General features: G+C 38.8%; 4 protein-coding genes and 1 non-coding gene across 6 annotated transcripts; 3 read left to right on the top strand and 2 right to left on the bottom strand.

Moving 5' to 3' along the window:
* The first annotated feature begins 2,987 nt into the window (after positions 1-2,987).
* tmem170a (transmembrane protein 170A) lies at positions 2,988-13,873 on the top strand. Its single transcript, XM_088079792.1, has 3 exons — positions 2,988-3,222; positions 4,964-5,134; positions 5,768-13,873. The coding sequence occupies exons 1-3, from the start codon at positions 3,108-3,110 to the stop codon at positions 5,896-5,898; spliced, it is 417 nt and encodes a 138-aa protein (XP_087935918.1). The 5' UTR covers positions 2,988-3,107; the 3' UTR covers positions 5,899-13,873.
* A 4,844-nt stretch (positions 13,874-18,717) lies between these two features.
* Positions 18,718-20,954, bottom strand: cox8b (cytochrome c oxidase subunit 8B). Its single transcript, XM_088079791.1, has 2 exons — positions 20,684-20,954; positions 18,718-19,046 (listed from the first exon to the last, which is right to left on the bottom strand). The coding sequence occupies exons 1-2, from the start codon at positions 20,789-20,791 to the stop codon at positions 18,951-18,953; spliced, it is 204 nt and encodes a 67-aa protein (XP_087935917.1). The 5' UTR covers positions 20,792-20,954; the 3' UTR covers positions 18,718-18,950.
* Positions 20,955-25,339: 4,385 nt separating this feature from the next.
* Positions 25,340-34,324, top strand: c7h11orf24 (chromosome 7 C11orf24 homolog). The gene is made up of 2 exons (XM_088079790.1): positions 25,340-25,633; positions 26,891-34,324. Exons 1-2 carry the CDS (start codon positions 25,483-25,485, stop codon positions 27,949-27,951), a joined length of 1,212 nt encoding a protein of 403 aa, XP_087935916.1. The 5' UTR covers positions 25,340-25,482; the 3' UTR covers positions 27,952-34,324.
* A 1,679-nt stretch (positions 34,325-36,003) lies between these two features.
* On the top strand, positions 36,004-130,259 carry lrp5 (low density lipoprotein receptor-related protein 5). 2 transcript variants are annotated; one of them, XM_088079788.1, is made up of 29 exons: positions 36,004-36,023; positions 67,150-67,350; positions 67,520-67,736; positions 70,619-70,687; positions 70,837-70,965; positions 77,301-77,497; positions 77,764-77,895; positions 82,043-82,131; positions 82,244-82,462; positions 82,866-82,954; positions 83,073-83,244; positions 105,309-105,525; positions 105,640-105,793; positions 107,377-107,512; positions 108,255-108,499; positions 112,327-112,511; positions 113,336-113,484; positions 114,263-114,440; positions 115,951-116,147; positions 117,049-117,254; positions 117,379-117,569; positions 120,397-120,606; positions 120,751-120,876; positions 121,596-121,832; positions 122,576-122,686; positions 122,785-123,030; positions 123,115-123,257; positions 123,350-123,447; positions 124,202-130,259. In XM_088079788.1, exons 3-29 carry the CDS (start codon positions 67,690-67,692, stop codon positions 124,515-124,517), a joined length of 4,488 nt encoding a protein of 1,495 aa, XP_087935914.1. In that variant the 5' UTR covers positions 36,004-36,023; positions 67,150-67,350; positions 67,520-67,689; the 3' UTR covers positions 124,518-130,259. The 2 variants fall into 2 exon arrangements, with proteins under 2 accessions (XP_087935914.1, XP_042351406.1); XM_042495472.2 differs by lacking the exon at positions 36,004-36,023 and adding an exon at positions 50,971-51,904.
* Positions 130,260-130,778: 519 nt separating this feature from the next.
* trnap-ugg (transfer RNA proline (anticodon UGG)) lies at positions 130,779-130,850 on the bottom strand. The gene has a single exon. It is a non-coding gene; the product is annotated as a tRNA-Pro (tRNA).
* Positions 130,851-141,934: the final 11,084 nt, after the last annotated feature.

Raw genomic sequence — 141,934 nt, 5'->3', positions numbered from 1 at the left:
TGCCTTTTTTTTAATATATTTTAAGAGTTAAAATTGTAAATTTGGACAGTTGTGATAACATCTGCTGAACCAAATTCCAGCTACAGGTGTGTATTCTCAGACTGACAGCAACACTTTGGAAAAAAAGACAAGGTGGTGTCAAATCTGGGTGCTGACAGCAAAAACTGCGGGCAGAGACGTCGCCTGATGTCTGACAGCACAGTGTCGGCCAGTCAAATCAACGCAGACATTTGTGGAAGATTCGTTTGTAAGATTAATGGTGAAAATCTGATGTTTACTTGATAATTGTTGCAGAATAGAGTAAGTTGTAAAAGCGCTGCTGGGTCAGACCACCGAGTTAACGGTCTGATATTAGGCAACTAAGCCTGACCTCTGACCCCTGTTTTGCTGCGTCATTCGATCGTGGAAGTCCGGTTTCAGTGGCGCATTTATGAGTTTCAGGTGTTTTCAGTGCCTTTGTCAGTCTGAATTCATCCTTGTTTCATCATTTTGTTCTTTGAATCACCGCCTCCACTTTAAAACAGCTGTCATGAGGTGATGCATCGGCTGAAATTTCGCTTCAAATTTTCCAACCTTTCAAACAAACTTGAAACCTGGTTGTGATTAGATTTCTATTGTAGTTGCCTCTGTAAAAATGGCCTTTTAGCTACGGTTCGGTGGTCATCTTTTTTTTTCTTTTTTTCTGGCAACAAATGATTCACTGGTTGGGACTTTGTTCCAAAAGGAAATGTAACTCAAAGTTTTCTGTACCAGCACTGGGAAGGAGCTTTTTACAGATACAACCCACTTTTTTTGTCAGATCATTAATTAAATTTCATCTTAATTTCTGATGCTAAGTGGTCTTTGCAGATGGTTTCTTGGGCGTGTCCGTCATGAGTTAGGTTTTATCAGACCAGTTACTCAAAACCACCAGAAGTTTTGTAAGAGATGGGGTTTTTTGAGTACTAATAAAACTATGAAAGTTCATTTCCAGATAGTAAACATCAGGGAAGTTGGTCTTAAAAAAGCTTCACTGAAATCTGAATGTACATTTAGAGTGAAACACAGCATGAGAATAATCAGACTGTTAAAGTCTCCTCTGAGGCTTTGCTGGACACAGCGTTAACACTGATGGACACTTAAACGTGAGCTTGAGAAAAACTGGGCTTTGGTGGAGTTTTTGGATTTTGATGGTGGTCGTAGTTCAAGAGCAACGATGTCTGCACCGCCGCAAGTTCCTGCAAAAAAACCTGGAAAAGGTCAGTAATGTGCGTCTTTTTTTTAACAAACATTATGAAAAGTACAACAGGGACTACTTTTGCAAAATTTCAGTAGAATTTTAGGACATTGCTAGGATTTTAGTGTGTTTCTCTAGTTTTAGGATATTTTTTGAAATTTGGGACGTTTCTAGGATTTAAGGACATTTCTCAGATTTTAGGACATTTATAGCATTTTAGGACATTTCTATAGGCCACCCTGTTAAGGGCCACATTTTGCAAGGTGAATATTGCTGCAGGAAGTTCAGCCAAAACTTACACATTAAATCTATGTAAATATTTAGGGTTACAAATTGTAAGCACTACCCTTAACTGATTATTGATGTAAATGATCTATTAATGGTTAGTTGAAAAAAAAAGAGACGAAAACTTTATTTTAAACAACAAAAAATGCATTTCCCCCAAAAGCTCACAGTAACATATTTTCTATACTTTGACAGCATTGCATCAACTGAGCAATTCAATTTTGACATGTTTGATTAAATTCATAGCAAATGATTAATCGTTCAGTGATTAAATGTTATTCTTAATTTACAGTTATTAATAATAATAATAATTAATTAATAATTATATATTTGATATTGTGATAGAAAAAATATACATGTAATTTTCTGCTGTTATCTTGTATAATTTTATTGTTTTTGTTTTTACTTTGTTTTTGCTTATTTTCTGGAACATATTGCATATACTTTAACAGCATTGCACAGCCTATCGACTGATTCTTAACAATCGAACAATCGATCAACGATTAATTGTTATCATCCCTAGTAAATATTAGAGAAAATATTAGACAAAACGTGTATTACTATCAAGGCAAAGTTCATTAAAAAAAAAACATTTTTTCACTGCAAAAGTTACACACTGATACTGAATTTGTCAGTTATCATCTTCCTGTAGTTTGTCCGAGCACCTCAAACGCAATTGGAGTAGGAATAGTATGTTTATTTTTCCCGGGGTTTAGCCTTCCAGGCAGCGGCCCAATACTTACTCATCATGACCACTTTTTAAGAGTTACTCTGGTTAAAGCCAGTGGTGGAATGTAACTAATTACATTTACTCAAGTGATGTAGGCTACTTAAATACAAATTTCAGATATTTGTACTTTACCTAAGTCTATTTTTGTCACGCCACGTTATACTTAAACTTCATTACATTTCAGAGGGAAATGCACTTTTTACTTCACCATATTAATATGACAGTTTAAGGTACCAGTTACTTCATATATGAAATAATATATAAATATATCAAATGTTTGTTTGGCAAGAGTGTGTAAAATATGTTTTGTTTTGTACATTAAACTTGGGTAAAGCGATTGGTTGATTGATCAAATGACTGACTCAAAATTAACAGACAACTATTTGTTCATTTATTTGCTTTTTTTATTCATTAATTATTTTTTTTTAGATCTTTCTGAATTGGGTACTGTGGCAAAATGAAAATTTACTTTTTTTTAATTAAAGTTTGGAGTATTTTAGCTTTGAAGATTTATTTATTGATTGATTTAGATAGATAGATAGATAGATAGATAGATATCTGAATATTTCCTCCATCACACATTAAATCTGTAGACTGTATATAAATACATATCTAATTATATAAAATAGATATATTTATATGCCGTCTATGGTTAGAGCTGATAGTAACAACCGGAAGCGCTGCTGCCTGACAGACAGAGCTCGGGGACGCAACAGTTTCTGATGACGTCAGAACAAGTTGTGTTGACAGCTAACAGTTAGCCTGATGCTAGCTGGTCTTGCGTCAACACCGAGTCCTGGTAAATCCCTCAGCCCATGGTGTTACGAGTCTGTCGGCCTTGTTTCATCCATGCAGTGTCCAGTGTCAGTGTGAGACATGCAGGACAGGTATAACGAGATCGGCTTCGTCCAGCAGATACTCGGGTTGAATTTAGTGCCGAGGAAAAATGGCACGTACCGAGGAAACGACACATCTCTCAGCGACTTCTCAGGTGAGCTAATGTTTGGTAGCCTGTTAGCTACACGAGCTGAGTATCAGCTGCTATACAGGATGATGACTAACACACAGAGTCCCGTATTTTTCTTTTAAGGAACAGTGGAAACGTTAAAACACGCGTAATACTTGTGAAAATGTTTCGCTGAAGGTTAACGTTAGTTTTTTTTTACATTGTCGAGTTAAAGCTAGCTAACTTCCTGCTTCATCTCAGCGGCTGTTGTAGCTAACGATCGTTAACAAAACTTGTAATTTACGACCCCAAACCATTTAAAAATGTGTGTTTCAGATTATCTTTGCTGTGAAATTGCATTGTTTTTAGCTATTTTAGCTATGTATGTTTTTTGTATGTATGTATTTTCTGTTCACAGTAGGAACATCAAATAGTTTTTATTGACTCTGAAGTCAAGATAGAGTAAAATTTGATCTCAGTTGCGTTGTATTTGTGTTTGTGTATCAGACTGACATCAATTTACAACAGAGATATTAAATTTAGTTTGCTCAGGGGCCACACACACCCCGTACATTTTACTCAGATTATAGGACATTTCTAGGATTTTTGGGTAATTACAGGATTTTAGGACGTTTCTTAAAATTTCAGACATTTATTGGATTGTAGGATTTTTCTATGATTTTAGGTCATAAGTAGGATTTTAGGATGTTTCTTGAATTTTAGGGCATTTCTAGGATTTCAGGACATTACTTAAACCTTTGGACATTTATTGGACTTGAGCACATTAGGGTCTTAGCTTGGACCTCCTTCTGAGACTTTTTTTTTGATAAACAAGCTCTATTTTGATGCTTTTTTTATGCACTCTGGCACTGTATGTATACTAAGTGTACAAAACAATTCCCAGTATGAATCACTTTATTTTATTATGAATTAGAAAATGATTGGGGGGCCACACAGATTTGGCCCTTGAGCTGTAAGTTGAGTATCACTGCTTTACAGGATTGTGGGTTATGTAAGATGCAGTGTCACTTTGGACATAACAGCATTAACGTAATAGCATGTAACACAATATCCTGCTTGTTCAGTGTACTGCAGCTTTGTCGAGGGCTGATCAGCCAAGTTTAAAGTATGTACTTATTCTGCCAGAGATGTGGTTATTACTGTAATTAAATTGTATTAATGATGTTCTACATTTTACTCTGAGACCGGATATATCTCAGTATTTGATTCTGTTTAATGTAGTGTTGTGATTTAAAATATCTCAACCTGTACCTCTCCCTGTTGTTAACCTTTTGAAACCTGAGCAAATTGGTTTGATTCCTTTCAAAAACATGGAAAGAAGGCAATGAACAACTTATTACTTACTTCTCGTTATTAACTTCCTGTAGGACGCAAACTGAAAAAAGCAGACTATTCAAATACACAGCAACATTGATTGGATGATTTTAGTCTAATACACCTAAACCGAATGGTATAGATGGCTCAACCAGGTTGATAAAGTTCGACACATTTTTCATTAAGATACAGTGACTTAAAAAGTGCTCTACCAAACAACTGAGCACGTCTTTAAAGGGTTAAGCATCTCAGTTTTTCAGCCTTTCATTTGCAGAACTTCACTATGGAGCAGATAACGGATGGAGAGCCAGAGAGCTCGAATCACATTAATGAATAATTGAATGATCTAATTGAATTTTCCTAGTGCTCTGTGGATCTGTGGATCTGTGCACAATGTGCTCGGTGATTGGCATGAAGTGATGTGTGGCTGCATGACTGTGTGTTTGTCCAGAGATGTGGTACGGAGTGTTTCTGTGGGCGGCGGTCTCCTCGCTGGTCTTCCACCTGCCTGCAGCCCTGCTCTCCCTTGCCACGCTGCGCCAGCACAAGATGGCCCGATTCATGCCCATCGCCATCCTCCTCATGGGCATCGTGGGGCCAGTTTGTGGGGGAGTCCTCACCAGTAAGTTTGCTACATATCTACCTGTCTGTATGGCAGATTGTTCACAGTCTGCTCACGAAGGTACTGTAGTGTGACGGAGAGGAGTTTGTTCCCTCAAAAATCATCTTTGATGAGTTTGAATCTTCACTTGCATGTCTGAATGCAATGCTCGCACAGGTTTGCACCATGCACTGTTTGTCATACAGTTTGCATTGCTACTGTGACCGCAGTTTTGTCCTCTATATGAATTGTTTTATTTTTCTTTCTTTTTATTCCCTTTTTCTGTCTCTATTGTCTGTTACCTGCCGAGGGACTACAGATGTAAATTAGCAGTCCTGCTAACTCCAGCATATTTACATTTATATTTTATACTGATGTACATTAATATGCTGTGTCCCTTTTAAATACACGTTGAACTAATTAAGTTAAATTAGAGTCAAAGGGCCTTTCTCGAACAACCCCCCTATACCTTGTCTCTACCCACTTCCACTGTTTTCATGTTCATGTGGAGCGTCCACCACATTAAGTGCTGCCCCAAACCACTTAGTGAGGAGTGTTAGTGTCTTAATAAACGCTCCAACAGCAAGCCTGCACCATGAGGTCAAACTAAACAATACATCTGCCTAATAATGTGTTTTCTTCTTTCTTTTTAAGGTGCAGCCATAGCAGGTGTGTACAAGGCAGCAGGGAAGAAGATGATCTCTTTGGAGGCTCTCGTGTTCGGTGTAGGACAGTCATTTTGCGTCGTCGTCATCTCCTTCCTCAGGGTACTTGCTACCCTTTAGCAGTGCTGAGGGCCGTCTGGTGCTGCCGGGTGAGTCTGACACCAGTCGCACCTTCTCTTGACGGGACCTGAATTTGACACGGTATGGGACAAAATCCCTGACAAATCATGGAACACATGTACTCCAGTCAGGCCCGGGACATGATGTCATTTCCTACTGATGGACCAAGACCGGAGCAGATTTGATTAAGCGGTCAAAGACGGAGCAGCGTGTTCTGCAGCATTAAGCCTTCTGACTTGCTTGCCGTGTGTATGATGTCCTTTGTAAGACAACACGATGCTGCATTCACATCACGGGACAACCACACACTACACACAGTACAAGCTGAACACTTCAGTGAAGTCTGGAGTGCAGTGAGGATGCAGTATAGAGTGCCCCAGTGATGATGTTTTTCTGTAGGCCGACGCAGAAGCTAACATTGCCCTGGTTCCCTCATCAAAAAGCCTGTGTGATTTTTCCATTGGATTTTGGGTCATTGCAGAAAATAAGCTCTGTGATAAACAAATGTTAATGATACTAAAAGGTTTTGTTAAGCAAGATAACCTTCACAAATTAATTTTCAGGAAAACTTTCAGGATTTTTTAAGCGATAATGCAATCGCCAGAAGTAAAAAGCAATTGCTAGGCAAAAATGAACTACGCTATGGTCGTGTCGCCACTGCTACGAGGCTGTAAAGCCGTTTAAGGCGCGGTTTGGCGTGATGACGTTCTGTAGTCTGGTTTAGTCACTTGTTAGCAATTGTCTTTTGCATCAAAGTTTGCAAGTGGGGTATTTACTGTAGTATTTTATGTCGTAGAACAAAACATGAAAGTCTCTTCAGCCTGTTTTTAGGCTTTTAAACCAAAACCCAATTAAAATCCATTGACCTTTAGAGGAAGGAACTGGAGGTGCTAAAATGCTAACAGATTTCCAGGTTTTAGGAGTCATTACTGGGGTTCTCTATTTTAAAATTATCATTTTGTTTGCAGTTATTCCTTTTTGATGTGAAGGCAGCAGGATGCTGTTCTCCCCTGTTGCCGCGGTTACAGGTTAGCAGCAGGAAGACACTAACCTTTCTCAGGGGCTGTGTGTATGTGTGTGTATGTGTGTGTGTGTCTTTCGCCATCAGTCTGATAACAGTTTGACTCCATGCAGTGACTGCAGAGAGGCAGAATAACAGGCTGATGCACTGTTGAGACAGGAAGATGGTGGTTATATGCAAGATTCTGGCTTTTTCCCCCTCGAGGCCTTAATTTCTATTTTCTAACTTCCAAAGTGGTGTTTATCTTCAGGGCTGTCTTTCTTTAACACTGTCTCTTGCTGCTCTTTTTGTTCCTCCTTGTATTTTTGGTTCAGATTAATCCAAGTCTGACTGCCTTTGTGTTCTTGTTAATTCCACACGCACCTACACACCCCCTCAAGCTTCCCGAGATTATTTATTTTAGACAAGCAAAGAGGTTTTTATAGATGACATTTTTATGGGACGTGACGTTTTTTAAAATTCTGCTCTGCAAATGCAGCCTAGAGAATGTCTTCAGTTTCTTGTTTGTTTTGTTTGTTTGTTTGTTCAGGGTCAGTAGATGAGAGGTTTAAACACTGGGATGCTCAGATAACTAAACTAACCCAAAAGTGCAAAGAGCTTTTGGTTTTTTTCTTTTCTCCCCTTAAATGGTCGTATGTAGGCTTGGGCGGTATGTAATATTTCACACCTTTCTGAAATATCACAGAGGTATACGGTATATGACAATAAAAGTGTGCAGCGCTACTTACTTTCAGCTTTTCAGACTAATAAATACACAATAGAAACCCACAAAATGTTAAGAAAATTAATATTCTCACACCTGTTTTTCTTATCAAACAGAGAAATACAACTGTACACCTTTTGAACTCAACTTTCTCTCGGTCGCAGAAGACCGATGACCTTAAATGTCTCGTTAACTCATCATAAAACATACCTTTTTCAGATTCAACAGAAAAAAAATAAAACTCAGCCGAACCATCTTGGTTACTGTAGTTAGTTAGTCCACTGTTCCAACAATCACCAGCTCTGGTTTGGTAAAAATAAATCCTTAATTCACCAAGTTAGATGTAAAAAAAAATGCCGTCATTTGGTCTCTCTCTGCCATTTTTGGCCGCCAGCTATTTACAGTCCTGTAACTTCTCCCTCCGCCACTAGGTGTTGTCGTGTCTTTCAGCTCAGCTGCCTGTTCCACCAGTAGAGACTGGGGACTGAGCTCTGGAGGTGCGTGCTGTGCACTATAGACAATGAGTTTAATAGAAAGAGGAGCACCAGTATTTATGACAATATTGAAAAACATACCTTCAGGATTTCTAAATCACCTGGTATATACCATAATACCGCCCAAATTGAATCGTATATTTTACAAGTGTCATTTTGTGACAGTGAACTGATTTGTAAATATTCCAGATTATCTCCGGGTCTTTGTAGCTTTTCAATCTTTGTGACCAAATATGTTTTGCTTGTTTATTTTCTTGCACCAGATGTGCAGACGATTGTTCAACAGACGTGTATCGTCATATTCCCACAGTCTTCGCTGACTGCTTTTAGTTGCCTTTGGTAGATGACAGGTGCAACTTGCATATACGGACATTAGGTGAACTCTACAACTAACACTTTAATTTGTAAAAGAAAAAGATGGAGCATGAAATTGATGCTGTTTTGTAATAGAAAATGCTTGGTAATGGTTTCAAACTAGCTGCTGACTCCACAACCAGAAATCACATATTTATTGTTGGCCAGCTCTGACAGGAGTCACTTTGCACACTGATTTTACATTTTATTTATTTTTGATTTGATATTTAATGTTTGTATTTTTGTCTTGATGAAAAGCTGCTTCTGTCAACATTGTATTTGTTTATTTCCACATGGCATCAGCAACTAGGGATGCACGATATTGGACTTTTTGCCGACATCTGATATGCCGATATAAAACAACTAATTTGGCCGATAACCAATATCGATGTATTTACTTTGTTTCCGACCTAATTTTAGTGATTATCAAGTCTCCTCTGTAGTGGAATTAACATCATATTATGCATACTCTTATTGTGATGGCCCACCAGCAGATGGAGACATAAAATACAATGCTTCATTGTGCAAAATAAGAAATTGGGGTTGATGTTTAGTACATGTTAATTTTGTCCGTTTGTGATATCGGCAGAAATCAGCATTTTGGCCAATTCCAATGTTTCATTTTTAAAGCCAATATCTGCTGATACAGATGTCATGCCGATATTATTGTGCATCCCTATCAATAACACATTGTTTGGTTCCATTGAATTTGATGGAAATATCTTCTCTTGACTTTAAACAGGGCTGGATTAATCCTTTAGAGAGACCCAGGGCAGAAAATGAGTCATGTCCCCTCTAGGTATCCCCAAATAAATTTTTCACTTTTTAATAAGAACTCTGTAAGCATAATATCAAGTAAAATATTAGAGTCCCTCTACAAGACAGTGCTTTCAAATTAAAATCAGATTGTGCTTTAATGTTGCATATTGCCAAACAAATATGCAAGTAATCAAATAAAAACATTCCCACGCAGTAAATGAGGAGCTTTCGAGGGTCTGGGCTGCTTCAGAAGCTGGTCTGAGCTATAAATGGGACAAAGAACAAGACACATAACAAAAATCTGGTACCAGATGCATAAAAATGCATAAAACTGATTCCCTCTGTGTGTGTGTGTGTGTGTGTGTGTGTGTGTGTGTGTGTGTGTGTGTGTGTGTGTGTGTGTGTGTGTGTGCACGCGCGCGCGTGTGCGTGCGTGCGTGCACAGAGACAGAAATATGCAGGTGCATTGTTTCCGTGTGATGTTAGGGCTGGACGATATAACAGCTCTATTCAGAATACTGAAGTCTGTGTGAGGAGTGCACTCTCATCACACATCCTTCTTTTAGAAATACTGGTGTGTGTGTGTGTGTGTGTGTGTGTGTGTGTGTGTGTGTGTGTGTGTGAGGATAATGGTGTCAGCATGGTTTTTGTGTGTATGTGTCTATACACACGTGGCCCCAGATAAAATCTGAGTTGCAGAGTTGTTTTTTTTTTTGCACATTCCAGCTGTAAACAATGGGCCTCATGCAGGAACATTCTCTTAAATTTCTCTTATATTTTATCTTAAGAGAAAATATAAGAGAACTCCAGATGCACCAAACGTTCTTAAATCTGCTCTGACCCAGGTGTGCTAAATGCTGAATCCCACCTGATCAAAAGTCACCTTTAAGCTCAGATAACACCCTGTTAACACTAAATAAGGTGAAGTTTTGTGCTCTTTGCAAAGACTCTGGCACATGGTCAAGACTGGAGAGATGGCACCAAAAAGGTTGTTGAATTTTTAAAAGAAGAAAAAAATACTGAAATTGACATAGGCCTACTGTTAATCTTAACTAAGTAAATGTAATAAATCCAAATAATTAAAAGGAAAAATAGCATGTCCTCATACATACAGTATACTGTATATGAGAGCTGGAACCATGAAATGTCTCTTGCATGAAAAATGATTTTCACGATGATAAAAAACAGTTGCCAGTTAATGAGGTTCAATATTTTCCTCTGAAGTGTTGTGGAGTAGAAGTGGAAAGTGGCATGAGATTAAAATACTCAAGCAACGTAAAAGTTCCTCAGATTTGTACTTAAGTACAATACTTGAGTAAATGTACTTAGTTACATTCCAATGCTGGTCAGCAGAGGGACGTGCAGTAACTGAAATTACAGTAATCAAAATCAATGCATCAAGTATTTTAAAATTTCTTTAGCCCCGAAATTTAATAATTCATGATCTAAATTTGATTATATGAAATTCATGAATGTTTTAAATGTTCCTCCAAACTTATTTTTTGCTTTTGCTGGGCAACAATTTTTAACTTGTGAAAAAAATATATTTTTCTCTTGTCTTGGTCAGAGTGCTCTAGACTGCTCGTAAAAATTTCTTTAATCTCAGAGTGGAGAAAAAAGTAACAAAACATCAGTGAATCCCCAAAATCAATGGGTACCAACTAAATAAGAACAAAATGTGGATATGAGCAAAAAGAAGAGGGAATTTGTACATTGTTTTTTCCATGAGACCCATTGTTTTGTTTTTTGTATCCATTTCACTGCTTATTCAATAATAATCCCAGTGATCCAGGATTTGGAGCCCATGTAATCATACAGAAGTAAAGAGAGAGCAAACAGAAGGTTTCCTCATAATCCCCTCAAAGAATTTCTTTAACCCTTCAAACCAAAGATGGCTTGAATTATAAGTTTAGTCTCAAAGTTTGTGAAAACGTGCAACAAATCAAAAATGTTTGACACAAGAATACAGGAGTCCAGCAGCCAGGGGACCAACAACGGGGCCGGAAAACTGATACAGGGTTCGTACAAGGTGTTGAAGTACTTTACAATTCAACACATTTAAGTCCTGGAATACCTTGAAAATCAGACATTTTTTAACTTGGTCCTTGAAAAAGTACTTGAATATATAATTGAGAAGATACAAATTGATAAATTCCTTTTATGAAAGGTATAAAATAATTGTTTTACAGCTGTGGTTGAAATATTTGCTAATGCTGTATTAGCGCCCATCGGTTGGTTTCGCTTTCCTGTAAATCACAGCGGAGCAGCGTTGGCCGTGAGCACAAGTTTAGGTTTGTAATTTGGCAGTAAAGAAGCAGAAGTAAACTGATTTTAGGCCCTCTCAGCATGTGCTTGTTCCATTTATGAATTTGCACAATTTTCTTACAACAGGTGGTTAAACAAAAATGAGTGCTTGAAAAAGTACTTGAGAGTCCTTGAATTTGATTCACCCCTGTCTGTACGAACCCTGCTGATAGTTTCCCGAAGTCGTCAGAGACCAGCAGGACAGGATGTTTTTGCTTTTGACTTCTTGTAGATACATTTTAATGTTGGGTCTTTTGAAACTTCATGACGAGATCCCTTTTCACATCAAACCATTAATTTTTTCATGTGTGTAATTACAGTGAATATTTGTGTTAGGCTTGGGCGGTATACAATATTTCATACCTTGTAGGGCTGTCAGCGTTAACGCGGTAATCACGATGTGGTTAAAGTCAGAACATAACACATTCATTTTTATTGTTATTATCAATTATATTAATTTATTATTATTATTCATTTTTATTTGTGTTTTTTTTATCATGTTAATCGACGTTTGACATTATCTTTAAGAGTCTGTACCAGTTTAAAGCTAGAGTGATGATAATGATATCATAGAAAACTACATGTGACGATAGCTTCTCAGGAAGAGGGGTGGAATAAAGCGGCAAGGTCATTTTGCCTCAAGATATCTGAATAAAAATGTTTTTTTATAGGTACCCATGAGTCTCTCCTTTACAGACATGCCCACTTTATGTTAGTCCCATGCAGTTTGCAATCTGGTAAGAATTTCTTCTTAATGTGGACTTTATAACTTTTAAAATGCAAAATAAAGGAATTGAAAACATGATTAAAAAATGCAGTTTATTGCAATTAACTATTGTATTTCTGCAATTAATTGCGATTTTAAAAATGATTTGTTTGACAGCCCTTATACCTTCCTGAAATATCAGTGGGGTATGCGGTATATGACGGTGAAAGTGTGCAGTTTTGAGAAATATACCTTCAGGATTTCTAAATTCCCTGGTATACTGTTAAACCGTGATACTGCCCAAGCCTGATTTCTGTTTGATTTTCTTTTCACCTGTGAAGCGCTCAGAGTGTGGTATTGCTCAGTCATTAGAGAGAAAATAAATTAAAGTTTGCTTTTCCTACAGAGAGTCTGTGATGCAGTGGAAAATCAAAGCACCTCAGTGAAATGTGTGGCTGATGCAGGAACTAATGAGCAATGTTTAAAGATCCTGGGCCTTGCTTTGACGCTGTACATTTTGGAGAATGTTTATTTTTGTATGGTTGTGTATTTAGCTCTTAGAGCATGTGTGTGCTCTTTGGTTCTGTTACAGCAGCACACATGAAACCTTGGCACTGATGACTTTGTCTTGGTATTTTCTTCAGCCAGTTCTTATCTTAAAAAGGGCCACATTCTCAAAATTGAGTGCACGGGATCCTAGATGCTACGAATTCTCTGCAATTTGCAATTCCTACTACGGTGAGAGCATGTTAGAGGTTTTAAGTAAAGCCTCAGTGCTGTCTGAAACTCACTTTCAAATTTGCAAAACCTTTACTCTATTTGTGAAAATGCAAAGAAAAGGGAGATTTGACGGCATTTTTCACACGACCAGGTTTCAGACCTGATTCAATGTGCTCTAAATGTGGAAAACGATGTAACATTGTCCTGTTTTGCATTTTCACAATCAGAATACGGTTTCACAAATCTGAAGTCGTGTTTCAAATAATCTTTAGTCTCTCTGGGATAATCTAGTTCAGATTTTACCTGTCTAAGTAGTTCTTGATCTGGACATGGTTCAATACGGTCTACATGTGAAAATTTCAGTCAAAGAATATTTCATTAGACTGACTTAGTTTTATCTGTGGGAAACAATAAACCATCTCAACTGCTATTTCAAAACTGAGACACTGCAGAGATCACAGTTGGACCATCTCACAAGTTTGATTCTACATTAACTAAATTTATATTTTTTATTGTTGTCATCCACTACATTTTTACATTGCTGCTTTGTTTTTTATGTTTTTTTCTGGCAGCAATATCCTTCCATACACATTAGTACAGATAAAAAGATTTGAAAATGTCAACAAGCACCCTGAATCTTACAAATACAATTTCTTGCAGGATGTTCTGATGCAGATTCTCTGTGACTGGCAGCCACACAAAGTAAATGTGAGAATAAAATGAACAAAATGTCGTGGTAATGCTGAGTGTCTGCTGTAATAGAACCACGTATTTCCTCATGATTTGGTCCACATTCCTGGACTGATTTTGTTCCATTTTTACCAGATTGAAAAGGTTTTAAAAGTTGATTTTATTAGAGTAAATTAAGTGCCAATGGTTAATATTTTCTTGGAATAAAGATGTTTCAAATATAAGTGCTGTTTCCTCATGTCCTTTATCCCCCTCTAGTGGTTATGAGTGGGTGCTGCTACAGCAGTACAACAGTACCTAAACACATCATTCAATTGTTTAAAAGTGGAAATCACTGATAATATGTGTAAATGTAATAGAATCTGAAAGGTGTCTGAAGGCAGCACAAGAAAACTGATGTTGATCCAGGTGTCAAAATATGTTGTGTATGAAAACTGTAAATGTGCTGTGTGTTACAGTTTGTACAACAGAGCACTTTCCATTTACAGCCCAAGGACTTTCTGGTATCAGCTGCAGCACAAAGGTTGACTGTTGGCTGCTGGTTAATCAGTACATAGGTCTTTGTGTGTGTGTGTGTGTGTGTGTGTGTGTGTGTGTGTGTGTGTGTGTGTGTGTGTGTGTGTGTGTGTGTGTCTACCCTCAGAGAGATTTCCTACAGTACATTTGCATCTAACATGTTTCTGTATAAAGGAGCTGTGCCTTTAAAAAGCACATTGTAGGTGCAAAGTTTATTCATTGTGTTATTCTGTCCTGCCCTCCTTAGCGGTTGTGATTCTCGTCAAATTTTCTAAAAAGCAGATGTTGGAGGAAATAATTATACAAACATCTGTACTGGGGCCTAATCAAGGCATTTTTAGACTGATTGGTAATATTAAGCTTGTAAAATGATCCGATCCTTTGTGTTATGTCAGCTGTCACACAGGTGTTTTTACAGCAACATGGTGTGCAACCTTTGTTTCTCCTCCACTCGGCTCTCTCTGTCTCTGCCCTTTGTTAAGCTCCATGTGTGTAAAAGCTGCGGTTGAGCCCCGCTTGCCGAAAAATACCTCACACCATAAACAAAAATGCAGTATGAGACTGTTAATGTGCATTATTTACCAAAGTATTGAGCACTTGTTTTGTTTAAGCTCACTTTGCAAGTCTCATATTTTGACCTCAACTATAGCGCATGGTGTTTCTCCACCCTGCTCAGAGTAGAGAGGAGGAAGGGAGAGCAGTGCAGTTTACTAGACTTTACTACAATCACACTTACTACTGCAGGTTTGTGAGCTCTGTGATCAAAAAGCCATTGTGGCAAATGTATTAATGAAGTATAATCCACTTAAATGAGGTTAGGATGACAAACGTTAGCACTCAACAGAAAACAGTTCATTCAGGTAACTCAGACACAAGCTGCAACAAAGCAACAAACAAATACTCTCTTAAAGGGACAGACACTCCCAAAGAAAGGCCAAATAGATTTAAGGGAGGGCTTGTTACTCTCTACTTTGTCAAGTATAATAATAATCAGACCTATTCATTTCCTCATATTGTAGACTATACATGGGATTGATTTTAATAACTTTAAAGAAGCCTTCTTAAAGTGTACACTGTGTAGCTGTATTATCTAGAAAATACAAGTATTGTATCAGGACTCTGTATCTGCATATATTCGGGTTGGCATTGAGCACAAAAAAAAGTGATTTGGGCATTTCCTAATTGTAACAGCACCACTTTCTCCAAGAAGTGATGACCTATGAGTCAATAAAACCCTCAATGTATGACTCCTTCCTTTCTGACCTTGCAGGTGAAATGTGTGTGAAGAAGTGTGATGTTTTTACAGCCCAAACACTGATTTTCAGGTATGATTTTAATTTTTTTGAACCGAGTAAGTAAGTACTGATACTGTTAAAATTAAACTTATATTATATAGATTAGAAAGTCGTTTCTAGACTTAAATGTGAGCCGTTTTATCTTTGCTCCTTTCAAACCTCCATGCTGCTACATCAAGCTATGAACACTGGCTGGCAGAGGTGGGGTATCAACTCAACACATTTTATCGACATATGTTACGCCTTTTATCAGGAGCAGTGGAGAGGAAAAACTGATAGTGGTGTGCTTGCAGACGTGCTGAAGTCCACATCAGATGGTGAAGCAGTGAAAGACAGTGAGGTATGTTCTCAAATAATACATGTGCCATGTGACGTGAGAAACACTGTAAAATCTGACAAGTTGATTTCACTTTTAAAAAATGTATGAAACCGATTTCCTTGAAAAATATAAGTAAATATAGATGTTAATCTTAATTTATGTCAACTTTATATCTAATTGTTAAAATTCAGTTATATTTACTTAATTTTGTAAAGTTTTTGCAGTTTAAAAATTACGAGGTTAGTTAAATCAATCTTTTTAAGTTTTAGCAACTCCAGTAATCCAAATATACTGTGCTATATATCTGTATTCTGCTGATTGCAAACTAGTCAGTTATGTTTGTATTTTCTTATGCATGTTAAGAAAACAGAACTCAAAGATCTCCTATCTTCATGACTGGCAAAATCCTCTGTCATAATCAAGTTAAGTCAGACTAACTTGGTTTAATGAAGTTGCTAAAACTTATAAGAACAGGGTCATTTCACTTGTCAATTTTAAGTTGCAACAACTTCACAAAATGAAGGTTATGTTTAGACAATAACGGCCCGACTAAAAACAGAAAAGTCTTTCCTTTGCGTTTTTAAAAAGATAATCTATCAGATAATAACACTGTTAAAATGATTCGTATGTGCACGGATCCTCAAAAACAACCAAAAACGCTGTAGTATGCATGCCAAGCCGGTGGTTGACGGCAGCTTTGTAATTACACGCCATAGAAGAACGCCACGTGCATGCACGAAGTGTGGCTGTGATGTCGCCGCTCTCACAGGATCCACGCATTGCCAGTTAACACTGAACAGAAGGGGTTGCATTTTCAAAAGATTACACTCTGGAACCTGGTTTCAAAAGTTTGCATTTTCAGGCCCCAAAAAACACAGTTGTCCTGTGAACGAAAAGTTAGACGTGTCATGCAACAACTGTGCTGTGTAAATGGCCCCTAAGTAAATACAGCTAAATTTCAAGTAGACGTAACACTTAAATCATAACGTGAATATAAATTAAGATTTTAAGTTATATTTACTTTTCTTTTATCAAGGCAATCAGTCTCCAAGATTTTTTAAAGTAAGATTAGCTTGTCAGATTTTACAGTTTACTGCAAGATAACAAAACCTCAGGGAAAGAATCGATACAGCTGCCCTGTGTGGCAGCCGTCCAAGAGTCTTCAGTGTGTGTATACAGTACAGTGGTGATTATACTTCTGCACGTTTGAATGCAGGACTTTCAGTTGTTGCACAGCATTTTCACAGTGAGGTATTAATACTTCACTTAAGCAAACTGAATACTTTGTCCACCACTGATCAATTATATGAACTATGGGTTAGTTTATATTATATTAGGTCATACGCTAGGAGAGAAAAAAACACCAAAAAGGAGAGAAGAAAAATTTATGTGTGAGAATAAAGAGTTGAGGAGGTGGTGATAGCGATGAGAGGTCAGTGGATTACATTTTAAATCTGTGTTGTGTCTGGTAGTCTGGATTAGCAGCATGACCTGCAGATGAACCAGTGAATGCCACACTGATGTTTTAATAATATGACAACTTATTAAACATATTAATCATTCTGGTGAAACAGCCTGGGGCATATACTTAATACTTTAACCCTTTAGAACCTGGATGGACATCAGTTTGGTTGTGAAGCGTTCACAAGCATTTAAATCTCTGATATACCTGAGAAAATTGTTTTTATTTCTTTTGAAAACATGAAAAAAAAAGAAGTGGAACTTTGCAAGAAATGTCCAGCAAATCGCAAAATAAAAAAATTAAAAAGTTTTTTTAAAAAGTGACAAGAAAATTACTTAGAAATTAATAGATATTATGAATCAAAATAGAGAATCAAGTCCAGAAATAATAATAATAATTAATAATTACTTTATTTAAAAATATTATTATAGATCATATATATTTAAATGATAAGATGCCCATTTTGAGCCCATACCCACCTGGTACCCAGGTCACCCTAACATAACCCATGTAGGGCCCACTTGGGTAAACCCAGCCATGTGGGCAACTGGCATGGGGCTATTATGGAACCATTGGACAGTCCCATACAGGGCCCATTTTTCAGCCCATTTTCAACCCACATGGGCCCTAAATACAATGTTGTCCTATGGAAATAATCTTTAGTTGGAGCCCTATGTAGAGCCCCAGTAATGAGTCCTAAAACCCACAAAATGACTCAGCATTTCATCACCTCTGGTTCCCACGTCTCAAAGTCAGGTTTTTTTGAATGGGTTTTTGTTTAGAAGCCTGAAATAAGGTCTGTGGTTCACACAAGCTGAGGAGACATTTACATTCAGTATTGTAACTTTAGTTTAGTATTACTTTTTGGCTCTTTTTTGTCATGTTGCTTATGCGTGAAACTACTGCTTTGCCTTGCTTGTCAAAGCACTTTGTAAACTCTGTTTTTAAAGGTGCTATATAAATAACGTTATTATTATTATTAGTAGTATTTTGTTCTACGACATAATATACATCAGTAAGTACCCCACTCGCAAACTGTAAAGCTTTTATGTGTTTATGTGTTAAAAAAGATGGTTGCCAACAAGTGGCTAAATAAGTCTACAAAATGTTATCACACCAAACACAGCCTTACAGCTTTGTAGCGGTGGCGACATAACAATAGTAAAGTTTGTTTATAGCCTGACCTTAGCCTTTGACTTCTGGCGAATGCATTTAGGCTTCAAAAAAGTGGTGTTCATTTGTAAATATTATCTTACTGAACAAAACGTGCAATTATCATAAGCGTTTATTAACCGCAGAGCTTATTTTCTGCAACAATCCAAAATCCTACGGAAAAATCCCATAGGCTTTTTGACGAGGGAGCCAGGGGGACATCGGTGTCATCCCTGGGGCTTTATATATTTATATATCTTTATATATCTAGTCAGTACAGTTTCAATTATTACCACAATCAACAGCACACAAACTGAGCCCATGTTTCTATTTACTGAACATGTATTTATTGGTAAGAGGTTGACAGGTGCACAGAAGTAAATTATCACAGGTCAGAAGCTGCAGTCTGGTCTCATCAGCTGAAGAAACACGGAGCAGAGTGAGAGACGTGGAGGGAGAGTCGGCTGATTGGCCGGCTGATCTGCATCCTCATCTGGGCCGGAATGACTCTGTTCTCCCTCCTCCTCCTCCTCCTCCTCCTCCTCCTCCTCCTCCTCCTACTGCTTCTTCTTGTAGTCTTCCAGGTGAGCCAGAATCCAGCTGGAGGGACCCAAGATGGTCACAAACAGGACCGTCATAGCTATTGCCTGCTCCTGAGGGACACACAGAAACAAAGAGATGGTTGAATTCATGTCAGTTAGCAGCTTGTGAGTATATTTTTTCTTATCTAATGCCCCCAAATATAATTTAACCCCTTGAAACCTGGACCGACATCAGTTTTTCTTGCGCTGCATTCAGACGCCTTTCACAAGAATTAAAACCTTTGAAACCTGAGCAAATAGGTTTAATTTCTTCATGAACATGGTAAAGGGGATTGAGCAAACTACAATATTTTGGAAAATGTGACAAGAATATAACCTGAAAAATAAATTATAAATGATGATAAATTACAAATAATGCACCATGAGAGAACACTGTTTTTGAGTCATAATGTCGTTTATCATGTGTGGATAATTAACACTGTAAATTTCATGTAAATAACTCGATATCAGTCAACAACAGTATACGTTAAGGTAACTTTAGCGTTATTTGATTCATGCCCTTTTTTTGTGTTACCGGAGTTTCAGCACAAATAATTATAAACAAATAATATTTTTTTAAATTAACAAAATAAAATATGTTCTTGCTGCATCAATTATCACAAAATCAATAAATAAATGTTTATAAAATGTCCCAAGTCTCCCCTAGTCATCAGGGGTAAAAGGGTTAAAGTTGGTTAAAGTCACTCTGCTGCTCTTTTCTTTTCCTTCTGCACAGTTAGCACTTACTCATTCCCTGGCCATAATTTCTACATGTAAAACATGTAAATGATAAAATAGACTTAATTTGAAACAAAAAAATTATAAGAATGTGTTTTGTCTTAAATAAAAGAAAAATGAGTGTATATACTAAACATAATTAAGTTTAAGTTATTCAGTTGTGTTACCAGTTTAATGAACTGATACTTATATTTAATCAATACATACCCATGTATAATTTTGAGTTCATTTTAATTAAAATAAAAACATGTTGATTTAAAAAAATAATAAATTAGTGCAACCTGTTGCCACATTTTTTTTACTTAAAAAAATACATGTAGTAGTTATTCAGTCCCTGAAAGGGAGACTGAATCAAACTTTGTGACTGTGATCAACATCAAGGTCAGCCACTTGGCACCTCCTCAACTTAGACCAGGCCTACACATTAATCCACCTACACAGTGTAAGTTTCACTTTAACGACAGTATTAAACTCCTGTAGGTCTGAGTTAAACATTGTGGAATAAACACTAAGTTGTGCACGCTCGGCTGTGGGATATGATGTGAATATTTCGGGGTGTATCTATCTCTATGTTGTTGTTTCTGCTTGAGCTGACTGAAATGTCTACGTGTTAGATTTGGGCGGAACAATGGCGAGATACTGACGCACTTGTTCAAAAGAGTTAATAAATGTTTTGTTTGTTTGATGAAAATCAAATGATCAGAGATGCGGGGTTTAATCTACAGCTCATATAAGTATGATTAAAGCATGAAATATATAGTTTGGCGCAGTTTGCTGAATGTGCAGGAGGGATCATGCGCTTTCATTTCAGGCCGAGATGCGCTGCGACGCAAAAATAGCCATAATAATAACCCCATTTGATAAAGGCTGATTGATTAGAGGCAGCCGCAGAGGGGAATTTAACAGAAATATAACATTAATATAACATTATTCTCGCTCATATTAGGTCAGCAGAGTGAACATAAACTCACCCCCGTTGTGATATGGTGTTCGGCAGGTTTGGACGACAGGTTAGCCGCGGGGACCATCTGCGTCCTCAGCGCGCTCCTGAGCAGCCGGGAGGCGGTGGACAGAGACATAGCGACGGTGCAGTGCAGAGAGACTTGAGGACAACAGGCAGGTCTGTCCTTACTGTAACCACTGTCCTTACTTTCTGTTTTTCTTCAAGTATCAGACGCAGTGTGTGGGTGCGCGTGCGTCCGTGCGTGCGTGAGGGAGGGGGGCCGTTACGTTGACAGCCCTCAGGCAGCGTCGGTATTTAATTGGCCGCCTCGCCTCCGGGTACATGACACCGTGACCGAGCAGCGCGAGACGTTGTCCTCATATCACCTCCGCTTACAGACAGTAAAAACATATTGCAGCTGCTGTTTATGCGCGCACGTCTTTTCCGCGAGGCTGCAGATACAGATACCAGGATGTGTAGCTTTAAGGAGATTGTTACTAAGTCATGTGCAATGTATAAGTATTCAGGTCCTTCACTTAAGTATTAATACCGCCATGTGAACATACTCTGTTAAAGTTAAGAGTCCTGCATTGGAAATGGTACTTAAGTAAAACCAAGTATATTTAAGGAAAACGTACTTAAAGTATTAAAAGTATACAATGCAGAGAAATCCTAAAGAACCCCCTGCCCCTAAATAAATCAAAAATGAGAAAAAAAACAAAAACTACAAAGTAATTTTTAAAACGAATGAAAAATATCCAAAGACGTCAAAATCATAAAAAATCAATCAAAATTATTTTAAAAGAATAGAAAAACACCCCAAAAGCGCAAAATTACTCAAAGATTTCAAAATTATCAAAATTAAATAATTTTAAAAAACCACCAAGAAAATTATTATTATTAGTAGTAGCAGTTTTTCATGAGGATTTTTATTTCTTTTATAAAATTACAAGTATTTTAACCCTTTAAAACTTGGATCGACATCATTTTTCTTTTGCTGCATTAAGACACCTTCAGGATTTAAACCTTGAGTGAAGTGGCTTGCTTTCTTTTGAAAAGGATAAAAAGGCAATGAGCAACTTGATAAGAAATATTATGCAAATTGCAAAAAAATGGTAGATTTAGATTTTTTTTAAGTGGGGGAAAATTGTCTTAAAATGTCTATTTATAATGATTTTAATTACATATTTAAAAATATTTAACAGAATTATTATTTTTAAGCACTTATTTCCAAGGTCATTTCCCTTTTTTGTTTTTATTTTCCCTTCCTTGACATTTTCTCCTAGTTTTTGATGGTTTTCTGATAATTCTAACATTTTGCCCCCCTTTTTGAAAACTAATTTCAGGTGATTTTCTGTGTTACCTTTTACTAATTTCTTACAATTTGTGAGGCATTTCTTTCCAAGTGGGCCATTAGCTTATGTTTATGTTTTGACAGAAACTAAACAAATCTGCTTAATTAATATCGTGTGAAATGTAATCTGAATGCAAGAAAACTGATGTCAAACCAGGTTTTAAAGAGTTAAACTGGTTTATGTCTGGACATTGCTTTAGCTTCACATTTAAACTTTTCCACAAATTGATGAACAAAAATTAAAATCCAGTAGGAGGCAGTAATGCATCTCAGAGGATGGCAGCTGCCGTTAAACCACGAAGAAGAAGAAGAAGAAGACGCTGCTCGTGCTTACAGGAAGTATTGAGTTGCCTGGAGGGTAGCTATCTGCTGTCTCTGCCTGTTGTGTTTATTAAATCAGTCGCTACATATCGCTGGTAAGTCCTTTATAAAGTCACATTTATTGTAGTTAGCATGTTAGCGATTACATAAAACCATCCAAATAACCAACAATGATGAAAATGTCTCGTTAGCATTAGCTAGGCTAACTGTGGATGTGAATCTGTTATTTATTATTTAACGCCAACTTAATTTAAATTCACTGTTAAATGTGTTTACCTCGCCGTTCATTTGGCAAGTTAAGACAATGTGTTGGTAGTTTTTGTTCAACTGTTTGAAGTGTTGCTTCTTGTTTCCGTGTTAGCATTAGTTGAGCTAAACTTTGGTGTTAATCAGCTGAACTGACGAGTCCTAATTAGACTTATCTGAGAGTCAGAGTCAGTGTGTTATTATAGTCCGGTTTCCCGTCTTTATTTGTGCATATTTAGGTGTTTGACCCAGATAACAGATAATGACTCAGTGCCTGAACACAGTGTGAGCTGGACAGTGTAATGTTAGCGCACCAGGGAGCCAAAAACACATTATTTAGATAAACTGTTTGCTCCTGTAAATGTAAACACAATGTGAGCTGCCTGTGGTTCAGTGCAAAGTTCAAAGTTGGATTATCCAGATATTTGTTAAAATAACGTCGTGCCGTGGTTGGTAGGCTTTTTAAATTCATATCCCAAACGTTTAAGAAACAGATTTTTAAATAAAATTGGCTCCCGAGGCTCCCTTTTAATTATAATAATAATAATATAATAATAGTAGTAATGTAATAGTAACCTCAATGCTGTCTCGCGACAGATAGTGTAACAGCAATGCGTGTCTCACTACTTTTCTCCACGTAGTCATGTGTGACGACCTTTGAATGTTTGTGTTGACTTTTAGGGCAGGTCGCTCTGCAGAAAGTACTGTGCTGGAGCTCAGTGAAACGCTGTGACTTAAACAAGAAATAAAAATAAAAAAGTTACATGAAACTTACCAGAAAATAAGCAAAATAAATAAAATAAAATAAAAGTTTTTTGTTTTCTTAAAAAATGATGTGGAAAAATTGTTGAAATTAAATATATATATATATATATATATATATATACACATTTATTTGTCTGACATAATTTCTTACATCAAATTATAATACTTATAAATATTTGTCTCTACTTTTTTCCTCATTTTTTTATTTGTATGGAATTGGAATTGGTGTGCTTTATACAGCACAGCATACTTTCATCATTTTCTGTTTTTAACATTATAGGTGGAAAGAGATATAGTAAAATAAAGTAGAAGTATAATTGTTCATACAGGCAAAGGTGATATGTTGTTACTGATATGTATGAAATATGTTTTTCTGAAGAAAAGAAACAAAAAAGAAACAAAACTAAAGGCCTTGTAAAGGCAGTGTAGGTGGTGACTGGAAGCAGAAATTTCCAATTTGAACCAAAGACTGCAGGTTTAGCCTTGTCAGTGGTATGTTTCAACAAAAAAACCCACACCTGTATGATTTGTATTCTAAACACTGGAGTGACTTTTAAAAAGGGTTTAAAGGCTGTAAAATTTGTACAAGATAGTGCCGTTTTTCTTTTGTCCTCTTGAGTATCCTTTTTAACAAAAAGTAGATAAAATCCTCAAAGTGTGACCTCCAGAAGATTTGAAAACGACAAAAGACTTACTTTTGTTTCAGTTTTGTTCCAACTAAGTGAGATACAAAAATGTATTATTTCCAATCTACATTCACATTTCAGCATAAGAAGCTCAAAACTCCATTATCTGATCCTTAAAAGACATTAATAACTGATTTCTGTAAAATCATACACTTTTGGAAAAGGTTTCAGGCTTTTTGCATGAAATGAACACGCTGACCGGCTGTACTGCACTGACTGACACTTTTATTGTTGTGACACTAGATGGCAGTCAGTCCTCACATTTCGCTTGTGGTGCTGCGCCTGTCCTCTGTGAGAAGCCTCAGTTGAACTGAACTCCTCTCTGCTTCAAACCTTGTTTACATTTTACAGTAAGAGGCTGAATGCAATTTGTTTGCAAATTGCAGTAATTTGCAGTTATATGAGATCGTAGTTCTTGTCATGCGGTTTGGATTCAGTTCTGCGTCTCTGGACCAAGCTTTCTTTTGGAACTACAAATATGCAACTTCAGACCTAATAAAGGAGTTTTGCAAAAGTCTTGTAGCTTTTGGTACAATTTATTTTTACATAAATGAAAATAATTTCTGTTTGAAAAGACTAAAAAAAAATACTGTTAGAGTGCCTGCCTTGACAAGGTCTATCTGGACTATTAAATATGTAGTTAAAGCCATTTGTAGTTCAATAGCTTTTTACTTCTGGCAATTACATTTAGGCTTAAAAAATCCCAAAAGTGGTGTTCATTTGTGAAGATTATATTGCTCAGCAAAATATGCTAGTAATAATAATAATAATAATAATACATTTTTTTTAGGTCCCTTACAAATCACTGAAGGTAACCTTACAAGGCAGAATTAAAAAACAACAACAACAACAGTATAACAACAAATCAATTAACTTAACAAGAGAAGACAAGACAAATTTCCAGGGTATAATACAAAAGTTTAGTGTGACCAGATCAGGCTGAAAAGGGATCAAGCTGAATATGCAAGTTTAAAAAGATGCGTTTCAAGATGAGATTTGGATCAATCATAAATGTTTATCTGCTGCAGAGCTTATTTTCAACAGTGATCCATAATCCAGTGGAAACATCCCATAGGCTTTTTGATGAGGTAACCAGGAAATAAAAGTCAGCTCCTGGGATTGGCCCACAGAAAAACGTCCTCTTTGGGACACTCTCTTGCTCTGTAGACCACAGAAAATCTGCAAAATAATGGTAACTCATCCGTATCTGTAATGGCTGCTGTTGTGTTGCTGTTGATGTCTTGTGCAGGTCCAGTGCGTGGATGCTGCCTTCACTGTCTCCTGGTCTCCATCCTTCCATTTCAGAGTCTCCTTGTGTGTGCAAGTTGATAGTGTGTGCACCTGAGTGTGTACATGTGTGCGTAAATTCACTCTTGACCTATTGATGTGAGTGTGTTGCTTAAGAGTAGTGTATGAGAGCGTGTGTGTGTCTGTGTCAATACCCCCCGGCCCATCATGTCCCTGCGTCCCTCAATGCTCCAGCTGAGTCCATGGGTGTGTCTCCACCTCTTCTGCCTGCTGCTGCTCCACACTGCATCCTCCTCCACAGTAGCTAAAAAGGACCCAGTCCTGGCCGAGCCCCAAACTCAGCTCAACACAACTCAAGGTAACTGCACCACTGCATGTGAATATGAATCTGGAGTCCCACCAGAGGTACTCATGGTGGAGATTTGGATTTCTAGTTTCGCGTTAGATTTATCGAGTTGATATCACCACCAAAACCATGAATTGTGTGTATCACACCCAATGGTGTCCAGATTTCTCTGTAGCCACAGGTTCAAGGTCCACACATAAGATATATGACCACATAATCAATTTTATTTCACAAAACGTAAACTGCTTAGAACACAATGAGATAAAGCATATTGCAAGAATAAAGTGCAATTAGTGAAAACGTACTAAAAGAATAATATTGCAACAAAAATGTGCATATTATTGCTGTAAGACCAGCGATAAAAGGGCTTCAAAGGCACACTGTGTTAATAGGCCAAATAATACCAAAAAGAGGGCAATAAAATAGTTTATCTGGAAAAAAAAACTCTAAAATTAAAGCTCTGTGTCAGATATTCACAGCACTTCAAAAGAAAGTGTTGCAGGGACCATTGGTGTATCATAAGTGTTATTATACACCTCACAATAACTGCCAAGCGCTGCAAATCTTTATACAGGCCAAAGGACAGAAAACAAAGATTAGTGCTGCAGGATTCTGATCTCGATCTGTTTTTTGTTCAGTCATTTACTCCATAAAATGTCAGACCTCAGTGAAAAATACTTGACATAATTTCTCCCAGCTTGCGGTGATGCTTTTAAATCCCGTAAAGCTACAGTTGGTAACTATTATAAAGAATAACGTTTTTCATATTTGCTGAAACTGTCACCATGTTCACACAGCATTACATGAGACGTGAGAAAAAACATCTCTGCCTCTCTATCGCCCTGTAGCCTTTCTGCTGTCCTTACTGCATGTGAACAAAAACAGCCAATCAGAGAGGAGTCTTTGACTCAGCTGTCAATCATGTCAATCACTGCTCACGACCTGAACATCATACATTTTGTGGTCCAAATAAGGATCTACGTTGGATTGATGTCTATATAAGACAGATTCTGGTTGACTGTTAGTATTTCTGTCATTCCTGAAAATGCTCTAGGAGTGATCCAAACGATATCGTTTGCCACTTTTGTTGTCTCTATAGTTGTAGTGTGGACTCTGCCATCCACTTCAGCTGGAGCAGTTTTTAAAACTATCTTTTCATAGTTTCAGTAATAGGCATAGTTATCTATCTTGGTGTTGACAGCCTTAAATTGATTTTTTTCTTCTTCTTCCTTTAAAGCTCACTCATTCATGGAGTTGTTTGTTTCCCAGGTGATAACGGTGGTGAGGGTGAAAATGCAGCAGATCCAAAACTGGTAGAAAATCCTCCAAAAGTCAACCCCAACTTACCTTTAACCGTCAACCACGTCTCTGTCAGCCACCATCTAAAAGAGTCTGCGGTACCCTCGATCCCTCTCAGCCATTCTGAAGGAGGAGACTATCACCAACCAACCATGGCCCCACCATCCAATCAGCAGCCGGCGCTACCAGACCATCAGAATCGAACAACAGAGACGGTCACTCAGCCTACGGTCACTCAGCCTGCAGCCACTCTGCCGTCTTCCACCGCAGGCTCACCCGCGCAGGCTACAAACATCACTAGCACCGCTGCTAAAGCATTAACAAATGCAGAGCCTGAGAGGAATGTGTTCACAACCACTGAACTGGTGACTTCTACAAACACAACACCACCAGCTGCTACTACAACAACAAACACAACAACAACTACAACTACCACAAAGACTTCTACAGCAGCAGCAACATCTACAGCAACTACATCTACAGCAGCAGCAACTTCTACAGCAGCAGCAACATCTACAGCAACTACATCTACAGCAGCAGCAACATCTACAGCAGCAGCAACATCTACAGCAGCAGCAACATCTACAGCAGCAGCAGCACACCCTGCAACAACTGTAACAACGAAAAGTGCCACCACAACCGTTGCTATAGCTACAACCACAGGTACAAAGATGCCACCACCACCACCACCAGCAGTTGCCACGCCACAGCCAAACGTCCCAAGTACTGGGATTCCACCAGTTCAGACCTCTGCACCCAGAGGACCTGTTACCAGTGCCAGTCCTACCGCCAATCCCAAGGAGCAGGTCACCACGGGAACAAGGGTCGCCGTGGTAGATGTTGCAGGGGCTGCTCTGACGAGGCAGCTGGTGGATACGGCGTCCTTACTGGCCGTGCTGCTCTTCGGCCTGCTCTTCTTTTTGGTCACGGTGGGCGTTTTCGTCACACAGGCCTATGAGAGCTACAGGAGGAAGGACTACACGCAGGTGGACTACCTGATCAACGGCATGTACACGGACTCCGGGGTGTGAGGGAGGACGAGGAGAAGCACAACGCATGGAGATTGTTTCTGCGCTCGGAGTCAGGAGAAGATGGACTGGACGGTAAGACGGTGGCGAATTCACAAGGTGATTCAATACCACTGTTTGACAGTTCAGGGAGAAGTAGGACTAAACTGACCCGACAGCTCACTGAACTGACCCCTGAAGCAGTCGCTGATCTGTTTCTGTCATAACTGTTCCACCTAACGCTTTGTTTCTTCCTGCTTCTCTTTTCTTTCCACGACGGTTTGAACTTGAAGAGTTTGGCCTGACCCAGTTTTGCCAAATGTTGAGCAACATTAACGGAGATTACCTGGGTGTAACTTAGCTCTGTGTGCACATCCTCTAATGGACCTTGCTCTTGTCCCTCGACCGAATCTCCTCTACATTGCTGGTCAGTCCAGCTGTAGTTGGCTCCAGGGTGGCTGGACCAATGAGGATGATTTCAAGGTGATACAGAGCTCAATAGATTTTTTTTTTTTTTTTAATGTCTGACTGAAAAAAAGTCAAATGATTTCAGTTATTGTACCTTTGGAGATGAATGTAGTCAAGCAGAAGTCTGATGCTCAATAAGGGAAAGGGCAGTCACTTTCTAAAAAAAGAAATCAAGTTTGAATGAATTTGAAAACACTAAATTCATTCTCACTAGTTGAATGCATTTTATAGTAAAATAGAAAGCAAATAATATAAAATGTGACAGCCCTATCAGGACCAAAGCATTTTTGTGAATATTATGTCTGATATGTGACTTTCATTTCTTAGTGATGAACAAAATTAACTTATTTCACATTTCAAAACCTTGAATTGACAAAAGAAATTTAAGCAGAAGCAGTATATCGATGAGACATTTCAGAAACATCTTAATGATCGACTGACTGATTGACTGATAGGGAACAGGCTGTTTATTAAGTTTGCCTAAATCATAGCACATTTGAAATGAACAAAGTTGTGTATCATGAAAAATTCCCACCTATGTGCAAAATAACACATCAGTAGGGCTGGGCGATAATTCAGTGTCCTGTTCGACTTTCAGTTGTATCATATCACAAATATATGACAGGGTTCCCATGGTCATGGATAATTTCACAATCACATTTTATAGGCCTAGAACAGTCATATAATTAGTAAAAAAATGGAAAGTTTTGGAAAAGCCATCAAATTTGCATGTGTAATGAAATTTTTACAGTAATCTTCCACAGAAAACCTCCCATGTAATGTATCCTCACCACAAATGAATTTTCTGTAGCTGAGGACATAATTTTTCTCTAATCTATGTCAGTGTGTGATAATGTTTTGTTTATTGTCAGTTGCGTGTCTTCGTTTTCTTCCCATGTGCCGTCTCTTTTGTCCAAATTAAGATTTTTTTAAAACTAAATTTACTCAAAACATGAGAAAATGTGCTACTCGTAATTTTGTTTTGCACATTTGAATAATTTTGGATGATGTCATGCAAACAGTTAATTGTAGCGAACATCAATTTGAGCATTTTCTGTATGATATTGTTAACATTTGTCATATGGGAAAATATCGTCTTAATATAGTGACATTGATTTCAACTCTATCGCCCAGCCCTAAACATCGTCTTTTCCACCAGTCAAATGTTTTCGCCACCAGCGCAAAGTAAAAGTCACAGTGATTGATCAGTTTAGTTTTTTGATGTCAGTGGTTCAGTTTAAAGATAAACTCTCCCATTTTGTTGTAGTTTGAGTTAGAAGTTGGGGAGTTCAGGGCTCATAGTCACAGGTTTACCTTTTAAAAGTAAGTTTTTTCTTGTTTATGGTAACTTGAGACTTACGGTGAGAGTTTTGGCCATCATTTCTTTCAGGCATGGTGACACTTTTACTGAAAACATAACAAGGCTTGAGCAGTATCATGGTACTACAGTATACCAGGGTACTTAGAAACCCTGACGGTATTTTTTTCAATATCTTTATAAATGCAGGTACTTCTCTTTCTATTTAATTCATTGTATGTAGTGCGACACGACGACACCTAGTGGTGAAGGGATAAGTTACAGGACTGTAAACAGTTGGCGGCCAGCAGGCAGAAAGACACCTTGGGGAACAACGTTTTTTTTCCATGTTACTTGGTGATAAAAGATTTATTTTGACCAAAGCGGAGCCGGTGATTGTTGGAACAGTGGACTTACTAACTAGTTAAACAGAAATGAGGCAATTAAGCCTCACACTTATACCGTCATGTACCCTTTCATAAAAGAATGAAATATTACATACCACCTAAGCCTAAAGTTAAAAACTGAGATCTGGAAACACGACTTCAACATGAAAGAGGATCTTAAGGCCTCTTAAAAATCTGCTGACCTCCAGTGGTGTAACGTCTCACTTCGCTGCACTGATGTAGGAGTTCACCACAGGGTGTGTCGGTACACTATGACATCACTGTTGCCTACGGTTACAAAGCAAACACAAGCAGTCAGATATTCACACAGGTTGGAGTAAATTGAGCCGTTTGTTTTTCCTGTGCAATTAGAAATTATTTTTCACACATTTCCAAGGTGCACAGAGAAGAAAAACGTTTCCAACAACACTTATTATACAACAACTTTATTGTGAGACCAACCATTTTTTAGAGATTATTACCAACATGTTAAATAAAACTCCTTTGATAAGTAAAGTGTGTTTATAACTGATAGAGAAGATGGCCAAAACTACAAAAGTAAGATACGTGTATAACAGTTGAAAAACCTTTTGAATGTAGCCGACAGGCAGAATCTCAGTCCCATCAGTAGCAGCGGTGCACCACGTAAAAAAGATCTGACCTGAGTGACTTCACAGCGCAGAGAGCTGGACCTGAACCAGCCTTCTCCGTACTTTAATCAAAAGTAAACAACCACGTGGAAAAACTTCACATGATTCCACAGAGGTGGAAGAGTTTTCTCAGGAAGACTGAATGCAGTGAAAGATGTATTTCCATCGCTCTGCATTAAGTTTCTCCAGATGTGGCGTGGCGTGTCAGGGCCAAAGTGTATACTGTGTTCTGTCTGCGTTAGTCGGTAGGCCAGAGAGGGACCACCGAGTCATTTTAAGTCATCAAGTTAGAGATTTTGTCATTGTCTTGTGGGTCTGTTTATGTCGGCTCAGTGTTTTTCTGCCCGTGCACGTTGAAGGGCAGCAGAGGTCTGTTTGTTTGGATGGCAGCTGCTTTGTGTGATGGTGTTTGAAAAAGGTCAGAATGACATAAAAACAAACAACTTCCTTTTTACTTTTTTTTTTTTTTTTTTTTAAATTTGATCAGTAATTTCAGAGTTTTAGCATCAGGCAGAACAGCTGTAAGGTCTTCTTCCTGCCCGTTACGAGGGCAGCTGCGCATACCCACCATGATGATGTGGTTACAAACACAAAAACATTGTAGCTTGGATTGAGGCCTGGTGGAAATAATCATACATCGCTTTTTCACTGCAGCTTTCTTTCTCAGAAAACATTGCAGTATATCCCAAACATCGAGGAGATGTCTGGAGATAACTAAAGAGCCCCTTTATGTGGCACTTCTTTATTGTCTTTGTTTGGGTTTGTTTAAAACATCTCTTCATTTCACTGCTTTAAAGGCACAATCAGACATTTTGGGAAATTAGTTTCTGTAAAACCCACAGTTACAGCACACGCAGGGTTCCTGCAGTTCCCGAAAAAAGTGCCTTTAACACTAAAGGCATTAAATTCATTAATCTCAAAATAAGGTCTAATTAGTACAAAAATGTATTTAAAATGCATTACATCAGTTTCTTAAAAGTCTTAATATATGTATATATATATAAATTTGTATATATATATATAGATATATATATAGATATATATAAATGTATATATATATACACACACAATAGTATCTGTACACTATCTAATGAAATCATTCAAGTCTAACTGTGGTTGACAGCAGTTTCGCATGTATGTGTGTGTGTGTGTATGTTTTTTGTTTTTGTTTCAGAGTCTTAGGATTTCACTTTCATTCCATCAGCGTTCATTGATGCCAATAACATTTCAGCTACTTTTCTGTGTTTCACGTTTTTGCACGCACGTCCTGCTGTGAATCATGGTAACACAACAATAGATTGTTTGGTTTTTTTTCAATATATTTTCTATTTTCTGCTAATGGTGAATATATTTTTAAATTCTCAGCTATTTTGAACATATTGACTTGTGTGTTTTCTGTTTTAATCCACTGTCTGTCTCTGAGCAGTTGTGGGTTATAATTTTTTACAATAATTCCTAACACATTGTTCATATAGCGTAATATGTCCATTTCTTCCTTTTTATGTTTCGATGTTTTGTACTTCACCGATGAAGATGGATCTTAAGCCATTCATCTACTTTTTCTTAATGCACTTTGGAAAGGGGTCATTCCCGGAAACATTGTTTTCAGCAGAAAACAACTTCAAATTATGACTGTCACATAACATTTTGTGACTTCCTCATAATTATCCAATGTGTATCATAATCATTAGATTTCTCACAATGAGTTTTCGTATGAGTAAAATACTCCAGCTCATGAGATCGATTGCTGTAAGAATCTCACAAATATGACTTAAAAGCTTGAATTACATTTGACAAAGTGGTTAACACATGCTCAGTCGAATATGTTACAGTTACGAACAATATATGATGATAATAATGATTATGTGACGAGTTTTCCTCAGTGGTTTTGGGATGTGTTGAGAACAAAAACTACAGACAGACTTCCTGTTGCCTTTTCTCTTTTCTGGACCAGTTTGTGTTAGTTTTCTCCTCCTGAGGGGTTCATGGTTGATGAACAATCGCCAAATAATCACTGAAGCACATTATTGTATGATAAAGCCAAGGGAAACATAAAGCCATTATCAATATGTGATTGATTGATTGAAGAACGACATGAAGTGTTGTACCCTACAGCATGAAAGGGAGACTGATGGACGGATCTGAAAGCTCACAGCAGAGGGTGTTTAATATTTAATGAACGAGTGAAGTATTTCTGCAGTATGTAAAATGTATTATGCTTAGACCATAGGTTTTGACCCTAATTGTTTTTGTATTGGACCTGCCAATTTTGTGTTAATTTCCCATTTCTGTGAAGATGCCTTCATGCCAAAACGCATTTACAGATTGTACACACACACACACACACACACACACACACACACACACACACACACACACACACGAGAAAAAAACATTATTTGAAAAACGTCTCATTTACAAATGCAGGAAAAGGTCAAATTGTTTACAAGAGCATGAGATGCCAACGGTACGAAAGCAGAGACTGGTCTTGTTTTATTTATTTTTTTCATTAAAAATTTGACATTTATCGTGTTTTCTCAGGAACGAGGTCCTGATTACAATATCTTGATAAACATTGTTTTCAAAGGGGTAAATTATCTCCATTCTCAAGAAAATTAGATCTTTATCCTGTTGGATTGTGATTTGATATAAATTAAACTATCCAACAGTTAATGAAAGTACAACTAAAAAAAAGAGTTGATTAAGCAATTAGCTGATTGACAAATCAGTAAATAATTGGATAGCTGCAAAAAAATCAATACTGTGCATCCCTACAAAATTAGAACTTCATTTGAGATACTTCTGTTATGTTAAAAAAATATGACCTTTTGGTTTCACTTATCCTGTTATCATGAGAAAACAAGATATTCATTTACTTCATCTTGAGATTAAATCCCAAAAAGTAATTTATTTAAATCATAATGATCTCAAGTAATTTGGCCGCTCTCTGCTTCCATACATGGTTGTAGTTATTTTAGTTTTATTTTCTCAAATTTATTTTAATAATCTCAGCGTGATGCATTTTGTTTTCTTGTCACAAAATAATTATTTCATGATGTTGGCACAGAACAAATTATCTTCAAATCATTGGATAAAAACCATTGAGATTCAGACATGAGGTCACCACTGCCTCGTCTGGTATTTACAGATGATTACAGTGCACTGTCATGCATTGTTCGCTAATGAGACACTGTTTTTCTGAGATTAAAAAAGAAAAAAAGATTAAGCGATCATTGGAAACAAAATGTAATGCTTCTCTGTGAGAGTGTTTTCAGGTCAACAGTGACGACCAAAATCGCTCTTCTGACAATTAGAATGTAGTGCATACTGATGATGTCCAGTACGTCAGTGAAGCGTTGTGAAGGTTTGATGGTCTTGTAAGTGTAATTTAGAGTTTCTGATGTCAATAATTGTGAAGTGAGCAGTTGAAAGTCCTGGCAGCAACACTAGCAGACTGTGTTCTGGGTGGATTTGCAGTAAGTGATGTGCAGACTGTCATAACAGACATGCCGCGTGCCAACTCAACATTGTACCAATGCACTTTAAAGAGATATTTTTACTTGCAGAGAATAAATAATAAAAAAGAACCAAATTGATCTCGCTGGTGTTTGAGTCAGTCAATACTCTGTAATCTTGTGTTTCATTCATCGCTGTGAGCTGCAGTGCAGGTACAGTGTAATACCGTCACTGTGCATGAAGAGAGCACTCACTGATCAAAGCTGCAGAGCAGAGCGCTGCCAGGCTGAGTTCACTTTGTGTGGATGCACATCAGGTTTCTCACAGCTCCACCTTCGCCTTGGGGATGCAAAACAAGTTCGACTTGGCCTCTGCCCCGCGGATTTGTAAAAGGTGAAATATTTTTATTGGTGTTGTTTTCTTGTTAATCCAACGGAAAATTAATCGCTATTAAACTCACATGCGTGTTAAACAGTGGTTCCTGAACAAGGTTTGGCAGGGGAGGCTGTTTTTCTTTTTTTTCCAGACTTACCTCAGTGGTTGTTCCAATACCTGCTGTAGATTAAAAACGCTCCCAGTTGGGTTCTTAAAGGGACATACCTCTTTTTGTTTGATTTGTTTTTGTCAGCTTTAACCCACTTGATGCAAAACACCTTTTTTTCTCACCATGCTCTAATCCCAGGATACTCTACTTGCCTTTTGAGGCATTTATGACAGGAGTCCCGCGTACATGTTTCTAGGATTTTAGGACGTTTCTAGGATTTTAGGATGTCTCTAAGATTTTTATGACATTTCTAGGATTAAAGGATGTTTCTAGGATTTTATGACATTATTAGAAAATTGACCCCAATAGAAGTCGCCAAAGATTCCCAGAGGGTTGTGAGGCCTTCTTGATTTTAAGTGTGTTGTGAAACTCAAAAAAAAGGAGAAAAGAAAAGAAAAAGAAATTGACAATAAGTCTGTCTCAGCATTTTATTAATTTTTGCCAAGAAAATGAAACTGAATTGTCATTGTTAAAGTTCAGATTATTATTCAAAGTATAAGTATGGATCATTTAATTATACCAAAACAACTCTACCTTATAGGAAATGTTAAACACAAGTCAATATATAGCCCCTAAAATGTGCAAATCCATACTGTCATGGTATGTCAGAAAATTCAGTGTTGAGCAAACTATAACAAAATTATAGGCTTTTTTTTTTAACGTACTATTACTATTAACTATTGAAAGCTATTCAATCAAATGAATATTTTCTTATTTTCTTTGGTATATGTGTCAGTGATGGTTGCTGGGTAATGTATGTATGTTATTATCCAATCTAAAGTCTCTATTTAATCACGTGACAAGACGACACAACCTGAGCACACCTGGGCAAACCGAGCCAGCTGTAATTCACACACAAACGCGGTTGTAAGGAAACAGCAGTAGGTGAAGGTGGCAGAGCTCCCTAAAATATTTACATCTGGATTTTCTACAAACAGTCGCCAGTTAACAGACAGGCCCTTCAACAACCTCCGAGGTGAGTCAGCAAAAATGTAGCGGCTAGGCTAACATTAGCAGCAAGCTAGATAGCATTGGTCTAAATAATCATAACGTTAGGCTGTTGTGTTAGACGTGAATTTAAAAACAAGGCATACATGTATTATGTTGGTTATGATGTGGGCTGCTAGTAAATTAATGTCTCAGTAAAGTGGATTATCAGCCTATAAATTATTATGGTAAGCTAACTAATAGCCTGGTAGATGCTGTCTGTTCCGAGCATTATATAACCGTTATATTTACATATTTTCGGTCGCAGGTGTAACCAGTCAGAGACAGAGTCAGAAACATTCAAACAGGTGAGTAAAAGTGATTTTTAAAAGGGGTATTTGGGGTGTCTGTTGGGCTGTGGTGCCCCTGTTTCTAAGGTTGTTATTATTTGGGAGTCAGGTCGCCGCCGCGCACCTGTTTCATTGTGTTTGTGTGCACTTTTGTGGATGAACTGTGCGCGTGCTGCTGTGGCCGGACAGTTTTTGGGACATGGTGTTGTTTGTTGAAAAGTATTGCAGCTCCCTTGTTTCTTTATTTACTACAGTCTCCTGCCTTTATGTGGGAGAGGAGTGTTGTTGTAGTGAGTCGTGATGTTGTTGTACTAAAAAAGCCTGAAAAAGTCTGCGGTCATTTCAGCAGACAGTTAAATGTTCATCTCCTCTGCTCTCAGCTGCTTGTTGATCACTTTCTTTTTGACCTCTGAACTCTGCAAATACAACAACCCAGGTAACATATTCCTTGTAAAATCCAACACATGGCTGGTTCTATATACTATATACGTTTATTTGTATGTGCATGTCTACATGTGTGCTGTATAACAGTAGCGTGCAGACATTTTTTGCTAGTGTTACCCAAGTGGGGTGTAGTCTTACAGACAGTTTCCAAATCAATATGTGTGTGTCACCCGTTCTAAACCCGACCCAAACCCATATATATTTATAGATATATATATTTATATATAAGATAAGATATGATAAGATAATCCTTTATTAGCCCCACTGTGGGGACATTTGCATTGTTACAGCAGCTGTGAGGTACAGGATAAAAAAAGAAAGATACACTAGTAAAAAAATAATTGCAAATATAAAAAATATTGAATAGTAAAAAACAAGGTGCCAAGTATAATAAGAAAACAAGGTGCAAAAATAGTACCATAAAGTTACAAGGTGCCAACAACTCAACAGTCTAGAAAAAATATAAATATAAAAATATGCATAAGCAAACATACACACCAGTTGCACATGGAGCATAATTGCACATGTATGTGTGTGTATGTATACATATTTTCTAACAATAGTTATCTAAATCTGCTAATTTCTTGCAGTTTGCTGGACATGTCTTGCCAAGTTGCTCATTGCCCTTTTCCACATGTTTTTGAAATAAATCAAACCAATGTGCTCTGAGTTCAAATGTTTCAAATACTTTTTAAAGGCGTCTGAATGCAGCAGAAGAAAAGTGATATTGATCCAGAAGTGACTTAGGTTTCGTAACATGTATATACCTTTCCCAGTTCTCTTAAAAGCTTTGGGCCCTTTCGCACTTATGCGCCTAAATGTAAATTTCCTAAACGTGTGCGCCCTGAGGAAGACCGAAGGGCGCCGTGTGGATATAGTCAGGTCCTTAGTATCAAACATACTGGTTTCAATGTAATGTAAAAGTCTTTGTCAGTTTCTGTTCTTATGGTTTAAATGTATCCATGAAAGGATGGAAAGTTACAAAACAACCACCATACAAACACATCTGAAAGATTTTAACATGAGCAAAACTGTACTCCACTCCAAACACTTCCAACCACTGAAATTACTTATGAATCCCTCAGTAATACACTTTCCATGTGTACCACGGTATGTTACAGCGATGCAAGGCTCGCTATACTTCACCTCTGCGCTGATGTGTTTTCCAGAGCATCAGCGAGTGCTTTTCATCTTAGTCATCCGCCGTAACTCTGCCAATACACCCACAACAAAGACAACACACACAGCAACACATCAGTCAGGGTGCATGGGAGTCCAAACACAGCGAGCCACACACAGTCTAAACACCACACACAGTAAACACGTTTCTCAGCCATCCCGAGCACTTCACAGCCAACAAACACGCAGCCTGCTGGATGGATGATTGAGAAAACAATGCTGTGTTTTAAATGCAACATAAAACAGATAACAAAAAACAGCACTATAACTGCCATACTGAATGCAACAATGTACAGATCATTAAAGATTCGAAGGATACGCTGAGAAGGGCGAGAAGGAGAGAAACTATGCTTAACCCTTTGAAACCTGAACAAATTGGTTTAAATTCTTTCAAAAACATGGGGAGAAAGCGAAGAGCATCTTAACAACACATGGCCCCATGATGATATTATAGTTGTCTCCTTTCCACCTGAGTTGTGTTTTCTTGGTAAACTTACTGGTCTAAGTTTCAGTAGCAATACTGTTTTTAAATTCCCTAAGATTGCACTTGCTGTTGCAATAGCTCTAACATGGAAATCAGCCTGCCCTTCAGCTTTGCAAAATGGTTTTCAGAAATAATTAAGTGAATTAATTTGGAGAAAATAGCAGAGAGGTAGATACGATCAATTTATGAAGATATGGAAACCCTCTATTTGATAATATGGACTATTTTAATCTGCAGTTTATATAACCAGACTTAATGTAGACTCACTACCATACCTGTCATAGTATGCCAATGAAATATACTCTTGCGTTAATTTTTATCCTTGTTTTTTTTGTCATGTTTTATTAAATTTTATTTATTTGACCTTGCTGAAATGGTGGGCAAGGTAAATCTATAATTCTAATAATCTGTAACAACTTAATTTTGTTTCTTAAATCTAAAAAAAAGTATTTGAAATGGCCTCGAAAATGGTAAGATTGGAAAATGACCTAAAAAAGTGAATACATTAAAAAATGTGTATTTTTTTCTGTAACATGATTTTAAATATAGATTTATAATGATTATGAATATAGTTTTCTTTTTACTAGGTTTTTTTCATTTTCTAATAATAATGTTTTGTTACAACTTGTTGTTTAAAGTAGGAGAGAAAGGCCCTAGAGGCTTTAAAAACCCAAATTGTGGGTTATTCCAAATTCTCTTGAAATGTGCCATAAAACTTTCCATCCATTTACTGTAATGAGTGCAGTGGTGGTTTGGCAGATTTTCACTGAATCAACTGAACTGTGGAGCCAATAATGACAGGAAGCCTGAGGCATCAAACAGTGCACCTGCAAACTTTGCAAACTCTTCACGAGACACATCAATTGTGATTGCTGCTCGGTTAGGTAGTATCTCATTATTATGAATTTTAGAGAACGTTTTGAAGAATTCAGATTTAGTGCAGAAGCTACATCCTCGTATAGGCTACCATGAAAATTACAACCATATTTGATCCACAGGAGCACTCGGGATCCACAGCCCCCCTCCGGGATCGATTAATTATTTCATATCATTCCACAAGTAAATAAGACATAAGCCAGGAGATAATACACTTAATAATGAGAACACTATTTCTTTTACTATGCCCATAAGTTCTTGTAGCTCCAGTGCACAGATATGTTTGTTTTTATGCATTTTTGCAAACCATAAGTCATCTGCCACTGGCAGACTTTGGTATTTGGGTATAGCCCTAAATATTTTGTTTGTTATATTATTTTGAGTTTGCGCAGAGGTGAACTTTTTTCCCCTCAAATTCATATGAAGATCCAGTGTGTAGAATTTTGAGGGATATGTTTGCAGAAAGTGAATTAATAATGAATAAATAGTATGTATGTTTGTGTGTGTGTGTGTGTGTGTGTGTGTGTGTGTGTGTTATCACCTGAAAATAAGAATCATTGTGTTTTTGTTACCTTAGAGTGAGACATTTATATCTACATAGGGAGCAGGGCGTCGTCTACAAAGTCTGCCATGCTGAACTCCCATTTCACAGTTTCTACAGTAGCTCAGAAGGGACAAATCAAACACTGGCTCATTCGTGTGTACACTTTATTTGTGTTGGGCACTGTAGTTAGCTGCCCCTCTATGATGACAGTGTCGGAAAAATCGTCAGTTCTCATCGCAAGTCATCGCGTATTGCCGCTTTGTCAAAAGAGTCCCGCGTCTATGTCTGCTGGTGACGTTCGGGGATGGTGCAACCACTGGCGAGATTTCAACAAAAGCACATGGTGAGGATTAGGCTAAAAATGCAAGGGTGGTTAGATTTAGGAAAAAACTTAATGGTTTGGCTCAAAATTCATGTGGGAGGCAAACACGATTCCATTCCATGATGCATCACGACGCATCCTCAGTTTTTTCTATATTAATGCACACGGCCACTTATTCGTCAATAAACACAAGCAGTCAGCTAGCTTCGTTCTTCCGTAATTCAGTGTGACGTGGCTACTATACGGTACTAGTTGCTACCAGAAAGTTCTCTTAAACTGTAGAACTTTATTGTCCAGCTGTGGCCAGAAAATCAACACATCCCGATGCATCTAAGAAACAAATTATTTCAACACCCCTGGGATGCAGTGCAGAGATGAAATTGTCAGGTGTGAATAGAGACCAATCAGTAATTCTCCAAAACTTTTCATGTGACTCCCTGCGCTGACGCTCTGTGGTGCTCGGTATGGATTTTTTATTTGGTTAGAAAGTGTTGTTTCTCGGAGTTGCAGGGGTGTTTTTATTGGGCAGTTTATATGAGTCATGTCTCACAATAATCAAGGAGGTCGAGACACAAACAAAGAGCCATCTGCAGAGAGCTGATTACTTCCTGAAAGCAGCAGCGCAGTGCTGCATGTCCTGTGTGCTGGGAATCAGGCTGCTCTGAAGATCTGACGGAGTTAATTGGCTGGACACAAACAAACACGGAGGTGTGTGTGTGTGTGTGTGTGTGTGTGTGTGTGTGTGTGTGTGTGTGTGTGTGTGTGAGAGTCAGGGGGTAGTAGGGACCCAACACCTGTGTTGTAATTTCCACACTGTCATCTTGACTGACTTTATTTATTTATTATAGACATATTTTTCATAAAGATAACATTATCTGGATACAATATGTGTTAGACTCAGTGATGCTGGAACATCTGGGGTACATAATGTTTTTGATTTTGCTTTTGGGTGTTTTAGGGTAAGTTTCAAATGAATGCCCGAATATGTGCAAAAATGTTGGAAATGTAGTTTTAGATGGCCTTGACTTAAGGAATGGAGGCCAACTATGAAGTCTTTTCACAAGAAAAAGTTAAAATTATAAGTCAGATAAAAATAACTTAATTTTGTATTTTTTTTTAAATCATGATATGACTCCTTGGCAGATGTTGAAGTCATAAATTACATTATCCTATACTGTACAAGATGTAGTTTTTATATCTTTTTTTTTTTTTTAATTAAAGATTTAAAAAAATTGTTAAATTGTACTTTGTTTCAAATGGCCCCGTTACAGAGAGACATCAAAAGTCACATGACTCAGTCATGATAAAAGAATGGGAGGAGATAACATAAAAGCTCTGACTGTAAAATGTGTGTAGGCCATAACAGTGTATATGTAAGTAATCAGGAAATATGTCATTAAGGTTTGCAGTACTGTGGCCTACCTTTCAATTTATGTTTTATACTGAAATGAAGAAATTATTCCCAAATTAGCAAGAAATTAGTAAAAAGTTACAAAAAAATTGCCTGAAATTAGCAGTAAAAATAAAATAAGATTGAATTAAATTAAAAACAGAAAACAACCTGAAAAAAGGTGTGAAAAATGTGTTAAAACTTAAATAAAAATACTAAGTAGTAATACATGTCTTTACTCTACATGTATATATTGATTCTAAACATATATTAACTGTAATTGGAAAAATAGTTTTCCCGATATTTACCCCAATTATTTGAAATGTTTCTAGTGATTCTTACTCTCTCTCTCTTTTTTCTTTGCTAATTTTCAGGTCATTTTCTTGTCACCTTTTACTGATTTTTTTTTTGGTGCAATTTGCAGGACATTTAGTGCCAACTTGGTGTTGCCTTTTTAATAATGCTTTTGAAAGAAATCAAACCAATGTGCTCAGCGTTTAAAGGTTTAAATACTTATGAAAGGCATCTTGGTGGTGTAACTCTTTTCATTTATTGTCTGTCATATTCATATTGTCTTGTTTTTGTCTTTTGTTCTTGTTAAAGCTAGTGAGACTACAGTGAGGAAGGAAGCTGTATATAACTGAGCGTTGTCTATAGAAAGGGGTTTGGACGTGTCCGCATCAGAATCAGAAACACATTCATTGCCAGGAATTTGCCTTTGTGTTTAGTGCATAACCATAACAATCAAAATATACAAATCTGTCCTGACCCCCACGTTGGGAACCTCAGGTTTAAATGCTAACACGTGCATCTTGGACTCCAGCTCAGAATTTTACCTCCACTGTCAGTCAGCATTTTAATCATTTGAAGGTTTTGGGTGAGCCCCGAGAGGAGCTAATGGTGTTCACAACAATCACCAATGTGCAATGGATTGGAGTAATATAGCAAACTAGAAAATGAAGACTCAAGTTGTAACAAACTGGAAGTACACTTTACATAACTGGAATACAACATGTCTGCTCATATTCCCTTTAAAAGCATTGGGAGCATCCGACTCACATCATATGAATATACCCATTAGTCACTCCCAACGTGGGCTGAACACCTCCCTTACTCGTCAAAATGCAATGAAGTCTAATCTTTGATTGTTGGGGAACCAGACTGCTTGACTTTAACTCTGAAAATTTTCCATTTGGACAATAGTGCTGGTATGTACTGTAGACATGAATGCGCCCAAACACATGACTAGCACACCCACCCTGACAGCTAAACCTCACAAACCTCCTCACAGCAGGAGGGCTTTCAGGTTCAGGGAAAACAAAAGTTTTAAGAGGAAAACATGGGAGCCATTAAGTGTGAAAACTGTGAGAACACAAATTTCTGGCTTCAAAGGCCTGCTTCAGGTTGCCTTGTTTCTAGGCCGTGTTGTGAAACAGATGACATTCAGTAATGTGATTACTGCTCTGCGAGGCTGATGCTTTCCCAAAGCACCGCAGGGCATTTTTCCCCCCACTTGTTTTCAATGGTCGCAGCAGGTGCGTGTCTCCAATCAACAGCTCTGGCACCTCAGTGGCTGCCAAGTTGAACTTGTCTCAACTTTTCAATGTGAAAGTATCTCTTCTAACAGGCCCCGCACTGCACCACTACAACTCTGCACCTAAGTCTGATGGTGTATGACAAAGTCCTTTCTGAGGCAACATTTAAAATAGTTTGTTAAAAGTAAAAGTCCTGCAATCAAAATTACACTTATGTGAAAGAGTTCATCATACAGAAAGGCCCATGTCAGAATGTTAAATTATGTTTTTATTCCTTTGAAACCTGTAATGATTGTAAACCACATCAATCAATCAAATTACTTACTGACTTAATTAAATACTTCTATAAATAAACTCAAATCATGGATTGTCAAGCTTTTCATTTACATGTAACTACTGAAATATAATTCCTGCTATCAAGTCAACAAACAACACAATTTAAAAAAATACACAACCCAGAGATTGACCACAAATTTGCGAATTACACTAAATTAAGTGAATAACCATATATAACATAACCCAGCGCTTTCACAATAAAACTAAACTACATGAATGAGTAAAGAAGTTACCTTATTTTTATTCTTTAAAAAACGGGGAAAGTCAAAAATGTAAATTGCATCCTTGTTTTCAAAATGTGTTCATGTGGGAAAAATTAAATGACAATAATAAAACAATATGAAAATAGTTTTTAAAAAGTATATATTAACATAACTGCCTGCAGAATTTTTTTTTTGTATTTTCATGTTGTCAATAAGAGTTAGTTGTGAAAAGTAATATTTTTCAGTTGCCATTTTCTGGATTTCTTTAAAAACATATGATCAGTTTATGAAATATAATATTTTGTGGATTCAACCAGCAATAATCTTTGTCACCTCAAACACATACAACAATAAGATGCAGCACGTCAATGCACTGATAATATAATAATGTTAAAAATCATGGAGGATGTTTCACTCACACAAACTATTTTACTGCCTAATGAGCATATTTAGCTGTTAATACTTTGCCAGTAAGTAAATGAATACATTCAGCACCATGCAACACAATGCTTAAATGTTGGCATTACAGCAATAACAAAAGGGAAATGAACACACAGAAATAGGAATCGCCTATTAAATGAAATGAAAAAATGTGTTGGTGCTTTTGAGGATTTGTCTCACACTTTGTATACTTTGTATAATTTACTAAAACTACTGTATAAAGAGTATTCATTTCTTCACCCACGCACACACTGTAGCCTGTCTGACAGAGAACAGAGCTGATTTAAGACCAGCTGACAGATGACACATTGACCCAGTGCTCAGAGAGACTATCCTGTAACTACAAAACCACACGCTCCATCCAAGTTCTCATTAGTAGGTTCACTCCAAAGTAGCCCAGATGGTTCAGGCTGATTGATTATTGTTTCTAAATATAGATTAGAAAACAACATGTTACCCTGCCAGCACCCTGTGAGAGTGGCCCAGTACCAAGTATGTGTGTTTGTTCCCTTTATTCCCCCTTCCTATCATTGCCATACTCCAACACAGCTGTTAACAAAAACACAACTGACAGCAACACGACTGAAGAGTTTTAAGTTCTGCTGGGGAACTCGAGAGGCTGCATCACACCACACAACAAGACGGAAATGTTCAACAGAATGAACATTATTTTGGAGGATTTTCATCTTCTTAGAGGTGGCAAATATGTAATTGGTTCAAAGAGTGGCACCGGAGAGCATGCAAGGGTGCAGGGTCATTAAAGGCTCAGGCTTACGTCCAGGGTACCTTCAACAGGGCGGTCACGGGGAGCCATGACTATCCCCGCCCCCCCAGCACAAATAAGGCCTACATTACTTGAAGAAACTGTGGCATGCTCATTTTTTAGAACAAAGGTAGTGATATCTTGTCAAACTAGACAATCTAAGGCATCCAGTGTTACCAAATATGTCTGCATGGCTTGTCCGTAAGGGGGCAAAATAACCAACCCGTTCTCATCCCGAACTCGTAAAATAGTGCTGCTTTGCCAGTGCTTTTTGCGTAAGAGCATGATGCCAAAAGGCACCTTTGGTGTGCATATTAAATGCAGCTGGAAGGCGCCAGGTGAGAATGCGGCCAAGTAGAACTGATTGAGGTGTTTTATACACCACGCGACAGCCGGTCGTGACCTGACACCGCCCACTGCATTTCATGTTTCGTGTCCACATGAAATGCAGTGGGCGGTGTCATGTTGAAACTCTGCTGATTACAACGTCATACAATGACCATGAAAATGCCTATGGGGGGGCAGGGGCAGAATGGGTCCAACAAACCCGAACTTTCATGCGGGAGCCGTCGTCATGTCGTGTTAGCTTCCCATTGAAATATAATGTTTTTTTTCTACACTTTACCATGTGCCTCCTTCCTCTAATCCTAACCATCGGGGCCAGCATGTGTGTTTGTTGACGTCCTGGCTTTGCTTTCCGTGTGCTTTTGTTGCCTAAACATAACCACATGCAGCGTAATCCTGCTACGTGATTGTGTTGACATAACATTAGCAGCATCGCGGAGCGTTAACAGCAGAGGCAGAAGGATACGTAGAGCGTAATATGTGGACACGTAAGTCCACTGCAAAGTAGCAATTAGTGACACTTTGGGATAAGAACTTTGTGTAAAGCATTCCTGTAAAAAATAACACACTTCAAATGTTTTTCTTGCCCAAATGTGCTCAGTTGAAACAACTTTTACTTGAATATTTGTAAAAACAGTTTCATCAGTTTCAACTTTGTTACGCAGATATTTGCAAAAACAGAATAAAGTGTGAAGAAGAGGACTTGCTTTGGTCAGCAGGTTACAAATGATACCAGGTTGTGTGTTTTTACAGTATGACAGGCTCTCAACTGGTGGATCAGTTTGAACTGCCATGATTAGGCTGTGCCACTGGCGAGATCTCCAGTTCTGTCGTCTTTTTTTCAATAGTTCTTAAAGAGATTTAGATGCTGGTTATTAGATGTCAATATATACCAAAATATTTTATTCAGTGTTGCATTGAGGTACATGTACTGCAGGACCGTGTGAAAGCAGTGTGATTATGTGACTGTCTCCCACGTGTAAAACAGTTGTGTTTGATAAAGAGCTCTCCTCGGCGCGGCCTCAGACAGTTGGGAGCCTCACCTGTTACTTGTTACTCACAGAGAGAGAGAAAGGTATTTGTTACACTCAGCCATATTACTCCTAAGCCGCCGTCTTTTTAGAGCGAAGAACGCAGACCAATGCAGAGATCATTTTGATATTTGTAGAGAACAGTGTGTGGATCAAAGCGAGGCCGGCGGCTGTGGGTTGCAGGTGACTGGGGAAAAAAAAATATGTTTCATTACAGAATTCCAGCGCTCGGCTGGGAGCATAGAAACAGAATAAATAGAAGTGATTTGGTTTGGCTTGTTAAGGTTAATAGTGGATAAAATACACTTTAATGATAAAATTAAACATCCCCCAAAGGGAAATCAGCAGCAAACAGCTGTTCAACATGTTGGACCTGATTACATCACTATTATTCACTACAATAATTACTTTCCAAAAGATGATGATCCTCATACTCCCACGTCCCTAAAAAGCCCACAAATAATACATCATATATTAACAATGCCTGACCACTGGGTTGTGGCTCACTGGTAAGCCAAGTAGAGCCATCTAGTTAGCTGGGTAAGACCATCCTGATGACCAGAGTTCAACATTCGCTGTGCCTATTCAACACGTTCTCATCCAACATGTTCTCATCCAACACGTTCTCATCCAACACGTTCTCATCCCAACTGGTGTCGCTTTGTCATTAGTGTCTACTTAGGACTTTTTAGGTATCCTTCTTCGTCAGCTGTTTATGCTCCAGGAGAGCCCCAAACACTTTCCAGAAATTAAAATCTAATCAGAGCCAATCAGGCATCTGTACCGTAGTTGACAACATAAGCAGGGAGTTGTATTTGATGAGTTGAAATGCAGATCAGCAATGGTGGCTCGCTCAGCAACAAACACTAACTCTCCCATCAGTAAACACAGTAATAAGTGATGTTAAATCAGTAATAGAGTCAATAACAACAACTAAACAAGAACAAGAGGATGCACTCACTGACTTTCTCAGAGGAAAAGGCGTTGCACCATTTTTCTGACTGGATTTGGCCAAAGCTCAGTTTACTTGCTGGCTCTGTTTGTGATGATGAAGATGTTCAAATCCAGTTCAAATCCAGTGTTCATTGTTGTTTCACCACTTATTGGCTAGTAGAGGAGCAGATATGAGGGGCCACAAAGCTGAGGGATCATGGCCACGCAGATTGATGTTTACAATGCTTCGGACAGACAACAAGGAGGCTGCCAGCTGGGATTCAGCAGTCCAGTATCAGTATGCCGGCAACGGCAGTGTATCGCGAGATACACGTCTCATACGAATGTCAAGCCTGTTCTCATTCCCAACTTGTTGAATACTGACACTTTTTTTAACACTTTATTTATTACGATTTTTCAATGTATCAGATAGGGCATTAACATAAGATATGATCTCAAAGTACAAAAACGAGCAGAAGTGTAAAGAGACAAGGAAGGAAGAAAAAATTTGAGAAAAAAGAAACAGACAATTGACAATGTTTTTGGCGAAATCTTTCACTTGTGTTGAAATGCAGCTGGACGGCGTCAGGTGAGAGCACGGCCAGACAGAAACAGTTGCGGGTTTTATCACACGTCGGCAGATGGACTGCACCTATCGCATCTGCATGACACACGTCAGGACAGCGTGAGGTTGAAATGCTGCCGGTAACAACGTAGTATATATTTTGCTGCCACAGAGGCATAAAAATTCTGATGGGGGCATTGCTTCATGATGTGAACATTAACTTGTATAGCCCTAAATACTTCTGCTTTATTAAAATATAAAAGGTAGGTCTTTATAGTATTTTTATGTGGTGGTATTGATACTTAAAAAGAATCAGGCTGCTCCCAACAATGTAAAGGTCTGCTACTACAAGAAGTGCCTCAGCGGCCACAGCTCCTCCTTCAGCTCCTGCCAAAACAATAATACCTGGTCTGTAGTGCATATTCTATGCTGTGGAATAAGAGTCTGCCTGTCTCACATGTACATGGAGAGCCAGAGGAGGAGAACATGTGCTTTGAGTTTACAGAGCCTTTAGAGTGGAGGCCAGTTGGAGCAGAGAAACAAGGCATTCAGAGAGGGGAGGAGAAATGCCAGGGCTGGCTTGGCTTCAGGTGTGTGTGAAGACAAAGATCTGTGGACGTTTCATCTCGGTTTCCATCAGAGCGCAAGGAGTGGTGCGTGTCCTCTGTTTCGACGCCATGAATGCCCTTCAGTTGTCTCGGCTCTGCGGAGTCCAGTGTTAAACGCTGACCAAATAATTTATTGTCATTATTCAGGATGCAATGCTGTTGTATTGTGTATTCTTGGACGATGTTACGGAAGATCTATTGTTACGTACTGCAGGGGAGAGCATTGCAGTCCAGATGTGCAGTAGAACAATCAATATGCTTTTCTGTGAAAAGATGAGAAGTTGAAACATGGAAAGCTCAGTCGGTGTTTTTTTTATGGCACAAATATTCATTAGACATGCTTACCTCACTTTCAGGAACGAACATAACACAGTTTGTGCAAGTTCTGAAAATCTGCTATTTGGCCAAAAGTATGTGGACACTTGAACACTTCCTTTATTAATGGGCTGCTGAAACAGCCTCCACTCCTCATGCTGAAGCTGCTGCAGAGATTAACTCATTCAAACACCGGAGCATCAGCGAGGTCCACACTGATGCTGGGTGGGGTTGAGGTCAGTGGTTTGTGCAGGCCAGTCAAGGTTTTCTACAATGAACAGGAAAAAAGGTTATTATAGTTAATTAAAGTTAAACAGAAAGTTGTTGTTGTTTATTTACTAAAATAAAAATTAAAACTAGACATTAGAAAAAAGCTAACTGGAATGATATTGTGTATTCAAAGTACAAACTAAAATTAAATATACAGGAAATGTCTTTAGTTTTTGTCATTTTGGTCAGTTTTGTCAACACAACAAGCATGAGGAGGCATCGTTGCTTAATATGTTCATTGAGACTGGGATGTCTACACGACTGTGATAAATAAATAAATAAAATACTGAAATGAATAAAAATGAAACTAATACTGGACATTTTTAAACAATGGAAACTAAACTGAAACGAGGAAACCACTCTGGAAACTGATTGAAACTAAACTGAACTGAAAACAAAATTATTATCATTTTCGGATGTGGTATAAAGAACAGTGAGGCGGCACAATGACTCATTATTACCACCTTGAACAGGCAATGTAAATTCAGCTAGTGAGAGAAAGAGAGGGAATGCCATAATGACAATATCCCCTCAGGCACAAGGCATGAAACTGATATTTGTCCTGTCAATAACTCTAACACCTAACCCTAACCCTAACCCTAAATGAAACTAGTTTCAAAAATGCTAAACTGTTCCTTTAACAATTTAGAACCGGTATTGACATCAGTTTTGTTGAGCTCAGATGCTTCTTACAGGCAATTAAACCTCTGAGACCTGCAAAATTGGATTGATTTCTTTTTAAAATACGGGTACAAAAAGGTAATGAGTACCTTGGCAACAAATGTACGGCAAATTGGAAAAAAAAAGAAGAAAAAAGCAAAGAGTGACAAGAAAATGACTTGAATATTAGCTGTGTTTGTGGGGAGGAAGACTATTAGATGTTCCCAAAAAATTGGGAAAAAAGTCCACACAACTAATTCATAATTCTTATAATTACATTTTTCAATTATGTTACAGAAAAAATAGCACATCCTCAATGTTATTTTCGTGGGGTTTTTGTGCTTATTTTCAGGTAATTTTCTTGTAAGTTTTTACTATTTTCTTGCAAATTTTCCAGCCATTCATTGCCTTCTTCCCATTTTTTTGAAAAAAATCAAGCCAATATGTTCAGGTTTCAAGGGGTTAATTGTAACTTAGGGGCTAAGACAGAACAGCCCCAGACAACACTGTTTCAAGAAATGACATTTTTGTACTACTAATTTGCAAAAGCAAAACACAATTTATCTCTTTTCTAAAGTTTATTTCATTAACATATTTATGTGCCAAGTTTCAAAAAGTGTACGTATTTTCACAGATAATGTATTTCATTAGTTCTGACAAACGACTTACGATCCCCTTATAGCAACTAAAGCATGATATGGTTTTTTTTTTTATGGTTCTGTTTCGGCTCTAACAGCACTTGGTTAAGATTTTGAAGTTACCGTGGTGTTATGATCATGGTTAAACATGTTTTCACTCGTTTTTCATTCAATATTTGTTTTTGTATTTTGTCATTAGTAATAACTAAAATCCCAATCTTTCCATAAAATCATTTCCAGAAGTCGGGGTTGCCACGTAACAACAAGGCTACAGATTTGCTAGGCACACCACATAGCCTGTTGTGGTAGTTTTTATCTTTTCATATGAAAGGAAACTAAATTGAATTAGTATTTTCAGCAGCCTTACACAAACACATTTTGAGCTGGTTGCTGTGTGATGCCAGTTTATACTCAACACATACAAAACAAAACGACCTTCCAAAACTGACAGGTGGTTCAAATAAACACAAGCTGGGTAATCAAAGCCTTGATCTGTTCCCTGGCATTATCTAACAGATTGATATTACACTGTTTGGCAGTGTGTCTTCTAACATCTGAATTTACTGGAATTAATATGTCCAAAAAAGTGAAATGCCACGCACGAGTAGGGAGGGCCGCTTTTTCCATTTGCAACAATTGTTCTGGCAGCAGCTCAGTCAGCTGAAGCTGCAACATGATGGTACGCTATAGGAACGTCAGATCTGTGTCTATCCCCGACTGAACCTTTGTTCAAGATTAACAATGTCATCCCCACCGCTGTTAAGGCTATAGCAATGACAAAGTGTGCTATTGTAGTTTTGTTAATCCCAGACACTACAAAAAAAGTAAGGTGAAATGGTCAGTTTATTAGCATATGAAGGGGAGGCTAGACACTGGGAGGCTTTTACCTCTGCCCTTTTGCTGTTGTTCTGTAGAGGGAAAGGTAAGCGACATTAGATGGGTTTCCATTACAGATTTGCACAATACTCAAGTGATATTTTGGAAATGTCGATAAAACACACTTGTGAGAGGACTGCGTTTCTATTGAGTGATGTTATGCGTCTTCTCTCGCTATAACATTACAAGAAGCATAATAATAGTAATAACAATTGTAGCAGTAACAATAATAACAATAATATTAATAATAACATAATAATAATAATAATGATGATGATTGATGACTATTATTATTATTAATTGTGTAAATGTACATTTTTCCAGGGGATAATTCTTGAAATATTTTTAGAATGACATGGGCATTGACAAAAATCTTTTTAAAACAACTCTGCAACATTTACTACATTAGTATTATTGGTAATAGTAGTAATAATAATAAATTTATATATAAAGCACCTTTGGCATACAAAGCAAAAGCAGAGATTGGATACTTTGGAGACAAAACAGAAGGACAAACAGTCTTACTAAACACAAGCAAGACAAAATCAGGGTAGAGTTAGGATGAAATTAAAACAACAGGGCAGATAATGCAAGATGCAGGACGCAAAATGTGAATATAAAATAAAACAAACAAATAGACCAAAAGCAATAAATGCTCAAATAAAAGGAAATAAAATAAATTAGTGCACATCAAGTACACTGATTAACATTTACACAAAAGTCAAATTAGTGAAGAAAAAAAAAAGGCTGCCTCGTGTCGGATGACGTCACACCACGTCCGCCTGCCCTTTCTATCCGTGCGCGAGCTCGAGAGTCCAAAGTATAAAGTAGCGCGAGCGCCTTAACAGGGGGGGAAAAAAGTATAGTCGATAGAGAGGGACGCATAGAGAAGCGCACACATACACACACACACACACACACGCATGCAGAGACATATTTCAGTGTCCAACGGAAAACTGGCTCATGTGTGTACATGTACACACAGAAGAGTGGACATCTTTACAAGTTAACCAGGAGTAGATAGCCGAAAATGGAGCGGGAGTTATGGATTTAACGCGTAGAGGACTTGAAATGGGCGGTCTGCCTCTGCCGCTGCTGCTGCTGCTGCTGCTGTGGAGTTGCCTGCTGTCGGCGGTTGACGGTACGTTGACTTTTTGTTCACAACATGGATCCTTAGGGACCAAGGACGGGAGCCACCGGGGCGAGAAATGATAGAAAACACAGCAGTTAACATGCTGAGTCCCTGTTGTGTCTGTGCGCTTCAGTCCCCTCTTGTGTCCCCGCGGTGAGACGAACCAAACCGCTAGCTGTGATTCCTTGTCTCAAAGTTGAGGTTTTTATGTCCCTAGGGTAGCAGACAACAACACAGTAGTTGCTATGAAACTCTGGAAACTCTGCCCGTGAGACACTCTGAAGGATAAACTCGGTGTAACTAAAGTGTCCCTCACGCTTTGTGCAGCCGGTGGAGTGGATGAGTTTGTGTGTCGGAGCAGAAATGAAGTTTGAAGCCTTGCTGGGCTATTTTCTCGGCCTCGGCAGCTCCAGCCATTCCTGCTCGGTGTCGGGTGTCACGCACACTTTCTGCTTTGATAGTGAAAAAGAAGCCGGAATGTCTTTTAGAGAGAGAGAAAACACTGCTGGATAACAAACAGATTTTCTCCCTCTGTTTCGTTGTCTTTATAAGCCTTACTTTGTCCACTGACTGATTTGCGGTCTTACTATTTAATGTTAAAGTGGACAGTCAGAGGCGGAGCTTAGCTTTCTCTCATATGGATGCAAAGCATTACATCAGGTCTTAAAGCTCTTATGTGTCTGCTCGCATCTTAAAACTTTCATATTTTACACACTTTAATAGCTCGTGTATAACCCAGACACAATACCTCTATAACTCCCTGTATGCTCACTCAGTGGTCCAGAAAAAGATGCAGGTGTTAACTTTAAATCCAGATCTGGCGACAAGAGTCGTTTTTCAGGAAAGACTTAGTCTTTGCTTTGCATTTTAAAAGCTACCCTGTCATGTAGGGATGGATTGATTAGGGTTGGGTATCAATTGTTTTTTTTCTCTAGATACCGGTGCAACAACAACACTTTCAGAATAGTACCGTGCCTAAAGTGATACTTATTTTAAAAAGAAAGCATAAAAAGACAGTCAATGATGTTAAAAGACTTTTTTGTCATTGCAAAGGCAAATTTATTTAAACTTGAAATTAAACTATATATTAACTCCCAACAGATTCAAGTGTACTTAAATATCTAAACATGTAAAAATACAAAACAATGTTAACAAATTCACATAACACAATCACAGAATAAATCAACCTCACCCAGCTACAACAATTAAAACTAGATAACAGTAATTAATAACAGCACAGTAAATCTGAGTTGGGATCAATAATTGTCTCACTAACTCAGCAGCCACAAATTTCTCCATTCATCTATTGATATTATTATAACGACTGAGATTGTCAATTGTGATAACTGTTATGAGAAAAGCTGGTCCACTTTAACAGTCCTGCTCAAGTGAGTTTGCTAACTTCTGCAATCGCTGCAGCCTCACTGTCACCGTCACAGGCGGTTGCATAGGAACTCGTGCAGTATTTCAGTACCCAACGCTGGGTATCGATAAAGTTTTTTTTCCCCACTCCGATCCAAGTCATTTGATATTGAGTATCTGCTGATACCAAGTCCAATACTCGTAGTTACCCGGATAATACAACTGCACAATTCACTCTTCAAGTTCTTCAAAGTTAAAAAAAAATAACTCCAGAATAAATGCTCGACAGGTTAATAGCTCTGAAATGCAATACAAGAAAAAAAGTCTGCGTGCAGTTTGTAAGGGTTTTTTTTTTTTTTTTTACAAAATAAAGTAAAAAAGTAAACATATTTTCATACGGCTCTCATCACAGTTCCACTTAGTGTAGCATTCGTTTTTCTACAAAATATAAGAATAAACAAATTAAAATGTGTCTTCAGAAATGTATTTAAAATCCACTTAGTGCAGCATTTTAAGAAAAGTACATAATGCTATAAATATAATCACAATGCAACTTCAAAGCAGTGTTATAGCTGGACTATAACAATACCAGTCACAACAATGAAAGTTTTGCTTATTGTAACTTTATAGTAAAACGAATTCACTAAAAATGAACAACAAAGAATTTAATTCCACTTTGCTGATCATGAAAAAAATCAGTTTCTACTGATTAGCAGCATTACAATAAAACTTGTTGCAAATTGTGCTCTTTGTTGACGACACCTGTGTGATGGCGGATGTAAACAAAGGATTGGGCGGGGCATGTGCTCAAAATAATCCCGATTGGTCAAAAAATGCATTGATCACGCCCACTACAGATCGGATGGGGAAATCCTTATTATCGTGTAACTGTCAGCATGTATCTGAAACTATAACGGTGCACACCACTAGTTTGACAGGACAGGATGGGTCACAGAGAGTTTACCTGACTGAAGGTTATACTCAAACTTTTGACTCTTGCTTGATATGCCAGTTAGAGCAGTGTGACCTTCACTGTCCGCTCATATTTTTATGTGAAAGATTTTTCTGAGTCTGCTTCCTGATGATGTTTCGCTAAACCAGGCAAACATGACTTCTACGAGTCCCAAAGGTCAGAGCTCAAATAGTATTCAAGTTTCACTGTATACAGGTTAAATTCTGAAGAGATAAAACAGTTTTAGGAAAGAATGATTAAACTGAAAAATGGTATAATATAAAATTTCCAGCAGGCTTTCAGCAGGGGCTGCATGTTATTCAAAAAACCCCAATTGCCATAAATTTGACAGATACACAGAGTGATATGAGTCAAGATTATATAGTGGGAGTGGTATTTTTTGCCTCTTGTTTTTACTGGGGAAAAAACATAATGTGATTTTTTTGCTGCCAATTTTGATACCAAACAAGCACCTTCCCTTATGTCTGGTATATGATTTGTAGGCGGAGTCATCTATGTAGCACTGCAATGCGTCATTTATAATGGCATGTTGTGAAACATTTTACTTTTATCAAAAATTACCGCTAAAAAAATATTATTATGTATTTGACAATTTTCTAATAATTTTCTCCTTTTTTCCCTCACGTCATATTTCTTGTCACCTTTTACCAATTTTTTGCAATTTGCATGAAATTTCTTGTCAAGTTTCCCATTGTGCTTTTCCCATGTTTTTGAAAGAAATCAAACCAATCTGCTCAGCTTACAAAGATTTAAATCTGAACGCTGTGCAAGAAAACTGATGTCAATTCAGATTTTAAAGGGTCAATGATGTAAACCGTGTGTAAAATTGGCCGTCCGCTGGGAGCAAAAAGGTTCAATACTGAATCAGTCGATGTGATTGGCTGTTTTTGTTTCCGTGAGGAGAACCATGTTTAACACCAAGGTGACCATGTGTATGCACACTTCACACCCACTGGCCAAAAACACCAAAGTAGTTTCAGTACACTGCAAGGTAAACATTACAGCTATGTGTGTGTGTATACTATATGTGAGACTGCCAGATCACTCAGTAGATAGTGTGAGTGTTTATTTCTAAATTATACTAGACTATGTTTACACAACGGCGTCTAATCCTTGAAAACGCTATATTTGCGTGAAGACAGCAGACTCTCTTTTTCTACGCTGTGTTTTAAGATTTTATTGTCATATGCTGAGTGAAAATACAGCAGTTTACGCCATACAGCAAAACTCATACTTGTCAGTCTCCCATGACACAAAACAATGATAAAATTAGAATAAAACTTAGATTAAAGAAATAAAATAGGCTGAAACAAAGAACTAAATTAAAAACCTAATTAATGCAAGGTGCACTACATACAAATATTGCAAACACTTCTTGCAGGAAACGTTAAACTTTTGTTGCAGCTTGGCCTTTTGTTCACAGGACAACAGCGTTTTGGGACCCTAAAACCGAAAACTTTTGAAACAGGGTTCCAGAGTGTTATCATTTTGAAAACGCCACTCCTTCTGTTGCCGTGTAAACTGGCAATGCGTGGATCCTGGCGCTTTTGGTTCTTGTATGCGCTCTAGTGATCGTCTTCTTTTTTGTTAAAAACTCATGTGTTTCCGGTTGTTGTTGCAGATCCGTGTACACAATGATCGTTTTCAAAATTTTATCGTATGAACATGAATTTATTTAAAAATGCAAAAGAAAGACATTTTAGTAGAGCCATTCTCATCTAAACTTGCAAACAAAGCAACAAGCAAACAAACAAAGAACGTTTGCAGAGTTGACAGCGAGGGCCACCACTTTCAGTTGAAATCTTTTTCCATTGAATATGAAACTGTTGTATTTCTATAATGTGTATGTGTTTTTTTTTCTTTTACTAACCTATAAATGCCAGAAGCAACTGACCCCGGAGTTTATTCACATGATCTAATCTGGCCCCTATTCTAAAGGCTTGGACACCTCTGGACTACACACTATAGCTTTGTTTTGGGTGGCATCTTTCCTGTCCCTTTTCTGCTCTGTTGATGTACTGCACGCGTATTGACAGTTCTGATTCAAGAATGAACATTCACTTTGTTACACACGAAGCAGGAGAAAATAATTCAATAATAGGATTACAAAAAATGTGTACCATGGACAATATATTATTGTGTAAAACATATATTGAACTCGATCAAGTGTATTATTGCAGGAGGTTCTATTACGTCATATTTAATTATTAAAACATGATGTGGCGTATCTGACATTAGTTTGCATGATTGGTCAATGGTAAGACACACAAGAGTTGTATAACTTTTTCAACTGTCAAATTGCAGTGTAAGGCATAGCGTATACATTTTCCTCATACGACAAAGGCCTGTCACTTTGACATAATAGCCTGTTTTAGCGTGTTAGCAATGTGTGTTAGAGATGGCGCTGCTGTAAAAAGTGTAGTGTAAATTCATTCATTTGTTCATTTATTAAGTCCAGGAATGTTTGTGTGGTGTATATGGACATTGCAGCACTTTGAGTGGACTTGTATGTTCTGTTCAGTCTTCAAGTTGCTGCCAGCGGTGCTTTCAGGTCTCCCTGTTTGTGTAATCAATGCAATTCATAATGTGTTTTGTCTTCAGTTGTTTCGTTAATATTTCTTCAAACTGGAGATGACAAGACATCCCATTCATATTGAGCATGTGGGGGTGGGACTAATAAAGACAGACAGACATTGTTTTGAACTGGAGGGCAGAAGGTTGTGATTTTAAAATGCACATGCATAGTGAATTGCAATTTGTTATTCAAAACTCTTTTATAGAATCAAAAATCATGTAATTAAGCAGCCGGCTGGGCTTCAATGATCAGTCGTCAATATGGTCGACAGCTGGCGCTCATTGAAAGCTCTGCTCATATAATGATGGAAAAAATGTAAATCTTAAAATTCTTCTCATTTGACTCCAACAAAAAAAATCAAAAGTCAGCAGCAAACCCCTTAAGCTATGTGCTACCAAATATGATTTACAGATTAATAGAAGATCCACTTAATAGCTTTTTCTGGAGCTCTCAACCACATTAGATGGTTAATTGCCATGAAGGTGGCTCAGTCAAAGTACTATATCCATAATCAAGAATAAATGTTTACCTTTTACTACCATCATTTAAAACCAGGATGTCTTCATCCATTACTGACTCCTGTCATGATTGTGGACAGGGATCCAAGGCAAGACAGTATTTGACACTGTTGCTGTGTGATTCAGTGAGATGACAGACAAAGAACTCACTTAGCAGAGTGTGTTTGGTGAGATTATTAAAGGATAAAACTGGTGTTGGTTTATCTTTGTTATTTCTGTTACAAAACCCCCGAAAAGACCAAAACCAGCCAGTCTGTGGAGAGCAACTCAGTATCAGGCAGACTTCACTGCATATGCTCAGTGATGTTGTTTCATGTACAACTTGCTAGTTTTGCAAGCTGAGAAAGTTGCTGTAAAGCCCTCTGAGGCATTTTGCGATAATGGGCTTTATAAATAAATTTGACTTGACTTGAAATGGACAAGAGACAGTTAGTGTGTTTAAGGTAGACCTCATGGGTCCAACTATGACTGCAGGTCTGCTTTTACAAATTTGTTCAATTATTTTGAATGGCTTATTTGGTAATGCATTACTAGCTAACAGTTCAAGGCGGGAATATCATGCTGTTATGCTGATGATGACGTGTTGTGTGTATGGCTGTACCCGACTCAGAATTATGCCAGTCGAATCAGATTTTGCAGTTCATTTTCCATGCAAAGTTTCAAAGTTCGAACGGGGCTTGTCGGGATGTTGTGCATGACAGCGGCATTCGTGTAATACAGTAAACAAGCTAACGCTGCTAACGATGGATCTTAAATGTGCAACACCATTTTTGCTGATATTAAATATCAACAAACAAACAACAAAAGCCCAAGACTGCATCGTATTATCCTCCTTTGAGCTGTAAATTCACCATTTGTTCACCTTACAGTATGGTCTCTTTTTCCCTCCGTTCTGCTTCAGCAGGTCCCCAGAAGTTCACTGCACAGCACAGTTACTAGCAAAATAAAAAATAAACAACTGCTCAATCTCAATTTAGGGGTCTCCGAATGATGATTCAAATCTCCGTCTTTCAAGGGGCAGCCCTAGATGCCACAGGGAGCCACTGGAGAGAGGCCAAAGGGCCACATGTGGCTCCGGAGCTGTAGGTTGCCTAGCCCCTGGTACTAGTATTGATAACTTTAAAATTATATTCAGCCCTTAGAGTCAGAAGCATTCAGGTGACTTTTCTTTGTCCGAGCAGGCCCAGAAAGAGGTACAGTCAGCCACCTTATCAGGTGATGTCATGTTCAGGATGTTGGTCAAAGGAGATACCGTACATGAAGCAGTGAGTAAGTAAGACAGGGTCAATGAGATGTTTGAACTCGGCTGAGTTAAGTAGCCAAACAAGTTCTCAGGCTTGGAGACACATAATGATTTTAATTTTGTTTTGTTTTTCATATAAAATCCGTTGAATTGATTAATCCATGTTTATCTTTTAGGACTGTTGGGAGGTGTGATCAATTGGTATTTTACAAACAATTACTCAAGAAAATAACCAGCAGAGTAAAACAGAATAAAAATAATGATTATGCAGTCTAAAATCAGCTGGTTACTAAAGGGGCAGCTGTGGCTCAGGGATACAGCGGATCATTGATTCAATCCCCAGCTCTTCCAGTCAACATGTACAAGTCAACAAGTATGTCCCCCCAAGTTGCTTCAAATGGCTAATCTGTTGGTGTGTGAATGTGTATGAATGGTTTGAAACTGCATAGCAGGTAGCACCTTGTACATTAGCCTTGCTCACCAGTGTGTGAATGTGATTCATACTATGAAAGAACTATAAAAATGCAGGTTCATTTACTATTTAAAGCATTAACTACTGAACACAATAAATGCATTGTTTAATGATAATCTATGGTGATAAGATGAATGAGTTAATGGAGTGAAGTTTTCAACACTGGATTGATTTTTAAAGAGAGAGTAGCCCTTTTTTACATATATTGTGCTGTGGGTCCATACTAAGTCCCTTCTTTATTCCTCCTCTGCATGTTTAAACAGAACCAAATGTACCTAAAGAGGCGTGACATTGAACACAATAGTGTCAGCTGCTAGTGGGACATATAACATAAGCGTCAGCAGTGCTCTCTAAACAACAACAAAGGCGTAATATGCCCATTTTAATCATTTACCTTCTCTGTTATTTGGAGGCTGATCTTGTCCTCTCACTGTTTTCCTAAATTTGTGAACATTTACGGCCACTGTTCTTCCTTGTATTTGCAAGTCATAGTGAGGCTCCATGATCGCAAAATGTGGCTAAATAGTCAAGGTCTGGAGCTCTGCAAAAGCTCTGCTTTGTGTGTGTATGTGTGTGTCTGTGAGAAGCAGGGAGCCGTTGGAGAGATAATAAAATGAAATGTCGGCATCAGTGTTGTGCTCAATCTCCACATTCAGTATCGTGTTCCAGCTACTTCATGTTGGTTTGTTTTGATGCCTCGCATTGTGTAGATGCCTCCTTAGTCTCACAGATGGACGCAAAGCAATATCAGATGATGTAAACAAAATAAACTATATAGTATAAAATGAAATGAGACGTTTTTTAATTGTCACATGATATATTTCGTCATATTGCACAGCACTACTTCTGACGCTGCAAAGTTAATGTAGTAAATAATAATAAATACCCCTCTGCAGAGGAGCCACCTTGTAGTAAAACATTGATAAATACTCATTTAGACCTACCAGTAATGTTGATAGGCAAATTTAGATTTGATTGACTTTGTTACATTCATTATAATGCTCAAATATGTTTTGTGGCTCCAGACAGATTTTTTTGGTCAAAAATGGCCATTTGCTAGTAAAGGTTGCCGACCCCTGCTGGTACAAATACCAGAGTATCGATATCAACACTGTAACAATACTTCTTTTTCTACCTTTTTTGGAGAAATTCTTTTGTAAGATTCCACATTAAATGTCTAAACACAAGCAGCCATACAGACCTGTTTTGGTCAGTACTAAAAAAAGGTATTGAGGTTTGAATGCCAGCTCTACTGACTTGGGAATAGGAAAATTAATCCTTTTGGTTGGAGCTAGTCTATTTGGGTGGGCCACCCAAAAAAAAAAGTCTTTGCCCCAGAGAACCTGAGTATTTTCTCTTTTTGCTGCTGAGACCAGCCAATAGGTGATTTCCACACTGCTCTCCATTAGCCTGCACTATATGGGCCACTGCATTCACTGCATTCAGGCCTCATACACTGAGTCTGTTCTTTTGTTTGGACGGAGGCACACTCGACACTCAACAAAACAGGGCAAGACCTGACGGAGGGCGACTGAGAACAGAGCAGCTCCCAGTACTTGTCACCCCACCACTTTTTAGAATTTTTTTGATCCATTAGTAAATGTAATATTTATTTCTGAAATGGGACAAACAACCTGAATAACTTAATCTTTAAAAAGTTATTATTTTAATTTTTATTTTTTTGCACAGCAGACTGTAACTGTTGTTAGTGTTCAACCACTAATAGAACGTTGTCTTAATAAAATACAGTCTATAATTGGCACATTTGTGATTGAGTGAGGAAATTTCTGTTCAGTCAGAGATACCCAGAAGTATTGTGGTTTGATTCCCAGCCCTCGCTGCAGATAGCCAGTGAATGAGATGCACAAGAGTATTTGTTGGTAAGCTTCTGGCAGCAGGGAAAGGAAAAGAATTAGGGGCTACAGGAGGGAAATTTGAGGGGCTGAAGGTCAGGAGAAGAGATTTGGGGAACGTTCTGAGGAGAAATGTAAGGAAGAGATTGATATCTTTTCCTGTTTGCGTTGCAATGGTGTGCAACTCGAGGACGGTCTTTGCTGTTAGGATTTCATGCAAACCTGGACAGATGGAAGAAAAAGAGGGGAATGAGAGAAAAATTGAAGTGAGGAGAAAAGAGGAGAAGTGGGGAGTAGAAAAGCAGAAAAGAGAAGAAGGGGGGAGGAGACATGCAGGACAAAGGGAGGAGGGAAAGAGGAGAGAGGGAGAAAATGGACAGAGGGAACAGAGGTGGAGAGAGAGGAAGTCTGTGGCAGTCTACCTTGATTTCTCTAGGGTCCCCTCACACACACACACACACACACACACACACACACACACACACACACACACACACACACACACGTACACGCACGTACACGCACATGCACACACAGGCTGCATAAATATGCTCCCTGCGCTCGTCACACACATATTTCTTGTCCCAACTGGGGAGGTGTGAAGAAAATCTCTTCCTTCCGTGCAACCCTTCACACACACACACACACACACACACACACACACACATAAAGAGGGTTCTGTTAAGATGGGCTCTGATAAGATGTAAAGCGAGAGAGCCTGTTAGCCTTCTCGAAGCAGAGGAAAGCAGAACTGAGAAGTGTGTGTGTGTGTGTGCATGTCAGCGCGTGCGTGCATGCGTGCACACAAAAAGGGGGGCAGCAGTGCATTGCTTGTGCTTTAGAAATTTGGGAACCCTCTTTCCTTTCAAGCTGCCACCTCAGTACGACCTCCTTCCCCCAAAACATGCATGCACACTCACACACGTATACACACACAGGCGCACACACACACACACACACACACACACACACACACACACACACACACACACACACACACACACACACACACACACACACACACTAAAGGCGCGTCTCCCCCCTCGTACTTTGATTGTTAATCCCATTGACAAACTAAATTGTAGTTTTTTGGTCTGTTCTTTTGTGTTGTGCCCATGGGCACGCACACACACACACACACACACACACACACACACACACACACTCACACACATCTATCCATCCATAAAATGCCAGGTGCAGTGATGTCATTTGCCTTCACAAACATTTGAATTTTGTCTGAAATTTAACAAGATTTGTGGCATTTCACAGTATGAACTGTGAAAAAAAACAATATGTAGAATTAAGTGGCATCTGTGTTTCAGTTTTGGATAGAATAATGAGTTCTAGTATTTTTTGCTGTCCTCATTAGTATTGAGTATGACTGGAAGAGAGTGTAAGCCAATTGTTTAAATAAAAAGCTTTTTTTAAAACAATACTATGGTAGGCTTTATCTCTCTGGTAAGGTAATACCCTTTTATCATTTAGACAAACTGTAGGCATGTGTTACTAATTTTTATTGATTTTCGTTGAAAATAAAAATTAATGGGCTTCATTTCGATACACTATGTCAGCTATGGCGTCCTTACCAAAAGTTTTTGCGAGAGAAATTATTTGGAGTTAATAATGATTATAACAATAAAGGTTAACATAAATTCAGAAGAAAAACAAATTGATTCACAATGGCAATTGTTTTTGTGCTTTTAGTGTACATAACGTGCCAGATTGCATTAAACAGCATCAAAAGAGAGCTTGTTTATTGTTTGCCCTTAATGTCCTAAATCTTAGAAATGTCTTGAAATTCTAGAAACATCTTAAAATCCTAGAAACGTCTAAGTCTTTTAAATGTCCCCAAATCCAGAAATCTCCTAGAATCAGAGAAACGTCCTTAAATCCAAGAATCATCCTTAAGTCCTAGAAATGTCCCCAGAAAACTATAATAATAATATTGTTCTTGTTATTATTATTATCTATATATCTATCTGTATATCTGTATATCTGTTTGTCTAGTTTGTTTTGAACTATTTTTAATCATTTTTTCTTTCCATCTTTTACAAATTTCAGATAATTTAATTGTAACTCTTAACTTGTAACTTCCTCCAGTGTTTTTAAAATAAATCAACCCTTTTTGCTCAGGTTTTAATGAGGTATTCAGGTATTCATTTTTTAATATTTTTTCTGCCATCTTGATGTTATTGTCACAGAATTCGGACCAGAGCTGTGCTGTTATGGAAATGTTTTTGTCGTGACTTTTGCACAAAAATGCTGGTTAATCATGTAAATTTGCCTGCCCATTTATGGTTCGAGGTTCATGTCTTTAAGGGTGTAAGATATGTCCTTCTCTGTTTGTGTTAACACGCCAGAGCCTTTACATGTATTCCATGTGTGAGTGTGATGTTTGGATACAGCAGTCTGGGCTTGTCCGCTCAGCTGGCCCAAGGAGGTTAGCCAGCTCTAATCCTCATTGGAGCGTCTCTGTTAGGCCCTCAGTGTGTGGTCTGCCCTTCTCTCTCATTTTCTCTCAATTAGTTTTTATAGCTTCTGGCTTGTGCAGTCATATTGCTGCTATTGTGTTAGTGTAGTAGACTGAGGTATACCTCTGTGGTTCCTATGTAAGTAAAATAAGTATGTTTCCCGTGTGATGGGAACATATTTAACAGCAGTTTATCTAATTAACCTGGTGGTTATTTCAAGTAACTGTGTAGTTTATAAAACATCAAAAAAAGAAAAATGACAGCGCTCTAAGACCAAGAAAAACATCACATTTGAGTGCCCGAAACCATCACATTTCTTATATTTTTGTTTAGAAAAATTACATGCAAGACAATTTATTGACTAATCAATTCACTGACAAATTGACCTTATTTCAGTTGGCTTCAGTGCTTATAGTCATAGATCCTCCAAGTATGAGGAACTCCAGAATATATTACCTTATTTGGTGTTTAGATGATGGCGGTGGAAAGCGCTGTTTAACACATTGCTCCAAGGTCTAACAGAGGTGTTCGGCCGGATTAAAGGGATAGTTTCCTCCAAAATGAAAATTCCTTTATCTACGCACCCTCATGCTGATGGTAAGTCGGATGAAGTTTTATAGTCCACAAAACACTGCAGTTTCACAGGGAAAAAGGCGTTGCACTGATCTCCCAAACAATTGAAGCAAATAGTGACCAGGATTTAAATGTTAAAAAAATACATAATAAAACACTGGAATGTCTCCATACTGATCATCCCAAGTAATCCAAGTGTCCTGAAGCCCCGGCGTGTCAAGTTGTTTTGAAAAAACGTCACTGGCATCATGTTTTTAGCCTTGTTGTAGCCTGTAGCTCCTTGTGTGGAATCCACGTTCACATATGCACGCTCGAGAGCTTGCGGTATCTGCACGGCAGTCTTTACATGCTACCTGGAAGCCTCCGACACAGAGAGAGACACAGAGACCTCTGGAGTAAGCAGCAAGTTACAAGTCCCTTTGTCAGATTTGAAACTAGTGTACAGTACTCGGGGGTCCAATCCCAGACCATCCTGTCTCCCTGCCTGATCAGCACACTTTTTGTGTCAGTCATCTAAAGAGCCACTGTCCTCCAGTGAATGGTCAGTTCAACGTCTGCTGAAGCAAAATGTAAGCCCGAGCTACACAGCTGCATCAGCAGCTAACATCTAACACCATGCCTTTAAACAGGCTGGACAGGCTCTCAGAACTTTCTCTGGTGTGAAGCTCACACTCAGCAGCAGCAGCTTCAATTTCTTTGGTTGTCAGAGCCAAAATTCAATGAAATATCAGTGTTTAATGTTGGTGGCGAGCTGGGTTGTTTTAAGAGGATAAAGAGAGGTGTTGGCTGCTGTAAAATTAGGTGTCGTAACACACACACACTCTTTCTCTGACTGAAGCAAATACCAGCCCAGGTAATTGCACGTGAAGCCACCAAAATGCTAAAGAAAGTAATGATACAACAAATGAATACACATGTCAGAATGGGTTTGCGTAAAGAGAAGTTGTGGTCATGTAAACATGCAAGTTCAAAGTTCAAATCCACATTGATGCCAGTCGCAAACTCCATTTTATTATTCAATTAATAATGAACTCATTAAATTCATTAGAAAGTGTGTCTGATTTAAGGACTGGGTGCTGTTTTGGGACACTGTCCACACTGACGGAGGCAGTGTGTCTTCATGCTGTGGGATTACAGTGAGCGCGTTGTGCCAAACCACAGCGTAGCAGCCCTGCCACCCTGCCAGGCCAAAACCACAAGCTTCCCCAGAGGCACTGTGGCAGCTGCTGTGACAGCTACCGCCTCCAACAGTGGGAGGTCAACATCCCTGAGTCACTGAGCTACGCGCACACACACACACACACACACACACACACACACACACACACACACACACACACACACACACACACACACACACAGAGTTATGGAATCTGACCCTGACATCTACATACTTTACAGGCAGACTGTCAGAGTTTAACTTCTATTTTCCTGGCATATTGTTCACAAAACGTAAACATCTTCTGTACATGTTGTCCAACTTGTGCTTTTTTATTTTTTATTTTTTTAATCTGATAGTGTATGAACCATGGGAATACAGAAATATTAACATAAAACTTGTTTGTGCATACACAAAAGATCTTTTTGGCCTTGGTTCTTGTCTTATTTTCTCTTCAGTGGCCTCTGCAGATTGTTGCCATATGACAATAATGTTGGTGGTTTTATGTTTGTGACAACGTATGCTTGAGTTTTGTTCCAGTGAGTAGCGGTCCTGCGTGGTGCCAAAGCTTGTTTGGTATTTCGGTGTGTTGTTGTGAACTTGACTGTGGCATGTGGCTCATGGGGGGTTGTAGGAGTAATAATCTGGATACACTGGGCCTGTAAACAGTCAGCATAAAGTGGTCTTAGATGTGTTGTAGACTTAATGATGGCATCTCAGAAGCTTAAAAACAGCTTGACGTGTCAACAAATGTGTATTTCATTCTGACTTCAGAGCGAATTATGATTGTGGAGTTGATTAAAGTTAATTTACGGTTCAGTGGCTGGTTATAGGGTATAAGAATCAATGTTATTGTCATTGTTTGATTCTTTTGTGTCACACACACACACTTTGTAATTTTTATAGCAAATAATAATTTGTAATTAAGTAAAGAATTAATATAAGAGTGCACAGAATTGACATATTATTGGCCTAGCCGATTATCAGGGCTGATATTTGGCATTTCGCCAATTATCTGTATCTGCGTTTTATTTTGATGATCGCCGATAAAATTAATTAATGAAAAAGTGTGCATATTACACTCAAACAACGTCAGGGAAGGCAATCTACAATACATGCAAAGAAAGTGTCAGCATTAGAGGAACTTTTACTTTGCAAAACCTCAGGGGGCTATTTGTATTCATTCGTTATTTAAATTTTCACTTGACCTTATAAAAACGTTTTGTAGGGAACTTGCTGTATATGATGTTGAAAGTTTCAGTTTTGATTAAACTTTTGATTTAAACAGAGTTTTGTGTTGGAGATTGTTATATTCCATTCATATCGGTTCCCAATATTGGTTATCAGTCTCATTAAGTACTAATATATGCAATATCTGTCAACCCCTAAAGAGTACTCATTAAAACCAGGAACTGTGGAAACATTACAGGAAGTGAGTAAACACCAGAGGCGGGATAAAACCTATTGATAAAAGGATAAAATTAAATAAATATAATTTTAATAATAAGTAAATAAATACATAAAATATTCTAAACAGTTGATAAAAGGTAAATGAAAGGATAGCAGCAGAAATAATAATAGATAAAAATAAAATATACCATCTACAGTAGTAAAACAATAAAACAGACTAACATGTATGTATAAATAAATAAATAAATAACTAGTCAAAGTTCAATTACGATCCAAGCAAGAAGGTATGGAGGGATAGGGATGTTTCTAAGGATATGTTCTTGGTTGTGACAGTCTGCTTTGAATGAGATAAATGATTTAATTTAGTCAGTATGAGCATCAGTGTCATTCTTTCACTTGTGCCTGTCTTATTGATGGATAAGAAGTCAGCTATAGATGAGTTTAACTTTTCTACATTTAACTGACAGCCAATAACAACATTGAAAATATGTGATATGTGATGTTATTAAGTTACAAAACACAATAGCAGGATTTTTGTTGATGTGTTGCCATCTATTCTCATTGTGATAAAAACTGTAGTTGTTGCTGGTTTAAAAAAAGCAAAAAAAAAGAAGTAATGTTTCTTATTCTCTCCTTTTTTAGGCTCACCTCTCCTCCTGTTTGCCAACCGGCGTGACGTACGGTTGGTGGATGCAGAGGGCGTGCGGGGTGAGTCGGCTATCGTTGTTAGTGACCTAGAGGATGCAGCAGCGGTGGACTTCCTGTATTCTGAGGGCCTGATATTTTGGACAGATGTCAGCGAGGAGGCCATCAAACAGACGCACTGGAATCAGTCATCTAACTGTAAGACTGCACACTGTTTCCTGTGTTTATTCTCCTGCTTAACGAAGCTTTCCTCACAAAGACCAACAGTAACTGCAGCTTTAGAAGCTACTTATGTGAAGTGTTTGGATTAAGAATGCCTTCTTTCTGTTGTCGTCATTATTTCACACTGTATGTTTTCTGGTTGCAGCCCTTAAAGAGGCTCTGGGAACTGGTCAGACAGTGGTAGTATCAGGGCTGGACAGTCCTGACGGGCTGGCCTGTGACTGGTTGGGTAGAAAGCTCTACTGGACAGACTCAGAGACCAATCGGATTGAAGTGGCCAACCTGGACGGCACCTCCAGGAAGGTCCTGTTTTGGATGGACTTGGACCAGCCCAGGGCTATCGCTCTAAACCCCGCCCAACGGTAAGACACTTTTCATAGTACTTTAACACTAAAACATATGTTTTTATGCCTACTTCACATTTAGCACAACTTTCCACTTTGACTCAAGGATGAAGTGATTAGATTTTGGTGGTCATAGGTTAGAGGTCAAGGTCACTGTGACCTCGTCTGTCTCATTCTTGTGAATGCAATATCTTATGAACACCTTTAGAGAATTTCTTCAAATTTATCACAAATGTTCATTTGGACTCAAGGATGAAGTGGTTAGATGTTGGTGGTGATCTTGCATCTGTCATATTCTTGTAAATGTGTTATTGCATGAACACCTTGAGTTAATTTCTTTATACTTGGCACAAATATTCACTTGGACTCAAGAGATGAACTGATTTGATATTAGGGGTCAAAGGTGAGGGAGAAATACAGTGGCTTACAGAAAGTTTACCGTGTTCTCGTCGACATGTCTAAAGTAGACTGTAGTACTAGGCTTCATAGATTAATTAAGACTGAGACTGACCCTCTCGAAGGATATGAATGACCACAGTACCTTGGTATATACTGTAAAAACCAAAGCTGCATGACTAGAAACCACAAGAGGCATGTGAGAAAATATGTTTCTTTGACAGACCCAAGTCACTTTCTTTTAATTTTAAAATCTGACAAGTTGATTTTACTTAAACAGATCAAGGAAGTGCCTTGAAAACTGTAAGTAAATATAACTATTAGTCTCAATTTCTGTTTACTTCACATGTAATTGTTAAATGTACTCACAATATAGTTATATTTACTTAAAATATACTTAATTTTTGGAAGCTGTTACAATTTCAAAATGACAAGTTTAATTAAAGCAAACATTCTAAGTTTTAGCAACTTCAGTAAACCAAGTTTACTGCGCAATATATGTATTCTGCTGGTTGCAAACTTGTTACTCATATTTGTATTTTCATAATGTAAAGTATTTTCAACATGTCAATAAAACATACTTTGCAGATCTCCCAACTTCATCATTGGCCAAATCCTCTTTGTAGTGATCAAGTTAAGTCAGACTAACTTGATTTACAGAAGTTGAAAGAGCAAGGTAAAAAAACAAAAAACAAATAATTGTTATTTTTAAGTTGCAACAACTTCACAAAATTAAGTAAAGCTACATTTTGAGCAATCATGAAGGAATCATGAAATAAGATTGATAGTTATTTTTCCGGGCGCCCAGTAGTTCAGTTGGTAGAGAGGGCGCCCCATGTACAGAAGCTAGCTATGTACTTTCCACAGAGGTGTGGGTTTGATTCCAACCTTGATTCCAAAAAATGAAAATGTTATTTTTACTTTCCTTTTTAGGGTAATAAAAATTATTTTAGGTAAACTTGTCAGATTTTACAGTGTCCACAGTGCTTGTTTTTAAGAGCTTTACAGGAAACATGCTTACCCAGCTCGTTAAATAAAAGTCTTAAAATATAATATTAATACATTGTAAACAATACCCAAATACCCTTGGTAGCCAAGTATACTTGAGTCGATAGTGTGGTGTGCACTGACAGTACGATAAGTGAATGAATTAAAAAGATGGTTGATAAATGGCATGTTCTGTACAGTTTCCTTTCTCTGCGCTCCGTCCTCACACTGACCTCTCCTCTCTCTTACACACAACTTGTTTGGTCAGCAAATCCTGAGCTCCTCGGATGATGGATTTAGTGTTGTGGCTTGATGCAGTCCTGTTAGAATACATTGTAGCAGCAGAATGATTTATGATTGTGTTTAAACAGTCTTCATAAATGTTTGGGGAGCAGAAGTCTTCAACCATGACCTCTGCAGAACATGCATTAAGACCCTGCGCTGAAACCAGAGGTTCAGTGAGTCTGCTGACCTCCTTAATGCAGGTTAAATGCCCCAAAGCCTTTCCTTTAATTGCAATTAAGCACATTTTTCCTGTATTGCTCAACCGTTATGGGTCAGTCACACTATAAACAGCTGTCTCAAACGGTCTGAGTGGCGTGTCAGCTCCAGGAACAGTCAGATTGTACAGCTCTAACATTTATGTAGTTTACGATCACCACAGGGTGTGTCTGTGTTTGGAGTTGGTGGGTGAAGGGCAGACAACGCTCAGTAAAAAGGACAATACACAGGTTAACCATTATTAGGGCTTGATTGTTTCAAGTTGAGAAGTCCTTTTTTGTTTTTTTGAGAGTCACTGTGCAGTGTAGTGTACGTCTGGGGACGTTTTTGTCCCTAAATTTTGCTGCGGAGTGAATGCTCTTGACTTTTATTGAGTGTCGTAACAGCAGATACCCTGAATCTGTCCGCCTTCTTTACACTTTGGATCTGGCTCCTCAGGCCATCTGATAGGTTTTAATCACAGGGTTGTAAAACTGTTTTTTTATCACGCACTTGTACTTTTTATCTTTGGGTAGCTGACGTTTGAATTTACGACACAAAACAGCTTAATAAGATACAGTCTCTGCTTTTTGTTTGATGTCTAGTGTGGGCAAAAACGACCCGTCATTAGCGCCGATACAGTGTTTACTATATTAAGTGAATGCCACTGTCACACTGAACATCCCTTTGAGCCCTTTTCAAACACTTTATACAGGAGAAAAAAACAAAACAAATCACTGAATATTTGTATTGAACAGCCAAAACTAATACGACTCGGAAAATTCTTAGTCGATACAGCCCAAACCATTATACAGGTTACCTGAAACACTGGTTTGGAAGGCCTTGGATAGTTGAGAAGAGCAGAGGGATGATATATAATTGTTCCTAAAAGAGTGAGGAGTTCTCTAATTATTCACTGACTTATCAGTAGTGATCGACAGCCTCATTCGGTTAACTCAGCTTTTACCTGCCGTAAAACTGCCAGATGCCCCCGTGTTTGTTTCATTGACAGATTTCTCCTTTGTTTTTCCCTCCAGCTACATGTACTGGACAGACTGGGGAGAGGAGCCCAGGATAGAGCGTGCTGGTATGGACGGCAGCAACAGGTAGAGCAAACCAAACGTCTTTATTTACTGTCAAAATTTTATAGCACAGTGTCCCCAGTGCAGCCAGACGTACAGAAGCAGTAACAGTTCTACGAAAATAACAAAAGCAACAGCTGCTGGATCATTTTGTGCGTCTCTGTCTCTAACAGGAAAGTTATAGTGGTTGTGGACATATACTGGCCCAACGGTCTGACCATAGACCTGGTGGAACAGAAGTTATACTGGGCAGACGCCAAACTCAGCTTCATTCACAGAGCTAACCTGGACGGATCAGCACGGTACGGTCCTGTGTGTGTGTGTGTGTGTGTGTGTGTGTGTGTGTGTGTGTGTGTGTGTGTGTGTGTGTGTGTGTGTGTGTGTGTGTGTGTGTGAGTGTGAGTGTGAGTGAATATAGCTTCATGCTATCTTGTATGAAATTTCACAAGTGTGCTAATATTTAATTAATTAAAAACATATTAACAAAATGCTTCCAACAATGTCAAATCTGACAAGTTGAACTTTAAAAAAATCTTGGAAACCGGTTGCCTTGAAAAAGGAAAGTAAATAAAACGGTTAATTTTCATTTATGTTTACTTTATGTCTAATTTTAATTTAACTTAAAATGTGGCTATATTTACTTAGCTTTGTGAAGATTTTACTTAAAAAAGTGACTTAAAAATAACAATTGAAATGACCTTGTTCTTTCTAAGTGTTGGCAACTTCTGTAGATCAAGTTGATGTTGACAAAGAGGATTTTACCATCCAATAATTAAGTTTGATCTGTGAGTTCTGTTTTGTTAACGTGTCTAAGAATATACAAATATGAATAGTTTGCAACCAACAGAATACAGATATATAGCACAATAAACTACAATAAACTAGAATTTGGAAAGATTGGTTTATTAAACTTGTCATATTTAAGTTGCAAAATCTTCACAAAATTAAGTAAATATAACTAGATTTTAAGTAAACTTAATAATTAGATACAAGGTGAATGTAAATTAAGACTAATAGTTATATTTACTTACATTTTAAGGCGATCGGTTTCCTAGATTGTTTAAAGTAAAACCAACTTTTCAGTGGATTTTACAGTGTAAGATTATTTTAAGAAGTTACATAAGTAATCTCTTAAAATAATCACATTTGGGGAGTGAAGAAGATTATTGCAGATGCTGCTCAGTCAGCCGACACACATGCAAAAGTTTATTGACATGAGAATACAGCCTGGCAGGACAGTCCATCTCTGCTGTCTTGGCTCAGACCTCCTCCCTCCCTGCAGCACACACTGAAGCCAGTAACAGACAGAGATAGTGGTGTGATGTTAGAAAATATTCTCCCCCAGACGACTGGAATCAGAGTGCAGGTGGACGTTTTAGTGATAATGATGGAAGCAGATATATTTACAGAAGCAACGAAGCAGCACCTTACACAGACTGCCACATGGTAAACATCAGCCCTAACACACTATCAGTGTGTCCAGAGTTCATACAGTTATGAAAAACCTGGAAAAGTCATAGAATTTGCAAGTAGTCATTTCCAGGCCTGAAAAGGTTTTTTAAAACTAAACATGCCCTGAAAGTTTTGGAAATGGAATTTTGTTTGGCATGCCTGGATAATAACACATGATGTGTTCAAGACCATCGGAAATTTAATTATTTACTGTTTTTGCTGTTTCTGGCTGTGATAAATGGTGTATATTGAGGTGATTTTTAAAGAAAAAGGTCTGGAGGGCATGTTTTGTTTTCCCCCCAAAGAAAATTTAAAGAAAAAAATGGCAATGTTTTATTTACTTTTTTTAAAGACTTGTCCTCAAGTTTACCTTAAAGCCTCCAGTAAAATGTACTTATAATTTTTTAAATAATATATATTTAAAACGATATTATATTTCATCTTGTTAATCCTGTAACCCTGCCCCTAACATATTGAATTTGAATTCCCCCAGCAATTTTTTATAAAACATATTTGCAAATTAGGTTATATATCCCATACATTTATGAATTATTTGTTTCTGTGATTCTTTCATTGGTCCATTACATTGCATTCTCTATCTTTGCCATCCTGTTTTGGGTCCAGCCAAATAGCCACACACTGCTCTCTATCACTAGGTCCAGCGTGGGCACCGAACAAAAGGGTTAATACCAGTAGCGTACTTGATATGGTCGTCTCAATTATCAGCTGCTATTATGGACAAACCGATGGAAATAAGTACACTTAGTAAAATTCTAGCACATAGAAATGTTAAAGTACCCAAAACTATTTCAGGATCCCTTATTGAAACTTAAGCAATAAGCAGAAAATTCTTTGAGTTTCACCTCGTTCAACTTCTTTCCAATGGAGAAAGGGAGGAGGGGAAGAGAAAAATAGCTGCACAGACAGAATGAAAGAAAAATAGAGAGAGAGAACGAGAGTATGAGCGAGTTGTCCAACACAAACAGAGCTGTGGTATGGAGGCCCCAGTCAAAACACACACAGCACCACACACACTCCCAGTGCATCTCTCACAGCTCAGTCTTTCCTTCTGTCCTGTGCTCCATCTATCAGCCCTCTTTCTCCGTAACTTATCGTTCTTTCTGTTTCTTAAATAAGGTCTTAGGTCTGTTCTGGTGAGACTTGTGTTGTGACTTTAAAAGTGACCAGGTTTGAGACATGTTAAATTGTTGTCAGTTTAATGTGAAGGGCTCATGTCTGAAAGGGATTTACTACCTTTTATGTGGATGTTGAGTAAGTGTTGATTAACGAATATAGTCAATTAAGCCATAAATTCCTCAGTGCGTGCTATATTTATTTAGAAAGCTGAGCTCAGCAGCTGCACAATCTGTTGTTCTTCGTACATCCAGTGATGTAACAGTCATGTTATTGGATGCAGGAAGAGCTGCAGGCTGGATTTTATCAAGCCGCCAGGAAGTGCGCCATGCGTCGATGCAAAATTTACATAGTGGCCGAAAGTGGAATTACGCCGTTTGAGTCGGTCACATGATGACACTGGCCCAGAAAGATTTTCCCGACATTGACTAACATTGGGAAAGAGATGTCTGTAAATAATTAAAATATTTTTTTGTGAGTATCAAAACTCCTGCGAAACGTCTTCTAGTTTAAATTTTTATAAGACCGCCATTCGAGCTAGCTGTGGCGCTAATCTGGAAGTCGCTCGCTCGCCATTAATCTCTACTACATGCGCTCTATGCGTCAGTAGATCGAGGTATTTGAGCAGCTCTCATAGGAATGAACAAGGCCCCGCCCCCACTGCTGTATACTATATTTACAGCAGTGAAAATGACATCACAACATATGAACACAGAGGATTTTATGGACAAAGATGTATTTCACAGTTAATTTGGATATTCAGCAGCATTTATTCAGGCTGTAGTGGAGGCTTCAGCTGCCGTGCAAGAGAATTTGCCGGCGGGGAGCCTCCAGAACCTGATCTGCCGAGAGCTAACACGGACGGGTGATGCTCGTATTCAAATTGCTCTTCAATGCCAACACAAACTGACTCATTCTGGTGCAATGAATTCCAGCTGGGGCAGTTTTTGTTGGACGCTGTCGACAACACCAACCCTGAGAGACCCCCATGCATTTCAGCAAAACCATGCGTGAAACGTTTTACTCCCTACTTATTTCAAAAACATGGGAAGAAGGCAATGAGCAACTTAAGAAGAAATGACCCTGTAATGACCTCAATGTTCAGTTTAACTCTTAAATTAACATTTTTACTATTTTTATGTTGCTTTTGTGTATATATATCCTGTTACCACGGACGTGCTTTTATTTTGAAGAGACAGTAAACAGGCGGAAAAAAGGTGGAAATTGACTATAAGGAAAACACTGAAGTAGCGTTAAGACCAACACCATATAAGTAAGAAAGACGAACAGGGAGAGTTTAGCTCAATTTGAGTGGGCAAGTTTTTTGATTATTTTACTACTTTAAGGTGTCATTAGAGCAGAGATTAATGTATTGTTTTGCTTGCTGTTAATTTAATTTTCATTTAGCTCTTTTGTTGGTCAAAGAAGTTCATCAAGGAAAAATCAAACAATGGACCATCAGTTCAGGCTTGTTTCTAATTTGACTGGTGGGCTACAGACCAGAAATTAGCAAGAAATTGGTAAAAAGTACAAGAAAATAGCAAAAATAGCACAAAAAAATAGCACAAAAAAGACCAAAGACAAAATGGGAAAGTAAGAAAATGAATTAAGAAAAAAAAGAAAAGAAGGAAATTACCTGGTAGAAATACATATATATATATATATATATATATATATATATATATATATACGTATATAAGTATTATAATTACAAACACAGTTCTATGGACATTTTTCCTTCGCTTTTTACAGAAGTAATTTTGTAAATTCACCAATTTTTGCAATTTTCCATGGCAAGGTGCTCATAGCCTTTTTCAAGAAATCAAACCAGTTTGCTCAGAGTCCAAAGATTTAAATACTTTTTGAAGGCGCTGAATACAGCCCAACAAAAGTGATGCCGATCCAGGTGTCAAAGGGTTAAAGCAGCTGTTCTCTTATGAACGATAAGGGTAATGTTACCTGCAGCTATTTTTTTTCAGTTGTTACAATAGGGTGTAGAGGTGCAATAAAATCCAAACCAAAATCTAGTGGAAATGTTCTACGCTGTTGGAAAATGTGGTATCCTGAGCCAGAGACTTTGTTCCTATGACAGCAGCACACAAGTCCTGCAATCACTGTATACACGAGCTCTCCCTCTTATTGCTTCATGCTGCGCAACACAGTATTTCTGTACAACCACAGCAGTCATTGTGCAGCCAAGACGTGTGTAGGTATGTTAGGGGGATATTCTGTTGTACAAATAGAGTCACAGCAGAGACACAAACACGTAGGGGAGGCTTTAATCTCAATCTACCTGACAGCTTGAGTAATGGAATCATTTTACTGTTTTCCAATTAATTTTCACACGCACACGCACACACACACACACACGCGCGCACACGCGCACACACGCACACCCGTACCCACTCAAAGCTTTGAAATCTGGAGTTGGTTAAATTTGTTCTTTCTTTTTTTCCCCTTAACCACTGCTGGCAGCCAGCTCTGCTTTTACAACACACACACACACACAAACACACACACACAACACTAAAAATGAAGATTGATGAAAGCCAGTTTCTGGTGTGTTGATATTCTAAATACAAGCCCTCCTTTGATCCTGTGCCTAAGTGCGTTTGTGTGAGTGTATTTTCCTGTAAGAGATTCTAAAGTGTGTTTTAGAAAAGAACCACTCTCTCCTGATCAAATCTAACACTTGCTCACACACACACACACACACACACACACACACACACACACTCACACTCCAATAGCAGCCATGCTTTTTGTAATTGTTTGGCCCTTAAAGACTGAGTGAGGGCATACCTTCACCAAGGCTGCACAATCCTCTTAAAGTGTTGCTTTAATAATACAGTTTTGCCGTCCACTCCGCAGAGGAATGTAGTCTACATATTCACAGTCTCGCGGGGAGAATCCATAATGGTTTCCTGACCTTTGCTCTAAAACCTCCATCAGGCCAAACTTTCACTTGGACACAAGAAATTTAATAATCTAATGAGGCAATTTAAATGAAAAGTAATGCACATATCAGTGCTTCCCAGTGAATAACCCCTTTACATCTCAGTTGTTTCACTGTCCGTGCTTTTTATGAAAACCACCGTCATGCCTAAAATGATCTGCCAAGAGGACAAAATCTTTTTATTTTAATGACCTCATGGCTTTCCTCTAGTACAACCCTCATGACACATTTCAATATTTTTTAGCTTCATTGCTGATGATTCAAAATGCTGACACAAGCTGAGAATGAAAATATCCCTCCTAGGAAGCTTTGCTCAGTGAAGACATTCGCTGAGCCTACAGGTACTTTGTGTTTAAAAAAAAAAAAGGCTGTTGGTACCTTTTTCCATACATTTTGGGAATGTCCTCCTGTGGCCAGATTCTGGAAGAGGGTTGCTTCTTACCTCTCTGATATATTTGAAATCAGCATGCCCCATTCTTTACTCAGTTGGGTCTGACACTGCCGAGCTTACAGCAGCGAAAAACTGCTTGCTGCCCGCTGGAAGCCACCCCCCTCTCTCTCTCTCTCTCTCTCTCTCTCTTTCCGAGTGTGAGTTTTGACAAACCTGGATATTGTGTACGTAGAGCTGTGGACAGCCTGGGTGGACGGGGCGAAGGAGACAACTGTGGAGATGTGGAGCTCAGTCCCAGTGAACCTTAAAAGCCTTGTGAAATGAATATTTTGTCAGGAGTCGGTGGTCTGGATCCCGTGGGGGTGTGGTTGTTGATCCCTTTAGTGGGACAATAATTTTATTTTGTTTTTATTTGGTCTTATTTCAGTAGTTTTGTCTTTTAGACATTGATTTTCTGTATTATTACAACCCTTTTTAATGGATATATACTGTACAATGGATGTCAATAAAAGAAAAGTATTTGATCACAAAAAAGACTGAAAATATACCTTTAGAATATATACAGTTTTAATGTTGTAGATTTTAGAAATATTTTTGAAGTTCATTTGTATGGCAGACAAGTAGCATTTTGCAGTGAGACTGCAGCAGAACACAAAACACAAACCTCAGTCTGATTCTTAAGAAGATTTTATTTTGTCCTGCAGTGAAACAGTGGTGGAGGGAACCCTGACCCATCCTTTTGCACTCACTCTGTCTGAGGAGACCTTATACTGGACTGACTGGCAGACCCGCTCCATCCACGCCTGTAACAAAAACAGTGGAGACAAAACCAGAGAGATCCTCAGTGGGATTTACTCTCCTATGGACATCCAGGTCCTGGAGTCCTACCGCCAGCCTTACAGTGAGTCAAATATTTTACTATATATTCACTATAGATGTAAAAATAACAGTTCATCTCGTAGAAACCTGGATGAAAACACACTAAATGTGTCTCTGCAACACGCTCTACAGCACAGTTATTGCTTTAAAGTCATGCAGTTTGAGTAGGTAAAACCTTCATACCTTCATCTTTTTGGGAACAAAGAAAGTGGACATGCTGTTTTGAGAGGCTAATCATATTTTCTCCTTCACTTGTCTATTCTTCTTTCTCTGTTGGCGTCCCTGCAGTCCACACTCCCTGTAGTGACAATAATGGAGGCTGTAGTCATCTGTGCCTACTCTCTCCGGTCCAACCTTTCTACAGCTGCGCCTGCCCCACTGGAGTCCAGCTTAAACCAGATGGAAAGACATGCAAACCAGGTATGGATCCCTCTTATACCAGTATGACCACAAATCAAACAGCCATTTATAATCCCTGAGGAAGAAAAGGAAAACCTGTGAGAGGTGCAATGATATATATTTTTTAAAGTCAGTATTTCTTCCATTTGTTTGTGCTGTGTTTAGGATGTTTCTGTCAAACTAGTTCTGACTAACAGATGCTGAAAACAAAACCTCAGAATGATTTGATAATAGATTTGAAGGGATAGGAATTTGAAATACTTTTTCCATGTCAGTGCACTTGTGCATGTAACTTTAAAATATTACATGCACCAGAATTCATGGAAAAACTATTTGCGCTCTCAAATTGTTGCAAAAGTCTTTAATATAAGCAAGCATCCTGTCAGAGACCTTCCTCAATGCATAAACAGATAAAACATGCACCATTTTTTTTATTTACACCATTTTGTGTGTTTGTTATTCATTCTTAACACACAGCCATGAGCTGATCAACTTAAACTGCATTATTTTCTTTTTTAATGACAGTTTATATATGAGGAAATCACAAGTGTGTAATAATGTTATTTAAACTGTGCAGTAAAATGAATTAAACGTGGTTGTAGTCAGGGTCAGTCTGAACAGAATTTGGTGGTTGTAACGCTCAAAATAAATATATCCATTGATTTAAAGATGTCTTCTTACCAATGTAAGTCTATGCGCAAAAGTGTCTTTGGGCTCAATGGCATTGTGTGATGGACCCCGGAAATTGCAGTAACACTGTTTGGTCTCAACGAAAATTGCCTTCAAAGACTGGCGCATTTCTTAGGGCTTGATGAGACCGTGTAAAAAGTTTCCATTGCCCTGCACAAGATATTTTCTGTAGCAAGTTACATGCAGCGATGCAAGCAGAGCAGAGAATTGTGTACACAGCTACAACTTTTTAGAGTCATTAGTATTCGCTGTTGCTAACCTCCGTTACCATTGTGTTTGGTGTGTCATGTCGTGATGCAGGACAGAGTTTATCAGCCTGAAAACAAGTAAAGATGACCTCTCTGCTAGCAGAGCGGGCCACTAACTGACCAGCCGCCATGTTGATTCCCACGATGCTGAAACAATAGAGCCTTATTCTGCAAAAACACAACACTGTGTTAGAGTGCGTCTGTGTCTGTTAGCCTGTGTTATGTGAATGTATTAAATTTGAATGAAGCATGCCAACCAATCACTTAGCCACTGTTGACAATAAAAACAACAATGCTCTATTGTGTTAGCCTGCAGATTGTGTGTTTGTCTGTGTGTGTGTGTGTGTGTGTGTGTGTGTGTCTTTGTGTCCGTGCTTCTAATTTGTTTTGCTTGGCTGGTTAAATTGAAGGCGTTTGTTATTACGCTGGCAGCAGAGCGTGTGTGTGTGTGTGTGAGTGTGAGACTGTTTGTCAGGGGTCTTTAAGTGTCTCAGAATGAAGTCAAGCGAAGAGAAGAGTGGAATCACAGATGCTTTCCCTCCTTCCTTTTCATTCTTTCCCTTCACTTATCCCCCCCTCGCCTCAGTCATTTAGGTAACGATGGAACAACTTTCAGTGTCAAATGTGATTGGTGCCAAGGCTGAGAGTTGCCAGATTGTGATTGGTTGTGAAAATGCAGCTGAAATGAGAGAAAGAGGCAGAAAGATTTGCATGAATAGCAGAGCTATTTGTTACTGATATCTGAGCTATCTGACGTTATTTTAGACATTTAAGATTTAAGACCATAATTTAGACTATAGTTATTTAAAATATTCCATTGTCTTTGTAGATTGTATAAAATGTAGGTTTTAATAAAAAGCAGACAAAGCTTGTTCCAAGGTGGTGGTGAATTTGGGGTAGGCTTTCAGTTTCGCCGGTGATACTGTTTACAAACAGGAACCAACAATTCCTGGATGATATACCTTTAAGATTCAGGTGAATGTGAGACAAAGACGAGAAAGAAAGACTAGGCAGATAGGGGAATAGAGAGAGAGAGACACTTTGAACTGCATTAAATGTGAGCTCTTCAGAGTCAGAGGTGTGAGAGACAAAGAAAAACAGTTAATTGTCTCCCATGAGGTGAGTTTGGCTCCTGTTAAATCTGAACCAACAGCCAAAACACAGTGGAGGATCCCTCAGGACAGCAGAGCCCTTTGTTTCCACACTGGATGGAGCGAAGAGGAGGCAAGAAAAGTGATAATAGTAGAGCTCGGCTCAGGCTTCAAATTTTTTTCACCACAGATAAATCAATGTTTTTGGAATCCAGATCTATGACTTTATATGTCCGTAGGACATTATTATTATTAATAGGTTATATTTCTGCTCTTTTCCACTCTGCCTGGTAATCTTTACACTATCATATGGGTGTTGGTGTTCTCTCCTTTAGGCATGAGTAACATCACTTTACTCATGTATTGTATTTTAGTACAATTAGAGGTACTTACATTTTGTGCTACTTTATTCTACTTCTCATATTTCAGCGGTTGCTACATACTTTTCATATTATGTTCTCACAACACATCTGATAAGCTTATAAAATACACTGAATTGTTAGAGATTAAACCAGTTGTTAGCGGTTCCACCAAAGAGACATTTCCCCTCACAGCCTCTCAGATTGTTTTAGTCTGAGGCCCAAAGAGGTCAAATTACTCTTTATATCAATAAAAACAATGATTTAGGAAAAGTTTTTTTTTTTTTTTTTAAGAGAAACGAGATCTTTCTATCAGAACTTTGTTTTGTTTGGAAACAGTCTTGAAATATTTTTCTCCACAGATAGATTGATTTTGGACTGTGGGGTTTGGCTCTAATCCAAATACCAAATACTCAGACTTGGATCTGCCGGTTGGTGCCTTGATATCTATACTTTAATGACACAAGCTTTGGAGAAATCTATAATTTTTCCAATGGGTGGAAAAGGTTTATATGTCAAGTTTATAATAATGAACAACAGAGGAGTCTCAGAAATGCACAACTTTATTCTTTCCTCTCCCATTAGTCACCTCACAAGTCCTCAGATTCATCTGGCGACCCTTTTGAGTGTTCCCTATGTTAGGATTTACTGGATTCATCAATTTAAAAGTCAATATAGTGGTTAAAACCAACTCCTCTTTGAACAGCTACAGCAGTAACATGACACATTGATGCATCAGTACTAACATCAACACTGACAGTTTCATGTGTATTAATATTTCAGTTTAAGGGAAAATTTTACTGGACAACCATCGCTCATATTACTGATGCTAAGCAAATTAAGCCAATCATACTTATGTACTTTCACTGAAGTGTGTTTATAAAAGCATAGGTACATTTATTTTTGAGTTTGAGGTCATAATTCAGGGTTTTTATCTCAGGATTCAAATACATTTTTTTCGTACATTCTATACTATTTAAATTCTGTTTTGTAACGGCTCACTTTCGATTGCATGACTTTCCTATAAGGTTATTTATCATGTAATTTTATCATTATGTCATTAAACTTCATTAAGCGTTGATATTATTAGATGCTCAAGCCACTTGCATATATATTTGCATTGGACCATCTAGATGATGTGGTATTTCTGTTGGTTCTGAGAGGTTGGTTCTCTTTAAATTTTCCTTCAGAACGACCCAAACGCAACAACTTTCCTCAACCACAATGTACACACAAGGGGAATTATAGCTTATCTGATCCCAAAACTAACTATGATTATATCTTTTCAAGCTGTTGGTGTTTTTTTGTGTGTTGAATTCAAAGGGTTTGCCCAGGATTACCCAATGTTCCTTGTAAGGGTGGCTTAGTAACTGTGCAAAATACAGCAGTTGGACCTTTGTGAGGCTCATAATGTTTGGTTGCTGTTGAAATGGTGTGTGTTGATTTAACTCTGTGGTAGTTTGTGGCCGTGTTGTATTGGGTACTTTATATTACAAGGTGCAGTCTAAGCACAGAATGACCTTTTCAAGTTCTAAAAAAGGTCAAAGGACTTGGTTTTAGAGAGAAACAAGTCTGGACAGCCGTTTTTATTTCTGGAACTATGGCATTGTCAGCATCACACCTAAAATTCAGTCTTCACACCTTTATTTGAAGACAATCAGTATGTTAACATTCACAGTTAAGTCAAGTTACAGTCAGAGCTCCATTAGGCAATGTAATTGGACTGTTGACTGGAAATCAAAAATTGAGCTGCTAACAATTAAACTTGTCTGGTGTTTAGGAGCAGAGCAAGTTTTACTGCTGGCTCGACGGACTGACTTGAGGAGAATCTCACTGGACCTACCAGACTTCACTGATATAGTACTACAGGTAAAAAAAATACACACACACACACTCTCACACACACACACACACACACAAACGTACCAGTCCGTTCTCATTGCACTCTGTTGTATTCATCATTGTTCCTCTGTTTATGCAGGTTGATGACATTCGCCATGCCATAGCTATAGACTATGACCCAGTTGAAGGTTACGTTTACTGGACAGATGATGAGGTTCGAGCCATCCGGCGATCCCACATTGATGGCAGCAATGCCATGATGCTTGTTACTACGGAGATCAACCACCCAGATGGCATTGCTGTGGACTGGGTGGCCAGAAACCTGTACTGGACTGACACTGGGACTGACAGGATAGAGGTACGTCTTTACGTCAGGGCTCTGATTATTGTAAGATGCTGTTGTTAGGAAACCAGTCTGTGGTTCACTTTGTTCACCTAATTTATTGAAATATAAAACCACTTATTGAGTCACTTGTAATAAATATCTGCAATACTGACTACTGTCTGAATATTCACAGCTCTCCAGCCTGTAGGGTACTTTGATATTGTTTGATAAATGTAAATTACATCACAGGTTAATCCCTGTGCAGCTAAACTCAGACAGCAAACATCATGGAGTTAATCTTAATAAGGAAAAAAGAGACCACCACAGAAAACAATTAATGTGAACAAACAGACTGGATGAATACAAACAATGTTGTAATGCTAGTATGTTGTATTTTATGTATATATATATATGCATGCATTATGTTGTATCCCAGGTTACCAGGCTGAATGGAACCTCTCGAAAAATTTTGATTTCTGAGAACCTGGATGAACCCAGAGCCATCGTCCTGGATCCCATGAATGGGTAAGTGTTAGCATGTCAGTTTCACTGATCACCAAAAAAAAAGCCTAATCAATGTGTAAAATGTATAATTTCCCTGAAAGTAAACTCCATCTTCTCTTCTTTCCCCTGTCTCTCTCAGCTACATGTACTGGACAGACTGGGGCGAGCATCCGAAGATCGAACGAGCCAACCTGGATGGAACGGACCGGGTGGTTCTGCTCAACAGCTCTCTCGGCTGGCCCAATGGATTGGCTATTGATTACGCAGCAGGAAAGCTTTACTGGGGAGACGCCAAAACTGACAAGATAGAGGTATGTCTAATAGCAGTCTGTACAGCTTCTGTGTTCGGTTTCAAGAGCTCCTTCTCTACAGGGAGACAGCTGAAAGACAGGACACAAAGGAAAAGGGAGAAATAAGAAAAAAAGATGAGGTGGAATGAGGAGAAATGAGATGTTTGTGCATACATGTGTGTTTTAATGGTGATCCAAAGGAATGTGGCATTATGCAATAGCTGGACAGACTTACGCACCATTGTGTAAGATTGTTGTCGTCTGCTCCAGTCTCTGCTGGTCCAATGTGATCCGGCCTGTCTCGTTCTTGTCTGTCATGGTTTGTTATGGTCTGTGCAGGCCTAGTCTGACCTGTTGTGCATACTGCCCAGTGTCAAATTGCTGAATATTGAACTCTAGTGTCATTGTCTCTTGTTTGTTGACGCAAAGGAAAGAAGGTGCGTTTGGGGCTGCAATAGAAAAATATGTATTATGTATATGTATATTATATATATGTATATTTTTTAAATAACACTCGACTCTTGACTGACAAAAGATCCCTGAAGGCGAACATATCTCGTCACGGATGATTGACGGCAGACTTAAAACATGCAATGTCAGACAATGTCAAAAGGTGTTATTATTGCTTTGTGGCTGTTTTTGGAGCAGTAACAGTCAGTCCGTTTATATCAGGCATGTCAAACTGGTCCACAGGGGGGCCGGTGTGGCTGCAGGTTTTTGTGCCAACCAACCAAGAGCACACAGTTTGACCAATCAACTGTCTGAAGACGGAGATCAGTTGATTAAATGAGTCAAGTCTGGTGTGCTGCTACTTGGTTGGAAACAAAACCTGCAGCCACACCGGCCCCCCTGTGGACCGGTTTGACATGCCTGGTTTATATCATACGAGTCAAATTCTTGTCTTCGACTAAAACTGGACTTTTAAACTACATGTAAACATGTAAATATAAACGAAATATTTCCACAGTGCTGATTTATTCTGAGCAAAAGAAATGTTCTCTTTATCACCTTTGTCGTGGCTTCTTGCCATCCTCTGCTTCACGCTGTGTGACGGTGAAACAGAATTTCAAAATAAAGGCGAAATGAAAGAGGATTATATAGATCGATGTTTACACTTCACATCGATAATACAGGACTGTTGTTCATTGAATCGACATACCGATCTACATAAATGCATCATTAGACTTCTATTTGACTTGCAACTTGTTTACATTTTGCTGATTTGTTTGGTGTGTGACGTAATGCGTCAATTGGAAAAAGGTTCAATAGCAACTAGCTGAAAGGGGCAAACTACCATCTGCTATGGCGGACCTACTTGCGTCAATAAACTGATTCTCGCCTGGTGCTTGCATACTGGGACAATGACAGTGGTCAGACTAAATGGCCTAATCGAGCTATACTTGTAGCTCGACTTAACTGTGCGTGTTAACGTACTGAGTGTCAGAAGGTACCTTTCTTGCTGCATGGCTGTTTTTTGGTGCAGTAACACTGTTGCCATGACTCCTTCCTGGTGAGTGACTGTTGAGAGCATGTTGGAAAATGACTGCATGCTGTCAGCTGTCATCTTGTCATTTCATCAGTTTGTCATTTGAGCACTGAACTATGACAAGGACACACACACTGTTTATTTCTTGGGCTGTGTAGAAGTCCAATGTTGTCACATCACATAAAGAAAAACAGCAAAAAACAGGTAAAACCTGAGACTAATGCAGGCTGATAAAGGAGTGTGGGGCAGCTGCTGTCTGTGTGAGTGAAATATATCTATTATATGTAATCATATTTGTAGGTAAAGTTTATTAAAGAAAAGAACAACCAGCACTAATAAGGATATCCATAAAAATTAAGCACATTTCAAACTTTCTGTAGGTGTTTTTCTACGTGATGTTAAGGTGTTAGTAAGCAGAAACAATCACATTAATGGTTTTTCCACCAGCAGGTTGGTGCAGTTCGGTTCAGTTCATTTTGGTACGCCTTTTTTTCTGTTTCCATTGTGAAAAGTTGTGGATGGTACCTGTAGTACCTTTGGAACCGTCCCTATTTTTCATCACCCCTCTTCTCACGGTACCTAACACACAGAGTCGGTACTAAAGTGTGTAGCTAGAAACGCTGCAGTCTGTTGATTGGTCAGTAGAGAATTAACACTCTGTGCTCAAGGCTGAGCTGTGGCTGGTGTATATTGTGACAAGTTTTATATAAATTAGTGAACTATAAAATTAAATTATGTTTTGCTGCCTCTAGCAGAACCTGACTGAGAAAAAATGAATTAATTCACTCGGCCGACTGTTGGCTACTTTTAAGGTGTAACGTTTACTTGTAATGTTACTCAAATCATCAACACACCTTAAATTTCTATATGACAGCTTTGACCACTACATCTTTTTATATTGTCTCTCTTGGATTACAGACACTTTTAGTAATAAATGGATCTTTAAACATTAAAAAAAAAACCAAAAAGTATAAATTGTGGCTGGATTGTGTGAACTACTGTATATTCTGATTCTCACTCGTACCGGTGTGTCTCAGCAACACTAAACCCCCGCTGTTGCCTGACAAGGCATCAGTGCACAATCCTGTTATTTATAAATATCCCATAAAGAGAGACGCTCGCTGCAGTCCTGTTCTGTGAACAGTAAACAGGTAGCAGACTTTACTCTGTATCACCAATGAACAAGGAAATATACAGCGAGTGCTCCTGGACGGAGCAGCAAGTGACAACAACCCCGTCCACATGTAAGAGTACTGTCTGTGGTGCAAACGCTACACAAATCTAGGGTCTACTTCTTTTGGTTCCAAAGATACTGAAAGTCTTTGATGGAAACACAACTTAAGTTGTCTGATTTGGAGGCCAGGAGGTCTCCACACACAGTCTGAGAGGCAGAGGACAACAGAGCGAGGCAGGGCTGGGGGCTGGTTGTTGTTCTCACTGCCCTTCCCCCTCTGCCCAACACTTCCAGAGCTCCTTTAAAGCAGGTGATCTCCATTCGCCTTCACCCAGTCAATATCACACTCTGTTTCTTTTTTCATACATTGCAATAACTGTAGGTCCCTCTTCTGATATTTTTGTCCCTGTGTAATTATTTTTCCACTTTAAGCGTGTTGCTATTCTTTGATCAGTGTTCTTTTTCTTTCCATTTCTTCCTCCTCAGCTTTTGTCTCTTAAGCTCGTCTGGTTATTGTCACTGTGATTTTGTGGTGGTTGTGGCGTCTGCAGAATTGGACGAGTTTACTAGTGTTAACATATTTTCATAGCAGCAGAGAGAAGAAGAGAGAAACTAGAACAAAATAGTGAATGTCTGAGCTTTCTGGCTGAATGCTTACCAATTGAAAAGGGGTGGCTCTCTCTCTCCCTCTCTCTCTCTCTCCCTCCCTCTCTCTCTCTCTCTCTCTCTCTGTCAGGGTGAAAGGACCCACCTCAAAGGGCTTTTTTTTCACGTTTCAGCCTTGTTTTTATCCTGTTGAAAAGAAATTGCTGCTGGGTGTGAAGACATTTCCATTGTATGTCTGCCTGCGTCTCTCTCTCTTTCTCTCTCTCTCTCTCTCTCGTGTGTGTGTGTGTGTGTGTGTGTGTGTGTTGGGGTGTGCATATACTCTTATTTCTTTCACTGTTTGTTGTTACACACACATATGAAAGCTAAGGTTAAACGCCAATTGTAAGATTTTAAGCCACGTCCCATTTGTGTGAATTACACCCCGATGACAGAACTTTGGACTGACTGGAAGTTAAGTTAAACAATAACTCTTTTTATGTTATCTATTATCAGTAATAAAAATCTTACTACGCTTAGTACTGTTCAGACCTGCAGAAGCACACTGGTATCGTCCCGGAGGTTAAGAAACATGAGCAGTGAGATTATCAGAGTGTAATTGTATTGGTTTTACTGGCTAAATTACAAATGTCTGATAAAACTCAGCAACACTTTGATCACAGCCACATTCGTAATGTGACAAGTGTTGCTGAAAGTTATCGTTCAGAGAAACATGAACAAGGTGTATTGTGTTATCTTTGGTTTGTATAAGATTCACTCAAATTTGTGGCTGAAGTTAAAAGCGGGGCCCAAATTTGTCATAGCAGGATCAAAATAAATTGTATACCGCAAGTCTTTAGTGACATTGGATTATATTTCATTGTGTATAATTCACTCTTTTACTTCTCTGAGAATTTGATTTTAACAATGTCCTGGTGTCAGAACAGAAAAAATGTAGTATTATTTTTAAGTTCATATGGTTGCTGAAGACACGAGTTACAATATACAAGTATATAACAAGTGGATGGTAATTTGCAACAGCATATCATTGCATTTCGCCCATCTTATTAAGGAGCTAAAATTGCCACGTTCAATAAATCAAAACGCGATATTTCAGGATATTTTTGCGATAATTATATTTTTAATGATATGACAAAATTACTTTGAATATTTTATTATATTGTTATATTGTATATTCAATATAAATGTAGTTTGCTGACAAATACTCAGAAACATTTAACAAAAATCTCTCAGTCCTTTAGTTTGTAAAGAACAAGTAACTCAAAGTGAGATTCAGATTCTTTATAAATTGTAAATATTACAACAAAACAAAATCTATCAAAAATTTTACATCTAAACAGTTGCCAATTACAAAGTTTTTCTGTCGTGCCGCCAGTGTTGCGTAGGTTTCCATCAGGGCAGGCTTCTGACGAAATTACCTGATGACACAGATTCCTGTGTGTGCAAACAGCAGGAGAGGAGAGGGAGAGAGACGCTGTGCTGTTTACTTGAGCGATAAGTCGCAAAAAGAGTCTGGAAAGTCCGGGGCTATTCATAAAACATTCAGGATGCCCAGACTACTGACCCACCACCACTGAAGTTGCTCCTGGCCGGTAGCAATTTTAACTTTCAGCCACGCTTGTTGCTGTGTGTAATGGTATGATGCCATTATGTCAACACGTCGAAATATTGCCATCATCACGATGTGAATTTTTCTCATCATATGAAAACTTACACCAGTATTATTGTGGACGATATGATATGGCACGCCCCTAGTTTAGTGTGTAAATGTGTGTATTTACAAATCTGTCCGTTGTGTTAGATTGTGGTGGAGACCGAGCTAAAAGAAGGAATGAGTTAATCTTAACCACACTGACTTTTTTCTTTAGCTGTAACAAATAATTGATCTGTTGATTGAAAGAAAATGAATGGTAGATTATCATTATAATGAAGCCAGTTTTAATGGGTCCTTGTTCACCAATGCGAGAATTCGTACTTTTCAAGGTCTTATAGTAAAGTTAAAATAGTTTGGATTTTGAGTCTCAGTTGATAGTATGAATTGCAGTATATTTAGTATATCATATTATTTACTGTGTCAGTGGCCTGTGTGTGTTTATTGTGTGTGAAAGCAAACCTGCCAAAAAGTCGAAAACCAAACAGCGCCCAGCATTTTACCTTTGGAAAGAAGAGAGAGAATGATAAATGACTGAGGCAGACTGAAGACTGTCTCCAGGAACACCGAAGGACTGCTCTCTGTCTCTCTCTCTCTCTCTGTCTCTCTGTCTCTCTCTCTCTCTCTCTCTCTCTCTCTCTCTCTCTCTGTGTTTTCAAGTCTTTTTTAAAGAAATCTGATTCCCCCTCTGCAACCTCCTACCCCTCCCCCCACCTCTGTGGAAAAAACCCTCTGAAGTTACCGCACCCCCCCCCCAGAGGAGTGTGTGTGTGTGTGTGTGTGTGTGTGTGTGTGTGTGTGTGTGTGTGTGTGTGAATGTGAGTGTTAGCTGCTTTGACTGATGTGTTGCTTTCTCCGCACACACAAAAAACGGCTGCTTTGTTGTGATTATGCAGATTGACTATGTGTAGAGCCATTCAATCTCACCACTGAGCCATATGGTAACTGCGTCTGAGTGTGTGTGTGTGTGTGTGTGTGTGTATGTATGTGTGTGGATGAGGTGGAGAGCAGGGAGGTGTATATGGTGGAATTTCCCCTGCTTAAGGCCCTGCACCTTGTTTCAATAGCTCGCGTCCTTGCCTGTGTCTTGTTTTCTGTAACCGTGCAGCTAAACAGGCTAAGTCTCTGCAACACTAACTGAGACAGACAGTATGTTTAAATGTAAATGTGTAATTTAACCAGATACATTTACTCAAACACTGTATTTCAGGATAATTTTGTGGTTGTTGTGCTTCACTTGAGTACTTAAATTTTTATGATACTTTCTTCTTTGACTGCTTATCTGCATTTCAAAGAGCAGCGTCCTCCAACTTGACAACGAGGGCCTGCATTTTAAATAATCAAGTCTGCTCCAACAAATAGAGAAGACTAGGTCAAAACCTAGTATTTGGTTGGACTGTGTTTGAAATGCGAGAGGGCTTTTAGTTTATAACAGTGCCGGCCATGCGTCTCAATTAAACAATAGAAATGAATGCAAAAAAAGAAAAATGCAGCATGTGTACAGCCCCAAAGAGAAGGGTGCAACAAATTGATATATTCAATTTCATAATCTGTATAAAGTATATTCCCTTCAATAACCATTATATATTGCTATGAAAACATAAACAAAAATCTCTGTATTTATTCAACTGTATTTATTAAAGTTTCTCACCAAAAACTACATTTTACAAGATTACATTAAACACATTATGATAATGTTATAATTTACCTTCACCCAATAATTGTTTTTACTATTTAGTGCTTGAATGCATCATAATGTAACAATGGAGATGGTTTGGATGTCAGCAAACTTACCTCCTTTTTTATTCTTGCCTCTCTCTTAATGTGGATGCTTTTGAAGCACAGGCAAAACTCATCATGCATTATTTTTATCGGGTCGTGGCGTGGATAATTGATCCAAGTTGATCAGATCGATGGATGAAAGGAGAAGCAGGTTGCAGGGTGAGTGAATGCAAACCCAGCACAATCAAGTTTCACTCTCAGTGCGCCTGGTGTTCTGCTGCTCCGTCTGTGACAACAGTGCGCTCTGCACATAGAGAAGGCGGTGCAGTAAATAACCACACAGTATTTATATTTCAACAATGTTCCAAATGAATAGTTCAGCTTCAAAAAAGGCAAATCTATTTGTGGCAGCAGATGTTTACATTGTGGGGGCCTGCAACAAATAAATGAAAGTGTGGGAAAATCTGCTGACGCAAGAGTGAAGCTGAGACCCTGAAACTTAAAGTCCAGTTCTTGGACGAAGTGTGTTGCACAGAGAAAAAGCAATAACATGCCTTGAAGCGAGAAAATTAGGCGGAAACTGATTGATGATTACAAAGAAACCATGGCGCTTGAAAAGAGGATCTGAGAAGACACAGTTCAAGAATTTGCCACAGAACTCGAAACCTTTACGAGAAACTACAGCACAGTGAAGGCGAAGATGGAGGCAAAAATGAGGCAAAGATATGACACCCTTCAATAAGAACATCAGGAGAACAGTGAATACCTTTCTAGAGGATAAATCTCTGCAAGTACAGGAGCAGCTGAGGGCCTCAGACAAAGAGCAGAAAAGACTCATTCACAAAGAGCTGGTAGAAAAACTCAGAGGAGAGTTTGACAAAATATTCCACCTGAAACACAAGCTCCGTAACGGTGAGAATGAGTTTCTGAACTGTCGACTCACAGAGGAAAAGTGTGAGACTGTCATGGTTCAGAGAGAGGTTTTGTGCCAGGAAAATGCCTCTCAGTCTCATCAGATCCTGAAGCCGAGCAGGAAGTTTTGGGTTTTTAAAAAAAAGCTAATTTATTCAGCAGCAGCTGCTGATAGATAGCTCAGGGTGAGGACGAGCTCCTCAACCAGGTGGACACGCTCCAAGTTCTTCTACAGCTAAAGATCAGGGAGACCGCCACCCTCATAGTCCATGAAACTCAACATGAAACTGCCTGACAAATTCAATGCAGAGAAGCTGGACGGACGCCAGGAGGCTGGTTGTTACGATGGTTGTCCCTGCTGGTCAAACAGGAGCAGCAGAGACAACCCCACAAAATTGCCCATTTTTTATCTAGAAAATGAGCATCAGGTGAAGATGGATGTAACAGCAGTTAGCACTGCAGCCTCACAGGAAGCAGCTCCGGGTTCAAACCTGGGTGGGTTTACTAAGCACATATAGATCAGATTTGTTCAAGAATTAGAAAATAAAATAAAGATGGTATTATAAGTTGTAGAGCTTCTTTGTTGCCATTAGGAAACATCACCTTGAGCTCAGCTTTAACCCTTTGAAACCTGAGTAAACTGGCTTGATGCTTTCGAAAACATGGCAAGAGGGCGATAAGCAACTAAATAAGAAATGGCCCAAAAATTTGCTAGAAATGAGTGAGATGTTCCGAAAAAGAACCTGAAAATAAGCACACAAAAAAACCCAATAACGAGAAAATAACCTATAGTGCCAGAAATGTTCTTTTTTCCTCCTTTTTTAAAAACTTGGAATATAGATTTGAGTGTATATGTATAATTAAGAGAATTATAATTTTCTGGACATTTTTTATCTAATAATCCCCCTTCAGCTAATTTTCAGATCATTTCCTTCTCACGTTTTTTTTAAATGTTGCACTTTGTAGTACATGTCTTGCCAAGTTGCTCATTTTGTCTTTCCCCATGTTTTTGATAGAAATTAAACCAGTTTTCCCGGGTTTTAGAGGTTTAAATGCTTGTAAAAGGCGTCTGAATGCAGCAAAAGAAAAATTATGTCAAACCAGGTGTTAAAGGGTTTGCTGTAGTGGGACACAGTTACAGAATCGAGCAACAAAAACAGAACATGTAGAGGACAGTAAGCCAGGAGGTCAGGTTTTAACATGACAGGCTATTCTGAAGTTGGACTATATGGACTAAAAATACAGCGTATACTGCATGACAGTATGAGTAACTGCATCAGGACACGTGGTGTGCAGAGTAACATTAGAATTAGAGAAAGGCGTGAAGGATAAATCTTCACTTATTCTCTTAATGTATCATTTGGATGTTGACACAACAAACCTGACTTTTTTCTCTTTCATTGCTTTTCCTGAAACAGCGGTGCAGATCAGTGCTTTGGATCAGCTCTGCTCTATAGCTGCCTGGCAAATGGAGCATAGCTGAATGGATCAATTAGATAAAAGATTGAAATGAAGTTTTGTGTGGACGTTGGCCTCTTAGTGGCTCTGTGCTGCCCTGATGCTTTATCCCCTGTGAGGGCCGTGAAAGACGATTTGAGACGGCTTTGTGAAACGGTGGCGCTTCTCTTTAAAACACTGGCAGTGGTGATAATGGAGCAGGCAAACACACACATAGAAGCTCCATCTCCCTGACAGGCAGCAGGAAAACTAAGTTGTCTGTTCACTGCTTTGACCAACCACCTGAAGGAATATATGAAACTTATACCAGCCCTGCATAGTTCACTCTATGTGAAATGTGGATTATATTGAAATTAGTGAGTTTTTGGGTTTTGCCAGGGTTGTCTCTAGCTCTTTTTACACAGAGGTCACGCTTTAGAGCCACTTGGAAGTACGGCTTTGCAATGTGGCTATAAAACAATATCACAATATTTCAGGGTATTTAACAATATTTTCGACAATATGACAAAAATACTGAGAATATTTTAATAATCATTTTTAGAACAAACTAGTTTTTTTATGTCAATTTTAATGTAGTTAGCCTTCAAATATTCAGTAAAAACTGAAAAACTATCTTTCACTTCTTTCATTTGTAAAACAGTAACTGAACTATAAAAAACATTGTTTTAAATCCATAAATAGCACATATATATACAGCAAATTGTGCTTGATTTCTTCCAGAAACATGATAAGAAGGCAATGGACAACTTAATAATAATTGCCCCAAAAATTAGCAAGCAAAACAAAAGTGTGAAAAATAAAATAAAATTTAAAATATATGTGTTTATCAGTAACATAACTTAGATATATAATAATATATGTATCCTTTTTTGGACAATATCTGATAATCTCCCACAGTCATTTTCTTGTCAACTGTTTTTTTTTTTTTTAATTTTCTGGATATCTCATTGCCTTTTTTCCCATGTTTTCAATAGAAATTAAACCTATTTTCTCAGGTTCCATAGGTTTTAAATGCTTGTGAAAGGCGTCTGAATGCAGCACAACAAAACTGATGTCGATCCAGGTTCTAAAGTGTTAATTAGTAAAGCGATTTAACATCTGACAAGCTCTGCAGGGTTTACGTGAAATGGACAGTGAAGTGTCAGTGTGCAGCTTTCCTCTGGGCGGGGAGGCAGGTTAGATGTTACTGCTAAACACAACAGACACTGATCGGGTGAAATTCATTGGCAAGTCAGATCAAGTTCAGTCATGGTTGTTTATACTGTCTATTATTACAGGCAATCTCAAAGAGGTTTACAGGGGTGTGTTGCTGGTGGGGGCTGCATCTTCTTACATAACAGGCAGAAACATAGTTAACACCATTACCACAGAGGTGAGTCACTAAATATGTTTACATGCACAGATAAAGCTGAGCTACGGTTATAGCTCGATTAGGCCATTTAACTGGATTACTGTCCTTGTCCCAGTATACAAGCACCAGGGGAGAAGATTTATTGAGAGATGTCCAACTCTGTCGCGGATAGTGGTGATATGTCCCCCTTCAGCTTGTTGCTATTGGCCGAATCACAATCACAACTGTTTATTAACAATAACTTCGGGGTAGAAAACTGCTGCATCACGTAGGCACATAAAATCAAACGGCGCTGAGCAAACTTTGCCTTCATTGATTAGTTTTAAGCCACCTAAAAAAGTCAATATCCAGCAGAGTGTGTATGCTATTTTTAGAATATTTTCACCACTTAACCTTGCAGTAAGACAGCTCTTACTGATGGGAATTTGAAGACGTTAAGTCAAAAACACCAGACTCCATTAAAAAAAAAACATTCATTTTACTCCACTGAACAGTTGAGTTGCTGATTTATTGCCACCTCCATCAGCTGTTGTCTGAAGTAAAAAGGAGCAAATATTCAAATATAGTGTAAACTTAAACAGATAATGACGTTTTTAGGTGGCTAAAATATGTTTTGTATACTGAAGTACATTGTTTCTTCAGTGCCGGTGTTGTGGGACTGTGCTTTATTTATCAAAGGAGGAGGCTGGGATGTCATTTTTTTAATTTAAAATAAATACAAAATACTACCATTTAAAGTTGTATGTCCCTTACCTAAGCCAGTTTTGCAGTACCCCTTCTCCTTCATAAATAAGGAATGGTCCCTATCGGTGCGGCGACTAGGAGCAACCGCAAAACGCCTTATCTAGTCATAGTCCAACTGAAGTGTTTACATGACGGAGTAAATCGACTTCCAATCACATTATTTGGTTGTGATAGTCCGAGTTTCAAGAAATTCAATGTAGTACGATTTCAGTAGGACTACCATGTATATATGTAAATAAAAGAGTTTTAGTCAGACTGATGCAATAATTCGCCTTTTTCTAACACCATGTAAACACACTGACAGATAGTGTACTTTATTGGAGTGCCCTATATGATGAAATTCTTGCAGACAGTTTCTACCTCCTGAAGACTTTATCTTACATAAAGCAGCGTAGAATCAGACACACCGCTGAATTATAATCATGTGTGTCCTTTAAGAAATACCAGAATCATCAGAGGGTTAGAGTGAACCTTCGGTGTGCTGTGCTCTCAGGTTAGAGAAATAACAGAAACACCTGTTGTTGCTCAGAGTTTCCACAGTGTCCTGCCAGCTCTCTCTCCTCCCTCTTTCTTCCATCCTGTTTCCCTCACTCTGTCTCCCTGCTGTACGCTCTCCTCCATCCCTGTTACCACAAAGTGACAGTAGCTGCATGTCTCATTTCCTCTGGGAGCTCAGCCTCTGGCCCACATCTGTCTGTGTGTGTGTGTGTGTGTATGTGTGTGTTGTGGCTGATCTTATGTCTCCTATTAGAATGGTAATATTGTGGTCTGATGTAAGCAGTGTTGTGGTGAGCAAGCAATAGCAGCTACTAGCCCACAGCTGTGTGTGTTTATTTCTGTTGTGTCTCGAGTGGATGAGACACACAATAGAGGTCAAGTTGTCACGGTTTGACTTAAGGTTGCCGTTGGAGCCAGTCAGGTCGGTGCCTGACGATTTTTAATGGTCATAGTCGAGAAAAACCCTACAAAGGGTACATGTGAAGGACACAATATAAGTCACAGGGACTAGGGGGTGACTAATGTTTTTTTTAGGGCCAATACCGATTAGCAGTAGTTAATGAGACTGATAACCGATATTTGAAAACCGATATGCATTAATATTTAAAATAAAAATAAATCTTTGACTCAGTATGTAGGATTTGGAATATAACAAACTCCAACACAAAACTTTGATTAAATGCCTTTAGCATTTTTTGATCAAAACTGAAAGGTTCAACATCATATACTGCAATTTTTCAATAAAGTGAACTAAAAAATTAAATAGGAAATGATAAATTAAAATAACTCCCTGAGGTTTTTAAAAGTTAAAGTTTCCTCTCATGCTGACATTTTCTTTGCACTTTTTAATTCATTAATTTTATCAACAATCATTAAAATAAAACGCTGGTATAGATAATCGGCAAAATGCCAAATATCGGCCACAATAATCGGCGAGGCCACTAATCTGTTGACCCCCAGCAGGGACTGTTTAAGCATTGCAGTATCACTTTGTATGTTTACATGTACAGTTAAGTGGATGACTGTCTTTGTCCCAGAATACAAACACCAGGGAAGAATTGATTTATTGATCCGTGTATGTCCAACTTTGTCAGCTAGTGGCAGTAAACCGTTATTATTTATACAGTTTATGCTCTAGACCATATCTAAATCATAACTGCTTATTCACAATAACTTTGGGGTAGAAAACCACCACTTCACATAAATATAATTAAACGGCGCTGAGCAACCTCTGCCTGCATTGCTATTTCTAAATCTTCCTGTGTGACTTTGACTTGAAAAAGAAAAGATTTTTTTCAAATATTTGTTTTATTTTATGCTACTTTTGGCTCTGAAAATGCATCATTTCATGATGTGATCCAATGTAATTGTAACTTTAAAAAACACATACTGTTAGGATAAAAAAACACCTAAGAATATAATTTACATCTCAACTTTTTTTTTTTTTTTTAGAAAAGCTGTCACGAAATCAAGCATTTCAGGCCACTACAATCACAAAAACATCCCACAAAAATCCTGGAGGGACTGAAAAAGGAAGTAGCCTATGCTGCAATGGACACAACAGAATAGGACCAGAATCAATGCATAATGTATTAAGGTGACTATGCAAGTAATTTATTGACTCAAAAAGGTGGATTTAATCTTTTAAGTCACTCCTTAAAGATGACGTGAGATAAAGTGTCTCGTAAAGCAGGAACCACGAAAAGTTCTGTTTGGAAGACGCATACACAAACAGCATCAAATAGGCTCATGTGTTTTATAAACAGGAAATTCTTAAAACTTTAAGGATGCAATAGCTTGGACATTACAGTTATTAGCATGTAAAGGTTACCAATACAGAAAAAGATTCATTTGCAGCCAAAAGCAACTGGAACTCAGTGATGACTGTTATTATTATCAATCAGTTTTCTTTGTGGGTGACTTTAGAGTATCATCTGTCACACGCTGGTCAGTCTCAGGTTGCACATTCCTGAAAAATTCCTCCATTATGAAACACCCACACACATAAGTAAACACTCTTTACGGTCTCTGTTTGCTTATGTAGGAAACAGATAGCAGTGTGTGTTTATGGGTGTGTGTCATAAATGTGTGTGTTCTGACCACAAACAGCACAGTTTGGGATCGGGGTCAGATAACTGATATATTACCAGCTGAGGGGTTAAATAGTTTTGATTCCTGTTTAATTAATATCAGTGTTAGTGGATTAAAAACATCCGTGTGCTGTTTTCATTTGCCTTGTTGATAAAATACCAAATTTTACAGTGATCTCTTATGTTCTTACACACACTGCAGCAAAAAAAACCTCTGTATGGGGCCTTTATCTCCAAGAATTTAATGCCATTTGACTGTCCTCGTGGTCTCTCAATGAAGAGTTGCTGACATGTTTGTACAGGTGAATCTGTTCGGCCAGTCTTTCCTGTTAAACTGAGAATCAGAGCTCAGGCAGTCGACGCCAAAATTCAAGCTACAAAAATTCAGAGGTGCTGTGACAACTTTTAGAGCCCACGTACTTGACGCAAAAGGATGATACCATCATTTTCCAGAGTGTGAACCTCACACTGGGGACACTACAGCGAGGATAAATCCAGCTTAACATCGCTGTGTAAGTTTGTAGTTGCGCTCATCTGTCTTAATGTCATTCTGTGAGTCTGGTGATCCACAAAGTCCTCCAAAATCTGCTGTCTGCTTTGTGCTCTCCTTGAAATTTTCACATTTTTAGCTGAATGACAGAGATTGTCACTAACAGCAGAGAGGCATCACACACTTCAAAACCTCATTATATATCCATTATATTAAAACACACAATTTGTCTCAAAACTTTAAAACGTTACTTTAAAGTTGGACTTTAGGTGAAAATAAGAGAACAAAGTTTCTGATCAATAAATGTCTCGGTGCAGTATGATTGGAGCAGAATCTTGTAAGGGTGTGATGCTTTATATCATTAACAGTAAAAATCTTTTTGGCTGTTGGTTAGAGAAAACATCAACTTGGACTCGTGAGATTTTCAAATTTTAAATCTTTTTCTTAAAACTATTTTTCTCACATTTCATATATTAAACAACTTATCAAAAAATTTAAATAGTGGTTGTCAGATCACCGGGTAATAAAAAAATAATCTTGCTTTCACGAGGGCGACAGCTGAGGTCGGGGGCATTATGTTTTCAGGTTGTTCATCCTTACCTATGTACGTCCTGCCCTTTTCTGTGAACGCAATAGCTCAAGAACGCCTTGAGGGAATTTCTTAAAAATTAGCACAAACGTCTTCCAGGACTCCAGGATGAACTGATTAGATTTTGGTGGTCATAAGTTCAAGGATACTGTGACATTGTCTGTTTCATTCTTGAGAATGCGATATCTCAACAACACCTTAAGGGAATTCATTCAAATTTGGCACAAACATTCATTTGGACTCAACAAGTAGCTGAATTTGGTGTTCAAAGGTCAAGATCACTGTGACCTTGCATCTGTTTCATTTTCGTGAATGCAACATCTGAAGATAGCCTTGAGGGAGTTTCCTTAAATTTGGCACAGATGTCCACTTGGACTTAAGAATGAACTGATAAGAGAGTTGCTGAGAATCTGGTGGTTGAAGGTCAAAGGTCAAGATCAAGGTGACCTCATACAACATGTTTTTGGCCGTAACTCAAGAACCATCCTGAAACTGTGCTGACTGTATAGATCATGTGTGCGTGAAGCATCCGTGTTTATACAGACATGGATGTAAACTGTAAATGCAACTTCAGTGGTGTGTGGAGGCATACAGCCATGCGGTGCTATGTGTAGTTTACTCCTGGAGTCAGGTGATGCTTTAGAAAGGAAATAATAGTGAATGAGTTGAGGCAGATTGGAGTTTTGCATATGGACGCACAGTAAGCAATCAGAGGCATCAGTGAAACTCTGGTCGGTGTCAGGCTTTGGGTTTCTGGGTGAAACACTGTGCGCCCTCCTGTTATCCACAGGGTCCCATTCATCCTGTGTGTTTCATTACGTTTATCAGAGAATATCCGTGTGCGTGTGAGCGTATGTGAACTGTCCTGCGACGGTCTGACTTCTCCCTGCGTGTCCGATCAGACCTTTGTTACTTTTCTGTTTGCTCTCATTCTGTCTTTTTGTCCCTTTTTTCCCCCGTGTCCATCAAGAAATGAGACGTTCTCACACCCAAAATGAAAAAAGACGGGGGAAAAAAATCACGATCCCAGTGCATAATTCTTCCTGAAAAAGCCAGCGCAGAGAAAGAGCAAGCAAGAGAGGAGGAGAGGGCAGAGAAAGGGAGTCCCTCTGCCATCTTTTCACTGGGATGGCCATGTCTAATTGTGTCACAGTGATAAATGAATAGGTTTTTTGTGGAGGGGTCAGGAACCTCCCTTGGATCAGAGGCCCATCAAAGTGAATAGTTTATTTTTTCTGTTTGCTCACCCCCACCCTGTGAATGGATATTTAAATGAGTATTCACTAAACAGATAGCTGGATACTCTGCTCCTCATCACAGCAACCACACTCATTCGAGTTCTGCTTTTCATAGCAACACATGAGTTCAGAGTTTATACACGATGTCAAAATTAAATCACAATCTTTGGTATGTTTGAGCAAATGTTAAAGAAGTGAAACTGATCATCACTAGAGTTATTCTAGCTCGTTTCAAACTCATCCGTCTTTACAGGCGCTACCCTTTGCTTTCTGTGGAAGTACATCAGAGTTTGTGGAGTTGTGTTTTGCTTTGGTTTGAAGACTAAAATGGTTTCTGTGGTAGATTCCTCAGAAGGTTTAACCCCCAGTCGAGAATTTCTTTTCTATATGTGAGCATGTGTGTTTTCTTTTTTTTTAGCATTACTTTGTCAACTATCACAGTGTTATTTTTTTTTTTATTAATACGTAATTGGAACTGTTTTCTTATTCTAAAAAGTTTTTTTTAATTAAGGCTAGACTATAATTCAGTATTATCGTACATTTCATTTGATGGACTCCAACTCAAAACTTTTTTTAATGCCTTTAGCAAATGCTTAATCAAAACTTTCAACATCAAATACAGCATGTTCCCAGCTACTTTTTCATAAATTCTAGTGAAATTTTAAATAAAGATCAATAAAAATTGCTCCCTCAGATTTTACAAAGTAAAAGTCTCTCCCATGCTGACACTTCCTTTGCACTTTTAATTAATTAATTTCATAGGCGATTATTAAAATAAATCGCCTTATACGGATAATCAGCAAAATGCCAATGCCAGTATTTCTTTGCTTTACGAAATGTATTGTTCTAATTTAGGTATAAATAACTATGTAGTTTATGGAGAGTTTTGCTTTATATGTGTTAAACATGAAACTGATGAAATGCATAACAAATAAACACATTTCACTGTACGAAAGATTTTTTATCTAAAAATCCATAACAGAGCAGTTTTGGCATTGGTTTATGTGTGATAAAAAGTATTAGACATGTAGTTGTACACAAAAAACCCAGCCTTTCTGTCAAATATCAAAAACTCAACAAGACAAAACAAAACAAAGAAAACTGAGAATAAAAATAAAAATCAGAAAACATTCTGTTTATTAAATGACATCATTGGTAGTTGTTTAAAACCGAACATCTGTGAAGAAAAACCCTCAAAGTTGTGGTTTCCTTTGATTTCACAAGTGAAGAGTGTTTTTGTCTGGAACTTGGGACCACAGTGGAAGATTAAGAAATTATGGAAACTTTAATGAAAGCAATTGCAAGTTGGAAAACACGTTGAAAGATTTCTGGGACGTTATGTACAGAACGGCAAGGTGTCAGAATGGCGTGATAGTCCAGGCAGTATAAATTCATTGATGTGATCAACTCTGACTGGTCAATGGATCAATTATCCACCCCATGACTCAAACTCCTAAAACTGCTGAGGAAAAAAAAATGTATAACAAGTTTCACCTGCGCTGTGTTCACTGACCAACAAAAACGTCAGAATTTAGAAAGACAGAATAATAAAAACCAGAGGATCAGCACTAATGTTAATGTAATCTTATGGAAATGTGTGTGTGTGTGTGTGTGTGTGTGTGTGTGTGTGTGTGTGTGTGTGTGTGTGTGTGTGTGTGTGTGTGCATTTGATTGGCAAACACAGTGGGTTACTGGATGATGTTGCGTTGCTGCCAAAGCCTGAACATGGCCTCATACCATCCAGTACTCACACTGTGTGACCTGGACCACAGCAAGAAAAATAAACACACAGATAGCAGTTACACTTTATGTGATTTCGCCATGTGTGGGAATCGGTTTCTCTTACTTTGAAAGGTTAGCATCTTAATCTTGGCTCATGAAACCAACAAGTCCTTTTATCTGCTGTACAATGTGCTGCACTATTTCCAAGCATTGTCACAAACTGTCCAACAGGATTCCTCCCATTTGTGAAATCTCTGGCATGGCACGCTGAAGAATTTCAGGCTGCGCGTGACAGACACACACACACACACACACACACACACACACATGCAGGCTGCAGATGACTGGAGTGTGTCTAAAATAAAAGCGTGTGTCTATTTCAGTCGACGCCAGTCCAGTAATAGCACAGGCGGTGAGGAGGAGGGCTGGACACAAGTTCTAATTGCAGCCTTGTCAATTGCAGCTCTCACTTTCTGCTGGTAGAAACATGCGCACACACAACCACACGCACACACACACACAGCGGGGGGTTTGTTGGCAGAGATGCCTGTATCGGATTTCAACAGTCTAGTAATAGATGCCTTGTGACTGATATGCTCTCTTACACACACACACACACACACACACACACACACACACACAGACATATGCAGAACAGACAGGTTGTGAGAAATTATGACTTTTAATTAACGTGTGTATCGGTGTGGCGTGTAATAATTTCGGACATTTGTGGTGGACAAAATGTTATCTGTCCATCTGTTCCTGACAGTTTTAATGATGATTTAACAAGAATCTCGAAATTACATTTTTATGGACCTTTGACTCGGAGCAGCTTTCATCCCGTCCTGCTTTTATTCTGCACTTTGATCTGCAATCAGTTGTTATTAGAGCGTCCTCTAAGAAAGGATAAGTAGTGAGGAATGTGAGTGAAGTGAGTGCGTGTGGAGCAGACACCAGTTAAGAACTGTTATTGATTTTCTTTCATGTGTTTGCTGAATCCAGGGCCCTGCCAAAACTGTGATTACAGTCTGCTCCACTGTTCGCATTGTGACCCTTAATCAGGGTTTGTACAAGGTGCTTGAGGTGCTTGAAGTGCTTGAATTCGACGCTTAGAAATTTAAGTCTTGGCATACTTTGAAAATCAAACATATTTTTTTAACTTGGTCCTTGTAACACACACCGAGGTAATAACAGCCCACGAATGTAATAAACCACAGAAATAAAACGTATCTCTTTTAATGTAATAATTTCACAAACGTAATAGTAGTTTCCTACTACAAGCGTAATACGTAATTTCCTGCAAATGTAATAGCTATTACATTTAGTAAAATTTGTATTTCGTTTTTAGTAGGCAACTGCTGTTATGTTTTTGGGAAATTTATAACATGTGTGGGATTATTACATTAAAAGCTGCAGATTTGTATTACGTTTGTGGGCTGTTATTATGTTGGCGGGTGTTACAGTCCTTTAAAAGTACTTGAATACAATTTAGAGGAGAGCAGAATGATATGATGAGCTATTTGATGAAGGTATTAGATAACTGTTTTACAGCTGTGGTTGCAGTTATTTGCTAATGCTGTATTAGTGCTGATCAATTGGTGACAACCGTAAATTGTTGGCACCTGAATGTTTCACTAGCCTGCAAAACACCCGCACCGGAGCAGCGTCAGCTGTTAACCCGAGTTTTTATCTGTAGTTTGGCAGCACATAAGTAGCAGTTGATAGATAATTGAGTAATCCATTAATTATCAATATCATTGCCAATTAATTTTCTGTCAGTCAACTAATTGAATAATTAGCTGATTATTTTAGCTCTATTCAGTAGACTTTTTTGTTTTTTTGCTGGGAACTTCTCTTGTGTTATTTCCACAGCTGTTTCCTGTATCTGCAGAAATGCCTTCATGCCACAGATGTGTTGTGAAATTAGTGAATTCCTAAATTTGCTTGTGTTTAGCTGATTTGCGCTGTTTTATTTAAACAACATGTCTGTGTTGTCAAAGGGAAGAAATTGTTTTCTTGTGTTTTGTCTGATTTTTATGTCAGATTATGTTACAGTGGATTAAGCTCTGTAAATGCTGGCAGCCTCTTGGTCCTCCTGACTTTCCATCGGGACTTGAGACATTAAAACAAACGCAGTATGCTTCCAAATAATCAAGTTCAGGTCTTTGCTCTCAATTTTCATTCACACTAGTCCATACCCTGGGATAAGTGCACCACAACTGCGTGCAAACCTCAGGGGAACTTTTTGCAGACAACAGACCGATATATTGGTGCATACTTTGCCAGAAATGCAAATAAACAGGCTGAAAAAAAATCTGCTTTGTAACAACATAGGTTTTAAAGAATGAAAAAATAGCGCTTTATTTCTTTTGTTCAAGCTGCAATTCCACCTTCAACCACAATGTGGGTTGCAATGTCAGAGATGCGCTGCCAGTCATTGACTACACAGGTAGAGGAAGAAGCAAGTCGACGTTATTTAAGTATTTTTATACAAATCGGGCACGGGCAGTGGGTGAATGAGACAAAGGGCTTTTTCTGTCTCTACCTATGGCAATTCTCAATGCCCATTTGCAATTTCAGATTGATTAGATAACCCATCAAAGAGGAAAATGGACGCAGACAGACCGAAGGCCAGAGTTTTATAGTTTTACAGTAGGATTTCACTGGGCCACCTTCCACTGTGTGCTCCCTGTGACCTGACGCAGATCAGCCTGTCAGGTCCAACTTTCCGCTGGACATCAAAAGTGCTGTACTGAGCGCTCTGCTGGAAGACAAAGAAATATGTTAATGTTAAAAATGGTTGGAATTCCCCTTCATGCTGAAAATCACCTTTCAGCTGGTGTTTCCATAATTTTGTCCTGTTGTCAGTTATTTTTGTATGAAGAACTTCCTGTGGACATTCACAATTTTTGCCTTTTGCCTCAGCAGTCAGTTTCTCCCTCCATCCTGTTTCCTCCAGCTCTTCTCTTCCCTTTCCACCTTTTCTCCAGCTTCTTTACCCACAACCTCTGTATCCTATGTGCTCTTCTGTTTCTCCCTGGATGGAAATGGACCCCTCCTATGAGAGGTCAAAGGTCAGGGTCAGCTACAGAATAGCAACCATGGAGCTGGTAGACTTGGTGAATTGCTCAAGGACACTTGAGTCAAGTCTTTGGGACATTAGAGGACGTTTTTTATCTTTTAAAGCTTTAGTTGTTATTTTCACCACACTGTAAAATCTGATTAGTAAATATAACCGTTAATCTCAATTTATGTTTGCTCTTTATCCGTGTTAAGTTTTCTTGAAATGTAGCTGTATGAACTTCATTTTGTGAAGTTGTTGCAACCTAAAAATGACAAGTAGAAATACCTTGTTGTTTGCAAGTTTTAGCAACTTCAGTAAACTAAGTCAGTGTGGCGTAACTTGATCATCACAATGAGGATTTAGTTAGTTACTTAGATCTTTATTACTACATGCCAAATAAAATAGGTGAATAAAATAAAGTATAAGTAAGACAAACAGGACCATAAAACCCATTGAACATATTCAGTAAACAAACATAAGTATTTCATGTCCTACCCTCTTTTTTCAATTTTATAAAAATAACTTTAAAATTTTTAACATGCATATGCCCTATTTCTGCCCCGTTATTCACCATACACACCTTAATCTAATCAAGAATTAAAAAACAAGAGCAGATCAACCTGAATAAACACACGTTCACACACAAAACAAAGAACACACCAATACAGAAAACAAAGTCACACTATCAAATGCAAGTATTTTTCATGTTTTCAGATACACATTTTATCAGTGATAAAGTTAGGAGATCTGTGAGTTCTGTTTTCTTAACATGTTTAAGAATATACAAATATGATTGACTAGTTTGCAACTAGCAGAATACAGATACATAACACAGTATACTTGGTTAGATAAGATGAGATGATATGAGATAATACTTTATTAGTCCCACAACGGGGACATTTGCATTGTTACAGCAGCAAAGATCTATCAAAGCAATGAATGTACAAGATTAAAAGAGCAAAAAGAACAATATAGAAAATATACACACCAATTAAGTGGTTCACTGAAGGTGCTAACATTTTGAGAGACTGATTTAATAAAACTTGTCATTTTTAAGTAAACATAACAATTATATAAAAAGTTTCAAAAAAATAACTTTTTTTAATATACTATTATAATAAACTATTTTAACGTACTGTACCTTATTCAAGGCAATCAGATCAACTTCTCAGTTTCTAAAGTGTGATGCTGTAGAAGTTTTATATTTGACCGTAAGGCTGTGAAAACTCTAGTTTCATTTCTGTTTTGGAAGTGCTCTGAAAGTTTGTCTTCTCTCTGTTCTTGCCTCAGGTGATCAACGTGGACGGCAGTAACAGACAGACTCTACTGGAGGACAAGCTGCCACATATCTTTGGTTTTACTCTGCTGGGTGATTACATCTACTGGACTGACTGGCAGAGACGCAGCATTGAGCGAGTCCACAAAGCCACGGCTGTACGAGAGATCATCATCGATCAGCTTCCCGATTTAATGGGGCTGAAGGCCACCAAAGTCACCGAGACGAACGGTAAGGAGGACAGGTTTCCAGCTTTAACAGCTGTAAAACATGCTGAGCTGAAAATAAGAACAAGATGTAAAATGCTGCGTGAAAAACATGTTCCCTCCTTCAATCTGTGTCCAGGTACAAACGGCTGCGCGGTGGATAACGGCGGATGCAGCCATCTGTGTTTCTGGTGTCGGCAGGCTGTCAGCTGTGCCTGTCCCATGGGGATGGAGCTCCTCTCAGACCTGCAGACTTGTGTGGTGCCTGAGGCCTTCCTGCTCTTCACCAACAGGTACGTCACCTGCCTGTCAACCTGGGATAGAGCTAAAACAACCTGCTTATTGTGCTCATGTTACTGTTCACCGGCTACAAGTACATTTTCTATTCATGTAACCCATAAACAGCACTGTGCAAAAATCTAAGGCCAACTTAAACTTTGTTATTTTTAGGTTATAATGATCATACTTATTAACTTCACTTTGCTAAAATGCAACTAGAACATGCAGGAAATATGTATATACAATAATAAAAATGCAAATATTTCAGAATTGAACAACTTCAACAGGCTAAAGGTGCAAGTATTTAGTGTGACCTCCGTTTCCACTTAGCATGTCTTAAACTCTCTTGGACAGACGGTATGAGATTTACAATACTAATCTTCTGCTGTATTTACACCAGGATGCATTCAAGACATATCCTAAGCTCAGTATAAATCGGGGTTGCAGCCTTTGTCAATTACACCTTAAAGCTACAGTATGTAACACTCTACCTATAGATATCAGAGAAGCCAGCTCACTAAATATTTTTAAAATAAAGCTAAAAATGCATCTGTTCACTGTAGCCTTTAACTAGTTCTGACTTTCTAAAACTTAATTTTTACACTTCAGATTGCTGCAGTTCTTTTAAAATGTTTTACTTTAATAGATTTTATGATTTTATTACTTATTTTATTCCTTATTGCTTATACTTAAAGCACTTATAATGTCCTTTTATGCTGAATTGCCATGCAGGCCTGTTTTTATTGTAAAGCACTTTGTGCTGTATTTTGCATGAAAGGTGCAATATAACAAAATTGTATTCTTCTTCTTCTTCTTCTTCTTCTTCTTCTTCTTCTTCTTCTTCTTCTTCTTCTTCTTATTATTATTATTATTATTATTATTATTATTATTATTATTTAAATATCAGGAAAATACTGTGGTAATGAGTTCAGCACAGGTTTTTGTTGGTGAATGAAACCAACGCTTTCTGCTGCCTCAAAGTAACAATCTGTCAACAATGCACCTGACCACACCTCTTTTTAATACCTACATGCCCATGGGCGCTCAAATGGGCACAAGTGGGTGCTAGCTATGAAAATGACACCTGCGTTGGTCTTAAACCAGCAATGACAGCTGTGCACCAATTTGCGCTGTGTGTAGGATCGGGCTCTCAAAGTCTATTTACTCAGGTTTTAAACAAATAACTACAGTGATTGTGTGCTGAGCCAAACTCAGTGTAACCTACACTCGATACAGTGCCTGAACACATCCTGTGTAGACACAGATGACAGACTGAAGCTGCCGCCGCTGCTCTGCTCACACTCCTCCCTCTGTGTAGACACTGTGTTACATTGTGTTATTATAGCTAACTTTTAACACCAGTAAGTCAAAAGTGGTTTTGTTTCTTTAAATCATTGTCTCATTGTTTTGAGCCGGTGTCGCGGCCATTTCGACTCTCAAAACTGATCAAGTTTGGACTTCACCGTCTCAACTTTTGACTAATGTCCTTCCTTTTTATGACTCTGAACAGCCATGAATGCATGTAATAACTGAATGGATTTGTGTTGGTGAGGTCCTAACTGGCATTAAATTTGCAAAATGCTATCTTTTTCCACAGGGACAACATCAGGAGTATTTCTTTGGGTACCAACAGCAACGATGTGGCCATCCCTCTGACGGGAGTCAAAGAGGCCTCTGCTCTGGACTTTGACGTCTCTGAAAGGAGAATCTACTGGACAGACATACAGGCCAAGGTGGGCTGCTCTGTGGAGATGTACTGGAGCCTGAGTAGGATTTTATGTTGTGTCAGAAACAGTTTGATTTATGAAACTCTAAATTACCCTTTGAAACCTGAGCTAATTATTTTGATTTCTTTTCAAATATGGGGAGAAACCAATGAGCAACTTAACAAGACATGGTCCAAAAACAAGCAAAAAAATTTGGTTAAAAAGTTACAAGAAAATTTCCTGAAAATAAGCACAAAAACACATCAAATCAACAAAAAAGTGCTGGAATTTACTTTTAAAACATACTAATTTTATTATATTTTTTGTAACAAAATTTTAAATAGAAAATAATTATAAAAACAGTTTTCTTGGTTAACATTTTTTTTGATCATTTTCTAATAATTCTGTATTTTTAAAGTAGTTTTTAGGTAATTTTATTGTCCCCTTTTACTAATTTCTTGCAATTTGTTGGACATTTCTTGCTAAATTGGACATCGCCTTTCTTCTCCATGTTTATGAAAGAAATCAAACCAGTTTGCTCAGTTTTCAGAGGGGCATATAGCTTGTGAAATGAATCTGAAGTCATCACGAGAAAACTGATGAGTCGGGTTCTATATGTGTATTTCTATGAAAAGCATGTAACATGATTCAGTCAGAATACACATTGTGGGCACTTTATTGTTTATTTGACCTAATATGACCTATTTTTGTTTTTTTTTTTCATTTCTTAAAATTGAATCGTACTCTCTCCTCTTTGTCTGTCTCTCAGACAATCAGCAGAGCGTATATGAACGGCAGCTCTGTAGAACACGTCATAGAGTTCGGGCTGGACTACCCAGAAGGCATGGCAGTTGACTGGATGGGTCGTAACATCTACTGGGCCGATACAGGCACAAACCGCATCGAGGTGGCCCGGCTGGACGGCCAGTACCGGCAGGTTCTCGTCTGTAAGGATCTTGACAACCCGCGCTCTCTGGACAACCCACGATCACTGGCACTGGACCCGGCCAATGGGTGAGAACAGGAACTACACCATTTGATAAGATATATTGGTCGAATTTTCTAAATTGTGCCAAATCTACAGCCTGGTTGTTGATCTTTAGACATATATTGTTTATTTGATAGGGACAATGCAAATGAACAATTTCAGCCTGTTACAAACAAGCTGTAGTAACTGATGTTTCACATATGGAGATTATTATTATCTCTTGTTACGCCTTTAGTAAAGAAAAAAATAGAAGATGTCAAGCTAACAAGGTTGCAGTAACGTACATACAATAGCAGTTATGGTAAAAAGAATACAAAAAGGTGGATAATTTCATCAAGATACCAGAGCTAAAACATATACTTAGAGACAACAAAGACTGAAAGACACAAAAGTAAGACATAAAGGTTAAGAAGAGTTACAACACTCAACTATAAGATATTATAAAATAGTTAAAAATGCTCGTATTTTTCTCATAATTTTATTTCGGCTGGTAGCGTGCTCCACATTTGAAAGCCTTTTATGGAAAAAGCTGACTTTTGCCGACTGCTGTGCCTATGTTGTTCTTACCACTATTCTGCCTGCTAGTAAATTGGCATAAAATATTCATTGCTAAGTTTTGAAGGCATTTAAAAAAACAGTTTTAGGGATGGGAATTTTAGAAAATTATCAAAGCTGAGCAAATTGTACTCCTTCAGTATGTGACAGTGTTTTTTTTATTATCAATTATTTGTAAAGGGATAAATCACCCAAAAATGAAAATTCATACATCTACTCACCCTCATGAAGTTTTATCGTCCACAAAACACTCCCGGAGGTTCATGGGGAAAAGGTGTTGCACTCATCTCCCAAACAAGTAAAGCAAACGGTGACCAGGATTCAAATGTTTAAAAAATACATAATAAAACCACAAAATGTCTCCCTACTGCTCCTCTGCAGTAATCCAAGTGACTTAAAACCCCAGCGTGCCAAGTTTTTTTGAGAAACGCCATTATTTACATGTTTCCCGAAAGACTCCCACACACACACACACACACAGTAATTTGGATTACTTCAGCCGAGCAGTGTGGAAACATTTTATTACGTATTTTTTTAATGTTTGAATCCTGGTCACCATTTGCTTCAACTGTTTTGGAGATGAGTGCAACGTCTTTTCCCTGCGAAACTCCGGCAGTGTTTTGTGTACTATAGAACTTCACCCGACTTCCCACCGGCACGAGGATGAGTAGAAAATGACTGAACTTTCATTTTTGGGTGAACTATCCCTTTAAGGATTGGTTCTTCAAAGCTGCAATAAAAATGGCTTGACTACAATTAAGCCTGTTGCATCACATATTTCAGCCTGTTCCCTATTATTATTATTATTATTATTTTCTGACATGCTTTTACTGTTCCAACATGAATTATAATAATAACTTTAGTTATATAGAACCTTTAAAAACAGAGTTTACAAAGTGCTTTGACAAATAAGGCAAAGTAGTGGCAAGACGGGTTTCTTGCAGAGGTAACATAACTAAAGGCCAGTCAAATTTTTAGGTAGGAATAAACGAGAGAGAAACAATTACAAAACAAAAATAAGAACAGAAAACCATACTAATAAGAGCGAATATAATTCAGAGAAAATTAGCAGTGAGCACGGAAATAATAGTACTAATGATAGAATTAAACTGAATAAATTAAGAGACAAACTAAAATAAAATAATTAAAACAGACAAATTAATATAGACAACATCACATAAAAGCAAGTTAAGAAAAAAGGGTTTTAAGAAGTGATTTAAACAAGTGCATAAAGTGCACTGTATGGCATAACAAAGCTGTGGACTCTGCGTTATCGGAGCAGCTCTGTGGAGGTGATTCACCGTCAGACACCTGTATTAAGTCGGAGGTTTGCATCATTCAAGGGTGTGAGTTGGTGCCAATGACTTCATGTAGCGTGCCTCTTCACTCTGTCTGAGGTAGTGAGAGTGTAGTGATGTCATTGCGTTGGTATGAAGGTACAACTGCCGGCGTCCCGCCTCTTTTCACCCATAACCTCCAGCTGAGAGGGATGATGCTATTAAACCTGTTTGTTAATCACTGTTCATCTCAGGCCAAACCACCCCGAGACACTCTGATTGGCCCCTGTGTGTGTGTGTGTGTGTGTGTGTGTGTGTGTGTGTGTGTGTGTGTGTGTGTGTGTGTGTGTGTGTGTGTGTGTGTGTGTGTGTGTGTGTGTGTTTGTGGGTGTTGAGCACCTGTGCCAGCGTGTCAGATTCCCAAACACATGTCACTCACTTGGTGGTATCTTGATGATGTCATGGTGCAGAGCTGTCGGCACGCACGCCTGGAGGCATCTGATGTCATTTAATGATCACATACACACGCTCACACATTAATAAAGACGACAGCAAAGATGTCCTCCTTTATTTGAACTTAATAAAAACAACTGCTACAAAGTGGAAACAGGTTCTCAGTCTGGAATAGATGATCTAATTATATAAATATTTTATCAGGGAAAAAAGTAAGATTTTGCTTTGTGTGTAAGTAGGTCTGTAAAGGAGATTTAGAACATGTAGTGTATTTTGAGGAGCTATTTGATTAGTTTGTATTTGTATTTTTGTGGCTTGTAAATATTTAGGGCAGTCCCGAATACCATTTTCTGGGCTCTGGAGCTTCGCCATTACTCATTGGCGAATAATTGGAGCTTTGATTGGTTGAGTGGGGACGCCTTGTCTCCAGAGCTTCACCGTAAGGTGAGTGAGGGGGAGACCGTGCACTTCACAGATGAGGGAGGTGAGGGAGAGATGGGATCTCGTCCCCCGGCAGTTTAAGCGTTTCAGTTAAGAGAGAAAGACACCGTGCGCCACGGAGCTTCAGTTTTACATGAGAGCGAGCCCGGTGTCCCTCTGACTGCTTTCATCGGTTGTGACACTTTATAGTTAGTAAATTAAAAAAAAACACACAATTATCACATTACTGTAATGGACAGATTATAAAGTAAATCGTAAACCATGTGCATGAGACCCAAACCCATACAAAATGGCTTTTTTTGTTTGTGTTTTTTAGAATTATTTATGTATTTTTCATATAATTTTTATTGTAATTTTGAATTATTACAACTGGAAGTGATTTACTGTGTACAACAATCTTTGTCCAGTGTTCTAAGTTAGTGTGTTAAATTTCATTGTGCTTCTGAAATCATAAGTTTCCTCATTATGGAAGATAAAACTCACCTGCTCGGTGCCTCACGTGTTTATGTTCTGGTCCTGCTTGCACAGAAACAGAAATGGCTCGACTTAGCCAATAAACCTGTTAATAATTGTTGGGTAAAATGATTATTCCTGTCACTGAGTGTGTGTTAGGCACAGCAGCAGGATCACAAACACTAAAGTGGCATTTGTCCTTTGCAAAAAAAAAAAAAAATATCCAAATGTCTAAATTGAAAAAACAATGCCTAAATAATGAATTTCCAAATAGTCAAATATTTCAATTCAGTCCTATAAATATTCTTTTTGTAAATACTTTTTATCACTGTAAATAAAATAGCACTTGAAGCCGTTTTAGTAAAAGGAAGAAACTTTTTTTGTTGATCTTGTTTTCTCCTGTGTCACACGTGTAAGGAGCTTAGGTTAGGAGCCTGTCTTTGTTTAGCTTTTTCTTGTGTTAGGTAAGTTTGGGGTTTTAAGAGAATTTTTGTTTATTATCTTGGGCACTGCTCGTGTCTGAAGCTGAGTAAACTGCAACCTTTTGTTTTTGATGATTTTGGTGTTGCTGTCATTTTGTGGGAGTGGGAGACTCACACAGCATACTATGTCCAGGTTATCTCCAGATCCCAATAATTGATGTCCCAGGTTGTAACAGTGTTTTGTCTCCACAGCTACATGTACTGGACAGAGTGGGGCGGCCGACCTCGTATAGCCAGAGCCTACATGGATGGCAGCACCATCTCAACCCTGGTGGATAAAGTGGGCCGAGCCAACGGACTGACCATCGACTATATCGACCACCGACTCTACTGGACCGACCTGGACACGTGCATGATCGAAAGCACCAACATGCAAGGTTTGGACACAGTGGCACAACAACATCCACAAGCATCCAAATATTCTCTGTGCATCAATAGGCCTATGACTCATTTCTCTCCAGAAAAAAAAATGTACACCAAAATAATTCAAACACATGCAAAGTGCTCGGAGCTGCTTGTGATTTTTGGGTAACGCACTCAAATTCAAATAATCAAATAATTGGTAGCAGAATGTATTTATTTCAGTCATGGTTCCTACCCTTTGAAACCCGAGCAAATTGGTACAATTTCTTTTAAAAAATTGGGCCAACAAGCAGCTTAATAAGAAATCGCCCAAAAACAGCAAGAAATTATTAAAAAAAAAAAAAATCACAAGAAAATTAGTGTCTTTATTTGCTTATTTGTATATTTGTCTGTGTTAGATTAATCTCTAAACTGTTTGATTTATGTGAGATTTTCTCTTCACATTCTGACACCGAACAAAATGATAAAACGTATTGATTTTGGAGACTTCATGACCTTTCCTCTGGTGCCACCATCAGGCCAACTCTCAACAGTCATCTGAGCGAATCACCTGACTGTGCACTGCTACGTTTTACATATGCTGCCACCTATATCCTAAATTATTATCAGCACCAGTTATTCTTGTGATGTTTTTACACACAAAAAACAAATAAAACACAACAACATGACAAAACAGAAAGCCAGACTGGACAGATACAACCAAAAAGGGACAAACTTAGGACAAAACCAAAAGACCTAGGGTACCTTTTGCTGGATTACATCCGTCACAGATACGTTTGTTAATCTTTTCTGTAAAATATTCTTGAGATGTTTTTGATACTCATCATACCTTGTGCAGGTCTTCAGAGGGAGATCATCGTCGACGACCTCCCTCACCCCTTCGGTCTGACTCAGTACAGAGACTTTATCTACTGGACGGATTTTAACCTGCGCAGTATTGAACGGGCGGACAAACGCAGTGGACTCAACCGCACTGTGGTGCTGCAGGTATGGAACATGTTGAATTTATGGGTCAAGTTTCATCAAGCATAATGTTTGATTTTTACTATTATTGTGCTCCTAATAAGTTCCTTTAGAGACTTTCATTAAAATCTGGGGAAGACCCTCAATACTTACTGTGTTAATACTTTGTGTGTTAAAAGCATTAACACTTTAATCACAATGTTATTCAGGTCCATACATAAAGAGTTTTTTTCTTTTTTTTCATGGTGTTGTGTGTTGTTATCTTAAAGAAGCTGTACTGCGCTGAGGTGTAAAGCTGGTATTATATGAAACTGTAAGACTTGAGGAATCCAGTGATACTATGTCATGAACATTTCTCAAGAAGGGTGCCAAATAATGCTCCAAAGTCAGGCTAAATTTTGGTGATGAAAAAACAGCATGACCATTTCACAGGGGTCCCTCGACCTCTGACCTCCAGATATCTGAATGAAAATGGGTTCTGTGGATACCCACGAGTGTCCCTTTCCAGAGAAGCCCACTTACGCTCGTCCCATGCAGTTTTTTCCCCTTTTTTTGATTCCTAATAAAGACAGTCTGGTAAGATTTGCTTTACCTTGTCTATATGGACTTCAGAACTGTTTTGTAATGCAAAATAATGGAATTGAACATGATTGAAATTCCATGATTTATCGCAATTTTTAAAAAATATCAATCTTTGACGGCCCTAACTTTTGGCTTTAAAATGATGACTAAATATTGGCTTAAAGTATCAGTTTTCCAGAGACACTGAGCCTTTTCCCCCGTTACATCACTGTGTCCTCAGGGCCAGCTGGAGCTGATGCTGGATATCCTGGTGTTCCACTCCTCGCGTCAGGAGGGCACCAACGAGTGCTCCCAGAACAACGGCAACTGTGCCCATCTTTGCCTGGCTACGCCTGCTGGTGCCCAGTGCCGCTGTGCCTCCCACTACACTCTGAACCCTGACGGACGAAACTGCAGCTGTAAGTACAGACAGCAAACGCAAGTGTGTTTGGGAATGTAACGCCACTGGGTTGAATCCATGGACTCACTGGCTGTAGGATGGAAAACAAACATCTGCCCTTTATAGGTTTAGTTGGGGTGTTGTTAAACAAGGCAAACATATATAATGGTGTTCTAACATAGTAGTCGGTGTAGAAAGCCCCAGAAATTACGTTTTTCTGTAGGCTGATGTAGAAGTTAGCTTCACCCTGGTTCCCTCGTCGAAAAGCCTATGGGATTTTTCCATTTGGTTTTGGATTATTGCAGAAATAAGCTCTGTGGTAAATAAGCGTTTATGATTCTCAAGTTTCGTTCGGCAAGATAATCTTCAGAATTGAACACAACTTTTAGGATTTTTCAAGCTTAGATGTAATCACCAGAAGCAAAAAGGTAATGTAAGGCTAAAAACAAACTACACTACATGATTCGACCTGAGCAAATTGGTTTAGTTTCTATTAAAAAAAATTGGGAAGAGGGTGACGAGCAATTAAACCAGAAATTGCCCAAAAAATAGCAAGAAATTTGTAAAAAGTTACAGGAAAATTACTTGGAAAAAAGCAAATAAAAAAAGACAGAAAAGTTTATATATATATAACATAATTTTAAATATATATTTAGGAGAATTACATATATAGTTCTCTGGACATTTCCCCCTGTTTTTGATAATATTAAATTAATCCCACCACAGTTTATTTCAGATTATTTCCTCGCCACCTTTTGCAAATTTTTTGCAGTTTGCAGGACACTTCGCCACCACAAGGAGGCTGTTAAGCCGTGTTTAACCCGGTGACGTGACCTCATACGTCTCAGTCTTATAAACACGATACCTCAAGAACATCTTGAGAACATCTCGCTTGGTACTTTTTTCTAAATCTCCGTCACTATGTGAAGCCAGATCTGTTTCCTCACTTTATAGCGCTGTGTGTGAAACAACAACTAATTCTGGCCATGCAAGATTAATGGGAATCAACTCTGTTTTGCAGCCAGCCTCAGATGGTTATTAGATGAACTGCAGGTTGTTGTTTTTTTTGTTTTTTTGTTTTTTTGTTTTTTTGTTTTTTTGTTTTTTTGTTTTTGTAGTCCCTGAGGTTGGTTGTGGCTTTGTTGGGAGTCAAGAACAAATGGAACAGAAATGACTGAAGTAAAAGGTTAAAGGATTAACATCAGTTGCTTCATGCTTCAATATGAGCACAAACACACACACACACACACACACACACACACACACACACACACACACACACACACACACACAGACTGTGGAATCCAGCATACTTGTGTTGTTTTCAAAAAGTCCGTCTACACTTCCTCAGCTCTTGAGACCGTTATTCAGAGCGGTTTCAGCTGTTCTGATGAAATGATGTGTGTTTTTGTGTGTTTTGACCCTGCGTGTTTGTGTTTCACAATACGCATTGCACAAACTTCAGCCTTCCTGTGAACACTCTGTGTGCTCACTCCTTCTCTTCATCCCTCCATCCTCCCTGTCTGCAGCTCCCTCCAGTTTCCTGCTCTTCAGTCAGAAGGCCAGTATCAGCAGGATGGTGTTGGGAGAGCAGAGTCCTGACATCATACTGCCTATCCACGTCCTGAGGAACGTCCGAGCTGTCAACTACGACCCGCTGGACCGGCTGGTCTACTGGCTGGACGGACGACAGAACATACGCAGGGCCAGAGACGATGGAGCGATGGTACAAATCACCCTGATACACACACTGACTGCATTTGATACTTGAATGCTTAAAGGTAGTCATGGATGCTAACATGCCAGATCTGCAACATGTGTGTCTTTGAGCTTCTGGAAACAGATATTTCGATTGTAAATTGATTAACTCCGTCATGTATACACCTCAGTCGGATTTTAACTGGCGTTCTCCACATGTTCCTAGTTGCCGTTGCACTGCTGTGGAAGAGACCACAGCAAAACATATTTTAGCCACCTAAAAAAAAAAAAAACACTGTAAAGTTTACACTATATTTGAATATTTGCTCCTCTTTACCTTCCACAATAACTGTAAGAGGCAGCGGTAGACTAGCAACTCTGCCTCTGTTTTTGATATAACAGCTTCAAATGCTCATCATTAAGGGCTGTCTAAAGGCAAGGTAAACTGGTGAAAATATTCACAATACAGCGTAAACTTAAAAAGATAATGACTTTTTTAGATGGCTTAAAACTAATGAATGAAGGAAGAGTTTTCTTAGAGCCGTTTCATATTCGCAGGCTGACATAACGCAGCAATATTCCACCTAGAAGTTATTGTAAATAAACAGCTGTGATTGTGTTTCGATCTATAGCAACTTGCTGAAAGTAGGCATATTGTCACCATCCGCGGTGGAGCCGGACATACTTCCATCAATAAAAAAGTCCAATCGAGCTATAACTGACTTATGTAAACAAAATGAATGATGTTTCGATCCAACTTGAAGTTAAAGGAAAACTGTAAGCAGCTTCACAGAAAGATTAACTCTGTAGTTTTATGCAGACAAATAGACCTGCTGCAGTAGTGAGACAGGGAGCAGTTTGTAAATCTTCACGACTAAATATCAGAGAGTCAAATGTTGAACTGATGACTTCGCTGTGTTTGCCTCCAGTCCTCCATGATAGTGAGCAGCAGTGTTCAGCCAGTGGACAACCAGCTTCATGACCTGAGCCTGGACCCCTACAGCCGCCACATTTACTGGACCTGTGAGACCACGAACACCATCAGTGTCCAGAGGATGGACGGACATACCGTGGGCGTGGTCCTGAAAGATGACACGGACAAGCCACGGGCCATCGTGGTTAATGCGGAGAAAGGGTGAGCTCACTGTTCCCCACAATATAAGTCACAGGAACATCATTTTTACCTTGTGTGAGAAAGAAAATGAGTGATGAACTGTGAACTGACTGCAGTATCTCTGTCTTCGTGTCCCCCTGTGCAGGTACATGTATTTCACCACAGTGCAGGAGCGCTCAGCGAAGATCGAAGGAGCCAGTCTGGACGGGACAGAGAGAGAGTCTCTGTTCACCACTGGTCTGATCAGACCAGTAGCTCTGGCTCTGGACAACAAACTGGGAAAACTGTTCTGGGTTGATGCTGACCTCAAACGCATCGAGAGCAGCGACCTGACAGGTGAGCCACTGTATACGGAAAAAAAGTCAAAAATACTTTGATTAAATGAATGACGAGCAGCACTACCACATATATTAGATATACTGTATATACAAACGGCATGATGACACTATTGATTTAAATAAACAATTCAAATTCATTTGGATTATTAATTAATTTCAATAATTGAGAAGAAAACTTCCTGTAATGGTTTGGTTTCCTCTCTTCTATTGACACGAATAGTGCATCCGACTCCTCGTCTTTTTTGTACCTGACTCAGAATTATGTCTTTGAATCAGATTTGGCTGTTCGATATGAGTATTCGACGATTTGTCTCGTTTTCCGTATAGAGTTTTAAAGTTTGTACAGTGTTCAGTGGGACGTTCAGCATGACAGCGGCATCCACGTAATATAGTAAACAAGCTAGGAATCCCAAATGTATAACATTTTTTGCTGACACTAGATATTAAACAAAAGCCAGAGACTGCAACGTATTAACTTTCCATGAGCTGTAATCTCACTTCTGTGCAGAAGAGCGGTCTCTCTCTCCCTCCGTGCCAAGTATCTCCTCCGTGCTGCTACAGGAGCAGCTGCTTGAATCAAAGAGTAGCGTGAAAGTCAAGAGCATTCACTCTGCAGCAAAATCAGGAGACCAACTGATGATTTGAGTATCCAACTTTTAAAGGGCAGTCCCACTTTTTTTGTCCATCATAACAAGTTAGCTAACCAGTAACAAGTGAGAGCTTTTGTTATTACGGCTTTTCTGTCTCAAGGAGCCTACCGGTACGTTCTAATCAGAGACAGAGACATGACAGGGCCGTCTGAATAACTGAATTTAGAGATAGAGAAATCAAGATAAAGAGACTTTATTGTCCACCTCAGTGGAAAATTGTCTTCGGCTTCTCTCAAACACAGAAAACACATGTAACAATACACCATAAAAACACACAAATGTACAATATACAAGATATAATAGTGCAAACAGGCCGATAGGAGCAATAAATTACATAAAGATAAATAAATAATAAAAGAGAGCACAACTTATAACATAGTTTTCCCTATTACAGTTATTCTGTGTTCATTACGGTTGTTACAGTATAAGATAACTGGTTAAGATAAGATAAGAAAGATGGGGGGTGTGAGACAGGACATAAACATTAGTTTAGGAATTGTTTCTTAGAAACATAGAATTTTTCCCATCTTGTAAACTTAACACAGGACAAGAAGTTACAATATTTTAATGTAAAGAGGCCCCAGACTCCCATGACCTATTCATAGTCACATTGAAAACGTGACCAAAAACAGACATTCACTGAAGCTATTCCACAATGACTGATATTATTTGTTGAACTGAGACCAAAGTACACAGACAGACATAAACTGCAGCGCTGTTTTATCTTTGTATGGGCTGAAAAGATTCTGTCAGTGACGCTGTTCATGTACAAACAAAACCTCTGTGCCGTCTCAATCGGTATTTATTTACTTTGGCTCACCCAGTCACAGCTGTAGATATTCAAACAGTATCTGTAAGTAACAAATGTCAACACCAAAATGTCAAAGATATGTCTGGTTGGAATCATTTGACCTCATGCAAGAACATTTTTATAATCCTATTCAAAACTTTTCTTCTGTGTGATTTGCTTGTATGAAGTTCTTGGTTTCACCAAAATAACATGTTATAAATCACTTGTTTTGACTTGATGAGTTCCACCTGCTCATGAGGAGATGCACATTTTGTAAAATTTCAACATTTGCATTATCAAATAGCCTTAACTCTTTGAAATATGAGCAAATTGACTGTATTTATTTCAAAAACACTGAAAGAAGGCAATGAACAACTTAGGGAGGAAGTAACGCAAAAAGTTGGCATGAAGATATTAAAAAGTATAAGTAAAGAAAACTACCTGAAAATCCAGCCCTCCAAAAAAAAAAAGAAAAATTAAAAACAACAAACAAACAAGGAAATTATCAAAAAATAAATGCTTTAAAAATGATTGTAATTTTGTATCATAATCTTGAATATTAAGTTATGATATTTATAAATATAAAATAATTAAAATAATGTTCTCAGTCTACTAATTTCTTGCAATTTGTGGAGCATTTCTTACCAAGTTGGTCATTGTCCTTTTTTTCCCCCATGTCTTTTAAAAGAAATCGCTCCAATTATCTCAGGGTTCAAAGGTTTGAATTAAAGTAACAAACCATATATAATAAGCACAGCAGAGCTGTCAAATCAGCTGCACCACTGTTTTGAACTCTTTACGTTTAAATGTTACAGTTACGGCTAAAAATGACAACAGAAATAAACAACTTTGCTGATTTCAAATCGCTCTGCAGTTGAAATAAATTGCCTGTAGTCGTCTTGGAAATTATTGACATCACAGTGATTTGGGCCACGATTAAATGAAAATGGCCCTAAGAAAAATGGAAAAGTCTGTCCTTTGGGTTTTTTAAAAAGTCCGCATTCATATGATAACATCGTGATTACAATCCACATGTACACAGATCTGCATAAACAACAGAAAACGCTGTAGTATGTATGCCAGGTCAGTTGTTAGGCAGTGTAACTATGCAATGACACACCATAGAAGAACACCATGCACACGGACGACATGCAGCTGTGACGGGATTCGCAAATTGGCAATTTACACGGCGACAGAAGGGATGGCGTTCTAACAAGATTACACTCTGGAACCAGTTTAAAAAGTTTGTGTTTTCAGGCCCCCAAAACGATGTTGTCGTGTGAATGAAATACCAAACCACAACAAACAATAGTTAAACTTTTCATGAAAGAACCGTTGCCATGTAAACAGCCCCTTGGTCTATAACATTGTTCTCTGTCCCTCAGGAGCCAATCGCATCGTCCTCCAGGACTCCAACATCCTCCAGCCAATGGGTCTGACGGTTCTGGGAGATCACCTGTACTGGATCGACCGGCAGCAGCAGATGATAGAGAGGGTGGACAAACTGACTGGAGATGGACGCACACGCATACAGGGACGCATCTCGTACCTGACCTCCATCCACGCTGTGGAGGAGATGGATCCTCAGGAGTTTGGTATGTATGAACCTCCTCGGGCTCTCAGTGTGACACACTGCCATGTATACTGAGCAGCTCGCTGCAGCAGCCTCTGTCAGTGGGGCTTTGTTGAGGTTTGGCAGGAAAGTTTGTAATGATGTAATGAATGTTTCTTCTCTCCAGCATCCCACCCTTGTTCCCGTGACAACGGGGGCTGTTCTCACATCTGCATTGCCAAGGGCGATGGAACGCCTCGCTGCTCCTGTCCCATGCACCTGGTGTTACTGCAGGACCTGCTGCACTGTGGAGGTAAACAAACACACCAGCAGGGTAACAGCGCAGGTCTGACTGAGGTATTTACATTATGAAGCAGCTCGACTTCCAGTTGCATTATTTAGGCGTGTTAGTTTGACTATACTCCGAGCTCGGAGCTCGGTCATCTGGGAGGAGCTCGGAGTAGAGCCGCTGCTCCTCCGCGTTGAGAGGAGACAGATAAGGTGGCTTGGGCATCTAATTAGGATGCCTCCAGGACGCCTCCCTGGTGAGGTGTTCAGGACGCCTCCCTGGTAAGGTGTTCAGGGCACGTCCCCCCGGTAGGAGGCCCCGGGGACGACCCAGGACACGCTGGAGAGACTATGTCTCACAGCTGGCCTGGGAACGCCTCGGGGTCCCCCGGGAAGAGCTAGACAAAGTGACAAAGGGAGGTCTGAGCTTCCCTGCTTAGGCTGCTGCCCTCGCGACCCGACCCCGGATAAGCGGAAGAAAATGGATGGATGGAGGGATAGTTTGACTTCAAGAAATTTAATGAATTGTATTTTAAAAGTCCAGTTTTTAATTAAAACATTTTTTTTTAAAAAATTCAACTTTTTTAACATCATGGAAACATGCTGACCGAAGGCTCCGCTCTCTGTGGCCTCCTCACTGTTCACTCCTTTCATCTCACTGCTTCTCCCTCTCTGTCCTCTTCTCCTCTTCCTCTCCTCCTCCTCCTCACTCTGAACATGTGTCGCCTCCTCTCTCTCCGTCAGAGCCTCCCACCTGCTCCACAGAGCAGTTCAGCTGCTCCACGGGGGAGATCGACTGTATTCCGATGGCCTGGCGGTGTGACGGCTACCCTGAATGTGACGACAGCAGCGATGAAGAGAACTGCCCCGTCTGCTCAGCCTTCCAGTTCCAGTGTGATAAAGGAGGCTGCATAGATGCTCAGAGGCGCTGCAACGGCGAACCTGACTGCGCTGATCACTCTGATGAGCAGGACTGTGAAAGTAGGTTCTTACTTATACACACTGAAACTGTGAATATCAGCTCAGTAGATGAGGACTTTTTAGCGGGCCCTCGTGGTTTTATCATGAATGCAGAGAAATTAAGCTCAGAATCAGCTAAATGTTCCCTAAGACACAGGACTATAATGGATTTAATTTTATCCAGTACAACATGACAGTTGGTTGACAACACATCCAATTAATTACATAAAGCAGGAGTCATCAATTAAATTTGTCAAAGGGCCAAAATCTGAGTATTAGAGGTGAGTTTAAGTTCAGCGACATCATAATGTTCTGCAGAAACACTTTTGTTTTACTTTGTAAAATATTCTTTTAAAGGTGCTATCTAATAGTAATAATAATTATTTTTATTATTTTTATTACTTTTTATTATTATTGTTGTTGTTGTTTTTATTATTGTTTTTTTAATTTATTTTATTTTATTTTTTATGGTGGTAGTAGTAGTAGCATTAATTAAATAATTTATTTTAATTTTTGTCCCTTTCTTTTTCTTCAACATACCACAAATGACTGGTTTAAATACTTATGCACACACACACACACACACACACACACACACACACACACACACACACTCACATACATTTTGTTTACCTGACCTGTTTTCAGTATTGATGTTGTTGGTGTCATGTTGGTGTTTTTTTCTTTTGTTGTGCAATAAAAAAAAGTAAGAAAATGACGAGGTTCTTCATGTTTGCGTCCTCCTCTTTCTCGCTGTCCTCTAGCCATCTGTCCTCCTAACCAGTTCCGCTGTGGTGACAACACGTGTATCACCAAGAAACAACAGTGTGACAACTACTCTGACTGTCCCGACGGATCAGACGAGCTCGCCTGTGGTAAAATTATTAAGAAACTTTCATACAAAATACTGTATTTCTGGATAAGCACTTGAAAATGTGTCCCTGACTTTGTCTCTTTGTCTTACCCTGTTTAGAGTACAGTGTAGTTGCCCCGCCCTCCAGTGGCATCCCGAACACCGGGCCCAACACCATCGGCCCAGTCATCGCCATCATCCTGCTCGTCTTCGTGATCGGGGGAGCTTATTTCGTGTGCCAGCGTGTGGTGTGTCGCCGCTACAAAGGTCCCAGTGGGACTTTCCCTCATGAGTACATCAGCGGTACGCCCCATGTGCCCCTCAACTTCATCGCCCCCAGCAGCTCGCAGCATGGCACCTTCCAAGGTCAGATCAGACACATAGCAGCAGGGGTGTTTGAACATGGCTCGTATGTGATCATGTTGGTAAAATGTGAATTTGCGTGTGCAGGTATTTCCTGCGGGAAGTCCATGATGAGTTCAGTGAGCCTGATGGGCAGCAGCAGCAGCGGAGCTCCTCTGTACGACAGGAACCATGTGACCGGAGCCTCATCCAGCAGCTCATCGTCCGCCAAGGGAGCCTTCTACCCTCAGGTCCACACACACACACACACACACGCACACGCACACACACACACACTGTTTCCTGTCCACAGTCAGATAACACAGATGTTTTGTGTTTGTAGATCCTGAACCCTCCTCCGTCCCCGGCTACTGACCGCTCTCTCTACAACACAGAGATCTTCTACTCCTCAAACAGTCCGTCCACCACCAGATCGTACAGGTAACACACACTCACAGTCTCACACACACCACATTTATGTAACCAGCAGACACTTGACAAGGCTGCATCAAGGGAACGCTCTTTTTAATCCTCTGTAACTTGAGTATATTGGCTAGATTCCTTTAAAAGAAAATGGGAAGAAACCATTGACCACTTGAAATGAGCCAAAATGTAGCAAGAAATAAATAAAAAGTACAAAAAATACCTGAAAATAAGTACAAAAAAAGGACAGTACAGGAAAAACAATAACAAACAAGGAAATTATTTTTTTAAAAAAGTGCTTAAAATTAACAACAATGATGTAACAGAGTTTAAAAATATATCTATGATAATTGTAAATGTAGTTGTTGCAAATTAGAAGCGGAGTTGGGGATATAAAAACTGTAAAAGATAATGTTAAAGTGACCTAAATAAACAAGCAATGTGTTTTCTTAATATCTCCAATACTGACAGCAGAGCCGTTAACCTCAGAGCTGATCAATACTGCAAACTTTAATTATTCAGCACCGGGGCTTGTTTAAGAACAGGTTTCGTACCCATCCTGACTGCTGGGTCACTACAGATCTACGCTCTTCAGTCAAACTTTGCTCAGGTCCACAAAACTTTATTTAAATTCTGGTGGAGATCCCAAATTTTCAAAGATCCTGACGTATGAGGCAGAAATTTGTGTCTTAAATAATGAACAATTGAGATAAACTGTAATGAAACTGAACCTGAACGCTGATCTAAACAAACTGTGTCTCGTCCCCATCAGACCCTACCACCCAGTCCGTGGTGCCGCCCCGCCCACCACTCCCTGCAGCACCGACGTCTGCGACAGCGACTACACTCCCCACCACCCAGCGGCTGGGCTGGCGTCATCAACAAGCCGCTGGAAGGCCGCGGGCCACGGCAAACACAACAAGTACTACATGGACCTGAATTCAGACTCGGACCCCTACCCTCCACCCCCCACGCCTCGCTCCCAGTACCTGTCAGCTGAGGAAAGCTGCCCTCCGTCCCCCTCCACCGAGCGCTCCTACTTCCACCTGTGCCCGCCTCCTCCCTCGCCCTGCACCGACTCCTCGTGACCCTCCAACAGCTCCGGAGCCCTGTGAGGAAGGATGCAGTCGCCTTGCTACAAGAACTGGCCTCGTCTGGCCCACTTTACCAGGGAAAGAACTCATGTGCCAACTTCCAGCCCTGACCGGCTCACACGTGCTGCTTTATACCAGCTGGTTAGGCACAAGTGCCTTGCTCAAGGTCCCATATCGGTCATTTCATCATTCCAGTCATCTTGGAGCTCTCAGGGTGACCATCATCTGATCAGTTGTACGCCTGTCTTTCACGTGTCCTGCTCTGACATTAAGTGGCGGCAGATTGAAGCCTCGCCGCAGGTCACAAAAGAAATGATGGGTGAATACAGCCAGCAGCTCCCTCTTACATTTCATTCCATCTAAAACGAATCACTTCCTGATCACAAAATTTCAAGATCTGTCCAAATGTACGATATAACTCCTATCCTCCCGTTCAGAATCGAACTCACCCACCGAGAGAGTCAGCAGTAGGCACGGCTGTTGTGTGAAAGCTTCGCACCGTTTGTCCTCTCCCTCCTCACAGCGTCCTTGTTGGCAGACCAACGGCAGGACTGTATATAGTGTTAAAATAATATGAACAAAAATAAATCAGAGAGGAATTATTTTACTATTTTATTCACGCTGGCTGATCCACCGCTCCACACAAAACACAGGACAGATAGATGAGTGTGTGTATGCGCGAGTGAATGATGTAAGGGTGAATGGGTGTGTTCGGCTCGATGTAGGAAATCAGATCAGCTCGTAGATGACTGAATTAATGTGTATGAATGAATGAATGAATGAATGAATGAATGAATGAATGAGTGGATGGATCGAACACGGCCAAGATCAGAGTGTGAAATCTTTTGTACATTGTGTTGAAATTGTCGCCCTCGCTTTTCAAATTGTGAATAGTTAGGAGTTGAAAATCAGAGTATCATTCTGGGTTTTTTATATTCGGTATGAAATCAAAAATCAGAAATTAAAAAAAAAAACAAAAACAATTTATTTGTTAATGAATCGGATACTCAAACGCAAATAAGGGTTTGTTTTTCATACTTTGGATTTTATGCTCAGATCCAGAATAGGAAAAGAAAAAAAATTATTTGAATTTTTTTTTTAGCAATATTTTTATTAGGTTCTTTCAGTTATAACAGATATAAATAAAATAGTCTTGGCCGCAAATATTTTATACCATGAAAAGAAAAGGCAAGCCAAAAAACAAAACAAAGAAACAAAAAAGACAAATAAAAACGACAAAAAAATTAAACAGAGGTGAAAATCAGATGCTACAGTTGTAATGTATGTAATGTACAGAAAATTTAAATTGCACCGACCTCCCTCCCATCTTTGGTTTTATTGATCTTTATCAACATTTTGTTTAAAACGTCCATGAAGTTTTTCCATAGCAATGCTTGCTGATAAATCCTTAAAATATCGCTTTAAACTTGGTTGGTTTACATCTTGCCATCCTACAGCTATCGCTCTCTTAGCTTGTAATTTAACTTAATTTGATTTGTTTTGAGTCTGATGTTGCTCCTACGGACTAGCTGCTCCCTGTGGTTCCTCTCTGTCTCACTCTCGGCTTATGATGCTACTTTTGCCGCGAGGAGAGCGGCCCGCTCCTCGGAAGACGGATTTACACTAGCAACTCGAATTCAGCCAGAGCTAACCCGCTAACCCAGCGGTCATAATGGGCTGGCGGCCAATGGCAGTGCTGGGTCTAACCTGGGGAGGCGGGGTTTGCGCTGGCTGTGTTCGAGTAGCTACTGCTGCAAACTGAAGGGACGTCTCCACGGCTGCTGTGTGCTCTCGTCTTAGGGGAGTAGTCTAATTTGCAGCAGTGAGGCAGAGAGAAGACGGGATGCAATACGGTCCGTCTCCCTGGAAAATTAATATAGTAGCTTAGGACATAGCGGTATGGAGCACTTAATTTCAGTACGAAAAACAAACTGTTATTTCAATTCAATTCAATTCAATTCAGTTCAATTCAATTCAGTTCAAAACTTAATTAAGGACTCAGGTCTTAAAGAGGTCCATAGACAATACATAATTATATAAATAAAATAAAATGAAAAAAGGGATATAGAAAGAAAAAATAGTAATAAAACAGATAAAAATACACTTGTTTTTTGGTATCCGATTCATAAATGAATAACAAAAAACCTTTTTTATTTATTTTTTTATTCTGAATTTCAACTCGAATATCAAAACGACAAAGGATACATGGATTGTTGAACATGGGGACGTTTGAAGTGGTGGAGCTTTCCCCCAATCAACCAAGAGACAAATCTGCCAACACTCCCTTTTTTCTCCCGTCAAACCACCGTGAGACACCAACATACCAAATGAATCTCAACATGTAAAGCTATTGTACATAGTGTGTGTAATGAAGTCAATGACTGAGTTGTGAGAAGTGAAAGCTTTTCATTGTGAATCTGAACCTCTTCCATCACATCGTCCCGTTTACCAAAAGTATGTTTGCTGCTATTGTGTACGTACTCTTATCACCTACTATGACTTATTAATTACACAGAAAGCCCAAAAGTACCACTCTCATACTGACAGTAGATCATGAAGCTATTTTACAGTTAATAACAAATTATTCTTATAGCGACTTTTGTTATTCGTATTTCTGTTTTTGTGTAGATAAATATGTATGTTTCTGTGTCGGTCGCCATGTTTGCTTTGAAGGAGTCTGTTTGGAAGTAGAAAAGTGAAAGAGTTCGAGCTGAGGCATTTTATTCAGAGTCGTTCCAGAGATCAGCTGAAGGTCTCAGTGTGCTTCATGTGCGTCTCTCTGATCGCTCCTCACGAGCTCTGCGTTTCTGTGCTCTCGACAAGATGTCCCTGCCTTCTTCCACACACCTGGCCATTCACACAAGTGACCTTTTAAAGGTGCGCCATAGAAACCTCAGAAATTAGTTTTAAAACCCGTAAATGACTAAACATTTTAGTACCTCGGATACCTAGTCTCAAAGTCGATGGTGTTTTTAATGGGTTTTCTGTTAGAAGCCTGAAATAAGATCTGTGGTTAAAACAATCTGAAGAGACTTTCACGTTTTGTTTTATGACATAAAATACGTCAGTAAATACCCCACTCGTTACCTAAATGCCCCAAACGTTGAAGCTTTTATGTGTCTGAAAACACTGTTGCTTACAAATGGCTAAATCACATTGAATATGGCTTTACAGCCATGTAGCGATGGCGACACAACAGTAGTGTAGTTCGTTCAAAGCCTTAAGCTCGGTATACGCTGTACGATTTTGGGCTGTCCAAGATGAAAGATGACTAAGGTGAAAGAAACATGGCGATATCTTTGGTCACGGCTCTAAAAAGATGGTCGTACAGTGAGACACGTTCAAGCGTGGCCATGGTTACAGTCTAACAATCAAAAGATCAAAAGACAGCCGGGGAAAATTCGGACAGTGTCAGAAATTTAGGATGACCATCTCACTGTGTGACTGCTGTTACGACCTTTGTCTACTAAGCAACCAATAGAAATACAGCATGAAATGACGCTCTGACCAGCGCAGTGCTGCTAAATGGTAACAGATGCTAATAGATACTAGCTACTGTTGCAAAATTTGGATGCCAGTTAGCCTCTTTTCCACAGCCACGACCGCGTCTCCTCGTCCTCTTAAGACTTTTTTCGACACACATAAATGCCACTAAAGCTAGAGCTTGATTTGTTTGTTTACATTTTTCTCTTACCACTTCAGAGACATAGATGGATGACGCATGCTGAAGACATTTTGTTCTTGCGTGTTAACGTTTAGTCATAGTCTGCATACATCAAACTGGATGTTGCACAAGTTTATTAGGATCCATGTTGCTCAGTATAGCTGCTCTAAACTTATGAGATTACTTATAAATTGTTTGTGGGACGCTTAACAATATATTTTTTTTGTTTTTTAATTTCTGATTGCAGTTTAGTTATTGCATTTAGACTTTAGTATCTTAAATTGCGTTATTTTGTGAGGATTATATTTCTGAACAAAATGTGCAAGTATCACAAGCATTTGTTCACCACAGAGCTTATTTTCTGCAACAATCAGAAATCCACTGGAAAAATCCCATAGGCTTTTCTACGAGGTAACGACGGCGGGCAACAAATTTTTGACTGACAAAAAACATCATCGTCAGGGCAAGCTTTTAGCACAGCAAGGACTGCCAGTAGTGCACCAACAAGGCGGAGTCTGCAAACCATTTAAAAGGTGCCTCAGCCGCCACGTATGTTCGATAACCCGCTCAGTTCGCGCAGCAATAGTGGCTTGTGCGCCTACCTCGACCACATGGCTGATACAAAAACAACAATCGCTCACTGACAGTATATTACAGACTCGGCCCTAAATAGCAGAGTAAAATACATTTTGCTGTTAACTGAGTGTCATTTTGTGCCATAGTTTTCTCATCAATGCCACAGTGAATCCTGATCGCTCTGCTTTAACGGTGACACCTCATCCTGCTGGAAAATGTTTTCCCCCTCATTCAGGACAGATGCTCCTCCAGACAGTCGGAGAAGCACTTGGTTTGAAGCATACTGAGGCCTTGAGTTGTGCTGACCTCCGTCAGTGTAGTGAAGCTGACCAGTGAACTCTGCTGTGGAGTTTGAATGCTTTCCCACATAAGAAACGTCACCACTGCAAACCCAAAATCAAATGTTTCACTCACATGATGAATAGTTTTTGACCTGATCTTTGCAACACTTTTTTGAGAGCAATGTAACACCCTGTTTTGGTTTGAACATGTTCCCTTTTAACTAGTTTTAAAAATGCATTTAAATGTAAAGTGTGCAAATCCCCATCAGAGCTGCTCTCTGCATGTAGCAGTTTTTTCCAGGATGAGCTGATTAGAATTTGGTGGTCAAAGGTCAAGGTCACAAAAGGTGATAGTCCACAATTTCACAGAGGAACTGTGAATTCAAAACTTCAGGAGTAGCCACCCAACTTTTGAAGAGGTATGCGATGCAATAACACCTCTTGTAGCGCCTGCGGCATCATGCCTTTCTACCAACCTATGGCAAAGCCATGCCATCATGTGACAAAAAAAAGCCAAAACAAAGGCTTTCCAATGCAGTTTGGTGAAATGTGGCCTTTTTTGAGTCACCTGAAATACCACCTCATATTATTTTGCAATAAATGGGATTTTTTTCTTTTTTAAGACAATGACATTTTTCCATTATTTTATACTCGCAATTTCGTACTATTTGAGGGTTAATTGAAACCTGCCAAGAGAGTTATTTCACCATCCGCCATATCATCAAAAGACAACACACTAAGCCTCCTTCAAGCTCGCCATCTTTGTGTTACAGTAATGTGTGGACAGCAGAGGTGACTAAAGACATAAATTCACAGGTGTCGATCATTGTGCCCAGCAGAGGTTCATCTGTGTCAGAAAACATAGTTTCCTGACAGAAAAGTATACGAGCGCTGTGGGAGGTTGGAAACTTTTGGAACTGATGCTAAGCGTGTTGCTGTTTCCTGTTGAATCCGCCTCCTGTCAGGTGACAGGCTGGAGATGAATTCACAGATAACTTAGCTGAAGTCGTGTCTGTATGTGTCAGTGGGAACTCTGAGCAGCACAAGTCATTTTCTCTAAAGGGCTGTCGGCCCCGCCTCAAACCACTGTGTCTGTAAAACTCCTTTAAAAACCTGTATTTGTTGTCTCAGTTAAAAATGCTTTGTGTAATTTACACTTGTGACATTTTTTGTATCAAAAGCATTTTTATATAATAAAGGTTCTATTTTAAGGAAGTTTGTTGTGTCCGCTTTGAGTTGAAGCTCAATTAAACTGAGTACATTTATGTATCTACATGATAACCCTTTGAAATTAAGCTTGATTTATTTTTAAAGCATGAGAACAGCAATAGCAATGTTTGTATTGTTTTTTGTATATATATATATATATATATATGGAGGTATATCTTACATGTCATGTTTTTTAGTTTTTTTGTTTTTAGGGATGCTTTTTATTACAATTTTTATGTGTGTATACTTTTAGATAAGCTACATTGCTCATTAAGCCACAATGCACATTACACACTGATTTTAAAAAAAAATTTAATATACAATTCAAATGTTTTTTTATTGCTTCATCAGTAGCCTACGATTTGGGATACCTTGGTCATTTATTTTAGCTTTTGTGCTTATTTTTTTTCATAGATGTGTGTGTTAAGATGTGTCATGCCCTTATGTTAGATTGTGATAGTAGCTGCTGTAAGGATTTGTGTCACTGCACCTAAAAATCAATAATGACAGTGATATGGAAAAGTAGGGCTCGTCCGGGATTTGAACCCGGGACCTCTCGCACCCAAAGCGAGAATCATACCCCTAGACCAACGAGCCGCTGTGCGAAATTGTCGCCAGTTAGGTATTAAACCATAAACATGACTCCCCGTCTGTAATGTTATGTAAGGATGCCCTCTGCTGGCTGATTCGAGAACCTCATTTTGTGCAAAATTATCTCTGTCATGGTGTCAAAAAAGTCAATGTTGATTAAACTATAACGTAATAACAGGCTTATTCTACATATACTATAATAACTATAAATAACCACTGAAAACTATTCAATCCATTAATTGTTTTCTTATTGCTGGGTAATATATGTGTATTGTTGTCCAATATAAAGTCTTTGTTTGATCACGTGACAAGACGACACAACCTGAGCACACCTGGGCAAAGTAGCTATGCGAGCAAATGCTATGCAAGAAAAGACGAGAAGAAAGAAGAAGAGGAGAAAGTTGCAGAGCTTCCTAAAATAGTTTCTTTTGCTTTTAAACAGCCGTCAGTTTACGGACAGGCCCCTTACCTGCTTTCACAGGTGAGTCGACAAACATGTAGCAGGCAGGCTAACATTAGCAGCAAGCTACATAACGTTGGTCTAAATATTAGTAAAGATAGGCTTTTGTGTAAGATATAAGTTTTAAGATGTGGCATACATGTGTTATGTAGACTAAGCTTACTCGAAAATTCGCGTATCTACCAGTTGGACAATCAGCCTATAAATTATTATGGTAATTTATAACCTGGTAGATGCTGTCTGTTCGTAGCATTGGTTATCCGTTATATTTACATATTTTCGGTTGCAGGTGTAACCAGTCAGAGACAGAGTCAGAAACATTCAAACAGGTGAGTACAAGTGATTTTTTGCTAGGGGACTTTGGGGTGTCTGTTGGGCTGCTGTGCCCCTTTTTCAAAGGTGGTTATTATTTGGGAGTCAGGTAGCTGCCGAGCACCTGTTTCATTGTGTGTGTGTGTGTGTGTGTGTGTAATTTTGTGGATGAACTGTGCATGTGCCAGCAGCTGAACAGTTTTCGGGACATGGTGTTTATTGAGAAGTATTTCAACTCCCTTGTCTCTTATTTACTGCAATCTCTTGTCTCTGTGTCAAGGAGGAGTGTTGTTGTCTTTGAGTCGTGATGTTGTTCTGAGTTTCAGCAGACAGTTAAAGTTCATCTCCTCTGCTCTCTGCTTTGACTGTCACAGCTCTGTCCATGTTTCTGATCACTTTCTCTTTGACCTCTGAACTCTGCAAATGCAATAGCCTATGTGACACATTCCTGCTGTAAAATGAACAATCATTGTTGGCACTATGTGTATGAGCCTTATTGTGTGTGCATATGTGCTTCTTAACTAAGGAGCCAAAGGGCCCGTTATTACAGCCCTCACTGGGGCCCATCATTACTAACACAGACCACTGGGCTCCCTATTCTACTACATCTTCACCACCCTCTGAAAATACAGTATTTGTCATTAATCGCCAAAGACTTTTCACATTTCTCATTCTTATGTGCACGAGTATCATTTTCACTCAGAACGAGCAGTGGAGGAAGAAGTATTCAGATCCTTTACTTTAGCAAAATTATTACTACTACCCTGCAAAAAATACTCTGTTACAAGTAAAAGTCCTGCATTGGAAATTTGACTGAAGTAAAAGTAAGTCAGTATATAGAGTATAAACAGTAAAAGCACCAAAATGCAGAAAAATCAGCTGTAACAAACAAGCAAAGAGCCCCAAACTAAAAAATGTGTAAACAAAAACAAAAAAGAGGAAGGAAAAAACACCACAAAAATTTGAAATTATGTAAAAAATAAATTAAAAAAAACACCCCAAAGTCTCAAAATTAATTTTAAAAATAGAAAAAAAACACAGTCTCTTGACAAAAACTAAATTTTACAAGATTACACTGGACAAACATCATGACAACTTTATTAGTTATATTTGCGTAATTCTTGTTTTTGCCTAATAGAGCTTGAAAGCATCACAATGTAACTCAATGCAACCTCTGAGATCATGTTAATGAGCTCCTCTGCAGATTCCAGCATGGATCTTTTCGGTTTTTCCATTTTGTTTCTCTCCAAATACACTTAGTGGTGTAGTGGTAGTTGTTGAGGTGAGTGTACAACTTGGTAGATAAGCAGAGGAGGAAGTAGCAACGCTCTTCCATACATTGCAATGTGTTTTTGGCTGATAGGTGGTTATACTGTGAATGGCCAGAGAAACTTTTTTTTTATAAAACCTTTTTTTTTTGTGGGCACAGTTTTGGCGCCCCCCTCAGGTTGGTGCTCTCAGAGGCCTCCTCGTATGTTGCCTATGGCGAGCGCCACCACTGACGGGGTGGTGGTGGTCCCCGGTGTCCTTGTGTTGAATCAGGTCGTACAGATCTCATGTGCTTCTCCACAGTTTCAGGTCACACTCCATTTATGTGAACTTGAACCCGTCTCATAAGTCATCTGTTCTTTCTGACATTACTCAGGGTGGTGTCAGCTCCACCCACAGCAGCTCGCCACAGTCTGAAAGGACACTGGACCGCCTCACCAAAGAGGCCGAAGGACCTGCATCAACTCAAATTAGTTAAGTTAGGTCCGACATCAGCCCCAAATATCAACAAATCACTATGTCAATAAAACCCTGATGTGCTGATATGTGGCCTCAGAGGAGAGTGACCCCCCAAGGTCACTTCCTGTTGCAGGCTTTTTGGGCGTTTGACTCAGCATCACTCCAGGCTACAGGCAGCTCTGCGTGACTTTCCTCTTCTGTAAAGTGAGGGGGAATTTCCCGAAAACATTGTGAGTCCATGGTGTTGGTGTCCAGCAGCGGTGACGATGGCCTCAGGCAGCAGCTCTGAGTGTGTGAACCGGCTCCGCAGCACCTGCAAACACACACTGAGGCCTATTAGCTTTCTACGGCTCTGCTCAGTCTATTGTGTGTCTGAAACACTCAGGCTAAAGGCCATTTCCACTTTCTTCTAAAATAACCAAATAACCTTTCACTGCTTTTGTTCTCACGGCTGATGCTTTTACACGATCTGGGTGTCTTCTATACACACAGTGTTTGTTTGCATCCACGATTTGCTCTTATTTTGTTGTTACCCATTGATTTCTGGGATTCTGATTATTTCTTATGATTCAGTGCCTCAGCTCTAAATAAATACAATACAATTTAAAGTTGTACGCCCTTTCCGGTGCTCGAAACATTAAAAAATAACAAACAGCCCATACTAATATTAAAAAGTCCTGCGTCTAATAATCTGTACATAATTGACCAAATTTTCTTAGTTAAATTCTGCCACTTTGAACAAAAATAAAGACTATTTTTGCTTTACTTTTCACAATAGCTGATAGGGGCAGTAAACCATTGACTCCACTGTGGAGTAAAATGACTGTTTTTTGCAATGGAGTCTGGTGTTTTTGATATAACGGCTTCAAATCCCCGTCGGTACGGGCTGTATTACGGCAAGATAAAGCAATGAAAATATTCTTAATATAGCATAAATTTCAAGAGATCTCAACTTAGGCAGAGTTTGCTCGGGGCTGTTTGATTATATGTAGGTGACGCAGCGTTTTTCTAGCCTGAACTTACTGTAAATTAACACTTGTGACTGTGATTCAGTCAATAACAGCTATATACCACCAATACCACCATCCGTGACGGAGTCACACGTACTAAATTTTCCCTGATGCTTGTATCCTGGGACACGGACAGTAGTCCAGATAAATTAAGATATAACCGTGCATGTAAACGTACTGAATGTAGTTCGATAATACTGGACAGAATATAAATGGTATAACTGTGGTTGTAAGACAGTTTCTTCCTCAAAGAATCTACTAATACACACAAATTAACAAAAACAAAGGTATGGCTCTTTAAAGGGTGCACTGGAATCCACACATGATGCAAAGTTACTGGAAATAAAGTCGGAAATTTACATGCTGTAATCAAGCTCAAGATAGATTAAAGCAAACTTGTCCAGGTGAAGTGGGGAACTTTCCAGTCCAGCTGGCAGACAGGTGCTGAGGGCTGAACAGAGGCAGGGAAGAGGTGGAGACCGGCACTACAACTTCTACAACTTTTTGTTTTTCCTTCGCTTTTATTCTCTCTTGTGTGCTCGCCCGCTCTGTAATTACACCAGCTGCCTGGAACCTGTGGCTCCTTTTTCTCTTTCTCTCTCTCTGTCCGTCACCTCCGTTTTACCTCCCTCTCTTCTTCTGAAATTCTTTTAATGTGCCCTCTCCTCCCTCACCGCTGTTCCTTTCCCGCCAAAAAAGTGCACCTGCCAAGTGACCGCACCTGTGGGCCTACACACAGTCAGACTGCAGCTTTACTTGGATGTGAGATATTCGGTGTATGCACCCATTTAAAGCCCTGTGAATCGGCATCAGCACTGGCTCCCAAAAATCCATATTTCATAAAATAAATCCAGTTATATAATCCGAATTATGCCTTTGTCATCATCCTTCCTTTTTTTAATATCTCTGTGCCGGCAATAGCAGAGGCCGGACGTGATATCTCAAGAATACCTTGAGGAAATTTCTCTAAATTTCGGACTCAAAGATGAACTTATTAGATTTTTGTGGTCAAAGGTCAAAGGTTATGGTCACTGTCACCTCGTCTGTCTCATTCTCATGAATGCAACATCTCAAGAACACCTTGAGAGGATTTTTTTTTTCGAATTGGCACAAACATTCACGTGGACTCATAGTTGAACTGATAAGACACTGAGGGTCAAAGGTCAAGGCCCTGGTGACCTTGCATTTGTCTCATTCTTGTAAACCCGTTAGCTCATGAACACCTTTTGGGAATTTCTTCAAATTTGACACAAACGTTCACTTGGGCTCAATGATGAACTGAGTAGAATTTGGTGTTTAAAGGTCAAAGGTCAATGTGGCCTTACATCCATGACAACTAGAAATAATGGCCAAAACTGTGAAATAAGATCCATGTTTTTATTAGACAGAATTATCCTTTAAGTAAGGGCACATTCACTCATACATTCTGTAATACGAACGGATTAAAATGTCCAAACTGTCTTTGATATAATATATTTTCATGTGAGTGTCCAAACACTTAAATGTCTTCCAGAAAGTCCTTTGTTGGGACAGTATGTGCCTCTGAGGAGTGTCGTACCTGAAACCTGTAAGGTGTCAGGGAGGGAGGAGGGCCTGACTTTTATCCAGTCAAAGAGGAGAGGGAGGATAAAGGCAGATCACACGTTTCCCACAGAGTCGGGACATATGGTGGGAACTATATGAAACTCGTCATTAGGACTTTAGCGAGTGGATGGGACAGAGGGCTGCTTTACATCACTCTCATGTTTCCCTACAGGACAGCAGTTACACACCGGGTCACTTTCAGACCACATGCTCACGTTTCCAAAACAAATGCTGTAAGAAATATTTGAACTCTAGTTTCAAGTATAACACTGTAAGTGGTAAATAATAAATAACGGTAAATAAAGTATTTTGCATGTGAAAGCCTGGACGCAGACGCTTCCATACATGTCACAGGGCTTCCTGAATGGTTTGAAAATGATGCTTTGGCCTTCAGTCATCAGAGCCCTGCACTGACCTCTCCGTCTGTTTTTATTGTCTCTCTTGGATGACGTAAACTTTTAGTACTGAGTGGATCTTCACGGGTTTGAAAAATGTATGTTAATTGCGACAGGATTATATGAACAGAATATTCTGATCCTCACTTGGAGAAAAAAATGCATCAGACTGTGGGAACTTCTTTTGGTGCGCTCGGGCAGGACTAACCAGCTGTTCTTGCCTGACAAGGAGTCAATTCACAAACCCGCTATTTTTAAATATCCCATAGAGACAGACTCACTCCAGCCGGCAGCCCTGTTCTGTGGATGATAAAGCGAATGCAGACTTTACTGAAGGAAATACAGCGAGTGCTGCTGGATGGAGCAGTGAGTAAAAACAGACTACTGTCTGCGGTGGAAATGCTACGAAATCTAGGGTTTGGTACCTTTCGTAAGTGGTACTTTTGGTTCCAAAGATACTTTACCGAAAGCTTTTGATGGAGCCGCAGCTTTGAAGCACTGAAGCTGCTCCGGAGGCTCGTGGTGGTTTTACTTTGTTTGTTTCATCTGTTGCTGGTGGAACATATGCTTTATCTCCTCATTAAAAGTAAATTTGTGAATGATTTGAATAGACTGAGGTTAGAGCTCCACCCATATCTTGTTATCAGAGGTCCATATGACAGCTGAGCAAACTGCTGAGGATGACTGTGAGGTGCAGCTGAAAGCTCCTGTAAGAGCTACCAAGTGGAGCTTGTTGAGATGTTGATGTCTTATAGTCGACTCTGTGCTGAGATTACAGAGGTGGTCTTCACCAGTTTGTGCCATCCACAGACTCCCCCTTCAGCTGATGGAGCCGGTGGTGATCGGAGGATAAGAGATTAGCGCAGCAGGTCGTGGAGGTCATTATAAGACATTAAAACTTTTACGTTTTTTCTTCAATCTGCATCTGTAAGTTTATAACAATATTTATAAGGAACAGATGGATTATTTCAGAATGTGGACATATGCCTTCTGTCCAGTATTAACTACAGTCATACTGCAGTTATACTACAGTGAGCAGAAGGCCGTCCTGTTCATGTCAGACATGAAGGACACTTGAACCTGCTGTGTGTGACAGTGGTCCTCCTTCACACTGTCTGTGACAGCAGACATCACTTCACCGCGTCAGTGTCTGGGACTGAACTGAGGGGGGAGGGGGAGTTAGCTGAGATGTCAGTAATCCCCCACCTTTAATTTAGACATCAGCCCAGTCACAAGAACAAAATGTTGGCATTCTCAACATCATCAATGTTTCTAAAATGACGAGGTGTATGAGCTGACTTTGTGATGGCGCTGATAGGCCTGAATGTTTTATTAATAGCTGCTGATCTAAACAGAATCTTTAAAAAGCTACAGATCTAATAATTTTTCATTCCATTAATGCATCAAAACCCTTAAAATTAATATAATATTGTTTATCAAAAATGTAAAACTGTCACTCAAGCAGCGCATTTTGTGTGATTGTGTGTGTGCACATACAAGAGAGCTTACTGGTTATCATTTTAATGTTTAATTAACATTGTGTTAAACTGGTAAATTTACAGCTTACAGTAATTTAATACGACAGCTTTTCTGGCTTATGTTTGATATCTAGCGTTGGCAAAAAAAAGGTTGTTGCACATTTACAATCCATCGTTAGTGCAGTTAGCTCGTTTACTGTCTGACATTAAATGCTGCTGTCACACTGAACGTCCCGCTGAACCCCGTCAAACTTTAAAAATGTGTACGGAAAACAAAACAATTCATTAAATATTCATATTAAACAGCCAAATCTGATTCTACTGACGTGCTCTGAGTCGAGCACGGCCCTAATATAATAATATAATAAACGGGTATCAGCCTCATAAAACAATAGTGTCCACACCTCTTTACTGAGCCGTCTTTAAAATTGAGTAGAAAGCTTGGACTGTAACATAGATACAGTATTCCTAAACCATATCATAAAGCAGATGGGCGAATAACACCAGATAGATCTCTATTGAGATGTAAAACAGGAAAATATTTCACTGATACATCCCACAATAAGCCGTCCTGGTTTAGTGAATGGACCAGATGTCCGCATGGAGCGCTCAGAGCAGCAGGTGCGCCACTCAAACTGTAACTGTGTCACCCTGCTGTATCTGAAATACAAACAGTGGCTGCACGTTTCCTCTTCCTCTACGCAGCACAGTATTCGTCAGATAATGACGCAGGAACACAATATCAAAGACACAGCTCAGTGATGATGTTGCTGTGTTTACAGCCTGACCAGTATCAGTGGTGGTTTGTGTCCAGTTTGTCCTGAGGGTGGCACTAGAGGAAACGTCATTGGGTTATTAAATTAGAGGGCTTCCATCTCATTGGTTGCATGAGTTTGGCAGTATCTTGTATTTCTGTGCACACGTTGGTGAAGTTAGAGGAATGGTGCTCTTACTGGCATTGCTGGAAATAGTAATCTGATATACAGAGCATATATTCTCCACCTTTATTTGTCCAGCTTTGATGTCCGTCTTTTTAAGATGATGATAATAATAACAATAATTATAATAAAATCAATAATAATAATAATTGGTAGAACTTATTTAGCACTTTTCAAAGTACCCAGAAAGAAAACAAATACAAAATAGAGAATACAAAATACAGAATGACACTTACATAAAAATATACAATTACAGCTGTCTTTTTCTCTGTATTCTGATACTGGTGTGTGTATGTAAAACAGTGAGACTGGTGTTTGCAGAAGGAAATTTTGAATGAATTACAAGTATTCATTATATTAGTAGCGCTGATCTTTTTATAGATAATAAAAAATCTATAGTAAACCTGCCTGTGACTGCAGAGCTTGGGATTGCACATAAATATTGTCATTATAAGAAGTTGCAATTTTAATTTGTATTGTGCTCTGTTATGTTCATATGCAGATGCCTTTGAAACACAAAGTTAAACATGACAAATATAGGCCCCTATTATATTGCATTTATTATAAAATATATATATTAAATATTTAAAAATGTATTACTAGCTAATGGCTGCTGTTTCCTCGCACCACTTCTCTTTCCTCTCTTCCTCTGCTATTCCGTCATCTGTGCATGACAGGTTCGGCAGAGCAGGCTGCGCCGCAGTACGCTCGGCGATCCATGGCGATGCAGCGCGGAGGTGATGATTACAGCTCTCGGCTGCATGTTACGCACCGTCACTTCCCTTCTCTTTTAGTCTTGACTCAGTCCATTAAAACTCCTGCCAAAGTGCCATTTAAGCACGAGACAGTTCACGTCAGTTTCATAAAAGAAAATGGAATAAATAAACGTTAAATCAGCGAGAACAGGACCTGATTCAGGATCGAGGGAATTGTGAGACATTACAGCCAGACTTGCCGGTTCGGTTTGGGCCCAATAAGGTTATGGAGTTCCGCTGAGTTCACACACACACACACACACACACACACACACACACACACACACACACACACACACACACACACACACACACAAAGCTGTGAACCTAAGGGAAACGCTGACCGCTGTTACTTTTAACCCAGATAGGCTTTAATATTGAAAGTAAAAGTATATTCTCACCTCACAGGTTCTTTATGTCATTATCTGGTTTTGTGTGCTCAAAGCACCGCTGTTACTTTTTAACTCAGATAGGTATTCATATTGAAAGTAAAAGTATATTCTCACCTCACAGGTTCTTTATGTCATTATCTGGTTTTGTGTGCTCAAAGCACCGCTGTTACTTTCTAACACAGATAGGAGTTTGATGGCTACATCTGATATTAATTCATATCAAATCCAACAGCTAGTATCAGTGCTAGAGTCCATGACCTCTGAATATGCTTATTAAAAAATAAAAAATGACAATGCCTCAGAAGAGGGCTTTTGTCACAGCGATGTGGTGTCACATTCAGATCTTTTGGATAATGGCAGAGTTTTGGATGCTGGCTGTCTCTGCTGATGAGGATGTTTCATTGTGATGTAATCCTGCACAATCCTCTGTGCCTTCTGTTTTTTATGCTAATCCAAAATTATTAGGCTATACACATCTGAGGAGTGTCGATATACACTACACTCACAATAGTCACTCAGGGTAACAATTAATTTGTCCTACCGATAGTTCAGAGAATAACTGAAACATTTAAACAGCTTATTAGTAGAGCAGAGTAGATTCAACAATTCAACTCTTTGGCTTTATTCCTTTTATTAATTTCTTGCAATATTTTAGGCTGCATCTTTGTTTCACCATCTTAGAGATAAAACAGAAGCGTCTTTGAGCTCACTGGATATAATGTCAAAGAAGACATACATTTAGCAGTCCATTAACAGATAACCACAGCTTCACAGAGAAAAAGTTTGATATTCGCTGTCCTTTGGGATTAAAAAAGCTGCTGAGCGCTCATTTGTGAAACTTTGCCTCACTGTCTATTAAGATGCTGAATTTGCAAAAAAAAAAAACATCAAAAGGTAACAAAGTCCAAAATAATCTCTGTAAAAACAATTTCAAAAATTCCAAATCTTTTTCAAAACTTGCAACTCTGACGTCCAGCTGCAAATCAATTATCAGATCCATGATGTGTGAAATGCAAATAACCATAATCTGATGGACAAAGCATCATTTGGCCTACTTCATCGCAGAATCTGTGAGCTATGCTGTGTGTAAACTCTGTGTGTGTGTGTGTGTGTGTGCGCGTGTGCGTGTGCAGCATACACCATTGTTCAGTGAAATCTGTCTGGCCTGTATTGTCCTTATTTGATGGTATTGTTGCTGGTATTGTTTAAGCCAGTCAGTTTGTACTGAGTTCCTGTGTATCTTGATGGCCATTATGCTGCAGGAGGCCGGGCCTTGTCAGATCGATCGAAGCGTAGGGGAAACAAAGAGACAGCACAGCTTGGCTTGAGCCGTGGGGTAATGGGCTGAGAAAAAAAGAAAGATGATGGGTATGAGAAAACCAGAATGCTTGCGCTGGATGGGTAGAGGCATCATATGGGTGAGAGGTGACACAGAAAGAGTGTGCTGTGACATGCAGAGGAGCACAAAGACTGGATATCTGCATGATAAAGTCTATATGGAAAGACTTTTAATAGGCTATTCACTTTTTTTTAATCTAAGAAAAGAAAATAATTTGTGATTTTTGAATTATAATGATCTGGATTATAGTGAAAAAAGGAAAACGTTTTTAGGATGTGATGATGTAAAAGCAACAGGTCATAATACTTAATGCCAATGTCACCAGGTCACACTTTGTAACTGTTAGGTCAAGATTTTTTAATTTGGGTTAAAACAAATCATTTTGTCTGACAAATAATTTTTTCTAATGTGTGCAACTCTTCCACCCTGACCTCTTTCAAAAAAACACTCATTTTAGAAAGAAAGAAAGAAAGAAAAATGTAAGTAAAGTAAAAAGAAAAAGATCCATAGCAGAAGATATAACATAGACAGAACAGTGACACAGACGTTTGTGTGACATATTCGAATTATTGCCCCTCAAATGACATTATACCCTTAAATTAAAATAACATTAATGAATGAATGAATCTTTTATCGTCATTATACAAATGTACAATGAAACTCTGTTTGGCCTATTTCAATATGAATAAAAAGACATTA

This window comes from Plectropomus leopardus, chromosome 7 (assembly GCF_026936395.1).
Source record: "Plectropomus leopardus strain MGB_pleo_1.0 chromosome 7, ASM2693639v1, whole genome shotgun sequence".
Taxonomy (NCBI): domain Eukaryota; kingdom Metazoa; phylum Chordata; class Actinopteri; order Perciformes; family Serranidae; genus Plectropomus; species Plectropomus leopardus.
Note: the sequence above shows the minus strand (reverse complement) of the source record. Positions and strands in the feature narration are given on the sequence as shown.

What these genes read in the sequence shown, in the direction of transcription:
- tmem170a (XM_088079792.1), top strand. Translation starts at nt 3,108, where the DNA reads ATGCAGGACAGGTATAACGAGATCGGCTTCGTCCAGCAGATACTCGGG. An exon ending in ATCTCTCAGCGACTTCTCAG is followed by an intron (nt 3,223 to 4,963) that starts GTGAGCTAATGT and finishes GTGTTTGTCCAG; the next exon opens with AGATGTGGTACGGAGTGTTT. An exon ending in TTGTGGGGGAGTCCTCACCA is followed by an intron (nt 5,135 to 5,767) that starts GTAAGTTTGCTA and finishes TTTCTTTTTAAG; the next exon opens with GTGCAGCCATAGCAGGTGTG.
- cox8b (XM_088079791.1), bottom strand. Translation starts at nt 20,791, where the DNA reads ATGTCTCTGTCCACCGCCTCCCGGCTGCTCAGGAGCGCGCTGAGGACG. An exon ending in AACACCATATCACAACGGGG is followed by an intron (nt 19,047 to 20,683) that starts GTGAGTTTATGT and finishes TGTGTCCCTCAG; the next exon opens with GAGCAGGCAATAGCTATGAC.
- c7h11orf24 (XM_088079790.1), top strand. Translation starts at nt 25,483, where the DNA reads ATGTCCCTGCGTCCCTCAATGCTCCAGCTGAGTCCATGGGTGTGTCTC. An exon ending in TCAGCTCAACACAACTCAAG is followed by an intron (nt 25,634 to 26,890) that starts GTAACTGCACCA and finishes TTTGTTTCCCAG; the next exon opens with GTGATAACGGTGGTGAGGGT.
- lrp5 (XM_042495472.2), top strand. Translation starts at nt 51,808, where the DNA reads ATGGATTTAACGCGTAGAGGACTTGAAATGGGCGGTCTGCCTCTGCCG. An exon ending in TCACTGATATAGTACTACAG is followed by an intron (nt 82,132 to 82,243) that starts GTAAAAAAAATA and finishes CTGTTTATGCAG; the next exon opens with GTTGATGACATTCGCCATGC. An exon ending in ATCAGACGAGCTCGCCTGTG is followed by an intron (nt 122,687 to 122,784) that starts GTAAAATTATTA and finishes TACCCTGTTTAG; the next exon opens with AGTACAGTGTAGTTGCCCCG.